This window comes from Muscardinus avellanarius, assembly GCF_963383645.1.
Source record: "Muscardinus avellanarius genome assembly, chromosome: 13".
In the NCBI taxonomy this organism is placed as follows: Eukaryota; Metazoa; Chordata; class Mammalia; order Rodentia; family Gliridae; genus Muscardinus; species Muscardinus avellanarius.
Window position 1 is genome coordinate 74,872,444 of NC_137799.1, and position 105,265 is coordinate 74,977,708.

General features: G+C 38.4%; 1 protein-coding gene across 1 annotated transcript; it reads left to right on the plus strand.

Annotated features, from left to right (window-relative positions):
- Positions 1 to 4,560: 4,560 nt before the first annotated feature.
- Positions 4,561 to 99,551, plus strand: SMC5 (structural maintenance of chromosomes 5; the record flags this gene model as incomplete). Its single annotated transcript, XM_080709194.1, has 25 exons — positions 4,561 to 4,745; positions 11,158 to 11,299; positions 13,598 to 13,650; positions 25,185 to 25,347; positions 27,964 to 28,098; positions 29,832 to 29,972; positions 30,983 to 31,144; positions 32,389 to 32,460; positions 45,189 to 45,444; positions 46,529 to 46,683; positions 54,326 to 54,439; positions 59,288 to 59,382; positions 61,839 to 61,971; positions 67,599 to 67,772; positions 67,852 to 68,021; positions 71,082 to 71,205; positions 72,238 to 72,360; positions 86,585 to 86,710; positions 90,198 to 90,242; positions 90,641 to 90,736; positions 91,225 to 91,329; positions 91,758 to 91,877; positions 96,249 to 96,428; positions 96,508 to 96,603; positions 99,408 to 99,551. 25 exons carry the CDS (start codon positions 4,561 to 4,563, stop codon positions 99,549 to 99,551), a joined length of 3,309 nt encoding a protein of 1,102 aa, XP_080565320.1.
- Between the last annotated feature and the right edge of the window lie 5,714 nt (positions 99,552 to 105,265).

Here is a 105,265-nt window from a genome sequence, read left to right on the forward strand (position 1 = left end):
GATTCAATCTAACCCCAATCAGAATGGCAATCACCAAGAAGTCAAAAGAATAGTAAATGTTGGCAAGGATATGGAGAAATAAAAACTCTTCTGCACTGTTGATGAGATTGCAAATTGGTTTAGCCGCTATGGAGATCAGTGTGGGAATTCCTCAGAAAACTGGGAATGGACCGACCATATGATCTGGCTGCATCACTCCTGAGTGTCTTTCTAAAGGAGCTGAAATCAGAGAACTGCAGTTATATATGTGTACTCACGTTCATAACAGCACAATTCACAATAGCCAAATTATGGAACCAACCTAGGTGTCCACCAACAGATGAATAGATTACAAAACTATCGGAAATACACACAATGGAATTCTTCTCAGCAATTAAGAAGAACCAAATTATATCATCTGCAAGAAAATGGAAGACCCGGAGAACATTATGTCAAGTGAAATTAGCCGATCACAGAAAGTAAAGGATCAAATGTTTTCTCTAATATGCACATAGGGAGTAATCAGGATACCAGAGAGACTCTAGATAACGGAAGAGAACCTCGGTGGAGCCAGGGAGGAGGTATAAGGGAAGAGGAGGGAAAGACAGAGGTTCATTAATGGAAATACTACCATCAACTATGTGCACAGATGTGAAGTGAATATACCAACGTCAATCTCAGAACTCTGTATTGGGAAGGAGATGGGGAGGCGGGGCTGGGGCACCAAGTGCTGTGTGCATGTCTGTCACCGCAACATGATTTACATTATGATGTGAGATTATGATGCACCAAAAAAGCATATAAAAATAAAAATACAAAAATAAATAAGTAAAATTAAAAACTTTACTTTTTATTGGAGGTTAAAGATATGAGCAGACATAAATCTTGTACAGAAGGAGCTTAACTTACAGCTAATTGAAATTAATAAATAATAATAAAGGTAGAAAATTGTATGTTCTGCAGGAGATGAGGACCACTGTTCTGCCCTAACAGTGCTCAGGGTAATTAATGTAAGTGAGTTAATGAGTAAAGATTTGCAAATTCCCCGGAAATCTGGGACTGACAGAACTGGCTTGGAGAATTTTAGCCCAGGTTTCCACATTAAAGTTACTTTTTTCTGGTCTTTCCTTTGTCTCCTTTCCAACCTCAGTACAAAAATGATAAGACTGGTTCTCTGCCTTCATCTCTCATTACTGTTGTCTATATGTTACGGTGAAATATGTTGCGGTGTGTGTGAGGGGAGAAATGCTTCCCTCGACACAGCCACACAAACAGAAAAACACAGAAAAAGAGAAAAATCGCAGGTTCTTGTCCTGAGCTAAGGATAAGTATACATAGCTCGGACACCTGCTGGAGATTTAAAGAAGTTTATTAAAAAGATAGAAATACAGAAGACAGTTAAAGCCCCATGCCATTCATGGCATGGGGGGGGCGACTCGAGTGAACACACCAAAGGGATCACACATGGACCCGACCTTTTTTATACCCATGACCTCCATCTTTTTTTTTTTTTTTTGGTGGTACGGGGGTGGAACCCAGAGGCTTTCTACCTCTGGGCTATACTCCCAGACCCATTTTATATTTTATTTGGAAACAGGGTCTCACTAAGTTGCTGAGGCTGGCTTCGACCCTGCGCAATCCTCCTGCCTCAGCCTCTCAAGTGCAGGGATTATAAGCGTCCGCCACCATGCCCGGCTCATGACCTCCATCTTGTTCACGTATTTCTGACGTAGTAACATCCCTGTAAGGTACCTCCCCAACCCTGTAAGGTATCTCCCCCAGCAAGTTGTGGCAGGGTATCTCCTTTCATGAAGGTCGGCCCCTCCTACCATCTTAGCTAGCTTATCTAATAATGTAGATCCGTCTTTAGATAGAGAAAGTCCTAGCTCCCCTCTCCTATTAACTTGCTAATTACTTTAGCTAAGTCAATCTAAGTTTCAATAGCTGTTTGCTTCCTGACCAAGCCAAGCCTTTCTCTATCTAGGTCTGCTGCCATTTTGACACAATTATTTCTGAAATATATCTATTAATAATCAGAGCTTTCTCAAATCTTTGTAAGCCATTCCCAATACTGGTACATATATTCTTATTTGTCCATAGATTAGATTCCCTCAAATCTAATTCTTTAAAAACTGACTCTTCTAAGGCTTTTGAAACAGTACCAAATTACTTTTCAAAAAACTTTTTTCAGTGTGTGGGAAAATTGCATTTCCCCCTTATAAGTACTGGTTATTTTCAGTACTGTGTGCCATTTGAATATTTTTTTGGGGGGGGTGATGTTTTATTTTTATTTTTATTTTTTTTTAACAATTTTTTATTGAACATAAATAGTATACATTTACACTATATTTGGTGCCCTCTCAATCCATTTGAATATTTTAAAAATATGTGCATTTAAAAACATTTTACCTATTTTATTTTATTTTTTTATTTTTGGTGGTACTGGGGGTGGAACCCAGTGGCTTTCTACCTCCGGGCTATACTCTGGGCTGTACTCGCAGACCTATTTTATATTTAGAAACAGGGACTAAGTTGCTGAGGGCCTCACTAAGTAGCTGAGGCTGGCTTCGAACCTGTGTAATCCTCCTGTCTTGGCCTCTCAAGCGCAGGGATTACAAGCGTGCGCCACCACGCCTGGTTTACCTACTCTATTTTCCTTGCTTGTAACTTTTTTTTTCTTTTTTTTTTTTTTTTTTTTTTTTTTTTTGCAGAACTGGGGATAGAACCCAGGGGCATTCTACCTCTGAGCTGCACCCCAGCCCTATTTTTTATTCTTTACTTTGAAACAGGATCTCACTGAGTTGTAAAGGGCTTAAGTAGCTGAGGCCATCTCTGAACTGTCTCAGCCTCCCAAATGCTACACCCGGCCTGCTTTTACTTTTACAGAAAGTTGATTCTGCTTGCATGAGAAGAAGCAGGGTCATGGGAAAGCATTTTTCTAGGTGTTAGGAATGAGGGTTCTGCTGCATTATCTTTCTAAATGGCCTTCCCATTTTCACACCTGGTCCCCTCTAATCATTCTTCACACAACAACCAGAATGATCACTAAAAAACTTGAATCAAAAAGCATCCATGCTGGATGTTACGGATAGGGAAACTGTCCCCAGGGATCTTTGTTAGACCCCTGGGAATAATTTCCCAAAAACTCCCCAAAGAAACAAAAAAACAGAAAAAGAGGAAAAGATAGAAATACAGGAGATAGAAATACAGCCCCATGCCAAAATGGCACGTGGTGGGGTGACTAGAAATGAGTACACCAAAGGGCTTACACGTAGACCGGACTTTTTATAGCCATGACCTCCATCTTGTTTGTGTGACTCTGACGTAGTGAATGTCCCTGTAGGGTACCTCCCCTTACCCTGTAAGGTACCTCCTCTAGCAAGGTGTGGTGAGGTGTCTCCTTTCATGAAGGTCGACCCCTCCTACCATCTTAGCTAGCTTATCCAATCATGTAGATCTGTCTTTAGAGAAAGGCCTAGTTCTCCTCTCTTAAGATCTGTCTTTAGATAGAGACAGGCCTAGTTCTCCTTTCCTATTGACTGGTTAATTACTTTGAGCTAGGTTAATTTACATTGGAATAGCTGCCTGTTTTAGGCAGAAATCAAGTCCTTTCTTTACCCTTGTCTGCCACCATTTTAACACAACTATTTTGAAATATACCAATTATTTTCTTTTGAAATATATTAATAATCAGAGTTTCCCCAAATCTTCCTAGGCCATTCCAATACTGGTACATTGGACATGACGGCACACATCTGCAATCCTAGTACTTGGGAGTCTGAGACAGAAGAATTGCAGGTTCAAGGCTGGCCTCAGCAACTTAGCGAGACTCAGCAACTTGGTGAGACTCTGTTTAAAAAAATTAAAAGAGCTGGGGGGTGTAGTTAATGCTCTTGGGTTCAAACCTCAGTGACATACACATGCACACACATACGCAGGCAGGTGGGCAGGCCTCCCATTGCTCCCACGCCCACACACTAAGGAGAGGGCTCTACCACTGAGCTGCCTCTGCCTCCTCCCCATGCTTTTAAAATACAATTTAGATTCTGCACTGATGGATAAGGCCCTGCTAAGAAACTTTGTTCAGTACTGGGCAGCTAGCCACACCAGCCCTCCCTTTGTTCTGCAAATATCCCGCTTTGTTTCCACTTCAGAACCTTGTGCATGGTGGCACATCCTTGTAGCTTGTGATCTCAGTACTTGGGAGACTGAGACAGGAGGATCCCAGGTTCGCATACAGCCTCAGCTACTCAATGAGGCCTTCTGCCTCACTTGTTTCAAAATAAAGAATAAAAAATAGGGCTTAGGGTGTAGCTTGGAGGTAGAATGCCCCTGGGTTTAATCCCCAGTACCGAAAAAAAAAAAATCCCTTCACACACAGTGCCAAGCCGCCCAACGAGCCCGGGCGCCTGGGCCTTGCGCTGCGCACCGCCGAGGGACGTGCGCGCCGCCGAGGAGCGTGCGCGCGGCCGCCGCCGCCGCCGGCCCGGGACTGCGCATGCGCGGCGCGGGCTCGCGGGCAGCGTCGCGCGCCGGCCAGTTCGCGCGGGAGCGGGGCTCCGCGGCGCCGGGGAAACCAGGATGGCGTCTCCCGCCAGGAAAACGTCGACGCCAGGCCCCCTGGCTTCCAAGAGGGCTCTCCCGAGAGATCCTTCTTCTGAGATCCCCAGCAAGAGGAGGAGCGCGGGGCCGCCGCCGTCGCTGCCGCCGTCGCCCGGGCCTTTCGTGGAGGGCTCCATCGTCCGCATCGCCATGGAGAACTTCCTGTGAGTGGGCGGGCAGGCCGGGCGGGCCGCCGAGGGCGGGCTGCCCCGGGGGTCGAGCGGCCTCGGGCAGGGTTTCCCTTCGTAGGCCACGGAGACCGACGTGTGTGGCCGTCTCCGAGGTGCCCTGTGTGGGTTTTTTGTTTTCTGTTCTTTGCGCCGTATTTCGAAGGCGTCATCTGGTAGCCAGTGGCGGTACTAAGGGGCCAGGTCTCCGCCCGCTGGGAGTTGGCGATTTCTGTGCGACGGGAAATGCAGTTCACAGAAGTATGGGCCCGGGAGTTTCAGAGGAGGCAGCAGCTACGTGTGAGTGGCGGTGATGCTCTGGCAAGAGTTGTGAAGTGTAGGCAGTTGCCCGGTGGGCAGAGAGTAGGGAAGATGGTAGTGGTTGTGGTGAATGGGGGTCAGAGTGGACCAGAAGATTAAACCTTACTCAGTTGTTGGACCCTTCCCCATCCAGCCTCCTTCCCTGGCTCCTCATCTCCCTTCAGAGAACGAGTTATCATTTTAGAGTCTAAATATGTTATAACAAAAGTCCCACGTACCCATCTAGCGCCTTACAGTTCACTTTTTTCCAAGGTTTTTCTTTTTTACAAGTTTGCCCGTAGTGCCGTAAAGGTCACAGAATTGTAGTAGTAATATCACCATTTTTTCAGGCCCCTATCATGTGCCAAGTACAGAACCAAATGTTTTATTTACGTGTTGCTGTTTATTTCTTCCTGACACGATCTCATTGCCACCTTGGGTGCTATAAGTTCATCGAGGTTAATTTTGTCCAGGTTTACACAACGAATAAATAGCTGAATTGCTATTCAGATACATATAAAGAAATATAATGTAATCAATTGAGGTAGATACCATAATGGCATGGACAGGAGGACATGGAGGACACAAAGGATGAAGTGATTATGTCATCCCCAACTGAGAGAAAAAGTTTGGTTAAAATAATAATAATAAAAAAGATATGAAAACCTTCAAAGAAGGGAAGAGTATTGCAGACAGAAGGAACTGCCTAGAAGAAAGTTTGGGATATTTAGGAAATATCAGGCATTTCAGTATGACTAGAGTATAGATTGTGTGTGAATATGTGGACAGGTAGGCAACCAATGAGTGTATGTTTACCATGCTGAGAGAGTCCAGCTTCATCTTGAAGGCAGTAAGGATGTGTTTTAAGCAGGATATTGAGTATGATTTATATAAATCATACAAAGGATGATTTATAAAAGGTACAAGATTGGAGGCAAGAGTTAGGAGTTTGAACATAGAAGCTGAAAGATTTAATTTAGCAGAATCTGGCTGCAGATGGTGAGGTGTGAGGGGAAGGAGAGGGGCAGCATTTTCTCATAGTTTCTGCTTTAGCATAATAGGTGCAATTCAAAATACAGCAGTTTGGGGAGAATAATAATGCCTTTTAGATCATTTGACAGTTTTCTGTGAATATCTAAGAGAGATGTTCTTCTGTAGGCAGAATTTATAAAGGTCTGGAACTCAGGAAATTGTGAACAGGTCAGAGATTGGTGAATTATGCAAGTAGATGGTTGTTGAAGTTGCAGAAATGGTTAAGACTGCCTTAAAGGAAATATACATTGGAAGAATAAAAGACCTTACATGTCAGGTTGAGAGATCACAAATTGAGAAGTAACTGTTCACCGAGGTAAAATGAGAAATGTGGGAGATATTATCAGAGAACGTAATGAAAAGGAATTTTTCAAAATTAACATCTCTATGGTAGTACACACTTTGTAATCCCAATGCTTGGGAGACCGAGACAGAAGGATGGAAAGTTCAAGGCCAGCCCAGGCAACTTAGTGAGACCTTGTTTTAAAAATAAAATCTGCTACATTGAAGTCAGATAACAGGACTGAAAAGAGATCAATGTACTTTGCAGTTAGGAAATCCTTGACTATTTGATGAATGAAGAATGAGGAAGTAAAGCTTGGATGTAAAGAGAAAGAAAAAGCAGCTGGAAAGTGCAGGGCAAGGTAGGATTTATTATATTAATGTTGAGAGGATTTTGTGTTTCAGGACTGAAATAGGGGTATTATCAAGGAAGTAGAAAAGCTAGGCTTAAAGAACTCAAAATAGCCTGGAAAGCTGGGCGTGGTGGCGCATGCTCGTAATCCCCATGTTTGGGAGGCGGAGGTTCGAAGCCAGCAGCGCTGGCTTGAGAAACCCTGTTTCCAAATATATATATATATATATATATGTCTGGGAGTGTAGCCTGGATGTAGAAGGGTTTCCAGGAACCCCAGTACCACCAAAAAAAAAAAAAAAAAAAAAAAAAATAATAATAATAATAAAAAAAATAGCCTGGAAAGAGAGAGAGAGGTTCCTATGAATGAATCAAGTCAAGTGGAGTTGGGAGTAGAGAGAGAGGTTTCTATGCTGAAGGAATAGCATGTCAAGGCTTGGAGAAAGAAGGAAGCATAAACTATAAACTAATCAAGAAATTGGAAGAAATGTGTTCATTATCTGTAGTATTTAGAGGCCTAAGCAGGAAAAAAGGAAAAGGATATTGGAAGTGACCCTTTGTTTTCCCCTTAGTTTTTCTTTCTTAACAATTGGCATCACACTTGTTGTCTACCAATATGACTTAGTGATTAAATGATGGGGCCGGGCAGATGTGGTAGTAGCAAAAGAGCTGCAAGAAACTGGGCATGGCAGTGCATCTCTGTAATCCCAATACTTGGGAAGCTGAGATCTGGGAGAATTGCAGGTTCAAGGACAGCCTCAGCAATTTAAGAGAGGTAGCTCAGAATGAATTTCTCTGGATTTAATTCCCAGTACCATAGAACAAACAAGAGATGGAAGAATAAAAATGCTGAAAAACAAATGCCTTGGTTTCAGATTTGAGCAATGGGATAGTGAAGACACTGTTCACCAAGTGACCGCAAGAGTGGTTTGGAGTGGGAAAGATGGTAGGTTTAGTTTGAGAGCACTTAATTATTTTTCCCAAAATGGTTACCCATTCATCTTTTCACTGCTCATATACAATTTCATAGTCATCATATTCTAAATTCTCATACATTATTTGAATGATCTTTAGATTTTCTTTTTTATTTATAGATATATCTCTTTTTTTCTTTTTTCTTTTTTTTTTTTTTGCTGGTCTGGGGATGGAACCCAGGGGCATTCGATCTCTGAGCTACACCCCCTGCCCTATTTGTTATTCTTTACTTTGAAACCGAGTCTCACTGTGTTGCAGAGGGCCTCATTAAGTAGCTGAGGTTGTCCGCAAACCATGATTCTCCCGTCTCAGCCTTCCGAATGCTGGGATTACAAGTGTGCACCACCACGCCCGGCTTACATCTTTCCTTATAACCATGCTTGTAATTATTATAAAGAATATGTTTTAATGTAATTATAATACATTAGGTTACTTTTGTGAGATATCCAAATAGAGTTATTGAGAAAGTAATTGCATTTATAGGTCATCTGGTCTGACATTCAGAAAACAGATTCTACCTGAGGCCATAGAGAATACTCAAAAGCCTTTGACGAGCCCTCTCAGGGGAAGGTCAAAGAACAGGGAACTCACAGAAAAAAAATTTTCAATATAGAGTCAGAAGAATGATTCTTTTGTGTGTGTGCGTGGTGTTGGGGATTGAACTCAGCACTATTCTAGACAAGTGCTCTGCCACTGAGCTAACGCAAAATTTTTATTCCCAGCGAGGATCTTAATAAATTACCCAGGGTTGCTTCAAGCTTGCTGTCTTCCTGCTTTAGCCTCCAAAATAGCTGAGGTCATAGGCATGCACCATTGTGGCCTAAATGAAAGCATTTAAAAAATGCAGAGGCGTTGTTTTGTTTTTGGCAAGTCCCTATTTATAATATCTTTATGTCTGTGGGGGAGGGGTACTGGGCATTGAACCCAAGGGCATTCTACCTCTGAGCTACATCCCAGCCCTTTATTAATTTGTGTGTGTGTGTGTGTGTGTGTGTGTGTGTGTGTGTGTGTGTGTGTGTTGAAATAGGGTCTCACGAAGTTGCTGACAGGAGGGTCAAAACTGTGATCATCCTGTCTCAGCCTCCCAAGTACTGGTATTATAGGCATGCACCACATGCTGGGCTCTTTATGTCTTTTATAGGCCAGAAATTCTCGTGCTGTTTCATGTTTATTGTTAAATACCAGTTGCATCACTATTTTAGTATAACCTTTTTCACAGAGATTTCTCAGTAGGATTTTCATAACAGGATGGGGTTACATATGTGCTGAGATTAAGACTGTCCATGTCAGGTGGTTTATTAGATGTCTGAAGTTTAAAACTACTTATATTTTAACCATTATAAGATTTCTCTTAAGACCTACCTGCTAACAAAATAAAGAATCTGAAAAGACAAATTAGATAATTGGGGCCAGAAACAACCTGCCAGAACATACTTCTTTGCTGTCTGTATTCTTTACATCTGGATCTTTTTTTAATTTTAATTTTTTGTGTGTTTGTGTGTACTGGGAATTAAACCCATGGGAATTCTACCTCTGAGCTACACCCCCAGCCTTTTTTTCTTTTTTTAACTTTTATTTTGAAACAGGGTCTTGTTAGATTGCTGAGGGTCTCGCAAGTGGCTGAAGCTGTCCTGGAACCTGTGATCCTTCTGTCTCCGGCTCTCAAGACTGGCATTATAAGTGTGCGCCACCACGCCCAGCTTAACACTCAAAAATCATTAACTACTTCAGGTATTAAAGTTGAAGTGTGCTTTGTTAAATTACCTATGTACTTAGCAGGCTAAGCATTTGGTTTTGGAGAACTAGTTGGCAGCTCTGTGTGGGAGAAAACTGGAATGTTGCAGGTAAAGGATGTTTATGGTTCCCAATTCAAGTTAGCCAGACACAAGTTAGAACTTCTCTGAAGTTTGCTTTACATTTTACAGAGCTGTCCCAGCACCTGGTAAGGATTAGATGCTAACTCTGCAGGTATGAAAGAGTACTGTAGACATACTTAGTGGTGGCACATACTTGCTTTCTCCCGAAGGAATAAGAATTCTATCAACATAGACTAACAGTATGTAGGTACTTTGTTAAGCTTTCTGGCAGCATATTAAAGGAAACTTTTTTTTTTTTTTTATTTTGGTGGGGAGGAGTACTGGAGATGGAACCTAGGGGCATTCAACCTCTGAGCTATACCCCCAACCCTATTTATTTTTTGTTTTGAAACAGGATCTTGTTAAGCTGTTGAGTCTGGCCTTGAATCTGTAATCCTTCTATCCCAGCCTCACAAGTACTGGGATTATAAGTAATTGCCACTGCATCTGGCTTGGTTTTTGTTTGTTTTTTAAATTAAAATTAGTCCAGTGCAGTGGCACATGCCTATAATGTCTATATCCTAGTACTGGGACAAGAGGATCACAGTTTCCATGGCCAGCCTCAGCAATCTAGCAGTATTCCCACCAACCTAGCAAGACCTTGTTTCAAAATTTAGAAAGGACTGGGAGTATAGCTTGGAGGTAGAATGGCTCTGGGTTCAATTCTCAGTACCACAAAAAATAAACTATTGGACTGATACATAGCCTCAATTTTTTAATTTAAATAAGAATAGTTGGATTTTTTTCAAAATTAAAATATGAGGAATAGTAAACATTTTAATTCACTAGAAATGTTAATTGTAAGATCCACAGATTTAAGAAAAATCAAGTGCACTAGAAATTATTTTGAAATTAATTTATATGCACAGTAGCTTTGATCTGGTCTCTTATGTATTATAATTATTTTTAAAGGGATAAATTGTATTGAACCTTGCTTTTTTGACTTTTATTATTGAAAATACATATGAAATCATATTTTTGCACTGAAATTCCAATTTTAGATAATGCATTATGACTTTTTCATTTTATCCACTGATAGTGATTTTCCCTGTATTGAAAACGTATAGGGAAGGGGATATAGCTCAGAGGTGGCCCTAGTATGTGGTAGGGCCTGGTTTGATCCCCAGCAAACCCTCTTCCAAAAAAAAGAAACTTATATAACTAACATTAAATTTGTAAGGCTAGCTAATTTTTAAGTGAATTTCAGGGAGTTCTTAGATAATTTAAAGCAAGAAAAAGCACTTTGAGCAAGGCATGGACACCTGTAATACCGTTTACTGGGGAGGTTGAAGCAGGAAGATCCCAAGTTTGTGGCCAATGTGAGGCCCTCGGTTCAAATCCACAACCCCTGCCCCCCTCCCCAACACATTCCCATGAAAAGTGATTTTGTAAAGAAAATAATTTTTGCTGGTTGTGGTGGCACATGCCTGTAATTCTAGTACTTGGGAGATTGAAATAGGAAGATCCTTTAAAAAGGTTTTACAAAGGGTCTTTGAGTGTAGCTCAGTAGTAGAATGTTCCTGGGTTCAATCCCCAGTACTATGTACACACAGAGTTTTTTTTTTTTTCTCCTCTTACTGCTGCTTAATAATTTCACCTTTCTATAATTCAGAACATATGATATCTGTGAAGTATCTCCTGGACCTCACTTGAATATGATTATCGGAGCTAATGGAACAGGGAAGTCAAGCATCGTGTGTGCCATTTGCCTTGGATTAGCAGGCAAACCTGCTTTCATGGGACGGGCCGATAAGGTAAGTTAGCATAATTACTTTAAAATAATTTAGAGGCATAGATTGTTTTTAGAAACAAATCAATTTCTATATCTCAGTTCTTTGGGTATAGCAAATAGTCGTGTTTTGAATATAAGGAATGAATTTGGCAGGTAGAGAAGCTAGAAGGAGATTTTTATTTCTAGAGGTATTTTGGGCCCTATACCTAGAGAATTCTGAGTACCTAATAAACAAAAATGCTACATATAATTTTTTTTTTTTTTTTTTTTTTTGGAAACAGGGTCTCACTAAGTTGCTGGAAGCCTCACTGAGTAGCTGAGGCTGGCTTCGAACCTGTGCGATCCTCCTGTCTCAGCCTCCCAAGCGCAGGGATTACAAGCATGCGCCACCACGCCTGGCTTAAAAAATGCTACATATAATATAATGTGTCATTTTTATTTTATTTACTTGTGTGTGATACTGGGGATTGAACCCAAAAGCATTTTACCTTCAAGATACACTTCCAACCTAATTTTATTTCTTCTTTGGAAACAAAGTCTCACTACTTGCTGAAGCTTTCCTTTACTCCTGTCTCAACCTCCCAGAACAGAGATTAACAGTCAATATTGAGCCTGGCTCAATATGCCATTTTTAAATGCATTGTTTGGCTTATGGAAAGATGAAGTAAATTATCAAGGACAGAAAAAAATTTATACCTTAAAGCCCAGCTTTGTCAGGCATGGTGGCACACGCTTATAATGCCAGTATTTGAGAGGCTGAGACAGAAGGAGCTTAGGTTCCAGAACAGCCTCATCAATGTTGTAAGACTCTCAGCAACATAGATCATTTTTCAAAACAAATCAAAGTGGGGTTGGACTAGAGGTATAGAAGGGCTAGAGTTATACCTTGGAGGTAAAATGCCCCTTAGTTAAATCCTCATTACTGCCCCCTAAGAAAGAATTTATAACCACAGTCTTAATATGTTTTTTGGGCCTATATTATTATGTGACCTAAAGCTCATAAATTACAATTTTAGTTTATAGTGGTCTGAGTTAGTAATATTTCCAGGCACTTGGCAAAAATAAATATTTTAAGGAAAATACATTTAATCCAGCATTCAAAGTAATTTTAACAAGCTGAGTGTAGTGGCACATACTTATAATCCTAGTACTTGGGAGGCTGAGACAGGAGGATTGCGGGTTTGAGAACAGCAATTTAGTGAGAACCTGTTCCAGAATAAAAAAAAGGGCTGGAGATGTAGCTCAGATGTAGAATGCTCTGTTTTTAGTTTTTATTTTGAAATAGTTTTTGAGGCTGGATTTGAACCTATAATCCTCTTTCTCAGCCTCCCAAGTACTAGGATTATAGGTGTGTATCATGCACAATTTAAAGCCAATATTCTTAATCCTTAAACTGTAATTTTTGGTTATAAGAGCCAGTTTTTTTCATCTTTCTGGGTATCATCTATAACATGAGTATAATATATATTTCAAGGATTTTTAGAAATATTAAATGAGAAATACATAAAATGCTTAAAGCAGCAGCATATAGTAAATGTTTAATAAGTATTAGCTATTGTGGTTATGATAGTCATCATGGTCATTACCACTTTTAAAAAGATTATATGTAAGGTGTATTTATCATTTTTGTTATTATTTGCTATAGTCTAACTTAAGATCTGATATGTTTTTAGGCCCTGGTTTTGTTTTTATGCTAAAATTCAGAGCCATATAGAAACTAGCTCAAATATGTCTATTTTACTATGTAAATTATAATTATTTTCCTCTTTTTTAAAAGATGCTGGATGACATACTCTACTAAACAGGATAAATAATATTAGAGTGGCTATTAGTAATTAATTTGTGCAACTCCATAGAAGTCTTCAATGGTAAAAGGCTTTGTTGATGTAAAGGCTTTTTCTTTTCTCTCTGAGAGTGTTTAGTATAGAATACAGACTCCAGAGCCAGGTTACTCAGGTTCAAATCCCATTTTTGCCATTTATTGGCTTTGTCAACTCAGGTTCAAATCCCATTTTTGCCATTTATTGGCTTTGTCACAAGCTATTTGAGAGGTTAATTCCCTGGCATGTGAGTTCCACACATTTCTTCTTCTTCTTCTACTACTACTACTACTACTACTACTGCTACTACTACTACTGCTACTACTACTAGAGGAATATTAGAGGAACCTAGATCTGAGAATACTTTAGAAAGAAATGAAAAATGACATTCAATTAGTTACTGGAAAAAAATCCTGATTTGACAAATAAAAATGACTTTGCCATGTATCTGTTAACTTGGGAATGTCATCATACATCTCTTTTTTTTTTTTACACCTTAGGTTGGGTTTTTTGTGAAGAGAGGATGTTCCAAAGGCATGGTTGAAATTGAATTGTAAGTGTTAAAAGTGCTGAAACCACCCTTTTCTGTTTAATTTCTTCATTTCTATTTATACTTTTCTTATGGTTCTGGAAAACAGTATTAATGTAGTATTATGGCATAAGTATTGGACATAATATTTAAAGAATTCTTTATCCAAACAGGTTTTCTTTAACGCATCTTTAAAATTTTAAATTGTAAGGATTTTATTCTTGAAAAATTCTTCAGGACAGGATGGGGATATAGCTCAGTGATAGAATGCTTGCCTAGAATATGGGAGTTCCTGGGTTCAATCACCAGAACCACAAATGCACACAAAAAATATCAGGGACATTGCAAGTGTATGGGAGGTAATGAAATAGAAATGTTTCACTGCTAAATCTTCATTACAGTTTGCAATACTTTTTACAGTTTTGAAATAATTTGGTTTTTTATTACTGATTTTAAAGTACTGTGTGTTTAAAAATGCAGACAAAGTAGAAGTCTATTAAGTTGAAAATGAAAGCTTTCTTGCTATAATTCGACTTCTAGGAATAATTACTGTTAATAGTTTGATGAATCTCATGTATGACAAATACTTGACACTTCTGTCACCATTTTTCATTCACTTTCTTACAATATTGACAATTTATCATGCTATCCTTTTCCTTTGAACCTGAGTATATTTTCTTTTTTTATTCCAGATATAGTTTTTAACGGCACCTGAATGATAGCTCCCTCTGTTATTTTAACCTTTTATATTCTAAAATTTTAAAACCAGTCTTTAAACAATAAAACAATATAACCTAATACAATATTTTTCACATTCAGAATACCCTGAACATAGTATTTCCTTCATAAATCAGGTTTTTTTTTTTTTTTTTTTTTTGGTGGTACTGGGGGTGGATTCCAGAGGCTTTCTACCTTCCGGCTATACTCCCAGACCTATTTTATATATTTTTTATTTTGGAAACAGGGTCTCACTAAGTTGCTGAGAGCCTCAGTAAGTAGCTGAGGCTGGCTTTGAGCCTGCGCGATCCTCCTGTCTCAGCCTCCCAAGCGCGGGGATTACAAGCGTGCGCCACCATGCCCGGCTTATAATTCAGTTTTAAAGTTTCATGGACAGTTTCATATGGTACCTCTCAGATCTGACATTATCTTGTCACACTTAAAATTTGTCTCATACTTTTATTTTAATTTCATATGGTACCTCTCAGATCTGACATTATCTTGTCACACTTAAAATTTGTCTCATACTTTTATTTTAATTAGTTATCCATTTCCCACTTATCACATATATGAAATACTCTACTTCCTCATGTTTTACAAACTGATAATTCTCATAATCAGAAATGGATCTTTTTAATACCCCATGTCTCTCAAAGTATACCAATAATATAATGGTCAGATTAGGAAAACTACCATCTTTTTAAAAAAATGTGCTTTCTTCTCCCTGCATATTCTCCACTATGTAATTTGTGAATGATGCCTCTGTTAACATATCTTACCACTTACATATCTGCCTCTAGGAGGTTTCACCTTTGTCTTTTAAGATTCTACCTTGAACAGTTAGAAAAGTCAATAACCAAGCTGGGCGTGGTGGCGCACGCTTGTAATCCCCGTGCTTGGGAGGCAGAGACAGGAGGATCGCGCAGGTTCGAAGCCAGCCACGCGCGCTGGCTTAGGAGACCCTGTTTCCAAATTTTAAAAAATGTAAAAATAGGTCTGGGAGTGTAGCCCGGAGGTAGAAGGGCTTCCAGAAACCCCAGTACCACCAAAAAAAAAAAAAGAAAGAAAGAAAGAAAGAAAGAAAGAAAGAAAGAAAGAAAGAAAGAAAGAAAAAAAAGTCAATAACCAGAGTTCAGAGAAAGCAATTACATTCCTAAGACCAAAGTACTGGACAGAGGGTCCTGTCTATATGGCTTGACATTAATATGGCTGTGACATAGGCACTAGTCCCTGCTTTTATTGATTAATAATATGACCTGATCACAACTGTTTAAAGTCTAGACTGCTTTTCCATGTTTTATATATTTTATTCTGATGTCATATCTTTTAAAAACAAAAGGACGCAAACATTTTGCATTCGTCAGTGCCTTTTTCTTTGTGGTTTTACTTCCTTCCATCAGGCTTTTGTCACCAAGAAGCAAGGTCAGAGTCTAACCCTGTCCATGTGCTGTGAAAGTACCAGCAGTCATTTTCAAAGCAATCTAGCTGGGTTTGGTTAGTGATTAGCTGCATAATTTCTTCTGGGACATTTGTAACAAACACAACATAGTATTTCAGTTTGTTTGTTTGTTTTCCTTTTTTTCTCTTTTTTAAATAAGTGTGTCTCTAGGTTCTCATTTTTGTTTCTTTGAATATATTGCAGGATATTATTAAAAAGATTTTATGTCTGAGCCTTATTGTATTTTCAATTGACCTCTGTTGGCTGCCATTTCTGATAGATCAAAATTGATGTTTGTGCTAAAGCCAGTTGTCTTTTATATTTAGTCTTTTTGCACAAAGTTTGGATGCGTTTTACAGTATTTTTGCAAAATTGTGAAACTTTTAAGTTGAAAAAGCTTTCAGTGATCATGTGAGCTGGGTCTGGTGGTGCATACTATAATCCCAGTACTTGGGAGGCTGAACAGGAGGATCATAGGTCCCTGGGCAGTCTCAGCAATTTAGTGAGGCCCTCCACAATTAAGACCTATCATTTCAAAACTAAAAATTGGGCTGGGGATGTAGCTCAGAGCTAGAATGCCCTGGTGGTGGTCAATCATCAGTAACACGCATACATATACATGGAAATTGTGTGTGTGGGGGGGGGCTGAGACTGAGGATGGAGCCCAGGGGCGTTCTACATCCAGGCTACATCCCTGCTTTATTTTTTTTTATTCTTTATTTTGAAACAAGTTCTCACTAAGTTGCAGAAGGTCTCATTGAGTAGCTGAAACTGTTCCCAAGTCCTGGGATTACAAGTGTGGCCACCACACCTGGCTGGGGATTTTTTTTTTTTTTACTTATTAGAGATCAGAAGTATTAAGAAGCTGGGTGTGGAGACACACAAATATAATTCCATAACTTGGGAGGCTAAGACAGTAAGATCACATGTTCAAAGCCAGCCTTAGCAACTCCTTGTAGTTCCCAGCAACTTAGCAAGACCCTGTTTCCAAATAAATAAAGTAGGGCTGGGGGTGTGGCTTGAAAGTAAAATGTCCCTAGATTCAATCTCCAGCATCTTAAAAAGAAAGTAGTGAAAAGGAAATATGTAAAAAAGTCTACCAGCTTATTAAAACCTGACAGTTCGACTGAAGGATACAAAACTAGATCTGAGTAAATTTAAAAAATCCTTTTCCTAGAAACAAAATTAGTATCATTATTAATATTCCAGCCATTTCCAAGTTGTTGAAATTCAGTGAAAACTTCAACAGATAAGTTTATAAGTTGGTTCTAAATTTCATCCTGAAAAATAAATGTGATAGAAAACCCAAAAGTTTGAAAAAGCAGAATTGTAAAAAAAGAAAAAAAACCTTTTATGTATCAGATGTGAAAGTATACTATAATGCCATTGATGTAAATAGTATGGTAATACCATACTACTAAAGACTAAAGTAGCAGAATGGAGAAACTAGGAGCAGATTTAAAAGTGCATGAGAGCTTAGGTTATTGTAAAGGTGGCTGTTTAAATGTTGGATATTATAAAAAAAAATAGGAAAAACCAAACTGCATTAGCTGCTTTCACATTCAACACAATACAGAATACTTTTGTGTGTGTGTGTGTGTGTGTGTGTGTGTGTGTGTGTGTGTGCGCGTGTGTGTGTGTGTGGCACTGGGGATTGAACTCAGATAATCTACCTCTGAGTTATACCCCCAGCCCTATTTTATTTTAATAGAGAAACAGGATCTTACTAGGTTGCTAGAGTCTCACTACCTTCTGAGGATGTCCTCAAATATGTGCTTTTCCTGTCTCAGACTCCCAGATACTTGGATTATAAGTGTGTACTACCATGCCTGGCTAACACAGAACACTTCTAACACCAGATGTTAAGATGTTTTGTTCCCACACCCTGCAATTTAAATTCAGTCTGATACTAACTAGAATTAGTATAGAACCCACAGCTTAGGGTGCAGCTCCCAAGCCCGTCCCCCCCCAAATTTGAGGCCATTTGGAATTTTTGGGTTGTGACCTATACATTTCTGACCAGTCAGCTGTAAATTGGGTTTCCCATGTCCTCTTCTTAGGTTTGATTATTGGCTAGGGTAGCATATAGAACTCAAGGGAATGCTTTAGTTTTACAGATACTACAGAGGGTACAGTTTAGCAGCCAAATAAAGGTTTGAAAGAACCCTGAGTGCAGAAATCGCTCTCTTTGTGAAGTTGGATTATACTTCCTTTCCTCCGTGCATTAGTTTGGTTTCCATTCAGATATTTACTGAGTACTTGGCTACTGGGGACTAAATACCCCTCCCTTGTGCATTTTATAGTTAGATACATAAAGGGGGCAGATACATATATAAAATATAGGTAAATATATGTTAGGTGATAAATACTGCATAAGAAAAACAAAAGCAGGAAAGCAGGACAGGAGTTCCAGAGTTTTACAGTTTTAATTAAGAGTGACCAGGAAAGTTCTTCCTGAGGATAAAGTATCAGCATGAAGACCTAAAGAAGGGAAGGTGATGACAAGGAAGTACTTGGAGGAAGAACATTTCAGATAAAGGTATGTGCATATTCTAAGGCCCTGGGGTGGTATATAGTGTAATTGGCTCACACTCAATGAGGAGAATAATAAAAGATAAGGTGTGAAAATGTAAAGATTCAGCTTACAGACCATGTTACCCATGTAGGGACCAGGCATTTAGGTATTTTGAATAAGATATGAAGCCACCAAAGTGATAAGTACGGCTGGTGTGAAATAAAGTCACAGAATGACACTAACTTAAAATTTAATCAGGCCATTTGGGGTGCTGCATGGAAAATAGACTTCAAGAGAACAAATACAAGAAGCTAAGATATCAGTTAAGTGATCTTTCAGTCAACATTGTTACTGCTATAATCCAGAAAACCTGACCGCACACTTAAAGGAAGATTTATTTGCTTACAGTTCTGGAGATTTCAGGGGTTCAATCCATGTCAGGTTGGGTTACATTGGTAAAGTTCAGGGAATGATGGTGGGAGGGAGGGATCCAAGTTCTCTGCTCTAATATCACAGAGGCTGGAAAGGAGTTAGGGCAAGCAAAGGAATTCATAGACATTTAGCAGAGTCCCCAAGGCCACACCTCCTGTGACTCAGCAGCCACACTCTACCTACCTAGGTTACCACTTCCTAGAATAAACCTATTGTAATAATGAGATTAGAACCCTCATGGTTTAATCGTATTTCTTCTGAACATCAAACACAAGCTCTTTGGGGGGACATTCTATATCCAACTATAACCCCATGAGAGATGAGAGTAGGATTTGTTAAAATTCCATGTAGAGCTGGGCGTGGTATGGCGCACGCTTGTATTCCCCGTGCTTGGGAGGCGGAGATAGGAGGATCGCACAGGTTTAAAGCCAGCCATGCTGGCTTAAGAGACCCTGTTTCCAAATAAAATATAAAAAAATAGGTCTGGCAGTATAGCCTGGAGGTAGAAGGGTTCCATCCCCAGAACCACCAAAAAAAAAAAAAAAAAAAAAATAATAATAATCCATGTAGGTGTGGGAAGAGATGTTAAGAAAAACTCCAAGATAATCTGACATCTTTAAAGGTAGAATTTCCATTAACTAAGAGAAACCTGCTAAGGAGGTTTTAGAAGTTCATTTTGGAGTACATCAATTTCTTTGAACTAAGATGCAAACACTTGTAAGATGCAGTTCCAATTAAATTGGCATAAATAAATCATTTGAAATATGCATCCCAATTTCAGAAATATTAGAATGTTAAAAAATACAAACACAAGTCGGGTGTGGTGGCACACGCTTGTAATCCCAGCACTTGGGAGGCTGAGCAGGAGGATCACACAGGTTCGAAGCCAGCCTCAGCTACTTAGTGTGGCTCTCAGCAACTTAGTGAGAGTCTGTTTCCAAATAAAGTATAAAATAGGTCTGGGAGTATAGCCCGTAGGTAGAAAAGCCCCTGGGTTCCACCCTCAGTACCACACACACACACACACACACACACACACACAAACAAAACAAAAAAAACCCACAAACACATACACACTACTTTTCAGAAATCAAGCGTGGTTATGTTTGAGATGCCTGGTAGACATTAAGGTAGAAATAAAAGATTGAACATAGGAAAAACTGGCAAAGGGAACAGAAAAATTGGCTACTGAATCATAAGATTATAGTACTTAAAACTAATTCTTTGAGTGGTTTGAAGAAAAAGGAGTCCTTAATTACCTGTGTTTGATGCTGCTGATAGGTCAAAAAAACTTAGGCCAAAGAATTGATCGTTAAGCCAAGTGTGGTGGCACATAGCTGTAATCTCAGTACTTGGAAAACAGGAAGTTATAGCCTTATAGAAAATATTTACTTTAAACCAGGGATGGTGGTGCAGTCTTGTAATCCCAGTACTTGGGAAGCTGAGATAGGAGGATCTTCAGGTTCACGGCCAACCTCAGCTATTTAGTGAGGTTCCTTGCAACTTAGTGAGATAGATCCTGTTTCAAAAATAGAGAATTAAAATAAAAATTAAGTCTAGGACTTTGGCTCAGAGGTAGAATACCCTACCCTGGCTTGAATCCCCAGTACCAGGGTGGTGGGGGAGAATCTTTTATTATAGTATTGCTTTAGCTCCATCTTCCAAATTTTGGTAATAAAGTATTTTATTTTCAGTTATAACTTTTATGAGTTTGTAATGAGAAGCTGTTACCAAAATTTTTTTTTTTTTCTTTTAATAGTGAAGTTTGAACCCAGGAGTATTCTACCACCCTAGCCCATTTTATTTTCTATTTTACTTTTGTGTCTTTTTTCTTTTCTATTCATTTGTTTTTTTTTTTTTTTTTTTTTTTTTTTTTTTTGTTCTATTTTAAAAATTTTTTTTGCGGGTCTTGGGATGGAACCCATGGGCATTCAACCTCTGAGCTACACCCCTTGCCCTATTTTTTTATTTCTTTATTTTGAAACAAGGTTTCACTGAGTTGCAGAGGGCCTCACTAAGTAGCTGGGGCTGTCCTGTGAATCACAATCCTCCAGTCCCAGCTTCCCAAATGCTGGGATTACAAGCATGAGCCACCATGCCCAGCTTCTTTTTATTTTTACCTTTTTATTATTTTTTTTTGCGTACTGACGATTGAACCAAGGGATATTCTACCTCTTGAGTTTTACCCCAGACCTTCTAATTTCTTATTTTGAAACAGAGTCTTGCTAAATTGCCGAGTCTAGCCTTGAACCTGCAATCTTCATGTGGTAGCCATCCAAGTACTGGGATTACAGACATGTACCCCTGTGCCCAGCTAAACTATTCCTAATTCTAATATAGTAATTTTCTTATTTTATTATTGATTTCCACTTTGTTGTTTGTAATGTGGTAAAATGTGTATATGTAGTTTTAAAATTACCATCCTTTGAAGTTTGTTTGAGGCTTGGATTTTTTTTTTTTTTTTTTTTTTGGTACTGGGGGTGGAACCCAGGGGTTTTTCTACCTCTGGGATATACTCTCAGACCAACTTTATACTTTATTTGGAAACAGGGTCTTACTAAGTTGCTGAGAGCCTCACTAACTAGCTGAGGCTGGCTTTGAACCTGTGCGATCTTCCTGTCTCAGCCTCCCAAGCTCTGGGATTACAAGCGTGTGCCACCAGGCCCGCCACCATGCCAGGCTGAGGCTTGAATTTTGTAGGAAGCTTTTGCAATTATTCCTTATTTGGCTATTTTGTTACTGATACCTGCAATGCTCTGATTCCTTCCATGCTTATTAATTATATTGTTAAATCCCCCTCTAGATTTGTTGGTTGTCTTTACCCTGTCAGCTTTTATATTATTTTAAAATAATGTTTCTAGATATTATTAATTGTATCTAAGATTGAAATTGTTTTATCTACTTGGTGTACTGAGATTTTTATTGTTATATATTGATTTCTGTATTTTAAATTTTCTTGCCTTATAGTCTATTTAATATGCCATTAATGTGATCATCTTTCTTATTTTCTTACTTTTTTGTTATACTGAGGATCAAACCCAGGGCTTTGCACATGGTAGAAGAATACCACTGAGCTGCATACATCCGCAGCTTCTTAATATATCTTCTTGGTTGTCTTTTTTTGTTCATTTATTTCAAATTTTTAAAATATATCGTTTAGCTGGTCTAGGTGGTGCATGCCTATTATTCCAGTACTTGGGAAGCTGACAAAGAAGGATCTCAGATTTGAAACCAGCCGTGGCAATTTAGCAAGCCTCTCAGCAACCTAGCAAGCCACTATTTCAAAATAAAAAAATAGAGAGCCCCATGGTTGTACCCCAGAGGTGGGGAACCACTAGGTTTAATCCCTGGTGAGCCCACGCGCGTGCGCGCACACACACACACTCGCACATGAAGCTTTTAAGTAAATATGGCTGTTATTTTACGTGTGTGTGTGTGTGTGTGTGTGTGTGTGTGTGTGTGTGTGTGTGTGTGTTACTGGGGATGGAACTCAGAGGCATTCTACCTCCGAGCTATAGCCCGCCCTATTTTTTATTCTTTATTTTGAAACAGGGTCTCAATGAGATGCAAAGGTCCTCGATAAGTAGCCAAGGTTACCTGCAAACTGCGATCCTCCTGTTTCAGCCTCCCAAATGGTGGGGTTACATGCATGTGCAACCACGTCCAGGTTTTACTAGTCTTAAAGTTTAGAGCCTATTTACATTATTGTAATTATCTAATATACTGAACTTATTTTTGCTATTTTATTGTTTGATGTTTATATGTCCTACTCTTCACTTCCTTTTCTCTTTATTTTGTTGAATTTTTGTTATTGCTGTTTTATCTTTTTTTTCTGTTATTTTGAAAATTATGCCCTTGTTTTAGCGGTTATTAGATTTTTTAACATAAACGCTTATTAGAGTCTAGATTTAATGTCTTTATCTTCCTACTGAATAGTTAGAGACCTTAGAGTACTTTGATTATAACTTTTCTAAACTTTGGTGCTTTAAATCCTGTTTTATTTTCTAAATGTAAGACATTATTATGGACATATACTGTCAGTGTTTAGAATTATCCCAGATACTTCTATTTTCTTTTTCATTCCTGATCATCCCTTTGGAATCACTTTCTGCTAGACAAATATTCTCTAAAATTTGCTTTAATTAGGGCCTTCTCTTGGAGTTTCTATACAAAAACTGATGTTATTTTGCAATAAATTTTGGAAGAGGTATTTGCTTGATACAGAATTCTACATTGTCAGATCTTTTCTCGTCATATTCCAAGTCCAACATCCTTGTCTGCTAATGTAAACCTAATCTTAGTTCTTTTTATTTACAATTATTCTTCTTGAGATGCTTTTAAAATTATTTGTTTTTGGTGTTTTATAATTTCACATTATATGATTAGGTATAGATTTATTTTTTATTTTCCTTGGTTTCTTCTTTTTTTTTTTTTTTTAGTGTTACTGGGGTTCCTGGAAGCCCTTCTACCTCCAGGCTACACTCCCAGACTTATTTTATATTTTTATTTGGAAACAGGGTCTCTTAAGCCAGCAAGGCTGGCTTCGAACCAGCATGATCCTCCTGTCTCCGCCTCCCAAGTATGGGGATTACAAACGTGCGCCACCACGCCTGGCTTCGTTGGTATTTAAAAAACTTCTTAAATTTATGGTTTGGTATCATTGATTGGTTTTATAAAGTTCTTATAGTCTCTTTAGATAGTATTCCAACCCATTCTGTTTCCCATCCTTCTAGAATTTAGATATTGGGCTCATTTACTTAGTCATTCATGTCTCTTAACATTTTTTTTATTTTTCATCTTTATGATTTTGTTTTCATTTATTTCTATTAGTGATCTGGTCATTTCTCTTTGAATTTTTTTTTTTTTTTTTTTTGGTGGTGCTGGGGTTCCTGGAAGCCCTTCTACCTCCGGGCTACACTCCCAAGACCTATTTTATATTTTTGAAACAGGGTCTCTTAAGCCAGCATGGCTGGCTTTGAGCCTGCGCGATCCTCCTGTCTCCGCCTCCCAAGCGCAGGGATTACAAGCGTGCGCCATCACGCCAGGCTTCTCTTTGAATTTTGTCTGTGCGAATTCTTTAAGGGTAAAGTACTTCCTGTAGAAGCACTTTTTACAAGCTTCTGTCAGAGACTTGGATATTTTAAATCTAGGACCACGGTATATTGAATTCTCAGCTTGAGGGCTGTTGAACTGTTTAGGTAGATGATATAACTTCAGTATATAAACCTGTTTGAGGCTGGCTTGTGATAATTCTCAAGAGAAAGAAAACTTTGGTTTGTTTCATAATTCGAGCCGTAGTTGGAGTCGGGCAGTTTTGCCTGCTGACCCTAATGGTGGTGGTGATGAAGTATTTCTAGTTACCCTTGTATTGAGGGTATAGCTCTTTGGGGATGATTTTCTATTACACTCTTCACATTAGATAGCTCTGTGCTTTATAGTCCCTCTACCAGGAGATCGTGAAAATGAATCCTGAAGGACACTATGGGTAGGCAAATGCCCTCAAGGTGAAAGTTTTATTTTTCCACTCAGGGTTCTCAAGAGTGCTAGGATTTTGGCCCAAACTCCTTTCATACTAACTAATAAATGTATTTATAGAGATAGTTTATTGTTTTTAGTTGTCTACAGCAGGTGGATCAAAAGGGGTACTTTATTAGTCATTCTGCTAAAAATAAGTTTAAAAAGCTTAAGTTCTAAAGTCTCTTACTGTTTGAAATATTCTGATTACAATTTATTCTATATAGACAACATTTAAATTATTTTCATTTAGTCATTAGATACCAATAATTTATCTTTTTACCACATGCTGCTGATTCCCAGTGAAGAAGATGGATGAATAGATGAGAGGTGTGGAGCACTAGTACTTCTAAAAGCAAGAAATAAGTAAATACCCTTCTTTCAGATTCTATATTGCTTAATATTCCTTTATAGCCATGTAATGTAATTCCTTCTGAATTCAGAGTGGCGTACATGGTGAAGAAGCCTTGGGCTTTTCTATGGTCAGGCTGGTTTTGATTTCTGGAAATGCTTATACAAGAGTCAGTCTTCATACATTTCCAAGTAGGGAAAATTTCAAGGTTAAACTGTTAAGTGCTTTGATATACCACCCGATTTTTAATTGCAGTCGATGCATGTGATTGAAGAATAGCATAACAGGATAAATAACTGCAGATGTGCGACTCCTCTGGTAGTGTTTTGGAAGTTGGCATTTGTTTTAATTTTATTTTAGCAATTTAAATAATTTTGGATGTTGAAGTAGTAACTGACATGTAATCAGTTGTGGTATTATTTCTAATAAAATGTCATGGTTTCCTTCTCTGGAGGGACCAACATATCAAAAGAAACAAAAATCATAATAATATCATAGAGCACTTTGGTGTAAGAAAATGTTGAGAATTTTTATTTCTAAACTATTGTATATGTTTTGAACATAAATATTCTAAAATTATTTTTTAATAGATTCAGGACTTCTGGAAATCTTGTAATCACCCGTGAGATTGATGTTGCAAAAAATCAGTCCTTTTGGTTCATCAACAAAAAATCTACAACACAGAAAGTAGTAGAAGAACAAGTTGCAGCCTTAAACATTCAAGTGGGCAATCTTTGCCAATTTCTACCTCAGGTATGACAGAAGTAAATGGGAAGATGGGAAAGCTTTGCATATAGCACCTCTTCATGTCATAGAAGAATCTGAGTCATTTTCAAAGAATTATGTAATTGTTATTATTTATACTGAAATAAGTAAATACCCTGAACAGTATGTTAGTAATTTCATTTAATAAAAAGTTTAAATTGTGAAGTATCTTAATGTCTTAATGTATTTTAAGTATAGAGAGTGGCTTTGATAGCTATGTACATCATTTGTTTAATCTTAAATTTTTGTCAGAACTTTTTTTTTTTTTTTTTTGCGGGTGTGGAGATGGAACCCAGGGGCATTCAACCTCTGAGTTACACCCCTGCCCTATTTTTTATTCTTTTATTTTGAAACCAGGTCTCACTGAGTTGCAGAGGGCCTCACTAAGTAGCTGAGGCTGTCCGCGAACTGCGATCCTCTAGCCTCCCGAATGCTGGGATTACAGAACTTTTTAATCAGTGTATGTTTTGTATAAGATATGTATTATGCTAAAGCTCATCTCTGGGTATACTATCTTTTTTATTGTTTTGGATTTTTCTTTGGTACTGAGGATTGAATCCAGGAGTAAGCACTGTTGTTACCTCTATACCCCCAACTCTTTTGTTCTTTTGAAATAAGATTCACTGGGTTTCTTTTTGCTTTTTTTTTTTTTTTTTTTTTTCCCACTACTAGGGATGGAACCCAGGAGCATTCTACCTCTGAGCTATATATACCCTCAGCTCTATTTTTTATTCTTTACTTTGAAACAGGGTCTCACTGAGTTGCAAAGGGCCTCACTAAGTAGCTGAGGCTGTCCGCAAACCGCAATCCTCCTGTCTCAGCTTCCCAAATGTTGGGATTACAAATGTGTGCCACCACACCCAGTCACACTGGGTTTCTGAGATTCCCTGCATTGCTGAGACTGTCCTCAAAACTGCGACTCTCCTGTCTTAGCCTCCCAAATACTAGTATTACAGGTGTGTGCCAACGTGTCCAGGTACAGTATTTCTTTTAAAATCTTATTTGTAGTTTATTAAAAATAATTCTGAAGCTGGGCATAGTGGCTCTCACCTATTAATTATCCCAGTACTTAGGAGGATGAGGTAGAAGGATTGAAGGTTTAAGGACTGCACCAGTAAGTGGTGAGGTTTTCATCAACCTAGAGAGACCTTGTTTCACAATAAAAATAAATATAGGGCTGGGGTATAGTTCAGAGGCAGAATGTCCCAGGGTTCAATCCCTAGTACCACCAAAAAAGAAAGGGAAAAAATCCTGATAATGCATGTTAAATGTTAAAATCAATACCTATTTAATTTAATTTGTCTTTAAATGCTACTTAATAGCTGAGCATGGTGGTACGTGCCTGTAATATAATTGAGGCCAGTCTTAACAACTTAGTAAGACCTTGTTTCAAAAGAAAAAAAGAGAAAGTCTGGGACTGTTAGCTTAGAAATAGAGGCCCCCTGGGTTCAATCCCCAGTACCCCCCCCCCAAATGCTGATTAGTGATGTTTTATTCAGAAACAAGATGATTTAATTAAATTTACTTAAATTAAAATTTGAAAGCTTTTTGCATTTATCACCTTATATCAGACTATCTAGTAATAGATATTTGAAATTGCGTGTGTGTGTGTGGGGGGGTATTTTGCCATTTTTTCTCCCAGTACCTACTTGGGGAATTGAAATCAGAAGCATTTTATCTCTGAGCTATACCCTCAGCCCTTTATTTTTTATTTGGAAACAGAATCTCACTGATTTGCTGAGGGTCATGCTAAGTTGCTGAGACTGGCCTGGAACCTGCAATTCTCTTGTTTCAACCTTCCAAGTATGGGGTAGTAGTGTGCTACTGTTCCTGGTTTTTTGTTTGTTTGTTAATTTTTTGATGTAGAACTTCATTTGCTAGTTGATAGAGTGATTATTTCAATCCAGGAGACTATTTTTTCTTTTATTCACAAATTATTTATAATATGTATGTAAGTGAAATGATTGACCTAATTTTTTTCAAAAAGATGATAATTTATACGTTTATCTTTATTAAATAATAATATATAAAAAGTCTATATAAAGACATATCTCAAAGTTAGTTTGTTTATTTGTTTTGTGGTACTGGGGGTGGAACCCAAGGAGCTTTTCTACCTCTGGGCTACTCTCCCAGACCTATTTTATGCTTATTTGGAAACAGGGTCTCATTAAGTTGCTGAGAGCCTCACTATGTAGCTGAGGCTGGCTTCGAACCTGTGTGATCCTCTTGTCTCAGCCTCCCGGGTGCTAGGATTACAAGCTTGCACCACCACACCTGGTATTCAAAGTTTTTTTTTTTTTTTTTTTTTTTTTAATGAGACTCAAGCCATGTGTGGTGGTGCACTTTTGTAAACCCAGTATTTGGGAGGCTGAGACATTGGGGCCTTCTGCAATTTAGTGAGACCTTGTTCAAAACAAAGAATAAAAAATAGATCTGAGGGTATAGCTCAGAGGAATGCCATGGAGTTCCATACCCAGTACCAATAAATAAATAAGTAAAAATTATGAGACCCAAATAAAAAACATGAGTATAATCATTGAGTAAAATACATTTTAAAGATATTTACAAATAATAGTTGCTAATATTTTATTTTTGGTGGTCTAGGACAAAGTTGGAGAATTTGCAAAACTCAGCAAAATTGAACTCCTTGAAGCTACTGAAAAGTCAATTGGCCCTCCAGAAATGCACAGGTATCACTGTGAACTCAAAAACTACAGGGAGAAAGAAAAACAACTAGAGGTACTTATGAATACATAACTCATGTCTGACACCCCTTATTGATTTCTCTATCTTGAAATGTGGAAGAGTGAGTAGTACTTCTATTTCTTGAGTGAATTCATATTTCTGATATTTTTCCACCCAGGATTGTACTTACTGACATCAGTTCAAATGACAAAAAGTGAGAATAAATTATAGAGTTGATAATGTAAAATTTGAAAAACCTAGACTATTTTAGCAGTACACATTAGTAGTTGAGTTTTTAAGAAGCCAATACTGATATTACATTTTTCTCTTAGTAGGTTATATTATTCTGTCATTCAATCAGTATCTACTAAACATCTACCATGTGTCAGGCACTATGTAAGGTTTTATAGGTAATATGGATAAAGATACAGTTTTCTAAATTAAGACCTTTGTTGAACCAGTTTTCTGTGTATCATTATCAGCTACATGAAGGCAGACATTTAGTTGAAGTGTTAACTTTTTTACTTTTACCTTTAATAAACATATAAATAAAAATGTTTTTATAGCATACCATTTATAAAGGTATTTAATAGATTTTTCCACATCCCTACATTTAAAATAAGTCAGTATATTTTCATGAGAAACCTTATAAACAGATGCTTTCAAGATTTCAAACAAATCTTAATGTATAACTACCTGATAATATATATGTATGTATTATAATAAAAAATGTTATTTTTATTGGACTTATTTACAGTGAATGATGAAAAATTGTTCTGAGCTTCTTATAAGTTATTTTGTCCTATTTGAGATATTCTTTCAGTTCTTTTACCTTTTTCTATATCAAGTAATCTTAACACTCCCACCTGAAATACTCACCAAAAACTGCCTGCCATCCATGAAAAGAAAAAAGCATGTATATTCTACTAGGCTCTGAGCACATCTTTGCATTTTTGTAATATAAAGGCTGAATTTTAGTTTTGTTTCATGTCATTTCGAAGTCATAACATGCTAATTGTAGTATTCCTTTTCATTTGTATATTATTTTATAGGTTTTTTAAAGCTATCATTTCTTAGGTTTAGCATTTTTAATCTAAAATCTAGAATCCTTCAAAACAAACTTTTGAGTGTCATTTTGATGCTCAAAAATTTTCGGATTTTGGAGCATTGTAGATTTGTGATTTGGGGATGGAGATTCTCAACCATGATATCTATGCAAATATTCCAGAATCTGAAAAACTTTTTTTTCTTTTTTGTGGTACTGGGGATGGGACATTCTACCTCTGATCTGGACCCCCAGCCCTAGTTTTTATTTTTTATTTTGAAACAGGGTCTCCCTGAGTTGTAAAGGGCCTTACTAAGTAGCCGAGGCTGTCCTCAAACCTCGATCCTCATGTCTCAGGCTCCCAAATGCTGAGATTACAAGTGTGTGCCACCATGCCCGGCATCAGAATCTGAAAAACTTTGAAAACAGAAACACTTTTGTCCCCAAGCATTTAGTATAAAGGATAATCGACCTTTATTGAGCAAATCACTTCTACCTCTGAAGTAGATAGTACAGATATCGCTCTCTGCAAGAAGTCAGAGGTGTGACAGGGAATCCTCACAGGCACGTAACAGTATAATTATAGAGCCTCACCAGAACCTTTATGGATATTACTTTTGCAGTTCTTAAGAACTTCTGTGGAAATCTTTATTGAGAAATTTTGCCAGCATTGTTTCTCATTGTTAAAATTGACCTTTGTTTTTTACAGTTAAACTAATTGTTCAACAAATATTTATTTTAGACCTCTTGCAAAGAAAAAACTGAATATTTAGAGAAAATGGTTCAGAGGAACGAAAGGTATAAACAAGATGTTGAGAGATTCTATGAACGTAAGCGGCATTTAGATTTAATTGAGATGCTTGAAGCAAAAAGGCCATGGGTGGTAAGTCTTAGTTATTAAAGCCAAAATAAGTGATTCTTTAAATAGCAGAGTAGTTATAATGAAGACACAAATTACTATAGATTTAAATTTGGTGCTTTTTCATTTTTGCTTTATATATTGAACATAAAATGTATACCTCTTACTCTTGTTTTTGGTACTGGGAATTGAACTCAAGAAAAATCAGAGTTATATCCCCCCTCTTTATTTTTTATTTTAAAACAGGGTTTTGCTAAGTTGCATGTGCTATTGCATCTGGCTCACTTTATTTTTTAAGTCTTTTGGTATCTCCTTTTTTAAAAGATTAACTTCAGTCTTTAAATTTTTCTTTTTTTGATTTATTCTGTGTATTTGTGGATTTTTTTCTTGATCTTATTTGTTCTTAGTATATGCTATCTTAGCACTTTGTGTGTGTGTGTGTGTGTGTGTGTGTGTGTTCGTGTGGTGCTGGGGATGGAACCCAGAGAAGCCTTCTACCTCTGCACTGTACCCAGCCCTGTTTCATTTTTTATTTTGAAATAGAGTCTTGCTAAGTTGCTAAGGCTGGCTTTGAACCTGTGATCCTCTTGTCTCAACCTGCTAAGTACTGGGATTAAAAGTGTGTACCACCATATCCAGCTCTTCTCTTACTTTTGTTCAGAAAGTTATTATTTTGTGACAAGACATACATTGTTCACACCTAGCTAGTAGCTACATGCTTCTTGTTTTCTTTTTGATTCATTTTCTTTTTACTTTATAATTTTGTACTTCTCATAATTGAATTTTTACTGGAGATTGAACCCAGGGCCTTAAGGGTGCTAAGCAAGTGCTCTTTCACTGAGCTACATACTCAGCCCTCTTTTGCTTCTTTACGTATTTCTGAATTTTTTCTTTATTGAGAGGTAAGAGGAAAATCTCATTTTGTTCACAAAGTTCGTTTTTAGATGTGATTGTTGCCTGTGCCTTGATTTTAAAATATGTATTAGTTTAAACCAGATATTTCCGTTACTTCTATTTCTTGAATTATTTCCAAGGAATATGAAAATGTTCGCCAGGAATATGAGGAAGTAAAACTAGCTCGTGATCGAGTTAAGGAAGAAGTCAGAAAACTTAAAGATGGGCAAATTCCTATGACACGTCGAATTGAAGAAATTGAAAGACAGCGCCATAATTTGGAAGCTCGAATCAAAGAAAAGGTACTTTTCTTGTTCCGTTTTGGATTATCTGAATTTTTTTTTTCTTTTTCTTTGGTGCTGGGGGTTGAACTCAGGGCCAATTTGCCTCCTAGCTATACTGACAGCCCTTTTTGTGTGTGTATCTGGGACTGGGAATTGAACCTAGAGGCATTCTACCTCTGAGCAACATCCTTAGAAAGATTTTCTTATTTGGAAACACAGTTCACTAGATTTCAGAGAGCTTCCCTTAAATTGCTGAGGCTGTCCTTGAACCCACGATCCTCCAGTCTCAGCCTCTCAAGTAATAGGATTATAAGTATGTGCCACCATATCTGGCTTCCAACCCTTTATATATTTTATTTTGAAAAGGATTTCACTAAGTTGTGAGTCTGGCCTTGAACCTGTGATCCTGTCTCAGCCTCCATAGTACTGGGATTATATGCATGTGCCAGTACTAGGGATGGAATCTGAGGACACTTCACCACTAGGCCACGTTCCTGTATCTATTTTATTTGACATGGATTCTTGCTAAGTTACCCAGGCTCTAGCTTGTGATCCTATTGTCTCAGCCTTCCAAGTAAATGGGATTACAGGTTTGTGCAAGCATTCCTGCTCCAGTCTAATTATATGTAATTAATACCTATAATCTATGCAACGGGAATAAAAATGTTAATTTTATTTAATATTCATGTTATTTTTGTTCCTGTTCCTTCTATTCTGACACAAAATCTTTTCTAACACGGTTATTTTTTAACATGCCAGGGATGCTGCTGCATTGTTGTTGTTGTTGTTGTTCTTATACTGGGAATTAAACCAAGAACTCACACATGCTAGGCAAACATTCTGCCTCTAAGCTACATCCCCAGCCATTTTATTTTTTCCTTTTGGATGATATTAGAGATTGAATCCAGGATATTCTACCACTGATCTATGTCTCCTGCCCTTTTTATTTTTTAATCTTGAGATAGGTTTTGGCTAGGTTGTCTACACTGGCCTCAAACTTTTTGATCTTTTTGCTTCAGCTTCTCAATTCACTCAGATTATAGGCATGTACCATTGCAACCAGGCTGATATATATTTTAAATTCCTGCTTTGTTATTCAATAACTGACCTTTTTTTTCTCTATGTGTAGGAAAGCAGTAACATCTGTTCTGACTCCTATAGATTTATTTTCAGGGTCAGATAAAATAACAGGAAAATAATGTGAAGATATAAACATGCACATTCATAAACTAACTTTTCCCCTTTCTGGTTCAATTCTACAGGCAACAGATATTAAGGAGGCATCTCAGAAATGCAAACAGAAGCAAGATGTTATAGAAAGGAAAGATAAACATGTAAGATTTTCTACTGGAATTTTTATTTCTTTAATTTACCTTAACTTTTGTTTTCAGGTCTGATAATGGGTCAAATTTTGTTTGGGATAACATTCTTCATTTGGAGGTATAATTATCATATAGAAGATATTGAGGAAAGTTCCTCAAAATATTCTTTTGGTTACATCTCCCATTATGTTGGTTTACTTTTTCAGTTTAGGATTTTATAGTTTTCATTTTAGTGATTTTATTCAGTTAAAGCTACTTAAAAATATTTTTTGGCTGTTTTCTACTTCCAGAATTAGACGGTGCAAAAGAGCCTTTCGTTGGCATAAACTTTTATCATGGCCTTCTCTTAAACTGTACCTCCACTTCCCTAAGCCTCTACTATTTCCTTAAAAAAAAAAAATTATATTGTAAAGATAGTGGATTGGAGGAAGGTACTAGGTATAGCCCAGGTCCTTGTACATGCTAGGCACATGCTCTACCACTGAGCTGCATCCCACTCTTTAAGATAGAAATTTAAATTGCCGTTTTTAAAAATTGGTTCTAAATAGAACTTTTAGGACTTTAGAGGGTTTTTTTGAGACATCTTTTGGAATTTAATTGTATTTTTTTTTTTAAGGGTCTGGGGGTGGAATCCAGGGACATTCAACCTCCGAGCTACACCCCCTGCCCTATTTTTTATTCTTTATTTTGAATCCGGGTCTCACTGAGTTGCAGAGGGCCTCACTAGGTAGCTGAGGCTGTCCGCAAACCGCGATCCTCCGATCTCAGCCTCCCAAATGCTGGGATTACAAGCGTGCGCCACCACTCCTGGCTTGTATTTGATTTTTATATGTGTTCTATATATACTTAAAAGATTTTGCATTCTTTTTGGGTGTGGTTATACATACCCATACACACATATGTATAAATAGGTTATAATAGGCTTACTGTAATTATATTAGCACATATTTTTTTTTTTCTTTTTTTGGTGGTACTGGGGTTCCTGGAAGCCCTTCTACCTCCGGGCTACACTCCCAGACCTATTTTTACATTTTTTTTATTTGGAAACAGGGTCTCCTAAGCCAGCGCGCGTGGCTGGCTTCGAACCTGCGCGATCCTCCTGTCTCTGCCTCCCAAGTGCGGGGATTACAAGCGTGCGCCACCACACCCGGCTTAGCACATATTTTCTATTTACTTGATATATCGTGTGTGTGTGTGTGTGTGTGTGTGTTTTACTAGGGATTGAATCCAGGGGCTTTTTTTTTTTTTTTTTTTTTTTTGTAGAACTGGATTCCTGGACCTCAGGGCTACACTCCCAGACCTATTTTATATTTTTATTTGGAAACAGGGTCTCTTAAGCTGGCTTCGAACCTGCGTGATCCTCCTCCTGTCTCTGCCTCCCAAGTGCAGGGATTACAAGCGTGCGCCACCATGCCCAGCTTATTTTTTATTTTGAAACAGGGTCTCACTAAATTGCAGAGGGCCTCACTAAGTAAGTCTAACCACAAACCTGTGATCCTTTCTCTGCCTCCTAAGTACCGAGATCACAAGTGTGCACCACCATGCCTGGCTAGTGATTGCTCTTAAAGTTTAACACATTAATAAAAGATAACCAGTAGAGTTAATAAATATTTAATTAGAATTAATCAGTATTTTAATTCTTCCACCTAATTAAAATAAAAATTTTAGCATACTTTTTCCTTTTTTTCATTCTCGTTTCAGAATCATCAGACATTTGACTTGTTACTTCAAATATTATTCTTTTAATTTAGTTTTTAAATTTTTTTATTGGTGCATTACAGTCATACATCTTAGTGGGGTACAGGATGGTAGAGGCATACATATACACATTGTTTATTTAGCCCTTCTCTAATTCCTACCCCATTCCCTCCCCACTTTCTCCTTCTCATTTTTGGCTTAGTGATTGATATGTTTATGAATGTATGTCATGTACATTAGGGAATTTCCCTCTTCCTCCCTTCCTTTCCCCTCAGTTAAGTCACCTTATTTGTTTATCTATGGTTTCTCCTTTGTCTAGAGTTCCTCCTATGACCATTTTTCTCCCTAGCTTCCACATATTAGGGAGAGCATCCAATTTCGTACTTTTTGTGACTGACTAATCTTACTTAGCATAATGTTTCCAGTGCCATCCATTTCCTTGTAAATTATGTAATTTTGTTCTTTTGTGTGTGTGTGGATGGAACTCGGGGCATTTGACCTCCAAGCTACACCTCCTGCCCTATTCTGTATTCTTTGTTTTGAAACAGGGCCTCACTGAGTAGCTACGGCTGTCCCTAAACAGTGATCCTCCTGTCTCAGTCTCCCAAATGCCTGGATTACAAGCGTGCACCACCACACCCAGCTAATTTTGTTGTTCTTTATGGCCGAGTAAAATTCCATTGTATATATATCCCATAGTTTTGTGATCCTTTTTTTTTTTGTGTGTGTGTGTGCTCTGAGGAACCCAGGGACACTACTTCATAGCTACACCCCCAGCCCTATTTTTTATTCTTTATTTTGAAACAAGGCCTCACTGGGTTACAAAGGGCCTCACTGAGTAGCTGAGGCTGTTTGTGAACCATTGCCCTCCTGTCTCAGCCTCCCAAATGCTGGGATTATAAGTGTGCCACCACACCCGGCTCCATTCTTCTGGTTCCATAGTTTGGCAATTGTGGATCGTGTGGCTGGAAACATAGATACTCGTGCATTAGTTTGGTAGTTTGGTTTCCATTCTTTTAGATAGATACCCAGAAGTGGTATTGCTAGGTCTATGATAGGTTCAGACCCATCCTTCTGAGGTTCCTCCATACAGTTTTCCAAAGTGGTTGCACTAATTTGCACTATCACCAGCAATGTATTAGAGTTCCCACTTCTCCACATCCTAACCAGCATTTATTGTTGTTTGTGTTTTGAATGATTGCCATTCTAGTTGGAGTTAGGTGAGATTTCAGGGTAGTTTTGATTTGCATTTCTCTAATTGCTAATGATTTTGAGCATTGTTTCATACATTTATTGGCCATTTGATATTTATTTATTTATTTATTTATTTATTTATTTATTTTATGGTACTGTGGATGGAACCCAGAGGCATTGTACCTCCGAGCTATACCTCCATCCCTATTTTTTTAGTCTTTTTAATTTTGAAACAGGGTCTTACTGACTTGCCACTGTCTGGATAAATAGCTGAGGCTGTCTGCTAACCGCAATTCTCCAGTTTCAGCCTCCCGAATGCTGGGATTACAAGCATGTGCCACCACATCTAGCTGACTTGCTCATTTTGATTAGGTTATTTATTTTCTTAGCACTGAGTTCTCTATATTGTAGATATTGGTTCTCTATTAGAGAAATAGTTGGCAAAATTTTTCTCCCATTCTGTCGGCTCTCTGTTGAAGTTCTTGGTATTTTTCTTTGCTGTACACAAGAAGCTCTTTGGTTTAATGCAATCCCACATATTGGTCGTCTTTTAGTTTCTTGTGCCTTTGGGGTTGAGAAAGTTGAGAAAGTTTTTACTTGTGCCTGTGTTAGACCTGTGCCCTCTTCAAAGAGTTGCAAGGTCTGGTCTGATTTCCAAGGCTTCGATCCATCTTGAATTGATTCTTGTGCAGGATGAGAAAGTGGGGTTTATTTCCATTTTTCTGCCTATGGTTAACCAGTTTTGCCAACACCGTTTGTTGAAGAAGCTTTTTTTCAGTGTATATACAGCTTTTGGCCTCTTTATCAAAAGTCATTTGGCCGAAAGTGTGCAGATTTGTTTGATTCTCAAATGTTATTTCTTACTCTTGATATTTATTTGGATTTAATAATATGCTTTATTGGCTTATTTGATGGTGTTGCTTTTTCTTTTCTTTTGGTACTGGGATTGAATCCAGCAGTGTTTGACTTTGCTGTTAAATCCCCAGCCTTTTTTTTTTTTTTTTTAAACAAGATCTCATTAAATTGCTGAGGCTGTCCCTGAGCCTGCAATATTTCTGTCTCAGCCTCCTTCGTACTGGGATTACAAGAGTACCCTAACACACCTAGCCGGTTTTGCCTCTTATATCAAACTTCATCTTACTCTTTCTTTTAGGGAGCTATGGATTCTCTTATTTTTTTCTTCTAGATTATATCTTCTTTAGATCTTACAGAGAGGCTTGTTAAACTTTCTGAGTCCTTATATGTCTGAAAAAATCTTTTTTGCATTTACTTCTGAAATGTTATATGACTAGTAAATTCTGAGGTACACATTAGTTTTTTTTTCTCAACACAAAAATCTTTCCTCAGCTATCTTTTTGGTCCAGTATTAATCTTGAAAAGTAGGCAGAAATTATATGATAGAGCAGGGTAAGGGGAAAAAAGAAAAGAAAATTATTTCTCAATGTATTGAGAAACCATGAAAAAGCTTGAACTGTTTTAGCCAGGAAGAAACAAATATTTCATTTATTTTTTAAAGCACTCTGGACTGTCTTATGGGAGAATGGACTCTGTGGGACAAGAATGAAATTAGGGATATTCAGTGGCTACTGCAGTAGTACAGGCAAGACATAATGGTGGCTTTAACTGGGATGGTACCAGTTATTAAGTAAGTTTAATAAAGCAAGCCAACAAAACTTACCAAGAATGTCAGTGTTAAGTTATAAAAGAAGCAAGGACCACCTCTTAGGTTTTGACTTAACATTTGATGGGTAGTGCTACCATTTTCTGAAATGAGGATTACTAGGAGAGGGGAAAATAAAAGGGGTTTTTTTTTGTGTGTGTGTGGTACTGGAAGTAGAACCCAGGGGCTTTCTACCTCTAGGCTATACTCCTAGACCTAGGCTTATTTTATATTTTTATGGAAGCAGGGTTTTACTAAGTTGCTGAGAGCCTCACCAAGTAGCTGAGACTGACTTCAAACCTGTGTGATCCTCCTGTCTCAGCCTCCCAAGTACTAGGATTACAAGCGTGCATACCACGCCTGACTTATTCTTTATTTTTTTTTAAATTTTTTATTGGTGCATTATATTATTCTTTGTTTTTGAAATAGGGTCTCACAAAGTTGCAGAGGGCCTCATTAAGTAGGTGAGACTGGCCACAAACCTGCAATCCTCCTGTCCCAGCCTCCCAAGTACTGTGATTATAGTCCTATGCCACCACACCCACCTAAAAGAATTCTATTTTTATCTTTTTTTTTTGTGTGTGTGTGTGTGTGTGTGTGGTACTGGGGTTCCTGGAAACCATTTTATCTCTGGACTACTACACTCCCAGACCTATTTTTTATATTATTTGGAAACTGATAAGTATTTTTTGTTGTTGTTTGTTGGTTTTGGTTTTGGTGGTACTGGGAGTGGAACCCAGGGGCTTTTTTTTAACCTCGAGCCTGTATTCCCAGCCCTATTTTATACTCTATTTGGAAACAGGGTCTCACTAAGTTGCTTCGAGAGCCTCACTCAGTAGCTGAGACTGGCTTCGAACCTGTGCAATCCTCTTGTCTCGGCCTCCCTAGTGCTGGGATTACAACCGTGCTTCACCACGCCCATCGATAAGATAGGATTTATGTGTGCCATTTTGTTGGGTTTTTATATGTCTTAAAACAGTTTTGTTCCTTTTTTCTCTAATTCTATAGTAATAGGTTTTTTCTGCTGATGAGTTTAATTCTCTTGTTTTTACTATATGTTTTAGCCTTTTTGGTGGTTGACTTGGGATTCAATTAATTAGTTAATTCAATATTTATAATAGTCTAGTTCAGAATAATATATAATACATAAAACTTTGTATTTCTCCCTCAAATTAAAATTTTAATTATAATTCCAGCAATGAAATAAATTTTACTTTTTACATTTTTTTTTTTTTGGTGACAGTTCTCTAATTCTGTGACAACCACTGTATGTCCTGCAGTTTAGTTTGGTTTAGTTAGCACAGACCCTAGAAATTAAGGGCTCAGTCCCACAAGATTGCCCTTATCCAGATGCTAGTCACAGGCATTCTGTCTCTAGCTACTGCTTTTCTGTCATAGTTGGCTACAAATTCAGACGCTCAGCAAGCTCCACTTCAGGTTTGATAGTATTTTAGATTGACACACAGAACTCAGGAAAGCATTGTATTTAAACATTACTAATTTGTTATAAAGGATACAACTCAGGAACAGCCAAATGAGAGACATGTGTAGGACAAGGTGTGGCATGAATTGTTGGAGAGCTTCTTTTCTCTCTCTGGGCACTCTGTCTTTCTAGTATCTACCAACTCAGAAGCTCCCAAACCTTATGCAAGAAATTATATCAAAATTTCTTGATTGAGCCAGGCACAGTGGCACACGCATGCCTGTAATCCCAGGATTTGGGAGCCTGAGACAGGAGGATTGTGGTTCGCGGACAGCCTCAACTAACTAGTGAAGCCCTCTGCAACTTAGTGAGACCCTGTTACAAAATAAAGAATAAAAAATAGGGCAGGGGGTGTAGCTCAGAGATAGAATGCCCCTGAGTTCAATCCCTAGTATTGGGAAAAAAAAAACTTGATTGATTAAATCATTAGTTATTGGTGATTGTGATCTCAAATTTCTTGAGGTTAGCAGATAGGGCTGAAAGATACACCTTCTCTAGTTATCAGACCCCATCCTGAAGCACCTAGGGACCCTGCCCAGAGTCATCTCAGTAGGATAAAGTCAGTTGTTGTGGCAAGAGCTCTAACCTCATTCATGCCTTTTCAATCATGCGCTGCCTCTAATTTTCACTGTGATATTGTGGGCTTTTGACTTTTAAGGCTGCCATGGAAGTGGATAGAAAGGTCTGAGAATAGGGCATATCCAAAATTCACAAAGTGTGCTATTTTTACTGAGAATCCACCATTTTTCATGAGTAAACATGTCAGATTTGATTAGATTCCAGCATTGTAAAAAGTTAATTTTGACAATTTTTGTCATTGCTTATTGTTTTTTGTGGAAGAGAAGACTGTAAGAGTTCTTTATTTCTCTACTCCTGATGAAGTCCAAATCTTTTCTATATCTACAGAAAAATGTTGCTGGGATTTTAATAGAAATTGCATTAAACCTTTGGGGAGAATTGAAATTTTTACTATGTTGAGTCTTCCAATCTATAAAACGGTATGTCTCCATTTAGATCATTGATTTCCTTCATCAGCATTGTTTTTAGCATACAAGACCTCTGGGTGTTGTTTGATTTAAACCTTAATCAGTCTTTTTTTTTCTCTCTCTCTATTAGATTCCTAACAGTTGTCTAGATGATGCCATATTCAAATAGGGTTGTCTTATTTTTCCTTTCTCATTTATATGCTCAGCATCTTAACTTCTGGCCTGGATTGCATAATAATGGTGAATATGGATAACTTTGCCTTGGTCTTAAAAGGAAATCTTCACATTTTCACTACTAGTTATGTTAGCCTTAAGCTTTTTTGGGGGTGGGCTGATACTGGGAATGGAACCCTTCTACTTTCGAGCTACACTCCCAGACCTACTTTATATTTTGTTTGGAAACAGGGTCTCTTAAACAAGCGAGGCTGGCTTCGAACCTGTGCGATCCTCCTGTCTCCGCCTCCCAAGTGCAGGGATTACAAGCGTGCACCACCATGCCCAGCTACCTTAACCATTTTATAGATGTTCTTTATCAAATTCAGAAAGTTCTTACACATATTTCTGTTTCTGAAAATTTTTATCATTAATAGATCCTCAATTTTGTCATCTATTGATATGATTGTATATACTTTTTTTTTAGTTCATTAATATGATTAATTACATTGATTTTTTTTTAAATATCAAATTAACTTTGCATCCCTGAAGTAAACCCCACTTGGTTGTAGTATATAAATGTGTAATTCTTTTGCATATAAATACATTCTGTTGAGGGGGTTTTGCATGTGTATTCATGGGGGTTATTGTTCTGTAGTTTCCTTCTTGTGCTGTGCCTGCTTTTGGTAATAGCTAGTTTCATAAAATGAACTGGGAAATGATCTCTTCTGTGTTCTGGGAAAGATTATGTAGAATTGTTCTTCTTTAAATATTTTGCTTAATTTTTTTTGTGTGTGTGGTGGTACTGGGGTTCCTGGAAGCCCTTCTACCTCCGGGCTACACTCCCAGACCTATTTTAACATTTTTATTTGGAAACAGGGTCTCCTAAGCCAGCGCGCGCGGCTGGCTTCAAACCTGCGCGATCCTCCTGTCTCTGCCTCCCAAGCGCGGGGATTACAAGCGTGCGCCACCACGCCCGGCTCATTTTGCTTAATTTTGAAGTGAAACTGTCTAGGCCTAGAGATTTCTTTGGGGGAGTTTTAAAAAATTATGAATTCCATCTAACCCCAATCAGAGTGGCAGGCATAAAGAAATCAAACAACAACAATTGCTGGCGAGGATGTGGGGAAAGAGGAACTCTTTTACACTGTGGTGGGAGTGCAAAGTAGTTCAACTGCTATGGAGATCAGTGTGGAGATTTCTTAGAAAACTGGGAATAAATCCACCATTTGATCCGGCTATACCACTCCTGGGTATCTTTCCAAAGGGGTTGAAATCACAGAACTACGTTAACATATGCAGACCCATGTTCATAGCAGCACAGTTTGTAATAGCCAAAATATGGAACCAACCTAGATCTCCATCAGCAGATGAATGAATTGCAAAATTATGGGAAATACACACAATGGAATTCTATTCAGCTATAAAGAAGAATAAAATAATAGCATTTGTAAGAACATGGAAGGAACTGGAGAAACATTATGTTAAGTGAGATTAGTCAAGCACAGAAAGAGAAGGGACATTTGTTTTCTCTAATATGCCCAAGCTAGGGAGTAGTGGTAATACCAGAGGGACTCCAGATGATGGAGGGAAAACCTCAGCAAAGCTAGAATGGAAGGATAGGAGAGGAAGAAAGCTGAGGTTGTTCAATGGAGGAGCTACATACAAATATGTGGAATAGTATAAATACAACATGATTAACCTGGACACTCTTAATTGGGAGGGGGAAGGGAAATGGGGGCAGAGAGGACATGAAGCACAATCTAAATGTACACCATTTTCAATATGTTCCAGTTATAAATAAAATATGGAAAAATTTTTAAAAATAAATAAAAATTTTGTGATTCTAAAATGAAAATAAAAAATTATGAATTCAGTTTCCTTAATAATTTTAGGTTTATTCAGATAATTATATTTGTACTAATTGAATTGTGTGTAGTTTGTGTTTTATGAAAAATTGGTTTTTTCTAAATTGTCAAATTTTAGCCGGGCGTGGTGGTGCATGCTTGTAATCCCCACATTTGGGAGGCGGAGACAGGAGGATCGCGCAGGTTCGTAGTCAGCCTCGCTGGCTTAAGAGACCCCATCTCCAAATAAATAATTAAAAAAAAACCACAGTCTGGGAGTGTAGCTCGGAGGTAGAAGGGCTTCCAGGAACCCCAGTACCACAATAATAATAATTTGTCGAATTTTGTGTTCATAAATTCTGTGTGTGTGTCACTGGGAATAGAATACAGAGGCATTCTCCCTCTGAGCTATATCCCCATTCCAACTTTGTTTTTGTTTTGTTTTGGAACAGGATCTTTCTAAGTTGTTGAGTCTAGCTAAGTTGCTGAAGCTGGCCTCCAACCTGGTATTCTTCTGTTTCCGCCTCTCAAGTACTGGGGTACCATTTGCATGCCACTGTACCTGTCTTCTATGTTTTGATAAGTCTAGTAGTATATAGTGAGGTCCATTTGATTCCATGAGCTGTTCAGATTTTTTTTTGTTCTTTTTTTTAACATATCTTTTTCTCTTATCAGTCTTGCTAGAGGTATGTTAATTATATTGATTTTTTTTTCCCAAGGGACCATCTCTTTAACTGATTTTTCTGTTTTTCTTTTTTTGGTTTAATTGATATCTACTCCTAACCCTTATTGTTTTCTTTATTCTACTTGATATGGTGTTATTTTGCAGTTCTTTTTTTTTTTTATCCCCCACCCCAGATTCTTAAATTAGAGTTAGATTCTTGATTTGAGTATTTTACTCTTGTTTTGAGACAGGATCTCGCAGTGGAGGCCCAGGCTGGACACAAACATGGAATTCTTCCACATCAGCCTTCTAGGTAGCAAGGCTTACAGGGGTGCACACCCCACCCAGATGAACTATGTAGTCCTGATAGTGCTTAGAGAAAGAAATCAACCTCTCACATTTGCTTCAACTATGTATACCACAAATTTTGATGTGCTTTTTTTTTTTCCAGAACTGGGGATTGAAGTTAGGGGCATTCTACCTCTGAGCTATAACCCCAACTCCCTTTTTTATTTATTTAAAACGGGGTCTTACTACATTGCAGAGGGACCCACAAGTAGCTGAGGCTGGTCTTGAACTTGTGGTTCTCCTGTCTCAGCCTCCCAAGTACTGGGATTACAAGCTTGCACCACCACGCCAGACCTATATTTTTATTTTCATTCAATTTACTGTATATTTTTTTCATTTTTCTTGAAATTACAATTTGTTTAACTATTCATCATTAATAGAAATTTAAGTGATTTCTAGTTTGGGGCTTCTATGAGTATTCTTTTTTTTTTTTTTTTTTTGGAGGGTCTGGGGGTGGAACCCAGGGGCATTCGACCTCCAAGCTACACCCCCTGCCCTATTTTTTATTCTTTATTTTGAAACCGGGTCTCACTCAGTTGCAGAGGGCCTCACTAAGTAGCTGAGGCTGTTCGCGAACCGCGATTCTCCAGGTCTCAGCCTCCCGAATGCTGGGATTACAAGCGTGTGCCACCACGCCCGGCCTATGAGTATTCTTGTATGGCTCTTTGTATAGGCACGTGCTTCATTTCTTTTGAATAATTTTCTAGGAGTACAGCATCATAGATTACATTCAACTTTTTTTTTTTTTTTTTTTTTTTTTGCCAGTCTGGGGATGGAACCCAGGGGCATTCAACCCCCAAGCTACACCTCTCTGCCCTATTTTTTAGTTTTATTTTGAAACAGGGTCTCACTGAGTTGTAAAGGGCCTCACTAAGTAGCTGAGGCTGTCCACAAACCATGATGTTCCTGTCTCAGCCTCCCGAATGCTGGGATTACAAATGTGAGCCACCATGCCTGGCTTACATTCAGTTTTTTAGGGGATTGCTAAACTGTTTTCCAGAGTGACTGTTGGTAATTTATTTTAATTAATAAAAGTTAACTTCTCTGTTGTTTTTTAAGATAAGGTCTTGGTATGTTATTTTGGCTGGCTTTGAATTGGCACTTCTCTTGTCTCAGCCTATCAAGCCGCTAGCTTTATAGGAGTATGCCACCATGCCCAGCATGGCTTAGGCTTTTGTTTGTTTGTTAGGTTTGGTTTGCTCATACCTATAATCCCAGTATCACAGTACTTGGGAGGCTGCAAGATGGGGATCAGGATAACAGATTTGAGGACAACCTCAGCACTGTAGCAGGACTCTCAGCACCCTAGTGAGACCCTATTTAAAAAAATAAAAGAGGTTGAGGGTTTAGCTTGGAAGTAGAATACCCCTGGGTTTAATCCTCAGTAACGCATATACATGCACATACACACAAAAAAATTGAGCTGGCCACAATGATACATGCCTGTGATCCCAGTACTTGGGAAGCTGAGATAGGAGGATCGCAGATTCAAAGCCAGCCTCAACAACATAATGAGACCATTTCAAAGTAAAAAATTAAATAGGGCTGGTGGTGTAACTCAGAGGTAGTATGCCTCTTTGTTCAGCCTATAGCACTAAACAAAACAATGGCCTTCATCATAAATAATTTGAGAAACACTGCTCTGGAGTAGCCTTGGAGGGGTTCGATTTAGGTAGCTACAGGGACTATATACACTGTACAAGATAAAGCACAAGTTTAAATATAGTTGGAATGATGTGTTTGAAAGCAGGAAATGAGGGAGTGCTCTGGTTTTAAACAATTTTGTTAGTGGAGTATGAGGCACAGTTACTAGCTAAGTGAATAGTGGAAAGGCAGTAATAAAAGATTGAAAATGAGGCAGAGATAGGAACTTATATCAGAATGAGGGCACAGATTTGTTAGAGAACTGTTTCAGTTGCCATTTTAACTGCTTATATAGATTTTGTGGCCAAAAGTTAAAAATGAGACCAGTTTTTGAGAGTTTCTTCCATTAGTTCAGTTGTTTAGATATGTGACATAAGAATGGAGGCAGGGAAAGGGAGTGATTTAGCACTGGACTAGGGAACCTCGTCTAGTTCCCTAACCATTTGGCGGGTTGTGAAAAGGTGGTATGCCAGTGGATTGCGGGGTCCTGGGATCCTCACAGTAAGAATACAAGATTGAGTAAGATGGAAGAAAAGGAAATGCTTATTAATGAGTAGCTTTATGGAAATAAAATTTTCAGAGATAGTGTGATTTTGGGTAATTTATATAATCAACAATGTAAGGAAAAAGTGATTAAAGGTGAAGAAGTAATGGAACTCAGAGACCAAAAAGTTACATGGATTTTCTGTATGTAGGTTAATCATATGATGACAGGCATACTGATAGATAGAGGAAGACAGTGAATCAGGTTTCTTCAGCGAATGAACAGAGTGAGGGAAGATTTCAAGGGAGGGGTGGGGTGTCTGTGTGTTACTGGGGATTGAGCCCAAGAGCTGTCTGCCTCTGAACTATATCTCAGTCCTATTTTAATGTTTATTTTGAAAGTGTCTCACTGAATTGCAGGGGGCCTTGCAGCAAACATGTGATCCTCCTGTCTCAGCCTCTCAAGTGCTCCACCACACCTGGCTACCCCACACATTTTTTAAACTGTGACTACAAAAGCTTTATCAACCAGGAGGAAAAACAATCTCAAGTACTAATTAATCTACTTTTGTTTTATTAGATTGAGGAACTTCAGCAGGCTTTAACAGTAAAACAAAATGAAGAGAATGACCGACAGAGGAGAATTAGTAATACCCGCAAAATGATAGAGGATTTGCAAAATGAACTAAGGACCACAGAGAACTGTGAGAATCTTCAACCTCAGATTGATGCCATAACAAATGATTTGAGACGAGTTCAAGATGAAAAGGCATTATGTGAAGGCGAGATCATTGATAAACGAAGAGAGAAGGAGACTCTAGAGAAGGAGAAAAAGAGTAAGATTCTTAGGCTGAAGAAATGTCTATAAAATGGAGATGTATCTCTGTTGATGGGTTTTTTTAACCTCAATATTCACTTTAAACTATCAAAGTGTCCATGTAGAGGAAGTTTTTTTAAAACGAGTTTTTCCATCTTTGTGCCTAAATCACCTATATCATGTACTGTAATTTTCCATTGGCTGACTATGTATGTCAAATTACAACCGTTGATTTAATTTTTTAAGAACATTTAGCTTTAGCCGGGCTTGGTGGTGCACGCTTGTAATTTGGGAGGCTGAGACTGAGGATCATGGTTAACTGGACAGCCTCAGCCACTTAGTGAGGCCCTCTGCAACTCTGTTGCAAAAGTTCAAATGTAGAATGCCCCTGGGTTCCATCCCCAGTACCACAAAAACAAAACAAAACACCAATTTTTATATTAGTATTTCCCTAAATTAAAAGGGTATCTTCCTAACTTACCAGGCATTCTTTTGAATTCTGTGGCATTCCGTCCTTTTCTCTATTTCCTTGCCCTTTTAGTGCTTGTTCTTAAGGCCTCCTCCATGGGTATTTTGTGGGATTTCTCTCATATCTTCTTTTGGTTGAGTAAACCTATTCCTGCATTCCATGTCTGTCTTCTTTTATGTTATACCCTTATTTTGTTTAAGTATGTTTTCTGATAACCTCATAGCAGATATTTGGGGGTTAATGTCAAATTCTTTGATCTCTGAGAATATCTTTAAATTCTTTATCTTTTTTTAAACTTTTTTGTGTATAAAATTCTGTATGGAAAATAATTTTTCTCTCAACTTTGAAGGCCTATTGCCATTGCCTTCTGATTGAAAAGTTAGTGGGTTTTTTGTTGTTTTTTTCCTTCACTCTTTTGTAGGTGACCTGGTTCTTTATTTTTCATAGCTTTAAGATTAGGTTTTATTCCAGGTGTTACCAGCTTTTAGATTGATTTGATCAGGCCAAGTATTTTCTCTGCATATTTCTTGCTGAGTAGTGTTTGTAACTAAATCTAGATATTCTTCTGTTTTATTAATAGATTATTTCACTAATTACAGTTTTCAGAGAATCACTATTTTGTTTTCCAATTTAGATGTGGATGATCATATTGTACGTTTTGACAATCTTATGAATCAAAAAGAAGATAAACTGAGACAGAGATACCGAGACACCTATGATGCTGTTTTGTGGCTAAGAAATAACAGAGATAAATTTAAGCAAAGAGTGTGTGAGCCCATAATGCTCACGGTAAGAAATATATTCATCTTGCTGGCATCTGTCATTGTGGATATTTGTTGCTGTGATCATTGTAAATCTTTGTCGTTTTAAGAATTCTTAGTTCCGTTAACACCCTGATTTTTCATTATTGTACTCTGGCATCTCTGGTATAGGCCTGATTGTATACATGAGTGTCCCCCACCCTACAGATGTGGATTGGAGGAGGAATGCCCAATTTATACCCACAACCCTTTGTTTTTTATTTCAAAACAGGATGTGACTAAGTTACTGAGGTTAGCGTCAAACCTGTGATTTTCTCATACCTCAGTTTCTCAATTACTCAGTTTACAGACATGTGCCACCTTGCCCAGCCCATACGTGAGTTTCTTAAAAGCCCTTGACTAGGGAGGGCAGTAACTATGATTAAACCTTTGTGCTGTCTTCTAGAAAGGTAGGAACTGGCAGCTTACTGGCCAAGAAGCATGTATAAAACTATCTTGGTTGAACTGGTTCTTAGATTATAGCATGTATTAAAGTCTGCTAAAGAAGTAGAAACTACTAAGCCAAGCATGGCAGCGCATGCTTGTAATCCCAGTACTTGTGAGGCTGAGGAGGATCATAGGTTTGTGGCCAGCCTCACCTACTTAATGAGGCCCTTTGCAGCTTAGTGAGACCCTTTTCCAAAATAAAGAATAAAAAATAGGGGTAAGGATGTAGGTTGGAGGTAAAATCCCCCTAAGTTCAATTCCTAGTACCGCCAAAAAAAAGTAGTAGTAGTAGTAGTAGTAGTAGTAGTAGTAGTAGTAGCAGTAATAGTAATAGTAGAAGAAGAAAACTACCATAAATAAAAATGTTCAGGCTGGGCATGGTGGCGCATGCTTGTAATTCCAGTACTCAGGAGGCTGAGACATGAGGATCACAGGTTCGTGGCCATTCTCAGCTACTTGTGAAGCCTTCTGCAACTTAGTGAGACCTTGTTTCAAATAAAAGAATAAAAAATAGGGCTGGAGGTGTAGCTCAGAGGTAGAACGTCCCTGGTTTCCATCCCTAGTACCACAATAAATTAATAAATAAATAGAGAAATGTTCATGAGGGACATAGAAGATAGGCAAGAAAACGTCTGCTATTAAAAAAAAGGGTCTTCTAGGGATCTTGAGAATGAATCAGATGGTTTATTAACAAAATATTTGGGTGATTATGGGTCATCAATAATAGATGAAGGAAACAGATGAAATAATGTAATGTTCCTATGTGAAGATGTTACAGACAACCTTAGTGGCATGTCTGGGAAAGGAGGAGTGGGGTAACAGGATAGGGTGGAGAGGGAACCACAACAGGAGTTGCTTTTTGTATATGTAAATGTATCACTTTGAATTTCACTATGGCATATAAGTTTAGCGCACCAGTAAAAAAAATTTTTTTTAATGATGAAGCTAGCCCAGTGTGGTAGTGCATGCTTTTAGTCCCAATATTTGAGAGGCTGAGACAGGATTGCAGCTTCTGGGCCAGCCTCAGCTACTTAGTGAAGTCTTCTGCAACTTCAGTGAGACCTTGTTTCAAAATAAAGAATAAAAAATAGGGCTGTGTGTGTGGCTTGGAGGTAGAATGCTCCTGGGTTCAATGCCAGTACAAAAAAAAAAAAAAGATTAAAAAGAAGAGCCAGGCATGGTAGTAGAGGCTTGTAATCCCAGTACTTGGAAGGCTGAGATAAGGAAGAACACAGGTTCAAAGCCAGCCTTAGCAGGTTAGTGAGACCCTGTTTCCAAATAAAATATAAAATAGATCTAGGGGTGTAGCCTGAATGTAGAAGACCCCTGGTTTTCATCCCCAGTACCAAAAAAAAAAAAAAAAAAAGATGAAGCTAGCCAGGTATGGTAGTACACACTTGTGATTTCAGTACTTAGGAGGCTGAGACAGAAGGTTCACAGGTTCAAGGCCAGCCTCAGCTACTTAGTGAGACCCTCTGCAACTCAGGGAGACCCTGTTTCAAAATAAAGAATAAAAAACAGGGCTGGGGATGCAGCTCGGAGGTAGAATGCCCCAGGGTTCCATCCCCAGTACCGCAAAGAAAAGCAAAGCAAAAAGAAAACCAGCCTCAGCAACTTGGTGAGACCCTCTTTACATATAATAGATACGACAAGGCTGGGATGTAGCTGGGAGATTGAATGCCCCTGGGTTCAATCCCTAACACCACATACATGCATACATATATTAAGTAGTTAATTCACTAGCCATCTTTACACTGTTCATATTGGGCTCTATTTCCTATAACTCCTATTTGTGTTATACTTTATTAAGAAAATTTTATATACATTTTAATTTTTACATTAAGAAAAGTAATATCTATAATGTATTCTCTTTTCGCTCAAGTATGTATTAGAATATTTTTGCTAGATCAAGAAGAGAATTTCTATTTTGGATTTAGGCATTGTTCTGATTAGTCTCATAAGATATAAAGGAAAATTTTAAAAATTATTGCCACCCTTGGTCTAACTTATAATGCAAATAAATTGCCAACATATTTTTATTTAATGCAAATAAATTGCCAACATATTTTTATTAAAATGCTGAATTCAGAATTCTATTTCAGAATTCTATTAGATTTGCCCATCCTCTTATGATTTGTCTTTTTAAGTCAGATTACACGTTGGGACATACTTATATTTTAAATTGTATTTGAGCCGGGCGTGGTGGCACATGCTTGTAATCCCAGCATTCAGGAGTCTGAGACCATAGGATTGTGGTTCAGGAACAGCCTCAGCTACTTAGCGAGACCCTCTGCAACTTAGTGAGACCCTTTTTCAAAATAAGGAACACAAAATAGGGCAGGGGGTGTAGCTCGGAGGTCGAATGCCACTGGGTTCCATCCCCAGACCCGCAAAAAAATAAAATAAATTACATTTGAAATTTTTTTATTGGTGCATTAGTTTTACTTCTTAATGGGGTACAAGATGGTAGAGGCATACATACACACCTCACTCATTTAGTCCTTCCCTGTTTCTCACCCTATTCCCTCCCCCCATCCCTCCTCATGTTTGGCTTAGTGATTGATTTTGGTATGTTTGTGTGAATGTACATCATGTACATTAGGGAATTTCCCTCTTCCCTCCTCTCATCCCCCTCAGTTAGGTCGCCTTACTTGCTCATCTGTGATTTCTCCTTTTTCATCTAGAGTTCCTCCTATGACCCTTTTTCTCCCTACCTTGCTTACCTTACCCTTCAGAGAATAACCCTTCACCTTTTCTACCACCTCCCTTCATCCATATCCCCCCTACACACTTAATACTTAAGTTAGTAATATGTAAACTTAAAGCTGTCATATAACTTTGTTAATTAGCAGTCTATTTGCATGATTTATATCCAATGACTTTATTCTGGAGTTAGAGAAGTATAGAAAAGCTTTTTTTTTACAGATATATTCCTAATAAAAGTAATAGGGCAGATGAAAATTTACAAAGAAGATACTGATTCATGAAGTAAACTACTCTTTATTCTTGTAGTGAATTACTATTCAGCCACTAAAAATAACTGCTGTAGGTCTCTAGTAACAAAAAAGGCCACTTACAGATAAGTGAATTTTAAAGTAGCTTATGAATAGGGCATATAGAAAATTTTATTTAGGCCAGAAATGATAGTGTACGCTTGTAATCCCAGAACTTGGGATTCTGAGACAGGAGGATTGCAGTTTCAAAGCCAAGTCTCAGCTACCTCAGCTACTTAGGCCCTTTGCAACTTACTGAGACCATGTTTCAAAACAAAGAATAAAAAATAGTGCTGTTGGGGTGAAGCTTAGAAGTAGAATGCCCCTGGGTTCAATTCCTAGTACTACTTTAAAAAAAGAAAGAAAGAAAAGAAAAAATTAATTTAAAAACTTGTGGGTCAGGAGGCTGCCACCAACCAGATCATTTTAGAGTGTGATGTCTCCTATATCTGCCTATTTATATCTTACTACTTTGACCGTGAAGAACAACCCTATTTTATTTTTTATTTTTAAACAGAATCTAAGTTTTTGAGCCTGGCCTTAAAGCTAGGGTACCCCTGTCTCTGATCTAAGTCTTGGGATTTCAGGCATGAACCACCACATCCCATTTTTTTTTGAAGAATTTTGACAAGTATTTTCTTTACTGATATCATGAGGAAAAGGAGCATACAAATATACGGGAAGCTCAAGAACCAACAAGGTGGCTAAATCTTCTTTGAGAGTATCAGGAAACCAAGCTAGTTGTGGTGGCACACACTTGTAATACCAGTACTTTGGAGCCTGAGTCAGGAGGATCATAGGTTCGAAGCCAGCCTCAACAACTTAATGAAGTCCTCTGCAACTTAATGAGACCCTATTACAAAATAAAAAATAAAATAGGGCTGAGGGTTCAGCTTGGAGGTAGAATCCCCCTAGGTTCAGTCCCTAGCACCAAAAAAAGAAGAGTATCAGAAAACCAGGTGATGAATGCAATGGAATGTACATTAAACTTGAGAGAAAAGTGTGAATCAGACTCTCTTGGAACTGTACAAAGTAGCTAGTGACCAAAATGACCACTATATATATAACTTCTTGAGCACGGGCAGATGAAATATTTTAAAGAATTGAATGGTCATGTAACCAATTTACATGATGGCCTCAAAATCTGAAATGATAGAATAGCTGATAGCCAGGTGCGGTGGCACACGCTTGTAATTCCCAGCATTTGGGAGGCTGAAACAGGAGGATCGCAGTTTGTGAACAGCCTTGGCTACTACTTAGTGAGGCCCTTTGCAACGCAGTGAGACCCTGTTTCAAAATAAAGAATACAAAATAGGACTGGGGGTTGTAGCCCACAGGTAGAATGCCTCTGGCGTATGTCTCTGATAAATACGCCCAGGGAATAAATGATAATGAGAACTGGAGCTGGGTCTTAGGCTGACTTACCTCCAAGCTGCATCTTTATTTTGAAACCAGGTCTCACTGAGCTGCAGAAGGGCCTCACTAAGGAGCTGAGGCTGTCCGCGAATCGTGATCCTCCGGTCTCAACCTCCGGTTTCAGCCTCCGGAATGCTGGGATTACAAGTGTGCGCCACCACACCCGGCTATAACTATAATTTAAAATAAAAGACTTCAGCTGGTCATGTTAGCACATGCCTGTCATTCTAGTATTTGGGAGGCTGAGCTGGGGATCATACTTCGAAGCCAGCCACAGCAACTTAGCAAGACCCTGTTTCAAAATTTCAAAAATGGGCACAGAAGGTGTAGCTTGGAGGTAGAATGCCATTGAGTTCAATTCCCAGCATCATACAGGCACGTGTGCATGCACACATTTTCTTTTTTTTTTTTTCTTTTTTTTTTCTTTTTTTTTTCTTTTTTTTTTTTTCTTTTTTTTTTGTGGCACTAAGGGTGGAACCCAGGGGCTTTCTGCCTCTGAGCTACACCCCCAGCCTTATTTTTTATTGTTTATTCTGAAACAAGGTCTTACTGAGTTGCAAAGGGCCTCACTAAGTAGCTGAAGCTGTCTACGAACCGCGATGTTCCTGTCTCAGCCTCCCAAATACTAGAATGACAGATGTGTGCTACCGTGACCAGCTTTATACACATTTTCTTATAGTCATGTTGTCATTTTGCTTTTTCTATAAATTGAAGTAAACACTCACTTTTATTTTTTCAGTTATATTGTTTCTTCTAATAAAGTAATACCAAAAAATTGTGAAGCAATAAACATTAAATGTTTATAGCCTGGGTATGACAATTTGTACGGTTTTAACTTTTTGTTTTTGTGTCATTTGTATTATTGATATTCTGTAATTTAAAATAGAGTAGTATTGACCAATATTATGTAACAAGCATTGTCCTTTTTTTCTTATAACATCTCTTTCAACCTACATTTGTCCTGTGAGGTTATACTGTTTTATCCATCGTACAGATGAAATAACTAAGGCTTTCTGAGAGTTAAGTATTACTTGATCAAGATCACACACAGGATTTGAAAGACAGCTATATGAGCCAGAGCCCCGCTCTTCACTATTTTGCTTCATTCATGATATGTTATGGTACATCAATACCTCCTCTTTCATTATTTTTTTCAAGAAAGCTGATTTGTATCTGCTGGAGGTAATCTTCCTCTTCTCTAAAATTCCATAGATATTATCTTTTTTGTGGGTGTTGGTGGGTACTTTTTTTCTGTTTTGCTGAGGCAAGCTACAAACCTGAAATCCTTTAGTCTCTCAAGTAATGGATTACACCAGGTTAAAAAGTACTCCTTTTCCTTCGTTTTTCTTTCTTTATTTTATTTTTTGATACTGATGATTGAATCCAGGGGCATTCTTCCCCTGAGCTACACCCCCAGACCTTTTTATTTTTGTTTGGAAACAAGGTCTCATTAGTTTGCTGAGAGTCTCACTAAGTTGCTAAGTCTGATCTTGAACCTATGATCCTCCTTTCTCAGTCTCCTGAGTACTGAGATTACAGATACGTGCTACCATGCCCAGTTTAGATAGTACTTTTTACTAGGCCTATGTTAATGGGACCTTTAACATGCTCTGCTTTTCAGTATACTTACTCGTCTGCAATAACTAAAAGATTATACTCTTCTTTGAGACAGTTTTCCCCCCGACATATCCTAATACTCTTCCATACAACTGAGCCACTTATGGCAAAAATGCCTGATTAGTTAATATTTTAAAAATAAGTTTGTAGCTAGGCATCATGGCCCATGCCTGAAATCCCAGTACTTGGGATACTGAGACAGGAGGATCATAATAAGTTCGTGGCCAGCCTCAGCAACTTAGTGAGGCCCTGAGCAACTTAGCAAGACCCTGTTTCCAAATAAAAATAAAATAGGGAATGGGAGTGTAGCTCAGAAATTGAATGACCCTGGGTTCATTCCCCAATGCCATAAAGTAAGACAAAGAAGAAGAAAAATATTAAGGGTTTGAGAAAAGATAGGGAGTATTTTATTCTTTGGGGTTGCAATCTAAGACTGTTTTCAATGTTTGCAGTAAGCTAACCAGAAAGGAACTGAATATATCTCTAAGTAGGTACTATTCAAATCTTGGCCTTTTTTGTGTATTGGTTGTTTCTGGGTAACAAATTAGATGTGTTAAAATTACCCTTCAATACTAAATCATTCTCTTTTTGTCTTTTTCTCAAGTATTAAATTTAATCTAAATTCTGCACTAAATATAAATGTGTTCTGAGCCAGGCATGGTGACTCACACTTGTAATCTCGGCATTTGGGAGACTGAGACAGGAGGATCTGGGTTTTCAGACAGCCTCAGCTACTCAGTAAGGTCCTTTGCAACTCAGTGAGACCCTGTTTCAAAATAAAGAATAAAAAATAGGGCTGGGAGGCTGGGCACATGCTTGTAATCCCAGCATTTGGGAGGCTGAGACTGGAGAAACGTGGTTCGCGGACAGCCTCAGCTACTTAGTGAGGCCCTCTGCAACTCAGTGAGACCCGGTTTCAAAATAAAGAATAAAAAATAGGGCAGGGGGTGTAGCTTGGAGGTCGAACACCCCTGGGTTCTACCCCTAGACCTGCAAAAAAAAAAAAAAAATAGGCCTGGGGTGTAGCTCGTTGGTAGAATGCCTCTGGGTTCCATCCCCAGTACTGCAATAAATAAATAAATAAATAAATAAATAAGTATTCCAGTAATCACTGAGTTTCATGAAAATCATTTTCTTCTTTCTATTTGTTTTGTTTAGATCAATATGAAAGATAATAAAAATGCCAAGTATATTGAAAATCATATTCCATCAAATGACTTGAGAGCCTTTGTATTTGAAAGTCAAGAAGATATGGAGGTCTTCCTCAAAGAGGTAAGTAGTACTAACAATAAAGCACTTTAATTTACTTGGTACTTCTCAGTGCTTGGATTTTAAGTTCTAGAGCAAAAAGTAGCAACTAATTTTATGAGCAGATAACTCTTGGGGCACAGTTACTAAACTTTGTTAACTTCTTATTTATCTCATTATTAGGGACTACATTTGGAAACTTTTGTCTCTATCTTTTGGGGTTTTTTTTTACAATGCTGAGGAACCCAACCCCAAAGCCTCACACCTACTTGTTTTATAAGAGAGAAAAACATAATTTCTTCTGTTTCAAAATAAAAAATAAAAAAATAAGGCAGGGGGTGTAGCTTGGAGGTCGAATGCCCCCTGGGTTCCATCCCCAGACCCGCAGTAAATAAATAAATTAATTAATTTTTGGAAAGGAAAATAAATGACTGAGAATCTAAGCCACTGAAAAGGTAGCATGGCTTAGTGGTTGAGTTGTAGAGTCTAGTTCTGTAGCTAGACTGACAAGATCCGAATTCTGGCTTTGCTACTAACTTTTAAGTTGCCTAAATGTTTTGTGTCTCAAGTTTCTTCAGCTGTAAAATGGTAGTGACATTAACCTAAAATGACTATGAGGATTAAGCCAGTTAATACGTAATAATATTATTTGGAATAGTGATTTTTAGCTATTAATATATTTTATGTACTTGTATCCTATATTTGGCTACATATGATTTTATTATATAGTTTATATGTTGTTAGCTGTGCAATGTTATTATATTGTCATATACTTTTGTCCTTAAGAAGATGTTATAAGCTTATCTTGAATGTACCCTTCACAGCCATCCCTTTCCCAAAGGCCCTAGTTCCTTTAAGAAACCAAGACAAGGGCACTAGGTATGTTTATTGTTAATGGTGTCTCCATTGCTTCTAAGACCTCACATGCAAAGCTGTATTTCTGTATTTACTTCTGTATTTATTTAGAGAACTAGAGAGCATACATGCACCATGAACACACTGCTACTTCCAATTGCAATCTGACATATAGGGTACCTTCTAATTTTTCTCCTTGGCCTCTTTGTAATTCTCTTGTATATTGTGAAAAACGTAGCTCTCCTACATTTTTATAGAGCTACAATAAGCATATTTTATAGACCATAGAGCTGTAATAAATATATTTAGACCTTCAGTATATTTACTCATTTTTCGAGCCTTGAATGCTCTGAAAATAGTTTCAGAATTGTTAATCTGTGCTACTGTGAAACTCCACTGTCCCACCATGCCTCACATTCATATCTCTCAACATTGTTCAGTGTGTAGATTTAATAGATCTTTCATTAAATGTGTGTTTTTTGTTTTTTTTTTTTTTTTTTAAGTTTTTAGTTTTTAGTTTTTAGTGGTACTGGGGTTCCTGGAAGCCTTTCTACCTCCAGGCTACACTCCCAGACCTGTTTTTATACCTTTTTAATTGGAAACTGTGTCTCTTAAGCCAGCGCGTCTGGCTTCGAACCTGCACGATCCTCCTGTCTCCGCCTCCCAAGTGTGGGGATTATAAGCATGTGCCACCATGCCCGGCTAAATGTGTATTTTAATGTATAATTTTAAATTATGCATTCTTAAACTTATGTTTATAGTCTTGAATATTGATTCCTAAATTTTATTTCTAATTGTCTATTGCTATTGCATAGACATACAATTTATTTATTTATTTATTTATTTATTTATTATTTTTTGCGATACTGGGCATAGAACCCAGGGACATTCTACCTCCAAGCTATACCTCCAGCCCTATTTTTTATCCTTTATTTTGAAACAGTGTCTCACTGAGTTGCAAAAGGCCTCACTAAGTAGTAGCTGAGGCTGTCCATGAATCAGGATCCTCCTGTCTCAGCCTCCCAAATGCTGGGATACAAGCATGAACCACCATGCCCAGCTCAGTTTTTTATATTGACCTTGCATCCTGTGACACAATTGAATTCCTTTACTGAATTCTACTAGTTGTTTTAAAATTTCATTTGTTTCTTGTAAAATGATCATATGGCTTTTATACTTTATCTTAAAATACTAAATTAGATTGATTTTTTGTTTGATACTACAATATAACATTCCTAAGATAAACTCTGCTTTGCCGTGTAACCTGTACATACATTGCTGGACTCTGTTTACTAACATAGGGGGTTTTACATGTATATTCATGGGAGATAATAGTTTATAGTAGTCTTTTTGCATCATTTTTGTCGGGTTTTGGTATCAGGGTTATGTGGTATCTATCACAAAATGGTTTTAGAAGTATTTTTTATTTACTGACTTTTTGCTTGCTTCATCAAGTTTGTCAGTGAAAACATCTTTTTCTTCTTTGGGTTTTTATAGATGTAGATATTCCATATTTTTTATTTCTTATTAAAGATGTAAATATTTATTCATGGTTCAGATTTGGCACTTTGTTTTTAAGGAAAATTTTCAGTTTATCTTGGTTCGTGTTTTGGCATAAAGTACTTCATAAATTATTATTTTTATTATTTTTTTTATTTATTTTTTGGTGGTACTGGGGGTGGAACCCAGAGGCTTTCTACTTCCAGGCTATACTCCCAGACCTTTTTTTATATTTTATTTGGAAACAGGGTCTCATGAAGTTGCTGAGAGCCTCACTAAGTAGCTGAGGCTGGCTTCGAACCTGTGTGATCCTCCTGTCTCAGCCTCCCAAGCGCGGGGATTACAAGCGTGCGCCACCACGCCCGGCTCATAAATTATTTTTTAAAGCTTCTAGGAACAGTGAATTTTTCATTTCAGATGCTGCATATTTTAGTTCTAGAATTCAGGTTTAATTTATTCCTTCTTTTTTTGCCTGCTAAGTTCTCCATCTGTGGATTCATTATAATGATAGTTTCTAGAACATAGTATAATATCTGCTTTGAAGTACTTACCTGCTAATGTCAACGTTTGCGACTTTGTAGGGTTAGTTTCTCTTGGTGGCATTTAATTCTTTTCATACTTAGTAACTTTTATTATATACTGGAATTGTGGATAATGCATTGTAAAGACTGGGTTCACTTATCTTCTAAGAGATTAGCGATCTGAACATAGTGGTGCATGCCTATAATCCCAGTACTTGGAAGGCTGTGACAGGAGGGTCGCAGGTTCAAGGACAGCCTCATCAACTTATTAACAAGACCTTGTTTCAAAGTCAAAAGGGCTAGGTGTATGGCTTGAAGGTAGGATGGCCCTGGGTTCACTCTCCAGTATCAAAAGTAGAGACTAGCAGACAGTTAATTTAGCTGGACTCATACTCCAACTTCTTGTCCTATTCAGTGGACAGAACTGGAAGCTCTGTGTGGTATTTTTCAGTCTTCTATTTGTTGCTTTCTTCTAGTCCCCTGGAGTTTTTCCATACATTTATAGTTCAAGGGTCAGTCAAGGATTGTGTGTGTGTGTGTGTGTGTGTGTGTGTGTGTGTGTGTAACTAGGGATGGATGCTAGGGACATTCTACCTCTGAGTTCTACTTCCAGCCCGACTTTTTATTCCTTATTTACGGAGTTCTCACAAGTTGCTCTGGGTGGCCACAAAACGGCAATCCTCCTTTTTCAGCCTCCTAAGTACTAGGATTACAAGCGTGTACCACCACGCTCAATCAGGGACTTAAAAGTTTATGAGTTATGTGTGGTGGGCCTTGTAATCTCTGTACTTGGGAAACTGAGACAGGAGTATCACAGCCTCAGCAATTTAGTGAGACTGTTTCAAAATTTAAAAAATAAGCTGGGTGTGATGCCACACGCTTGTAATTCCAGTATTTGGGAGACAGAGACAGGAGGATCACAGTTTGCAGACAACCTCAGCTACTTAGTGAGGGTCTTTGCAAGTTAGTGACACCCTGTTTCAAGATAAGAATAAAGGCCGGGCATGGTAGCGCATCCTTATAATTCCTGCACTTGGGAGGCGGAGACAGGAGGATCATGTAGGTTTGGAGCCAGCCTCGCTGGCTTTAGAGACCCTGTTTCCAAATAAATATAAAATAGGTCTGGGAGTATAGCCCGGAGGTAGAAGGGTTCCATCCCCAGTACCACAAATAAATAAATACATACATACATACATATACATACTAAAATATAGGGCTGGGGATGTAGCTCAGAAGTTGAATGCCCCTGGGTTTCATCCCCAATACCAAAAAAAAAAAAAAAAAAAAAAGAAGATCCCAGATGTTCTGTTTCAACCGAAAGTAAATGGGCTCTTTATAAAATGCATAGTTGTAATATCATCACAGAAGTTTTCTTCTAAGTATCGTCAGAGCCAGTGTTCAGATTTTCTGATCATGAATGACAGTAAACGTGTGGTAACTTTGAAAATTATTTAATTAAGAATATGTTGGAGCCAGGCGTGGTGGCACACGCTTGTAATCCCAGCATTTGGGAAGCTGAAATATGAGGATTGTGGTCTGCGGACAGCCTCAGCTACTACTTAGGTCATATGCAACTTAGCCTGTTTCAAAATAAAAAATAGGACTAAAGGTTTAGCTCAGAGGTAGAATGCCCTTGGTTTCTTTCCATCCTCAATACCGATAAATAAATAAATAAATAAATAAATAAATAAATAAATAAATAAATAAGCAAGCAAGCAAGCAAGCAAGCAAGCAAGCAAGCAAGCTGGGCGTGGTGGCACATGCTTGTAATCCCAGCATTTGGGAGGCTGAGACCAGAGGATCACAGTTTGCGGACAGCCTCAGCTACTTAGTGAGGTCCTTTGCAACTCAGTGAGACCCAGTTTCAAAATAAAGAATAAAAATAGGGCAGGGGGTGTAGCTTGGAGGTTGAATGCCCCTGAGTTCCATCACCAGACCAGCAAAAAAAAAAAAAGAATATGTAATAACTAATATACTTTCTTTTTCCTGTATTCAGGTTCGTGACAATAAAAAACTAAGAGTAAATGCTGTTATTGCTCCAAAGAGTTCATATGCAGACAAAGCACCTTCAAGATCTCTGAATGAACTAAAGTAAGTTGTGAAAATATTATTAAGACTTACTTGAATATTGAATAATTTCACATATATTTATCTCTTTGTCACATAATATATTTCTTATATGCTGTATTACTCTCTTTTAGGATCTCTACAGAAATATAAAATAAGGAAAAATTTAGGCCCAGGAATATACTATGTGGCATAGGTAGTGTGTGAGGAAGTTGATGTTTCAGATAGGTGGAATAATATTGGAATATTCAATGAGACATAAGATACTAACTAAAGTTTTTTGTTTGTTTTTGTTTTTTGTGAGGCTGGGGATGGAACCCAGGAGCATTTGACATCTGAGCTATACCCCTGCACTATTTTTCATTCTTTATTTTGAAACAGGGTTGAGCCGGGCGTGGTGACGCATGCTTGTAATCCACACGCTTGGGAGGCTGAGACAGGAGGATCGCACAGGTTCGAAGCCAGCCTCAGCTACTGAGTGAGGCTCTCAGCAACTTAGTGAGGCCCTGTTTCCAAATAAAGTATAAAATAGGTCTGAGAGTATAGTCCGGAGGCAGAAAGTAGAAAGCCTCTGGGTTCCACCCCTCGTACCACCAAAAAAAAAAAAAAAAAAGAAAGAAACAGAGTCTCACTAAGTTGCAGAGAACTTCACTAAGTAGCTGGCGCTGTCACGAATCGCAATACTCCTGTATCAGCCTCCCAAATGCTGGGATTACAAGTGTGCACCACCATGCCCGGCTCTAAAGTATTTTTTATTTAAGAAGAAAAATTAACTGGGCATGGTGGTGTACAACTGTACCCACTACTAGGGAGGTTGAGACAGGAGGATTGTAGGTTTGAAGCCAGCCTCAGCAACTTAGGCCCTCAACAACTTAGAGAAACCCTGTTTCAAAATAAAGAATAAAATAGGGTCAGGGGTATATAGCTCAGAGATATAATACTTCCCAGATTCAATCCCTAGTACCACAAAAATAAATAACAGTGAAAGGTAAATGTTGGTTAGTTACTAGGAATATGAAATAAGTCATCATATTATAATGCAAAAATAATTTCCCAAAGAACTAAATATAAAAGTTGTATTAGAGCTGGGCATGGTGGCACATACTTGTAATCCCAGCATTTGGAAGGCTGAGATGGGAGCATTTGGTAGGCTGAGATGGAAGGCTGAGATGGGAGGCTGTTCGCGAACAGCCTTAGCTACTTAGTGATGCCTTTTGCAACTCAGTGAGACCCTGTTTCAAAATAAAGAATAAAAAATAGGGTTAGGGGTGTAGATCAGAGGTAGAATGCCTCCCGGTACCACACACACACAAAGTTTTAATAACAGTTTTGGTCTGGTGGGATTATGTTTCCCAGGGTTTGGGAGGCTGAGATGGGAGGATTGCAGATTTGAGGACAGCCTCAGCAAGTAGACTCATAAACCTAATGAGACAGTTTCAAAATAAAAATGAAATAGGGCTAGGATTGTAGTTCAGAGATAAAATGAAAATTCCCTGTACCACACACAAAAGAAAAAGTTGTAATAATAAGTATTTACAAGCATTGCAAGTTAAGTAAATATCTTAACTCTAGATATAGTAGATTAGATATAGTAGATATTCTTAATATAAAAATAATAGAAGAAATAATAAAAGAATAACTTAATAGTCTTAAGCTTCTCTAACAAGAAAGCAAATGGTATTAGGTATTTTTTTTTTTTTTTTTTTTTTTTTTTTTTTTTTTGGTGGTACTGGGGTTCCTGGAAGCCCTTCCTCCTCCGGGCTACACTCCCAGACCTATTTTATATTTTTGAAACAGGGTCTCTTACGCCAGCGCGGCTGGCTTCGAACCTGCGCGATCCTCCTGTCTCTGCCTCCCAAGCACAGGGATTACAAGCATGCGCCACCACACCTGGCCTAGTATTAGGTAATTTTTAAATGTGTTTAAAAAAAAAAAAAAAACAGCTGGGCTTGGCACATGCTTGTAATCCCAGTACTTGGGAGGCCGAGACAAGAGAATCACACAACCTCAGCTACTTAGTGAGGCTCTCAGCAATTCAGCGAGACCCTGTTTCCAGATAAAATATGAAATAGGTCTGGGAGTATAGCCCGGGGGTAGAAAACCCCTGGGTTTCATCCCTAGTACCACAAAGAAAAAAACAATGTGTAAAAAACAAATTTCCCTATGATTGTTGAAATAATTCGTTTTATTTATTGGTTATTGTCCACATTAGATTTTGTTTGTTTTTGTTACTGGAGAATAAACTCAGAGTCATTCTACCTCCAAGCTATACCACCACCGTGTGTGTGTGTGTGTGTGTGTGTGTGTGTGTGTGTGTGTGTGTGTTTGGAAACAGGGTATCACTAATTTGGTGAAAGCTTCACTGAGTTGCTAGGGCTGGCTTTGAATCCATGATCCTCCTTTCTCAGCCTGCCCATCTGAACAGATTTTTTTTTAATGCTATTTTAGGAAGAAAATCAAATTATTACTTTTCCTTTCAGACAATATGGATTTTTCTCATATTTGCGAGAGTTATTTGATGCACCTGATCCTGTAATGAGTTACCTTTGCTGCCAGTATCATATTCATGAAGTTCCTGTGGGAACTGAAAGGACCAGGGAAAGAATTGAACGGGTAAGAAAAGTACTGCCCAAAACATAGTTTTATTAAAACTTCTTTGCTTAAAGTAAAGCAAAAAGTATCAAGTTTAAATAAGTATATTAGTCTGTTGTTTTTAACCATTAAAAACTATCTTTGTATTTAACTTTGGGGGGGGGGGTACTAGGGGTGGAACCTAGGGGCTTTACTACCTCCGGACTGTACTCCCAGACCTATTTTATACTTTATTTGGAAACAGGATCTCACTAAGTTGCTGAGAGCCTCACTAAGTAGCTGAGGCTGGCTTTGAACCTGTGCGATCCTCCTGTCTCAATCTCCCAAATGCTGGGATTACAAGCGTGTGCCTTCATACCCAATTCTGTATTTAGCATTTTTAATATGATGTAAAACAGTGAGCGTGGACTAATATTTTATGACCAAAGTGATACAGAGTTAACTAGAATAAATGCTGATTACTTTAGTCTGTTACTTTAGTTCAAAGATTCCCATACTTATTTGACTTACTGCAACTTTTTCAGGAAAAAAATTACTTAACACCCCCCTTGACATCTAACTTTAACCAAAAAACAGAAAGGTAACAAATTTGCATTTTTTCATATACTTTTTTTTGTTCCCTCCTTCCCAGGAGTGGTTATTGCCTGTTTGGAGAATCTGTGCTTTAATGGAAATGAATGAAGTTAAAATCTGGAAAAAGCCAGGCATGGTGGCACACGCTTGTAATCCCAGCATTTGGGAGGCTGAGACAGGAGGATCCAGGTTCGCAGACAATCTCAGCTACTTAGTGAAAGGTCGTTTGCAACTCAATGAGACCCTGTTTCAAAATGAATAAGCCGGGCATGATGGCGTACACTTGTAATCCCAGCATTTGGGAGGCCGAGACAGGAGGATTCTGGTTCCCGGACAGCCTCAGCTACTTAGTGAGGCCCTGTTTCAAAATAAAGAATACAAAAGAGGGCAGCGGGTGTAGCTCGGAGGTCTAATGTCCCTGGGTTCCATCCCCAGACTCAAAAAAAAGAAAGAAAGAAAGAAAAAGAAAACAAAGAATACAAAAATAGAGCTGTAGGTATAGCTCAGAGGTAGCGTGCCCCTGGATTCCATCCCCAGTACTGCAAAAAATAAATAAATTTGGAAAGAGACCTGGATATTCTTCATCTGATTCTGCCTTGCTTGATAAACCTATGTTCAGACATTATATTAATCATTTAAATTCTTATATTCTAGATTTTCTTTCAGATCCATTTTAGTTTAGGATGGTAGGCTGGGTATAGAACTATTTCAGTAAACTCTTATTTTAAAACTTCTACTTAAGATTATCTCAGTATTTAAATAACCAGTTTTTATGGGATCTCATTTACTTGACTAGTAAAGACATAGAAACTCTTAGTTTCCATATTTTGCTAATATTATTCAGAATTTTCTTCTGACAAGTAATTTCTATGTTTTCAAGCTACTTGTGGTTTTATCACAGGCAGAAATAGAGAATAAATCACTACTAGAGCAAATTTTTTCCCAACACCAAGTCGCCACATAAAGACTGCATATAAACCTTTGGAAATGAGTAATAAAACTTCTAAATAGATATTGAGTTTATTTTCTAACAACCAGTATAGTAAGTATTCCTGAGATCATTCATTTGGGGCTTTCTATACTTCACTAACTGAAGGTGAAAATGAGGAGCCTTAGCCGGGCACAGTGGCACACACCTGTAATCTCAGCTACTTGGGATGCTGAGGCAGGAGGAGCACAAGCTCAAGGTCAGTCTGGGCAGCTTAGTGATTCTGTCTCAAAATAAAATTAAAAAAAAAAACAAACCAGGGCTGAGATGTAGCCCAGTGGTAGAGCACTTGTCTAGAATGTTTCAGCCTCGGGGTTCAGCACCAGGGAAGGAAAGGAGAGAGAAAGGGAGGAGGAAGGAAAGGGAAGGTAGCCCTTATTAGCCCATTTTGAAAAAATGAGTTAGAGCAGCCAGGCATGATGGTGCACACCTGCAGTCCCAGGACATGAGAGGCTAAAATAGATCATACGTTCACAGCCAGCCTCAGAAACTTAGCAGGTTGTTTCAAAATAAATAGGATGAGGAATGTAGCCCAGAGGTAGAACATCCCTGAGTTTCATCCCTAGTACTATATACATAACACCCACAAAAAAATTATAGCAAGTTTCCTGTGTCTTTGGTTTAAATTTACATCATATTATGGTGAGCACTTGGGAAAACAACATAGAGTTGGATGGGTGAATCTTTCTTGTGTTTTAATTCAGTGAGCTTTAGAAGAGAGGGCAAGGCCATCTACATAAAAATAAGTTCTGTCATAACTTCTCAGATAAGGTAGAGCTATCTCTGAAAGTAGGATTGTGTTATTTTACTGATATGGAAGACAATAGACAGTAAGACAGTAAGGACTTCCATAGCTTTGTGCAGAAAAAAATAGTTACTGTACTAGGAAAGTCCAACTCCTTGAACAGTGCTTCGATAATGATTTTTTTTTTTTTTTTTTTTTTTTGCGGGTCTGTGGATGAACCCAGAGGCATTTGACCTCTGAGCTACACCCCTTGCCCTGTTTTTTTATTCTTTATTTTGAAACAGGGTCTCACTGAGTTGCAGAGGGCCTCACTAAGTAGCTGAGGCTGTCCGCGAACTGAGATCCTCCTGTGTCAGCCTCCCAAATGCTGGGATTACAAGTGTGGGCCACCATGCCCGCCTTGAATTAGTTTTATGATGAATTATTTTTATGTACTTTTAACATTTTGTTTATCTAGAGAGCATTAACACTACCATTTGTACTAGAGAAATAGCATTCAATTCATATGATTTACATTAAAAGTAAAATTAATTCTTTCCATCTCCTGTATTTCTTTTTTGTTGGTAATATAAGTGATAGAATTTTTAAACTTCTTGGGTACATTGAATGTTTCTTACAACAGATTTGTCCCAATGACCAGGTCAGTGCTATGTTGTGTAAGTATACTTTAAATAAGTCACATTAGAAAGTATTTTAATCACCTGGTAAAACCCTGACATTATCTTGGCCATTTTTCAGAATATTCAAACTTTTGTTAAGGAATTTGATACCTTTATATCCTTAGTTCTTCTATTTGTTTTATCTCTATGTAATGGCAATAATTGCTATATTTCTTCTTAAAAATAAAAATATATTCTTTAGTATATGTTTTGTTGTCGTGTGTGTGTGTGTGTGTGTGTGTGTGTGTGTGTGTGTGTGTGTGTTACTGAGGGTGGAACCCAGGGGCTTTTCTACCTCTGGGCTATACTCTCAGACCTATATTATACTTTATTTGGAAACAGGGTCTCACTAAGTTAGTTGCTGAGAGCCTCACTAAGCTGCTGAGGCTGGCTTTGAACTTGTGAAGTCCTTCTGTCTCGGCCTCCCAAGTGCTGGGATTATAAGCGTGCGCCACGACGCCTGGCTTGTTGTCATATTTTCCATTTTAGGTTCTCTAACGGTGATTATAGACTATTTGTGGATTTGTTCTCCTGTATTTCTAAGACTTCTCTTTGGTTAAATCATCTGTTGTTTTCCTTAGCTTGAGAGATCCTTTTTGCTAGGAATGCCCTTCTCGTGTTATCTGTCAGTTCAGATGTCATGTAAAATTCATTTTAATGAACTTAAATAGAATAACCTCAACTACTCTTTCCCTTTATTCCAAGTTATTCAGGTATAGCCGGGTGTGGTGGCGCACACTTGTAATCCCAGCACTTGGGAGGCGGAGACAGGAGGATCGCGCAGGTTCGAAGCTAGCCTCAGCTACTTAGAGAGGCTCTCAGCATCTTAGACCCTGTATCCAAATAAAATATAAAAAATGGGTCTGGGAGTATAGCCTGGAGGTAGAAACCCTCTGGGTTCCATCCCCAGTACCACCAAAAAATTATAATCTCTTGACTAAATGTGTTTAACGAGATTTCTTCACTTAGGGCGTAAACTCTTAAAGGGAAAATCACCACAGTAGTATTCTTATGAACCTTTAGAGATTTGGGGGAAAGCATTTTAGCAGCCTGCTCTTAATACAAGTACAGTGTTTAGGATGCTTTTGTTTATGAAACTCCATGTATAATAAGTACTTGTGAGAAAATATCTAAAAAAATGTTAAATGTGTGTGTGTGTGTGTGTGTGTGTGTGTGTGTGTGTACTTTTTTTTTTTTTTTTTGGCAGTACTGGGGATGGAACCCAGAAGCATTTTACCTCCGAGCTACACCCCCAGCCGTATTATTTATTCTTTATTTTGGGATTTTTTTTTTTTTTTTTTTTTTTTTTTTTTTTGTGGTACTGGGATGGAATCCAGGGGCCTTCTTCCTCTGGGCTATACCCCCAACCTATTTTATATATTTTTTGGAAACAGGGTCTCACTAAATTGCTGAGAGCCTCACTAAGTATAGCTGAGGCTGGCTTCAAACTTGTACAATCCTCCTGTCTCAGCCTCCCAAGTACTGGGATTACAAGCATGCACTACCACACCGGCTCTTTATTTCTTATTTTGAAACAGGGTCTTTCTGAGTTGCAAAAGGCCTCACTAAGTAGCTGAGGCTGTCCGCAAACTGCGATCCTCCTATCTCAGCCTCCTAAATGTTGGGATTATGTGTGCACCACCACATCTGGATGGATAATTTTTTAAATTGTTTTTGGTTTTTTATTTTATTTTTTGGTGGAACCCAGGGGCTTTTCTACTTCCAGGCTATACTCCAGGCTTAGTTTATACTTTTTTTGGAAATAGGGTCTCACTAAGTTGCTGGGAGCCTCACTCAGTAGCTGAGGCTAGCTTTGAACCTGTGCGATCCTCCTGTCTCAGTCTTCCAAGCACTGGGATTACAAGCATGAGCCACTACGCCCGGCTAAGTTTTTTTTAATCAATAAAATCAGTCATTTATATTTCTTCTAAATGTATGGGAATTTATTATAAAATTATGTGTCTTTGAGCAATATAACCAAAGGAAAGAGAATAAATTAGATGTCTTAACCAAGATGACATAGTGGGTCACCTGCTGTTTTGCTTGTTGTTTAGTTTTTTCCTAATTCATGCTGCTTTCCATAATGATTAACCTGAGATATATCTGACATTATTTTTCTTTTGGTCCTAGGAATTGAACCCAAGGACATTCTGTCTCTTAGCAATACCCTACCCCTTTTATTTTTACTTTGAAATAAGAGTCTCACTGATTTGTTGAGACTTGCCTTGAACTTATAATCATCCTGTCTCAGCCTCCCAAGTACTGGGATTACAGGCATGTACCACCACTCTTAGCTCAGCCTTCTTTCAGCGCGCGCGTGTGTGTGTGTGTGTGTGTGTGTGTGTGTGTGTGTGTGTGTGTGTGTGTGTGTACTGGGGACAGAACCCAGGGGCATTCTACCTCCCAACCACACCCCCAGCTTTTTTTTTTATTCCTCATTCTGAAACAGGCTCTCAATGAGTTGCAAAGGACCTCACTAAATAGCTGAGGCTGTCCTTGAACCGAGATCCTCCTGTCTCAGCTTCCCAAATGCTGGAATTACAAGTGTGTGTCACCATGCCCGGCTCTGTAGTGTGTTTTAATCTTTCTTAGTTCACTTAGCTTGTATTTTTAATCCTCCGTTCTTTAAAGCATTTGTCATAATTTTTATTAGATGTTTACAAATTCTTATTTTGCATTGCAGGTAATACAAGAAACTCGATTAAGACAAATATATACAGCAGAAGAAAAGTATGTGGTGAAAACTTCTTTTTATTCAAACAAAGTTATTTCTAGTAACACTTCCTTGAAAGTTGCCCAGTTTCTCACAGTCACTGTGGATCTAGAGCAAAGACGACACTTGGAAGAGCAGCTAAGGGTTAGTTAATTTGATTTAAAGATTTTCTAATGCTTTAGAACTTTTTAAAAATATGTTGACCACTTTTAATATCTCACAGGAAATTAATAGAAAATTGCATATAGTAGAATCAGGATTAATTGCACTACGTGAGACAAACAGACATCTAGAACACAAAGACAATGAACTGAGACAAAAGAAGAAAGAGCTGCTTGAAAGGAAAACCAAGAAAAGACAACTGGAACAAAAAATTAGTTCCAAACTAGGAAGGTATCTTTTGGTCTTTGGGGGGTGGCAAATGCACTGCTTGGGACATTATTAATTAAACCCTGTAATGACACCAGTTTCCACAAGCACAGTTTGTAGTAAATTTTCTCTGAAGTTTCAGTTTTACTGCTCAAAACACAGTTTTGGTCTGTAGGGCAAAGGCATGTGAACTTAAATATTGTGAGTTTTTCCTCTTTGAATCCCTGGGCACATTTGCATAATTAAAATTAATGAGGCCCCTGAAGTAGTTTTGTTTATAGAGATTATATTATTGAAATTAAAACTGATTTCTTTTTTCCAGCACTTCAGTCCTGTTGTCAGTCATCTGCAAAACACATAATATTGCCTGTGTGGGTGTGATAATTGGACCCGTTATCTTAAACTTTATTCACATAAAAGTGATTCTTTTTGCACTGAAATGACGGTATCCCCTTACATACCTACTCGTTTATTCCTATCTTTATCTTTTGGTTATTATAGTAGAGACCTTACTGGTCTCTCCCAACTAGTTTCCTTTTCATTCAGTTTATCCAGAATGCTGTGGCAAATACTTACCTTTTTTTTACATATTTCTGCCCATTCAAGGATAATCATTGCACTTCCTACTTTTACTTTATGAAATTTAGTTAAACATGACTTTCCTTTAGACTATCTTTCATGATTATTCAAAATTGTGTTTCTTTAGCCAGGCGTGGTGGCGCACGTTTGTAATCCCAGCATTCGGGAGGCTGAGACCGGAGGATCGCAGTTTTTGGCCAGCCTCAGCAACTTAGTGAGGCCCTCTGCAACTTAGCAAGACCCTGTTTCAAAATAAAGAATAAAAATAGGGCTGGGAGTATAGCTCAGGTCGAATGCCCCTGGGTTCCATCCCCAGAGCCGCAAAAAAAAAAAAATAAATAAAAATAAAAAATTTGTTTTTTTCTCCAGCATACTCTTCTTTTACCATTTAAGCTGCTGTTCAAGACACACTGTGCCCCTCTTTGTTATTGTTTATTGTTGCTTCTATTCTCTCTTCCTTTTCCCTGGAGTCAACATGATTTAGTGGAAAGAACATTAACTTTGGCATTAAACATATCTTTCACTTCTATCTGTGATCTTAAGCTGGGTGTGGCGGCACACGCTTGTAATCCCCACGCTTGGGAGGCGGAGACAGGAGGATCACGCAGGTTCAAAGCCAGCTTCACTGGCTTAAGAGACCCTGTTTCCAAATAAAAAGTATAAAATAGGTCTGGAAGTGTAGCCTGGAGGTAGAAGGGTTTCCAGGAACCCCAGCACCACCAAAAAAAAAACAAAAAACCAAATCTGTGGTCTGTCTGTCTGTCTGTCTTTCTTTCTTTCTTTCTTTCTTTCTTTCTTTCTTTCTTTCTTTCTTTCTTTCTTTCTTTCTGAGTGTGTATGATATGAGTGACTAGGGATTGAACCCAGGGGCATTCTGAGTTACTCTCAGCCCTATTTATTTATTTTGGTGGTGCTGGGGTTCCTGGAAGCCCTTCTACCTCCAGGCTACACTCCCAGACCTATTTTTACATTTTTATTTGGAAACAGGGTCTCCTAAGCCAGCGTATGCGGCTGGCTTCGAACCTGCACGATCTTCCTGTCTCTGTCTCCCAAGCACAGGGATTACAAGCATGCACCACCACACCGGGCAGCCCTATTTTATTTTTATTTTGAAACAAGGTCTCACTAGGTTGGTAAGACTCTCACTACTTGCTGAAACTGTCCTGGAACCCATAATTCTTCTGTCTCAGCCTCCCAAGTATTGGGCTTACAGGCATGTACCATCATTCTCAGCTTGTTTTTTTAATCTTTAAAATAAAAAACATTTTCTTGTCTTTTGGGGTTGGTTGTGTGTGTGGTGAGAGACAGACAGACAGACAGACACACGGACTGGGGATTGAACTCAGGGCATTCTACTTCTGAGCTGTACCCCCAGTCCTATTTTTTTATTCTTTATTTTGAAACAGGTTCACACTAAGTTGCTGAGGGCCTCACTAAGTAACTGAGGCTGGCCGTGCACCTGCGATCCTCCTGTCTCAGCCTCCCAAATACTGGGATTACAACCAAGCACTACCACACCTGGCTTAGAAAGCATTTCTTAACTTTTAGAATTGTTGTATTCTCTCTCCCTCTCTCTCTCTCCCTCTCTTGCCCCCCCCCTTTTAAATAGAACTGGAGATTGAACCCAGGGATACTCTTATCACTGAGCTCTACCCACAGCCCTATTGTTTAGTTTGAAACCAGATCTCGCTATGTTGTGGAAGGCCTTGCTAAGTTGCTAAAGCTGGCCATGAACCTGTGGTACTACTGTCTCAGCCTCCAAAGCACTGGGATTAGAGGCATGTGCTACCAAGCCTGCTTTTTGTATTATTAATTCTATTTTCTATCTATTGATCAGTTCTCCCTGCTTAAACTCAAGGAAAAGAACTTTATTTTATATGATGTAACAATGGTAACAGTTTATATTAATCACACACGGGCCAGGTACTATACTAAGTATGTTGCATGTTTATCTTTTGGGGGAAGGGGGACTAGGGATTGAACCCAGGCATATTCTACCTCTGAGCTACACCCCTAGCCCTTTTTAATTTTTATTTTAGAACAGGGTTTCATTAGGTTGCTAAGAGTCTCGCTGCATTGCAGAGACTGGTCTTAAACCTGTGATTCTCCTGTCTCAGCTTTCCAAGTACTGGGATTACAGGCATGTGCCACACACATTAATATCTGTATTTTACAGATGAAAAAACTGAAGCTCAGGAGAGTAATTTGTCCAGGTTTCCATTGCTCACTAGTGAATGGCAAAAAGGAGTTTCAGAGCTACCTTTCTTACTTCAAGGCCTACTCCATTGCCACTAGCGTTACCAGACTATTCTGGACACATAAGACTATCTCAACAAATACTTTTTGATTGTGCTGATTCTATAAAATGGTTGTTTAATTTAGGAGCTTGAGTTAATACTTATGAATAGCTTTGCTAAGTGTAGCCCAGAAAACTACATGGGACATAGGAGTTTTGGCTTAATCTTTGTGTTTAACTCTGATTTCTACATCATGTGTGTCATACAGTTTAAAGCTGATGGAACAGGATACTTGCAACCTTGAAGAGGAAGAGCGAAAAGCAAATGCCAAAATTAAAGAAATTAACATTCAGAAAGCCAAACTTGTTACTGAGCTAACAAACCTAGTAAAGGTAAGGTATTTTCTTTTAGCCATAGATAAGAATAGCCAGTAGACACAGACTGATAGGATAAAACTTTACGGGGCTTCTTGGAGGGAAAGTTTTGATTAAGCTTTTTTGCTGTTTTAGTTATATAAGCAAGAGATTTTAATCATCTGTTTCAGCTGACTCAGTTTGCCATTTTATTTATAGGTAATAAATATGTTAAAAGTATCCTTAAGCTAAATTATTAATGATGTCTATTAAATACACAAGAATAAACTTTTTAAAAAGTCTCTTGTAGCTGAACGTGGTGGTGCACGCTTGTAATTCCAGCACTTGGGAGGCTGAGACAAGAGGATCGCACAAGTTCAAAGCCAGCCTTACCTACTTTATTTAGTGAGGCTCACTAAGCAACTTAGCGAGACCCAGTTTCCAAATAAAGTATAAAATAGATCTGGGAGTATAGCTTGGAAGTAGAAAAGCCCCTGGGTTCCACCCTCAGTACCACCCAAAAAAAAAAATCTCTTATAAAGCCGGGCATGGTGGCACATGCTTGTAATCCCAGCATTCAGGAGGCTGAGACAGGAGAATCACAGTTCAAGGCCAGCCTCAGCTACTTGGGCCCTTTGCAACTCAGTGAAACCTGTTTCAAACTTAAGAATAAAGCTGGGCGTGGTGGCACACACTTGTAATGCCAGCATTTGAGAGGCTGGGTTTTTGGACAGCCTCAGCTACTTAGGTCCTTTGCAATTCAATGAGACCTTGTTCAAAACAACAACAACAAAAAAAAAAAAAAAAAATAGGGCTGGGGATATAGCCTGGAGATAGAATGCTCCTAGGTTCCATTCCCAGTACCACAAAAAAAAGAGTAAAAAATAGGGCTGGGGGTGTAGCTTCAAGGTAGAATGCCCCTGAGTTCTATCCCCCAGTACCACACAAAATAAGTCTCTTGTAATAACTATTTGAGAGAGATGTCAGTCACAGAAGAAAAAATGTTATTTTTACATAGTTATAAAACATAGGTAACATAAAACCTAAACTCTCAGGGGTTTTTGTTCCTAGATTTGTACTTCTTTGCACATACAAAAGGTAGATTTAATTCTTCAAAATACTACAGTAATCTCCGAGAAGAACAAATTAGAATCAGATTATATGGCTGCATCCTCTCAGCTACGTCTCACAGAGGTAAGATTTTTGCTTTTTTTTTAAGATTGTGACAGCAATCTTTAACCAGTTTAAAAGCAAGTGTTACTTGTTAACCCGTGCAGTATTTAGTTGTATGCTTTTTCATTTATAAATGTAATGCATCCTGCTAATGAGAAAGCAGTACTCAAGGCACTTAAAGAGTGGCTGTAGAGCCTGATGTGGTGGCACATACTTGTAATCCCTGCACTTGGGAGGCTGAGACAGAAGGATCTCAGGTTCAAGGACATCCTCAGCGAATAGTGAGACTCTCATCAACCTAGTGACCCTGTTTCCAAATAAAAATAAAATAGGTTTGGGGAATAGCTTGGAAGTAAAATGCCCCTTGACTCAATCCTTAGTACCATACAAACACAAAAAAGGCTGTAGAACTGTAACAGAATGATTTAACCTTCTGTTAATATCTGGATATGAAAGGGTACAGAGGGAAAGAAATGCAATATAGCACCTTAACTTAAAACCAAAAGATCTGACAACAGGATTACACTGACGGTGACAGTTTTTGAATCTTCAAAATCCTTTCCTAAAATAGAAGAGCACCTAAGACAGTGCAACAACAAGCCCATGGGTAACATATATACCCAGATCCTAAGTTTTTAAAGGCTGCTAACTATCCAGAATTAGGATCAAAATGGACCACTTACAGTAGTCCCCAGTGAGACACCATCAGCAAGTTCAGGATTCCCCAGACCACCTCTACTCTACCAACTGGCTATAGATTCAGAAGTTTTTATGACCCCCCTTAGATTCTTTATTGTATGGCACCTATGAACTCCAAAATATAAGTAGGTGAGATAATTCTGTAACATCAAGACTAGCCTGATACTAGTGAGAGAAGCTTAGAGAACCCAAAAGTCATGTTGCCAACAGATAATCATACATAAAGGGAGAAGGCCCCATTAGGTGAAGACCCCATCAGTCCCATACAAAAGCAGCTGAAACTAGGTGACTTTATAGACTTCAGAAAGATCTGCTAATGATAAGGTTGTACAGCTGTGTGAATTTTCAAATCAACAGAAACTTGTTTGCTGAAGAAAGCTTACTGAAGAGAACTAGATGTATATGATATAGCTTATAGTTACAGCACAGTTTTCTGAAATTGAAAGAAGAGAGACAATAGAAGTCAAAATATATTTGCTGATTGGTGTGTGTAGTATATCAGGAAATAAAAGGATATTACTTCAATTGAGTGTTTTAGGAAAAGGAAACAAAGGAGAATTTTGGTATAATTCATAGTGGGAGCGTGGTGGCACATGCTTGTAATCCCAGCTTTTGGGAGGCTTAGACAGGAGGACTGTGGTTTAAGGACAGCCTCAGCTCCTACTTAGTGAGGCCCTCCGCAACTCAGTGAGACCCAGTTTCAAAATAAAGAATAAAAATAGGGCAGGGGGTGTAGCTCAGAGGTCAAATGCCCCTGGGTTCCATCCCCAGACCCACAAAAAACAAAACAAACAAAAAAAACAACTATTAAATAAATTGATAAAGGTATACCCAGCAAATAGAAATTAAAAAGAAAACTTGATTATCTCAATATCATAATTTGGGATGGTATATATATAAAGTGAAAAATAAAAGCTAGAAATAGTGGCACAAGTTTGTAATCTCCATACTGGGAAGGCTGAGATAAAAGAATAAAATAGGGCTGTAGGTATATTGCCTGGAAGTAGAATGTCTCCCTTCCCCACCCAGTTCCAGTAAATAAGGGCTGTATCCCAGAGATACATTGCTTCTGGGATCAATTCCCACTACTGCAGCAGGGCAGGAAACAGAATTGGGGAGAAATTTCTCTTTACAAAAATACTTTAGCTGATGAATGAAGAATTAGAGTGCTAGAATACCACTGCTTTGCAGCTGCTAATAAATTAGCATGTCATATTAAGTGCTAACAAGCAAACAAAAATAAAATATTTATGTGTATCCTGATGAAAGGGCACGCTGTGAAATAATAAAATTTCAATGTGCATAATCCTCTGAATTGGAGTTTCTCAACCTTAGCAATACTGGCATTTTTTAATTTGAAAATTCTTTGGTTTGTGGGAGTTTGGTGGTACTTGGGATTGAACCCCCAGGGGCATTCTACCTCCAAGCTACACCCCAGCTCTATTTTATTTTTTATTTGGAAACAGGGTCTTGCTAAGATGCTGAGGCTAGCTTCAAACCTGCAATCCTTCTGTGTCAGCCTCCCAGGTACTGGGATGTTGGGTGTGCAGTACCACACCCAGCCTGGCTCATTCTTTTTGTAAAAGGCTTTCTTGTGCGTTATGCGATGTTTAGCAGCACCCTGGCCTCTAACCTGTTTGATGGAGTAGTAACAAACACAACATCAGTAGTGACAAACAAAAATGTCTCAAGACAATGCTGAGAAGTAGAGGATAGCTCATCTAAAACTGCCAGTTTTCAGGAACCATAAGAGAGGAAGAAATATACTAAATGACAAAGGAAAACCACAAAATCTGGGATGTAAGGAACTCTGATAGGACAAATGATTTACATAAGTACTTTCCAATAGAAATAGAATCTAAGCTGTTATGTAGTTATAAAATTTCTAGTGGCCAGATTTTAAAAAGCAAAAAGAAGTGTGATATTAACTACAATATTCTGTTTAACCTTGTAGAAAAATGTATTAACCTCTTTTATATCTCCTTTTTGTACTAAGTCTTAAAAATACTTAATTTTATACTTAAAATACAACTCACCCAGCTTGGTGATGCATGCCTGTAATCCTACTACTAGGGAGGCTGAAACAAAAAGATCAGAGGTTGAAGGGCAGCCTTATCAGTATAGTAAGAACTCTCAACAACTTAGTGAGACCCTGTTTTAAAACAAAAAATAAAAAGAGCTGGGGATATAGCTCAGAAGTAGAATGTTTCAGTACCAGAAAAAAAGGGAGGGGAGAATCCTCAAGTCAGATGATAAATCTACATCAGAAATACTTTTATCTGATCTTTTTCCTTTTTTGGTGGTACTGGGGGTGGAACCCAGGGGCTTTTCTACCTCCAGGCTATTCTCCCAGACCTATTTTTTATTTTATTTGGAAACAGGGTCTCACTAAGTTACTGAGAGCCTCGCTAAGTAATTGAGGCTGGCTTCAAACCTGTGCGATCTTCCTGTCTTTGCCTCCCAAGCACGGAGATTACAAGCGTGCGCCACCACGCCTGGCTCTTTATCTAAATTTTGATTTTATAAAATTTACAGTTGAGCCAGGCGTGGTGGCGCATGCTTGTAATCCCTGCGCTTGGGAGGCGGAGACAGGAGGATCGTGCAGGTTCGAAGCCAGCCGTGCTGGAGTAAGAGACCCTGTTTCCAAATTTAAAAAATTATAAAATAGGTCTGGGAATGTAGCCCGGAGGTAGAAGGGCTTCCAGGAACCCCAGTACCACCAAAAAAAAAAAAAATTTACAGTTGAAAAAATTGGATCATATACCCAGTAGTTCTAAACAGATTTTGTTATTGTGGTGGTGGTGGTGGTACTGATGTTTGAACACAGGGGGCATTGCATTTTTTATCTATATACTCCATCCCTACATTATTTTGTAACAGGGTCTCACTAAGTTGCTAAGGCTGGCTTTAAACCTTCAATCCTCCTGTCTCAACCTTCCAAATACTAAGATTATAGGTGCGTGCTACCATATTCAGCTTCTAAACAGAATATCAAATTTAAAAATTTTTATTCAATTTCGCAGTCACACTAGCCACATTATAGGTGTTTTATAGCCACATGACTATTTTAATTGTTTCTAAAATAAGTGCAGTTTCTAAAATAAGTTTCAAGGAAAAAAAGAAATAATCTATGAGTTAAAAAGAACTTTACAAACATAGGAATCCTATACAATGTGTTGACCTTATTTTGAACCTGATTTAAACATACTAGCTCTTAAAAAAAAAAAAAAACAGAAGAACTGGAGGAAATTAAATACTGACTAAATATTTATAGTATAATTTATTGATAATATTTTTGAGTTTAATAATGGCATTATGGCTATGGATTTTTTAAAATCTTCATGTATTAGAGGTACATTGCTGTAAACCAGGTGTAGTGGCACATGTTTGAAATACCAATACTTGGAGGCTGAAACAAGAGGATCACAGGTTGAAGGTCAGCTTCAGCTACTTAGTGAGGCTTCCACAACTTAGTGAGACCCTCTTTCAAAATAAAACATAAGAGCCGGGCGTGGTGGCGCATGCTTGTAATCCCAGCATTCGGGAGGCTGAGACAGGAGGATCACAGTTCGCAGACAGCCTCAGCTACTTAGTGAGGCCCTCCATAACTTAGTGAAAACCTGTTTCAAAATAAAAAAATAGGTCAGGGGGTGTAGCTCGGAGGTGGAATGCCCCTGGGTTTCATCCCGAGACCTGCACAAAATAAAGAAAAAACAAAGGATAAAAATCAGGGCTAGGTTGTAGCTCAGCCCTGGTTTCAATCCTCAGTATTGGGGGGGGGGGGGAGGGAGATGCTGTAATATTTAAAGAGAAAATTATAGGATGTCTGAGATTGCTTCAGAATTATCCAGGAAAGGGATCATGGTTGAAGAATTTTATCAATAGACTGCTGGGTACATGAAGGTTTATTATATTGTTCTGTCTGCTTTTGTATATATTTGAAGTTTTTGGTAATGAAAAAGTTAAAGTTTTCATTCTTAGCTATGTTGTAGAAACAGGAATCATTTATCTTATCACCTTTCTTCTTTCTTTTTTTTTTTTTCTTCTCTTTTTTATGTGGGGATTTAACTGGGGCACTCTATCTCCGAGCTTCACCTCCAGCCCTATTTTTTATTTTGAAACAGGTTCTCACTAAGTTGCAGAAGGCCTCACTAAGTAGCTGAGGCTGGCCGCGAACCTATGATTCTCCTGTCTCAGCCTCCAAAGTACTAGAATTAGAAGTGTTCGCCACCATATCCGGCACCTTTCCTCTTTCTTCCTCCCTCCCTCTCTTTCTTTCTTTCTTTCTTTCGATCAGAGACATTCTACCTACAAGCTACATCCCAGCCTGATTTTAGCTCAGAGGTACAATGCCCCTGGGTTCCATTCCCAGTACCACAATAAATAAATAAAAATTAAAAATAAAAAGTCTGGAGATGTGTCTTCTCTAATATCTTCCTCCCCTTCCTTTCTTTCTTTCTTCCTTTCTTTCTTTCTTTCTTTCTTTCTTTCTTTCTTTCTTTCTTTCTTTCTTTCTTTCTTTCTTTCTTTCTTGTACTGGGATGGAACCCAGGGGCTTTCTACCTCCAGGATGCACTCCCAGACTTTTTTTTTTTTTAGTAACAGGGTCTCACTAAGTTGCTGAGAGCCTCACTACATGATCCCCCTGTCTCAGCCTCCCAAGTACTGGAATTACAAGTGTGTGCTCCCACGCCCAGCCACCTTTCCACCTCAAACCACTAAAGATTTGACAAAATATATGAAGAGGTTGTTGGCAACAAAGGACAGGGACCATAAAAGAAGGGAGGAAACAAAGTAAGCCCTGTGATTGCTGCAACCTATATCCTGGAGTGAGCTTCCAGACCACACTACAGAAAAAGAATTAATGAGAGAAAGATAGAACTACAGATCCAGAGACATTAGTGGATATTAAAAGAATATGTAGGATAACTTAGTGTCAATATTTTTTGACAACTTAGATGTAAAAGACTAAAAGAACTACTAGAGAGCCAGGTATGATAGCACAGGTCTGTAATCCCAGTACTTGGGAGGATGAAACAAGAGGATTCCAGGTTCCAGGACAGCCTCAGCAACTTAGCAAGACCCTGCTCCAAAATAAAAAAGGGCTAAGAGAAGGTTTAGCTTTAGAGGTAGAATGCCCATGGGTTCATTTTCCAGTACAAAAGAAAAGATTTTTCTTAAACTACCAAAGGTTTATAAAGAATAGATAACTAATATATCCCTATACTTACTAAAAAGTTGCGTTTGTGGTTAAAAAACTTTCCCACAAAGAAAACACCAGTTTCATATAGTTTTCTCTGGTAAGTTTTTATGTTCACTTATAAAAATAATTAATCTTGTTGTATGTCAAGTCTTCTGGAAGGTGAAGAAGAAATGCTTCTTGACATACTGTACAAGGTCAACATTACAGAATATCAAAATCTGAAGAAGGCAAAAAGAATTATAGACCAATGTCTCACACTGGTACAGCTTTTTTTTTTTTTTTTTTTTTTTTTTTGTGGTACTGGGGGTGGAACCCTGGGGCATTCTACCTCCAAGCTACACCCCAGTCGTCCTATATTTTATTTTATTTTATTTTATTTTATTTTATTTTATTTGGTGGTGGTAGTACTGGGGGTGGAACCCAGAGGCTTTCTACCTCCGGGCTATACTCCCAGACCTTTTTTTATATTTTTTTATTTGGAAACAGGGTCTCACTAAGTTGCTGAGAGCCTCACTAAGTAGCTGAGGCTGGCTTCGAACCTCTGTGATCCTCCTGTCTCAGCCTCCCAAACGCAGAGATTACAAGCGTGTGCCACCACGCCCAGCTTTATTATTTATTTTGAAACAGGGTCTCATTGAGTTGCAAAGGGCCTCACTAAGTAGTAGCTGAGGCTGTCTGTGAACTGCGATCCTCCTGTCTCAGCCTCCCGAATGCTAGGATTAGAAGCGTGCGCCACCACGCCCAGCTTCAGCAATTCTTAATAAATGTTAGCAAATCAAACCTAACAATGTAAAAAAGGTTAATACATCCTAACCAAATGAGTTTTATTCTTGACATTTAAGGTTGGTTTAACATTTGGAAAATCATTGATGTAATTTACAATATTAACAGACTAAATAAAAAAGTCAGATATTAATCTGAATAAATGCAGAAGAAACATTTGACAGAATCTAGCATTCTTTCATATTAAAAGCTTTTTGCAACTAGGAAATAAAGGAAACTTTAACAACCAGAAAAAAGAACATCCACAAAACTCATACTCAATGGTAAGAAATTATATATTTTTCCCAAGGAAAATGCCCCATAGAATATTTTTATTCCACATTGTACTGGAGGTTCTAATCAATATAGTGAGGTCATAAAAAGTAATAAACAAGCCGGGTACATTGGCATGTACCTGTAATCCCAGTACTTCAGAGGATAGGACAGGAGGATTGCAAGTTTGAGTTACCAATACATGGTAATTTAGCAAGACTGTTTCAAAATAAAAAGGAGCAGAGCATGTTGGCACAGGCCTGTATTCCCAGTACTTGGGAGGCTGAGACAGGAGGATCATACGTTTGAGGCCAGCCTCAGCAACTGAAACCCTGTCTCAAAATAAATAGGGCTGGGGGTGTAGCTCAGAAGTAAAATGCCCCTGGGTTCAATCCTTCTTACCAGTCAAAAAAAAAAAAAGACTAGGCATGGTGGCACATGCTTATAATCCCAGTACTTGGGAGGCTGAGACAGAAGGATCACAGGTTTGTGGTCAGCGTCAGCAACTTGTGAGGCCCTCTGGTGTGGCTCGGAGGTAGAATGCCCCTGGGTTCAATCTCCAGTACCACAAAAATAATAATAATAAAATAGGGCTGGGGGTGTATGCCCAGTACCAAAAAAATATAAATAAATAAATTTTTAAAAAGGAAGAAAGGAAAATTCATTAACTGAAAAGGAAGCCATCTTTCAGACATAGTCATCTCTTTGGAGAATCTTAAATAATCTACAAAAATATTACTAGAACTGAGTACATGTAATTTAGCAAGGTTGCTGGATATAAAATCAACATGTAGAAATTAGTTATAGCTCTATGTATTAGCAATGAAGAGTTAGAAATTTAAATTTTAAAACTACTGTTTAGCTGGTGTGGTAGTGCACACTTGTAATTCCCGTACTTGAGAGGCTGGACAGGAGGGTCATGCAGTTTTGAAGCCAGCCTCAGCTACTTGGTGAGGCTCTCAGCAACTTAGTGAGACCCTGTTTCCAAATAAAATATAAAATAGATCTGGGGATGTAGCCCAGAAGTAGAAGGCTCCTGGGTTCCATTCCCATTACAGCAAAAAGTACTTTTTTCTTTTTTTTTTTTCTTCTTTTCTTTTTTCTTTCTTTTTTTTCTTCTTTCTTTGTTTTCTTTTCTTTTTTTTTTTTTTTGTGGGTCTAGGGATGGAACTCAGGGGTATTCAAACTCGGAGCTACACCCCCTGCCCTATTTTTATTCTTTATTTTGAAACAGGGTCTCACTAAGTACCTGAGGCTGTCTGTGAACCATGATCCTCTGGTCTCAGCTTCCCGAATGCTGGGATTACAAGAGTGCGCCACCATGCCGGACTTTATTGGTGCCCAGTACCAACAACAACAAAAAGCACCAATAGTATGAAATAGTTGAGAACATCTCTGTAAGGTCTGTACTATTGAAAACTGCAAAAGTTTGGTAAAATAAATTTTTGCTAAAAGAAATTAAATGTCTTGTATTTAATAGATCAAAGATTCAGGATTTGCTAAAATGTAAGTTTTCCGTCTGGGCATTGTGGCACATGCTTGTAATCCCAGTACTCGGGGAGTCTGAGACAGGAGGATTTCAGGTGTGCGGCAAGCCTCAGCTACATAGGCCCTCTGCAACTTAGTGAGGCTCTCTGTTTCAATATAAAAAATAGGGTTGGAGGTGTAGCTTTGGAGGTAGAATGCCCCTGGATTCAATCTCCAGCACTGCAAAAAATAAAAATAAAAAAACCAGCGTCAGCAACTTAGCAGGACTCTCAGCAACCTAGCAAGACCCTATTTTGAATCAAAAGGTAAAAGCAGGTAGGGGGGATCTTGCGGCAGAATGCCCTGGATTCAATCCCTAGTACCACAAGAAAGATAAGGGGGGGGGTCAGTAGATCACTGTTTCTAAATTTCAAATTTGACCTAAAAATGTTTGGTTAACACTTTTTTTTTAAAGAATTAAATTAGCCGGGCATAGTGGCACAATCTTGTAATCCCAGCATTCAGGAGGCCGAGACTGGAGGATCGTGGTTTGCAGACAGCCTTAGCTACTTAGTGAGGCCCTCCTCCGCAACTTAGTGAGACCCTGTTTCAAATAAAGAATTAAACAACAACAACAAAAATAGGGCAGGGGGTGTATTTGACTCGAAGGTCGAATGTCCCTGGGTTCCATCCCCAGACCCGGGAAAAAAAAAAAATTAAGTTTAAAAAAATAAAAGAATTAAATTACTTTTATATTTAAAATATGTATTCTGTTCAATTAAGAGTTAACATTTGAATTTGAAATGAGTTAAATTGGAATGGAATTCGCTGTTCATAATTTATTAAGGAATGTTTGAGGAAGAAATTGTTCATTTGTATTTTAGTAAAAGTTTATGCTACTTAGAACTTAATTTAATTCTGCTTATATGGAAAGTAGTTTTTATTATGTTTGACTCTTAATGAGCTGCTGTTAAATAAGAGAAATAGAATTCTAATAAGAAGTTTTGACTTATTCCACTAGAGGGCCTTCTTAGTAAAGCATTTCCTTGCTTACTGTCTGTTTCTGTATAACTTCCATGACAATGAACTTTCTCAAAAGAAGAATTTCAGAGAAAAGATAATACATACTTATTTCTTCTGAGGTATCTATCTACAAAGTAGTCTCTTCTGAGATGCTGGTGGGGCTTTTTGTAAAATTTACTCTTCTCTCCTTTTTTGTTTTAAACAGATGCAGTATTTTTTGTTCTGTTGACTTTTAAAGCTATCCTTAGCAAAAATATGAATGAAGCCTCTTCATTAGCCTGATTTTACAGCATTATCTTTTACATAATTGTATAGTCCAATTTTTCTCTTTCCCTGCCTCCAAAAAAACTTAGTAAGAATTGTGGCTTAAGCCGGGCGTGGTGATGCACACTTGTAATCTCCGCACCTGGGAGGCTGAGACAGGAGGATTGTGTAGGTTCGAAGCCAGCCTCAGCTACTGAGTGAGGCGCTCAGCAACTTAGTGAGACCCTGTTTCCAAAATAAAATATAAATGGGTCTGGGATTATAGCCCAGAGGTAGAAAGCCTCTGGGTTCCACCCCCAGTACCACCAAAAAAAAAAATTGTGGCTTAGCTGGGCGTGGTGGCACATGCTTGTAATCCCCAAGCTTGGGAGGCTGAGACAGAAGGATCGCGCAGGTTCGAAGCCAGCCTCAGCTGGCTTAAGAGACCCTGTTTCCAAATAAAATATAAAATAGGTCTGGGAGTGTAGCCTGGAGGTAGAAGGCCCCTGGGTTCCATCGCCAGTACCACCAAAAAAAAAAAAAAAAAAGAAAGAATTGTGGCTTAAAAAGAACAGGTGCTATTCAGGCATGATGGTGCCTTTTGGTGGCTTAGACAAGAGGATTGCAGGTTTGAGGCCAGCCCCAGCAATTTAGCAAAACCTTTAATAACTTGATGAGTCCCTGTTTCAAAGTGAAAAAAATACAAAGGGCCAGTAGTATAGCTTAGAGGTAGAATACACCTGGGTTCAAGCCCCAGTACCACTGCACAGACACACAGAAAGAGGTGCCATGTGAAGAAGTTTGTTACAAACATGTCACAAAGAAGTATATATAGAAAAAGACATTTTCTCAGATAAAGATTTTATTAGATATATGCCAATAAACAAAAGGAAACGATTACGTGAGATTTTGTCTTCCTAAGTCTAGAGCTTCAAAGAATTGTCTCAGTAACATTTCTTACTTTGAATATTCCAATACAATCCCCGTGTCTAGAGAACAGGACACAGGGATAAAGGCCATTAGGAATATTTAGTCCTCCCCAGCTGTTCCTTGTTTTGCATTTATCTGATTACAGTGGCTCTTGGAAAGCAATGTAGAGTGGATGAGAATCTTCAACGTTTTATTTTATGTCTCTCAGGCGCTAGGGACTGAGAAATTCTTTCAATGAAGCCATAACACTAGTGGTCAATACTAATCACTTGTTATTTTCAGTTCAGTCTAGTATATATCTTTGTACTTTTTGTAACAATTGTCTTGGTTGAATTTACTTGCTATCGAACTTGTATGCATAAAACTCACCTGAAGCTGGATGTGGTGGCACATGTTTGTAATCCCAGTACTTGAGAGGCCTCAACTACTTTGTGAAGCCCTCTGCAACTTAGTGAGACCCTGTTTCAAAGTAAAAAAATAAAATAGGGCTGGAGGTATATCTCAGAGGTAGAATGTCCCTGGGTTCAATCCCCAATACCGCAAAAAAAAAAAAAAAGTCTGAAGAGCTTGTTAATGATGCAGTTGATAATACAGGGTCTGAACTGTCCTCAGAGATATTCTATCCCCTACCCTCAGGTGTTTATACTGCAGACCAGTTTAAGGTTTAGTGGATAGAACGAGATAGACCTGTTGTCTTTTTTAGAAACCTCAGTACTAGCTTAGGCACTTATCTTAATATTGCTCAGCCATATCTAAAAACAAGATTTTGTGTGTGTGTCTGTGGTACTGGGGATGGAACCCAGGGACATTCTACCTCTGAGCTACATCCCCACCCCTCTTTTTTATTCTTTATTTTGAAACTGGGTCTCACTAAGTTGCAAAGGGCCACACTAAGTACCTGAGGCTGGCCACAAACCATCATACTCAGCAGGCCTCCCAAATGCTGGCATTACAAGCATGTACCAACACACCTGGCTAAGATAAAATATTTCTAAAGATTATACCACCATAGCCGGGCGTGGTGACGCATGCTTGTAATCCCAGCATTTGGGAGACTGAGAACGGAGGATCACAGTTTGCGGACAGCCTCAGCTACTTAGTGAGGCCCTCCGCAACCCAGTGAGACCCTTTTTCAAAATAAAGAATAAAAAATTGGGCAGGGGTGTAGCTCAGAGGTCAAATGCCTCTGGTTTCCATCCCCAGACGCCCCCAAAAAAATAAAAAAGAAAAAGAAAAGGATTGTACCACCTAAGTCCTAATACTTGGGAGGTTGAGACAGAAGGATTACAGATTTGAAGGCAGCACGCAATAACAATAAAATCCTGTTTCAAGTCTTTTTTTTTTTTTTTCCTAATGGCGTGGGGGCTGAGGAATATGGCTTAGAGGTAGAATACCCCTGGGTTCAATCCCCGGTACCATGCACACAAATTATCATAGAGATTAATTAACATGGAATAGCAGCTGTAATAATGCTTGACCTATAGAAGGTATTCAATAGATTCCTCTTACATACTAAATGTTAATTCTGGCCCTTTCCCCCTTGCCAACTCTGATCTCTTACATCCTTACAAATTTCCTCCAACCATAATAGTTTTTTTGTTTCTTTGTATGTTTTCATGGCACTGAGGATTGAACCCATGGGCATTCCACCTCTGAGCTACACTCTCAGCCCTCTTTTCTTTTTTTTTTGAAACAGGTTCTCACTAGGTTGATGAGAGTCTCACTACTTGCTGAGGCTGTCCTCGAGCCTCTCAAGTACTGGGTTTACAGGCATGTATCACCACACCCAGCTCATAATAGATTTCTTATTCCCTAGATTAGCATGTTGTTGTGGCTTCTGTGCCTTTACATTCATAATCACCTATCCTTGGAATGCCTTCAGCTTCTGCTTTTTTAGTAATTTCTTCTCCTTTAAAAATGTTTAGTTGTCATGGTTTCTATAACCACTCTGATCTCGCTGCATCCCCTTCCCTCTCTATATACTGTGTCCTATCTGCTCACTCTGAGAAGCTTTATGCTGTAATGAAGAACATGCATTCTGTGAGCAGACATGAATGTGAACCATGATAACCTCTAACTGTGAAAGCTGGGGGTAATTCTACAGTGAGTGCTGTGCAAAATAAAAGGAACACTGTAGTGAAGCGCCTCGCCAAGGGCCTACAGATTCAGTAAATGTACCTGTTTCTGTTAGGATAATGATTCTCTGTGTCTCTCTATTCGCCTTTCTATGCTTAATGTCAGAATATAATATTGGCATTTAATATGTTCTCTGATTGTTTGGTGAAGGAAAGAATAGGTCCATGAATAAATAACTACATAAAGAATGTCTTTGGAAACTTATCAAATACAACTTTTAAAGGTTTATATTTAGCCGGGCATGGTGGTGCACACTTGTAATCCCAGTGCTTGGGAGGCTGAGACAGAAAGATCACACAGGTTCGAAGCCAGCCTCAGTTACTTAGTGAGGCTCTCATCAACTTAGACTGTTTCCAAATAAAATATAAAATAGCACTGGGAGTATAGCCTGGAGGCAGGTAGACTCTGGGTTCTACCCCCAGTACCACAAATAAATAAATAAATAAATATTTACATTTTAGTGCTAAGGTTTTAATATGAAGCCTAGGTACTGTGTATTTCAAACTTTTCATAAGAGTATAATTACAAATTACTAAGTTAAGTGTTCAAAAAAAAGGCAGTTAAATTTCAGAGCTTTTTGTAGGTTAAAGAAATACCAAATTTTTTAAGCTGGGCGTGGTGGTGCACGTTTGTAATCCCAACATTCGGGGGGCTGAGACTGGAGGATCGCAGTTCTCAGACAGCCTCAGCTACTTAGTGAAGCCCTCTACAACTTAGACCCTGTTTCAAAATAAAGAAAAACAAATAGGGCAGGGGGTGTAGCTCAGAGGTTTAATGCCCCTGGGTTCTATCTCCAGGCCAGAGAGAGAGACAGACTAAATATTTATTTGTTTGTTTGTTTGTTTGTTTGTTTGTTTATTTATTTATTTATTTATTTATTTATTTATTGGTGGTACTGGGGTTCCTGGAAACCCTTCTACCTCCAGGTTACACTCCCAGACCTTTTTTTGGGAGGGGCGGGGGCAGGGTCTCTTAAGTCAGCAAGGCTGGCTTCAAACTAGCCGCGATCCTCCTGTTTCCACCTCCCAAGCACGGGGATTACAAGCGTACACCACCACGCCTGGCATAAGACCAAATTTTTAAAAGATGTATGACTACAGCGCACCAATAAAATTTTTTAACTAAAAAAGGAAATACCAGGTATTTTAAAGTTAAATTGAGCTGGGCATGGTAGCACCCCAGTTTGTAATCCCAGCGCTTGGGAGGCTGAGACAGGAAGATCACACAGGTTCAAAGCCAGCCTTAGCTACTTAGACCCTGTTTCCAAATAAAATATAAAATAGGTCTAGGGGTATAGCCTGGAGGTAGAAAAGCCCCTGGGTTTCACCCCCAGTACCATAAATTAATTACTTAATTTGAAATTTTAACCTTTATAATAAAAAGTCTGATTTGAGATATTTTAAATGATTTGGTTATCATAATGATTTATTTGATATGTGATGGTTGATTAAAACATACCTCTGATTTAAGAGAGCCATTCCTATTTTTAATTTTTTTTTCTTATAACAGCAACATTTTATTGAGTTGGATGAAAATAGACAAAGATTATTGCAGAAATGCAAGGAACTTATGAAGAGAGCTAGGCAAGTATGTAACCTGGGTGCAGAGCAGAATGTTCCTCAAGAATATCAGACAGTAAGTATAAAAAGTATTTAATGTTACAGTTGCCATAACAGTAGTTTTAAGCTTAAACATTGTAGGCATATTAGTAGACCATGGAAAACATGATGTATCATTAAAAATGCAGAATTTTTTCATTGTTTTTAAATTGAATATATAAAGTAATTTTGGTCAACAGATTTTCCTCTACTCAAATTTGGCTACCAAATTCTTACTGTTTAGTACTAATTCTTAAAACATAGGAATTACCTTACAAAAGTATTTATACTGTAATATTTATTCGTAATAAGAGTGGGCTTTTTTTCCCCCAAAACTGCCTTTTGGGGTACAGTTGAGAAATATGAAGTGTGAATTTTTTGTTTATGAAAACATTGTACCAATAAGTGGCATGTAAGAAACAGTAAATGGGGTGATGTTTAGAAAAAGTCAGAATGAAAATGTTTTTCTAGGAATTGGGGTATTTAATTAAAGACAGAAAATGATTTAAAAATAGCTGGTGTTTTTATACCATTTTTAATCTTAATTTAAGATTTATTTATTCCAGTAGATAATGTGTACTAAACCTTATAAACAATTGGATAAAAAGACTACTTTGAATTATAATTATCAAATCCTCAAAAGTTTATATCAGACATAGGAACTTCAGATAATGGATTTGACTGAGTACATGTTAGGAATTCAGTAGAAATTTATAAAACTAATTGAGGAGCTTGTTGTTTCTAAAGCTAGCACTAGAACATCTACAAAATTATGTTTTCATAAAATAAATATTAGCTGGGCATGGTGGCACACACCTGTAAGCCCAGTAGTTGGAAGACTGAGACAGGAGAACCAGAGGTTCAAGGACAGCCTCAGTAAGTAGTGAGATTCTCAGCAACTTAGCAAGACCCTGTTTTCAAACAAAAATAAAATTAAAAAGGGATGGGAGTGTAGCTCGATGGTAGAATGCCTCTAGGATTAATCCCCAATACCAAAAAAATACATAAAATAAATATTACCACAGTATCTACTAGTTTTTATGAAAAGCAGTATGATTTGTCAAGGATAAGTCAGTCATGCTATTTCTGAAAGAAACAAAATTAGAAGATAAGTAATGTATTCATTGAAAATATATTGGACAAGACTAACATACTTCCTTCTCTACTATTCTAGTCTGGAGAATGGGGCAAACAACACAAATCAAAAAGTAAATAGATAATGTCAGCAAGAGATACTAAGTAGAAAAAGTAAATAAGGGGATGGAGTGACAAGGAGGCTAGTTAGGGATGGCTCCTTAGAGATGGTACTGTTTAGAGAAGTCCTGATGAAGAAATTAGTCAAGCAGGGATGTAAGGGGAAGAAAGTATTCCCGGCAGGACAGAGTAGCTCACATCAAGCCCCTGATATGAAAGTATATTTGGCATGTGTCAGAATAGAAGGGATCTCAGTGAAGCTAAAAATTATAATTCAAGCATAGAAGGCGGCAGATGCCAGACTATGTAGGGCCTTTTAGAACATACAAGGAGATTGGGCTATATTCTTTTTGAGATGGAATCCACTGGAGGATTTTAAACACAAGAGCAATGCTATTAAGTTCAGTTTATAAAAGAATACTATAACTTCTCTATGAGGAAAAGAGATAAAAGAATGGCAGCAAGGAGACTAGAGAATTATTGTTTTGGACCAGGCAAGAGATTATAGTAGTATGGATTAGAGTGGTAGCACTGGAAAGAGGCTGATAGACTTGGGATGCTTTTAGTGACAGAGCCAGCAGAACTTACTGATGGCTTGAGATGAAGGGTAGGTAAGAGAACCCTCAAGACGGGCGTGGTGGCGCACGCTTGCAATCCCACTATTTGGGAGGCTGAGACATGAGGATCGCGGTTCGTGGACAGCCTCAGCTACTTAGTGAGAACCCCTAAATTTTCCAACTGACTAATAATGCTATTTGCTGAGAATGGAGGAGATTAGAGGTGAAATATGTTTGCTTAAAGTGGTGGGGGAAGCTGGGCGTGGTGGCGTATGCTTGTAATCCCCGTGCTTGGGAGGCGGAGACAGGATCACGCAGGTTCGAAGCCAGCCATGCTGGCTTAAGAGACCCTGTTTCCAAATAAAAATATATAAACAATAGGTCTGGGAGTGTAGCCCAGAGGTAGAAGGGCTTCCAGGAACCCCAGTACCACCCCCCCCCCAAAAAAAAAGTGGTGGGAAAGCTGGGTGTGGTCATGCAAGCCTGTTATCTCAATACTCGAGAGGCTGTGAGACAGGAGGATTACACTTTCGAGGACAGCCCCAGCAAGTAGTGAGACTCAGCAACCTAATGAGACTGTTTCAAGACAAAAAATGATACTGGGCTAGAGAGTATAGCTTGGAGGTAGAATGCCCCTGGATTCACTCCCTAGTACCATAAATACATGCATACAGTGGTAGAGAAGGTGGGTGCAGTTCTGTTTCACCACCTTAAGTTTAAGATGTCTACTAGAGTCAGTGGAGACACAGAATAAGTAGCCAAGCACGGTGGCATATGCCTGTAATTTCAGTACTTAGAAGGCTAAAACAGGAGGATCATAGTTCAAGGTCAGTCTTGGCAACTTAGTTAGACCCTGTTTAAAATTTTTAAAAAGTAAAATACAAACTGGGCATGGTGGCACATGTTTGTAATCCCAGTACTTGAGAGGCTGAGACAGGATGATCTCAGGTCCAAAGCCAGCCGTAGCAACTTAGCGAGGCCCTCAGCAACCTAATGAGAGCATGTTTTCATTTAAGAAATAAAATTGGTCTAAGTGTAGTTTGGAGATAGAAGACTTCTGGGTTCAATACCCAGCACCAAAAAAAGTAAAATAAAAAGGGCTAGGGGTTTAGTTTGTACGTAGAATGCCCCTAGGTTCAATCCCCAATACTAAAAACACACACAAGCCAGGTGTGGTGGCACACACTTGTAATCCCAGCATTTGGGAGGCTGAGACAGGAGGATAGTGGTTCGAGGACAGCATCAGCTATTGAGATCCTTTACAATTCAGTGAGACACTTTTTTAAAATAAAGAATAAAAAATAGGGCTTGGTTTGTAGCTTGGAGGTAGAATGCCTTTGGGTTCCATCCCCAGTGCTGCAAAAAAAAAAAAAAAAAAGTAAACACACACACATACACACACATCAAATGTTGGGCACAGTCATCATAAGCTCAAAGTTCAGTGGACAGGTTAAAAGATAAAAACATTAGACTACTGTACTATGTCAGAACTCTTTTAGGGTTTCAGCAGTTCATTTTGTACCTTTTAGTATCTGGACTTAACAGGTAGTGCTTGACAAAGCAATGTACTGCTTGTGTCTTTCCTTATGCTTACATATCTGCTTAAATTTGTCTTCCTGGTATGGATTCAGAAGATAGTGCTGTGGTGAGGTTCTGCCAAGGTAATTGGGTTCTTAGGATGCTTTTTTAGTTCTTCATAAGTACAGTATAAAGTTCTAACTTCTTGCTCTCTTTCAATGCCCCACATATTCTGGACCCATTCTACCAATTCAGCAAGTACCCACCATCCCAAATGGACACAACTCCTCACCCCCTATGGTATGCAGTGCTCATTCTTTTTTCCAAGTCCCCCCCCCCCTGCTTTTCCCTAGCCATTTTCCTTAAGGCCCAGAGATGAATTCTAGTCCCTTGAATTCTCCTAACTCCCCTATCGCATGAACTGATCCTTCCTTTCTCTAAATTCCATAGCCTATATAATATGTGCTGTTTATTTTAGTACTCCACATCAGTGCATTGCCTTGAGATGTCACCCCGTGTGTACATTTTCCAAGTGTATGCAAAAGACCCTGTTTATAATTTCTTTGTAACCTTGTATGCTAGCATGCTGTTGATCAGATAGTAGATACTTAGTAGATTATCTTTCTTTTAACTGATTAAAATCTTTTCTGTTCCTGTCATACTGTCTCTAATGATAGACTTTTATTTTTCTTCTTTAGGCTTTCCAAGATCTTCCAAACACATTGGATGAAATTGATGCTTTATTAACTGAAGAAAGATCAAGAGCTTCCTGCTTCACAGGACTGAACCCTACAGTATGCTTCCTTCTCTATTCCTGTTCTGCAGCCACCACAGCTGCACGCGTGCGCGCGCTTACTCACTGCCTCTCTCTCTTTCACACACACACACACACACACACACACACACACACACACACCTCCAGTACTTGCCTCCCACTCTGTACTAGAGCTCTTGGTAATAATAAGCTAGACAGCAGGAACAATGTGCTTTAAATGCCAGATTCTGAATCTATTAGAATTTTAAATAGATTCTTCTTAGGGAACACAGTGTTCTGTGCCTTTTCTTTATAAAAAGAATAGTTGGGTTAACTTGAAATATTGCAGTATCTATTTTTTCAAGAATTAAAAAATGGCACTTTCGGTGTGTAATAAGAATATACATTAATTGCATACAAACAACACAACATAATTGGCATCTTCAGTTAATGTTTTAATGATTGCAAAATTTTATATAATTTTATCCTTTGATAGATTTATCTTAAAGGAATTTTTTTTCCTGCCAGGTGGTTGAGGAATACACAAAAAGAGAAGAAGAAATAGTGCAGTTAACTGAGGAACTAAAGGAAAAGAAAGTTGAACTAGACACATACAGGGAAAATATTTCACAGGTAACTTAAGAATGTTTTTACTTTTTTTAATCACATGCTTACCGTTAATGATATGGCCATGTAGAATAATAACAAAATGAAATGATAGGCTCCTAAAATAAAAAGTGAGTTCTCATGACCAGATTGATTAATAGAAAATTTGAGCCAGGCATGATGGTGCACACTTGTACTACCAGCATTTGATAAGCTGAGCCAGGAGGATCGCAGTTCACGGACAGCCTCAGCCACTTAGTGAGGCCCTTTGCAACTCAGTGAGACTCTGATTCAAAATAAAGAATAAAAAAATAGGACTGGGGTATAGCTCAGAGGTAGAATGCCCCTGGGTTCCATCCTCAGTGCCGCAAGGGAAAAAAATTTTTCTTTTGTTTTGTGTAAAGTTATATACCAGAATATAATAATTCTTTTAAATTCTTTTCTTCTATTTACAGGTAAAAGAAAGATGGCTTAATCCCTTAAAAGAGCTAGTAGAAAAAATTAATGAAAAATTCAGCCATTTTTTTAGTTCCATGCAGTGTGCTGGTGAAGTTGATCTTCATACAGAAAATGAGGTAAAATTGCTTTTGGAGTATATTTCTTAGCAAGTAATTTTAATTATGTACTCAAAGTACATGCAGATTTATTTATTTTAGGTTATAGCTGAAATTTTTGCCTACCAAAAAAAATCAACAAAGGCATAGACCACCAAGGGGATTCTAATACTATCACAAACACCTTGGGGTACATATTTGAAATGAGTGACTAATACCTTACTAGCCTCGTGCACGCGCGCATTCGTGCGTGCGTGCGTGCGTGTGTGCGTGCGTGCGTGCGTGCGTGCGTGTGTGTGTGTGTTTGCACGCATACGCGCACACATGATAGGGATTAAACCAGAGGCATTCTACCTTCAGCTACACCTCCCAGCCTGATTTTATTTCTTGGAAACAGGGTCTCACTGTTTGCTGAGGCAATCCTTGAACCTACAATCCTACTGTCCCAGCCTCCCAAGTACTGGGATTACAGGCATGCGCTACCATGCCTGGATTATTTATGTCCATTCTGAGTAATGGTTTTTCAGCTATGTTGAATAAGCTTATCATTTTATAAATCTATCATTGCCCAAGTTAGAAGTCATAAACAAATGGGCCAGAATTCTAAAGTGTAGTATATATCAGAGACTTTATTCAATGTAATTATAATTTAAGAATTCATAAAAACAAAAATCTTAGTCAATGTGCTACTAATTTTCTGAACCACACACAGTTCAGAAAATTTTTATTTAAGATATGTATAAGCTAGGTGTGATGGCACACACTTGTAATCTCAGCATTTGGGAGGCTGAGACAGGAGGATCACAGTACGCGAACAGACTCAGCTACTACTTAATGAGGCTCTTTGCAACTCAGTGAGGCAATATTTCAAAATAAAAACTAAAAAATAGGGCTGGGGATATAGCTTGGAGGTAGAATGCTTCTGGGTTCCATCCCCAGTACTTAAAGAAAAAAGAAAAAGAAAGAGAAAAAAGACATGTATGGAGAGGGCTGGAGTAAGACCTAACTGGTAGAGGCATTGTTCAGCTCAGGCTGGTTTCTGGTGCATTGAGCGCTCACTGTGTTTTTCTTTCTTCCTTCCTTCCTTTCTTTCTTTTCTTCCTTCCTTCCTTCTTTCTTCCTTTCTTTCTCTTTCTTTCTTTCTTTCTTTTTCTTTTTAGCAGTACTGAGGATTGAACCCAGAGCATTTTACCTCCAAGCTATATCCCCAGTCCTATTTTTTTATCTTAATATTGAAACAGGGTCTCACTAAGTTGGGAGGGCCTAAGTAACTGAGGCTGGCTGTGAACCTTCGATCCTCCCATCTAAGCCCACAAGTACTGGGATTACAAGCAGCACGTGCCTCCATACCTGGCTCCAGTTGTATTTCTTACTTGTAAACAGAGTCTCACTAGGTTGCTAAGTCTTACTACTTGCCAAGGCTGCCCTGGAACCTGTGATCCTCCTGTCTCAGCCTCCCAAGTAAAGGGATTACAGGCGTACACCACTATGCCTGTCCTCGTTGTGCTTTTCTTTCTTTCTTTCTTTCTTTTTTTTTTTTTTTTTTTTTTTTTTTTGCGGCCTGGGGATGGAACCCAGGGGCATTCTACCTCCAAGCTACACTTCTGCCCTATTTTTTATTCTTTTTTTAAAATTTTTTATTGGTGCATTATATTCATACATCATATTGGGGTAAAAAAAAAAACTTATGTGTACATACATGTACACATCACTGATTTAACCCCTACCCAGTTCCCACCCCGTTCCCTTCCCATCCCTCCTTCCCTTGCTTGGCTTAGTGGTTGGCTTCGATATGTTTAAGTACATTGTGTGTTTTAGAGAATTTTCTTCTTCTCCCCTCTCATCCCCTCATTTAGGTTGTCTTGTTTGCTCCTCCATAGGATTTCCTATTTCATCTAGAGTTCCTCCTATGACCCATTTATCCTTAGCTTTCACATATTAGGGAAAGCATCTGATTTCTTATTTTTTGTGACTGACTAATCTCACTTAGCATAATGTCCTCCAGTTCCATCCATTTCCCTGAAAATAATGTAATTGAGTTTTTTTTTTTTTTTAATGGCTGAGTAAAATTCCATTGTGTACATATCCCACAGTTTTGTAATCCATTCATCTGTTGATGGACATCTTGGCTGGTTCCTTGGCTATGGTGAATTGTGCAGCTATGAACATAGATACACATGCATTAGTTTGGTAGTTTGGTTTACTTTCTTTTGGGTAGATACCCAGAAGTGGTATTGCTGGATCAAATGGTAGATTTGTTCCCATTCTTTTTTTTTTTTTTTTTTTTTTTTTTTTTTTTTTTTTTTTTTTTTTTTTGTGGTACTGGGGGTGGAACCCAGAGGCTTTCTACCTCTGGGCTATACTCCCAGACTTTTTTTTATATTTTATTTGGAAACAGGGTCTCACTAAGTTGCTGAGAACCTCACTAAGTAGCTGAGGCTGGCTTCAAACCTGTGCAATCCTCCTGTCTCAGCCTCCCAAGCGCGGGGATTACAAGCGTGCGCCACCACGCCCGGCTGATTTGTTCCCATTCTTCTGAGGATTCTCCATACTGTTTTCCAAAGTGGTTGCACTAATTTGCAATCCCACCAACAATGTTTTAAAGTTCCCACTTCTCCACATCCTCGCCAGCATCTGTTGCTGTTTGTGTTTTGAATGATTGCCATTCTAGTTGGAGTTAGGTAGTTTTGATTTGCTACTCAGGGTAGTTTTGATTTGCATCTCTCTGATTGCCAATGATGTTGAGCATTTTTTCATGCATTTATTGGCCATTTGAATTTCTTCTTTAATGAAGTATCTATTTAGTTCACTTGCCCATTTTGTTATTGGATGTTTTGTTTTCTTAGTGTTGAGTTTCTTGAGTTCTCTGTATATTCTAGATATTAGTCCTCTATTGGAGGTGTAGGTGGCAAAAATCATCTCCCATTCTGTTGGCTCTCAATTGAGGTTCTTGACAGTTTCCAGGGTCTCACTAAGTTGCAGAGGGCCTCACTAAGTAGCTGAGTATAGCTGAGTATGTCCTCAAACCGTGATCCTCCAGTCTCAGCCTCCGAATGCTGGGATTACAAGCATGGGCCACCACACTCGGCTCCTCATTGTGCTTTTCTAATTTTCTGTATTTTTAAATCTCTCACCGGGCGCGGTGGCACACGCTTGTAATCCCTGCACTTGGGAGGCGGAGACAGGAGGATCATGCAGGTTCTAAGCCAGCCTTGCTGGCTTAAGAGACCCCGTTTCCAAATAAAAATATAAAAAATAGGTCTGGGAGTGTAGCATGGTGGTAGAACAGTTTCCAGGAACCCCAGTACCATCAAAAAATAAATAAATAAAATCTTTCCGTAACAAAAGTTTTAAAATCATACTCTGAGCTTTATAGTTTTTCAGTTTGGCATGGTATGTAATTTTGCATTAGATTATGTACATAAATGTAAAGCAAGAAAGCACTGGTTTCTCCAGTTAAAAGTTTTGCCTCAAGCCAGGAGTGGTAGCGCACGCTTGTAATCTCAGCACTCAGGAAGCTGAAACCAGAAGATCGTGGTTCGCAGACAGCCTCAGCTACTTAGGCCCTCTGCAACTCAGTGACCCAGTTTCAAAATAAAAAATAGGGCAGGAGGTGTAGCTCAGAGTTAGAATGCCCCTGGGTTCTATCCCCAGACCCCCCCCCAAAAAAAAAAAAAAAGTTTGCCTCATGACTTCTCCAGCTGCATCGTGTGAAGCATAACTGGGACATTTGAATTTTTGATGTTTAGGTTCTAGGTCTAGGGTAGGCCCTACCACAGTAATTGTCATCCACATAATTATGGGCTTTTTAGAATTAAGAGACATAGTATAGTGACTATAACAATTTTTAATATGTTCCCTTTGTACCAGGCACTTTCAAATTTGTTTTTGTGTTTATTCCTTACAACTATCCTGTGAAGCAGATACTTTATCAATCCTTGTGTGTGTTTTGGGGGGGGGGGTGGTGCTGGAACCCAGGGGCTTTTCTACCTCCGGGCTATACTCTCAGACCTATTTTATACTTTATTTGGAAACAGGGTCTCACTAAGTAGCTGAGGCTGTCTTCAAACCTTTGCGAGCCTCCTGTCACAGCCTTCCAAATGCTGGGGTTAAAAGCGTGCGCCACCACGTCTGGCTCTATCAATTCTATTTTAAAACAAACTTAACGTAAATTTACAAATGTCACATAGCTTTCAAATGGCCGTCTGAGTAATTCTTTTGTGTAGATCCTTGGAGGCCCTTAAAGCTTTCAGATAGTAACTATTTGCTTAATATATTATAGTTTTACTTTTAAATCCAGAATAATTAAATTTTAGGTGCTTATCCAGTTTATTTTCAAACAATAGAATGAAATTGCCAGAGGAAACTTTCAACTTTGTAAATGTTTTATAGGAAGACTATGATAAATACGGAATTCGAATTCGAGTCAAATTCCGCAGTAGTACTCAGTTGCATGAGCTGACTCCTCACCACCAGAGTGGAGGGGAAAGAAGTGTTTCTACCATGTTATACTTGATGGCACTTCAAGAGCTTAACAGATGCCCGTTCAGAGTGGTCGATGAAATCAATCAGGTATGGTGGTGATTCTTTTATTTGGGTCTTATTGTATCCTATAACAAATATAAATGTAATCATTCTTGTTATGATTTAGGGTATGGACCCAATCAACGAACGTAGAGTATTTGAAATGGTTGTCAACACTGCCTGTAAAGAAAACACTTCTCAGTACTTCTTTATTACACCAAAGGTAGGTAATAAGTAATCTCTAAGTGTTGAGGCATGCAGAAGTCCTCTGTTGCTTAATCATATAGCGTATTTGGGCCCAATGTGTAAATAGGAACAAGAACACTACCCAAAAAAAGCTAAAATGATTGTAGTAGTTTTGTTGTTTTGTTATGTTTTTTGTTTTTGTTTTGCAGGACTGGGGATGGAACCCAGGGGCATTCTACCTTTGGGCAACATTCTCAGCCCTATTTTTTATTCTTTATTTTGAAACAGGGTTTCACTGAGTTGCAAAGGGCTGAGGCTATCCACGAACCATGATCCTCCTTTCTCAGCCTCCCAAATGCTGGGATTACAAGTGTGCGCCACCACACCCGGCTTGTAGTAATATTTGTATTTATATAAGGGACACGTTCCAGTGACATACTTAATCAGAAATATCATCATCCAAGGAAGTAACGTAGGAGGTGTAGCATCATGTTCTAGAACTGAGATTTTCTCCCTGCTTTTGGCAGTCATTCCTCTAGGGGGAAAAAAAAAATTAGCACTAAAAGATAACTAAGGAATGCAAACTCTAGAACTCTAGCCCTCACTTTTCCCAGAAAGGCCTGTGTTGTCACCACTGCTACTGCCAGGCCCAGGGGAAATCCTAAGTATTCGAACATCCCACGGAATAACTGTGAAAACAGCACAGCTGTCTTTATAGAGAATTTTCCATAACCTAAAATCATTGCAGTGGGGGATTTTTTGTTGTTGTTGTTGTTACATGTAGTACTGTAGGTAAATTAGAAGAGGGACATACTCAACGATGTTTTTATTAAGCCAGGCTTGGTGGTGCACACTTGTAATCCTAGTACTTGGGCTGAGACAGGAGGATCCAGGTTCGCGGCCAGCCTCAGCTACTCAGTGAAGCCCTCTGCAACTTAGTGAGACCCTGTTTCAAAGTAAAGAATAAGCCAGGTGTGGTGGCGCACACTTGTAATGCCAGCATTCAGGAGGTTGACCCACAATTTTTTTTAAAAAATAAAGAAAAAATAGGGCTAGGGGTATAGCTTAGAGGTAGAATGCCCCTGGGTTCCATCCGCAGCAACACACACACACACACACACACACACACACACAGATTTTTTTTTAATATAATTCCCCCCCTTTTTGGTGCTGGGCTTCAGCCTCCCACGTACTAGAATTAAAAGAGTATTCTACCATGCCAGTTTCCTTCCCGCCTCTTTTTTTTGTGTGTGTGGTACTGAGGATGGAACCCAGGGACATTCTACCTACAAGCTATGCCCTCAGCCTTATTTTTCATTCTTTATTTTGAAACAGGGTTCCACTGAGTTGCAAAGGGCCTAAGTAGCTGAGGCTGTCCATAAACCTTGACCCTCCTGTCCCAGCCTCCCAAATGCTGGATTATAAAAGTGTGTGCCATCATGCTTGGCATCCCTTCACCCTTTTTTTTTTTTTTTTTTTTTTGGTGGTACTGGGGTTCCTGGAAACCCTTCTACCTTTGGGCTACACTCCCAGACCTATTTTTATATTTTTATTTGGAAACAGGGTCTCTTAAGCCAGCGAGGTAGACTTCGAACATGTGTGATCCTCCTGTCTCCGCTTCCCAAGTGCAAGGATTACAAGTGTGCTCCACCACGCCCAGCCCCTTCACTCCTTTTAACCAAGCATTCATGAAAATTTTCACTGGAGAGCCCGTTCTAAATTCAGACTTTTTTTTTTTTTTTTTTTCTTGGTAGTGGGGTTGGAACCCAGGGACATTCTACCTCTTAACTACACCCCCAGCCCCATTTTTTATTTTTTATTCTTTATTTTTGTTTTTGTTGTATTGCACTGGGGATGCAACCCAGGGGAATTCTACCTCCAGACTATACCCTATTCCTATTTTTATTTATTTATTTACTATTTATTTATTTTATGGTATTGGGGGTGGAACCCAGGAGCTTTTCTACCTCTGGGCTATACTTTCAGACCTATTTTTATACTTAATTTGGAAACAGTTCTCACTAAGTTGCTGAGATCCTCACTAAGTAGCTGAGGCTGGCTTCGAACCTGTGCGATCCTCCTGTCTCAACCTCTCATATGTTTTGTTTGTTTGTTTGTTTGTTTGTTTGTTTATTTATTTATTTTTGCAGCACTGGAGATGGAACCCAGGGGCATTCTACCTCCGAGCTACACCCTCAGCCCTATTTTTTATTTTTTTATTTTGAAACAGGGTCTCACTGAGTTGCAAAGGCCCTCACTAAGTAGCTGAGGCTCTTTGCAAACCAAGATCTTCCTGTCTCAGCCTCCCAAATGCTGGGATTACAAGCATGCGCCACCATGCCTGGCCTTAAATTTAGATTTTTATCAGTTTTTCTTGTCTACTTTTTTCAGCAGCTAACTATGTGATATAGCCAGATCTGTTAACACCCTAGATCTTACCAAACACCATGGTCTATAAACCAGACTTCTCTGAATATACTTCAGGCTATAAGTCTATCACAAGTTTTGTGAGATGTGTGTATGGACAAAAAAGTGAAAGTATCTCTACTGGGAAGATTATGGAGGACATACTCTTCTCCTGGTTCTACCCAGGGAGTTGTATGATCCCAGGTGTCCTGTGACAATACAGGACATCTAGGGATTTAAATTATTCCCTAGGCCAGGCTTCAGGTATGCTAATTCAGGCAGTGATCCCACTCTGGCAAAGTTTATGTTGTATTGAGAACTTCCTTAGAGTTTTGTTAATTACAATAAAACAATATATTGTATACATGTAATGCAGGGAAACTAAGCCTCAGTATTTAGTATTACATAGCAGTTTGTCTTTTTTAATACTTTCAGCTCCTGCAGAATCTTCCTTATTCTGAAAAGATGACGGTATTGTTTGTCTACAATGGTCCTCATATGCTGGAACCAAACAGATGGAATTTAAAGGCTTTCCAAAGGCGGCGGCGGCGTATAACATTCACTCAGCCTTCTCAGTAAAAATAAAGAGAGGGAACTTTGGGGGGGTTTTGGCTAGATTTTGTTTATAAGCCTACGTCAACTGAATAAAAGAAGATTTATTAAACAGAAATATTGGTTATTTTTGGAAACCTGCTTTAAATACAAAAAAGTTGGTGAAATGGAGATAATAATTTCTTTCACTGGAATATCATCTGGATAATAAAAGTTAAGTCTTCAGTCTTGATTAAACCTGAGTCCTTGGTACTCTGAAGGTTCTCGTGTTTAAAGGTATTTACTATTGGAAATCAAAGGTACAGTGGAATGGGGATTATCAGTCTCAAGAGTTCACTTGACATGTTAGCCCTGAGCTTAAGTTACAAAAAACTTTAGTTACTTCTGGAGCCTAAAGATGAACCTAGAACTTAAATCCTAGTATTTTCCACTGTTATATTTAATTTTTAAAAATTGATATGGAAATATCTAATGTATAGTAATAATTTATGACAAGTCTATTCATTTCTTCCTAATAAAAAGATTACCTTATCTCCACTAAGAAATGGACCTTTAGGGAGTTTGAAAAAAGTTTTATGGAACCTGAGGCTATAACTATTGTTATTTCAAGGGGGGAAAAGCCCTGTGCTTCACTTCAGAAGTGATAGTGGGGCCTCTTTGAAATCCACCAGGTGGCCATTGAGTGCTACACAGTGTGGCCAAAAGACTGACAGAATAGAATCAGGTGACAAGGGTTTTTAAAGAACAACCTTGTAAAGCGTGTGGGTGGTTTTCTTGTTTTGCTTTGTTTTTAATTTAAAGTCAATTGTATTTTACATCTTAAATTTCTAAAAGCATTTTTATAATTATTTTTAGTAACATTTTCTTAAGATTTCATATACTAGTTTCTACAATTTGTATTTGAAATTTCTCGGTGTTATGTAAAAGTGAGGGGAAAGCATTGGCTTGTTTAAAACCATAATGTTCTTAGAATTTAAGCTTATAGTCCTTCTTTACAGTGTTGATCTGCCCATTATCTTAGAAAAATCTAGTTTAAACTCTTTTCTACCAGCTTGAATTAAATAAGAAAACCATTTATCTCTGATTTATGCTAATTAATAGTGCCAGACAAATTCTATTCTTTTAAAAGTATACACACACACACACACACACACACACACACACACACACACACATATATATATACTGGTCCAAGGACATTCCTTGGAATAGTGGATTGGATCTGTGCTGGTAATGACAAAGTTATTTTTGGGACTTGCTAGGCTAAATAAATTTAAGAATTGCATTCAGTTTAGGTTTTGTATATTCTCAAATAGCCATTTACACTTATATTCTTATTAGATCAAAAAATAATGAACCATCAGTTCATTTCTCCCTTAGACATTTTCTCTTGAAAAAGATATTTTTTCCTTATAAATGTTTTTAAAGAGCCATCCCCTCTTAAAATCTAATGTATGGTGTATGAAAATATCTTAAAATAGCATTTTTACTAAGGTGAACAAGTCATATGAACATTTAAAAACTTGGTAAAATATTAGGAAACATTTCTATTGTTACTTTGTTTTCCACTATAATACCTTTATTAATATGTTCTTGGTGTAGTTTATTGACTGAGTCATCTTATTTCTGCAAAGTGAACATCAGAGTGAAAAAGGAATCTTGAAGATTAAGCATATTTGAAAATAAAATGGTCATTTACATTTTAATTTGCCTATCCCAGCAATTATTTTATACCTTGTTTGTATGCATTTATATTCCTCTACTGGACAAAGTCAGTATTTGGTTTTACATTGGATTTTGAGCTGTGAAGGATACATTATCCTTTTAACATTTAAGAATAATAAGTCTAGCACAGTGTAGTCTCAACAACTTAAAGCTTCATATATTTTTTGCAGATGTTCATTTTTATTTACATTCAAATTGTAAAATACTTCAAGTAAAAGCCTTCTTTGAATAAAATGATATTTAAAACCGTAGAGTGACAAACATATTTGATAACTAAATCTTTATTGATTCACCTAAGGAGAGTCTTAACAGTGTCTGTTAAAAGTCTCATTGAAAGTAAAAGGAAAGATTTTTTTTTCCTGCCTTCTGATTTTTCTTTTGGACCCAGGGCTTTTCTTTGCAGTATGAGCCTTCTAGTATGTGAAAAAATGTAATTTTGTCCTGCCCTGTGTGTGTAGGTGTCTGTAATTGATTTAAGAAAAACTCTGTTGGAAATGCTACTTTGTTCGTAATAAATACATATTTTCATATTATTTTGGTGTGTAATGTTTAAAATGAGTTTTTTTTTAATACTTTGAACTTTCTGAAGAATCATTTTGGTTTTCTGATATACTAAAAAGCAAATATCTTACTAGCCACCATTTACAAAAATGGGCAAGGTGGCACACGCTTGTAATTCTAGTACTTGGGAGGCTGAGACAACAGGATTGCAAGTTTCAGAGCAGCCTCAGCAATTTAGTGAGACCCTATTTCCAAATAAATAAAATTGATCTGAGAGTGTAGCTCGGAGGTAGAACGTGTCTGAGTTAAATTCCCACACACAAAGCGTTCAAAAGAATAAAAATTTAGACTTTGTCTGCATGCAGCAAAATTACAATTTAATAGAAGCAGTAAGTATGCATGAAAAAAGTCTTAAGCTATCTAAAGAAGCCAAACAAGACAAGTATAAATATTTTAATACACTAAATTTGCTTAAAAAATATGCTCAGTAACTAATTTTGTCTTAACATTAAACTTTTTTTAATCTATTTTGAGTGAAGTAGACTTTGAGTTTCCAACCAGTGAATTGAGAATAACTCGCTAACAGGAGAGGAATAGACTGTCTTCAGGGAGCCTAGCATCCAGAGTAGGTGCTTTATAAATATTGCTACTTTCATGAAACTTGAATATCTGAGGAGCTGCCCTTAAGAGAGGCAGCAACATGGGTGAGTTACTCCTAGGCAGCCGAGAAATACCTGGGAAGATGCTCTTCCACGAGTATTGTTACCTGTCTGCCTCAGCCAGACTCTTCCTCTTGGCATTCAGTCTGTGCATTTAGAGTGAAGGATGAGAAGATCCAAGAGGGTCATGTAGCCATTCCTGCCCATTTTTTTGTCAAGAGTACATTGAAAATTCCAGTGGCCGGGCATGCTGGTGCACACTAGTAATCCCAGTACTTGGGAAGCTGAGACGAGGGTCACAGCTCCACCGCTGACCTCAGCAACCTTGTGAGGTCCTCCGCAACTTAGACCCTGTTTCAAAATAAATAAAATTGGGCTAGGAGTGTAGTTCGGAAGTGGAATGCCCCTGAGTTCAATCTTCCATACCACACACACACAAAAAAGGAATTATAGTGTAAGAAAACAAGTGGCCAATAAATTTTTATTTTTATATTATTTATTTTGTAGTATGAAGATTAAACCTAGGGGTGTTTTTCTCTGAGCTGTATCCTCAACCCTTTTTTTATTTTATTTTGTAGCAGTCCAGCTCAGCCTCTGTAGTGTGCCACAACACCCAGCTGACAGACTTTCTTTTACATTCATAAGAATCCAGAGTTATTGCAGGGGAGACTGAGATAGGAGGATCACAGGTTCAAATCCAGCTTCAGCAACTTAGACCCTTAGTAACCTAGTGAGACCCTGTTTCAAAACAAAAGCCAGGTGTGGTGGTATGGTTTTGTAATCCTAGTACTTGGGAAGCTGAGAGAAGAGGGTTGCAGGTTCATGGCCAGCCTCAGCTACTTAGGCCCTCTGCAACTTAATGAAACCCTGTTTCAAAATAAAAGATAAAATAACTTGGGCGGAGGTTGTAGCTTGGAGGTAGAATGTCCCAGCCAGATGTGGTGGTGCACACTTGTGATTCCAGTACTTGGGAGGCTGAGACAGGAGGATCTGGGTTCAAAGAACAGCCTCAGCTACTTAGGCCCTATTTCAAAATAAGGAATAAAAAATTGGGCTGGAGGTGTAGCTTGGAGATAGAATGTCCCTGGGTTCAATCCCTAGCACTACAAAAAAATAAAATATATATGTTTTATAAAATATCCTTTCTTGCCGGGCGTGGTGGCACATGCTTGTAATCCCAGTATTTGGGAAGCTGAGACAGGAGGGTTGCAGGTTTGTGGCCAGCCTCAGCTACTTAGTGAGGCCCTTTGCATCTCAGTGAAGCCCTGTTTCAAAATAAAGAGTAAAAAATAGGGCTGGGGGTGTAGCTCTGAGGTTGAATGTCCCTGGGTTTCATCCCCAGTACCGCAAAAAATTAAAAAAAAAAAAAAGAATGCCGATGAGTCTGAGCCATAGTACAAAACAAAACTTCAGAGTTGCCACAGCCTTCAAGAGTCCTGCTTATCTCCCCATTCTACTTGCAAAGTAGCAGCCCTGAGCCCCTCTGCTATTCTCTTACCTGATTTATTTTCATCAAAACATCACAGCACACACTTGTAGTCCTACTATGTGAAGGCTAAGAGGGGAGGATTGCAGGTTTGAGGATAGCCTCAGCAAACATTTTCATCAACCTAGCAAGATCCTGTTTCAAAATAAAAATAAAACAGGGCTGAGGATGTGTCTTGGAGGTAGGATGCCCCTGGGTTCAATCCCCAATGCCACACAGACACTCAAAAATTGTCACTACTTATATTTATCTGTCATCTCCACTAGAATAAAAATTCTCTGAAGATACTTTAATGTGTTGATTGCTACCTTCCCAGAACCTAGAAAATCTTAGCACTTAACACTCAGTAACTATAGGACGGAAAAAAAAAAAAAGCTCTTTGTCTCAACACTGTCTGATTTGAGCCTCAAACCTGCATATTTCACTCGATCTTGTTGCTGTCTGGTTTTCAGTACTGGGAATTGAGCCCAGGGCATTATACATGTTAGGTGAGCACTCTGCCGCCAAGCTACACCACCAGCCCCGTGATTCACTTATTATTTTGTGTGTGTGTGTGTGTGTGTGTGTGTGTGTGTGTGTGTGTTACTCAGGATTGAACCCAGGGGCATTCTAACTCTGAGCAATATCCTCAGCCCTATTTTATTCTTTATTTTGAAACAGGTCTCCTTTAAGATGAGAGCCTCACTAAGTAGTTGAGGCTGAGAACCTGTGAGCCTTCTGTCTCAATCTCCCAAGTACTGGGAGTACAAGTGTGTGCCACCATGCCTATCTTAATTACTATTTAAATGTACTGTGAGCAAAGCATTTTAGTGGATAGTTTGAGGAATAAAAGTGTGACTTGCATATAGTTCCACTCTCAGAAAATAGTCTACTGCTAGTAAATGGACCACAAAGACACATATTTTGAAGTACATTAAATAGCATATATTGGACATTACTGGAATTCAGAGGAGTTGAGATCTACCAGGAATCGGCAAGCCTTCATAAAGTTACAGAATTGGAAGCCTGGTGTGGTGGTACATGCTGTAATCCCAGTACTTGGGAGGCTGAGACAGGAGGATCGCAGGTTCAAATCCAGCCTCAGAAACTTGGCGAGGCTCTGAGCAACCTAGGTGAGACCTGTTTCCAAATAAGAGATGAATTCAGGTTGGGAGTGTAGCTTGGAGGCAGAATGCCTCTGGGTTCTGTTTGTAGCACCATAAAACAAATAAATGGACATGAAACAACTAGAAATCTTTAGACCCCACATCTGATTATAGGACTCGGGGGCTGAAGCCTTAGGTGCCATCCTGAAGGATAAAGGGTATATAGGCCTTGTGGTTCTGTGCTCAGTCCGTGAGGTAATGGGGACCCTGGACGTTAGCCAAGGT